Below are 144,179 nucleotides of genomic sequence, written 5' to 3' on the forward strand. Positions count from 1 at the left end.
TACATCATTCTTGCAAAAATCAACTTGATTAGATAACGGAAAACACATGTTCGAATCAATTTTGTATAAACCATTTACTTTCTTACAGTTTTTTTTTTATACAAAATTAATTCGAACACGTGATTGTCATTATCCAATCAAATTGATTTTTTTGTAAGGATGATAATACTCAACAAACTCTAAAATATGAATGATTTGAATTATCAAAATAAAACCCAAAAGTGAACCCACTGGGTTAGACAACATCTCTCCAATCTGAGTATATGTAACTTGTAAGAACATTTCCAAACCTCATCTATTTTATTTACTTTTAAATTTGAATAAGAAAATTATTTTGACATCAATTATTTTAATTTTTTTAGAGGGTTAATTATTTTAATTCTTTCATTAAATTTTTTTAAAAAGTTCTTTTCTAGTCCTAAGTTGTTATATAAATTTGGTATAAAAAAAAAATCATCTCCAATGTTTTATCTTAAAATTTGGGCAAATTACATATACTCCCTTGAGGTTTAGCTAAACTACAGATACCCCTCTGAGGTTTGAGAAATTACAAATTTTCCCTGAAGGTTATATCTGCATAACAAATTAGGAGGCAATTTGTTATGAAAATATAAATCTCAGGGGGCAATTTTTTATGAAAATACAAACCTCAGGGGGCGGGATGTAATTTTCAAAACCTCAGGGGAGTATCTGTAATTTAGCTAAACCTCGAGAGAGGTATATGTAATTTGCCCTTAAAATTTTTATCAAAACTAAATTGATGAATTATCAATATGATAAAAATATAACTCTCCTTTTATTTGATGAACATTTAATGTAAGAATTGAAAATGGTTTTTAAATTTTTTTTTTCATCAAATTTCAAAGCTGAAGGATTGAAAATGCTCTAGTAGTGTGTTAAATTCTTCAATCAATTTTTTAATTATTTATTATAGCATCACAATTCTTTTTTTAAATAATATATCAAACTTTGAGCTAAATTTAGGAAAATCAAATCTTATGCAAATCATGATCACTAGATGCATTTTAGAAACACATAACATAGAAATGATTGGTATAGTATAGTTATATATATATATATATATATATATATATATTTACGTGGTAACAAACTAAAATATATTCCTCATAATAACTTTTGTTGTTTCTGAGGCCAAATCCCCATTTTCTCAACCCATCCTCTTTCCTCTTCCTCGGCTTTCTCTACTCAACTAGCCGCATAAAGATCAGTGTATAATCATCGCTAAAAATATGAGATATTTTGTAAAAGAAAAATAATTTGGATCTCTAATTGCTGAGCTCTATGAGAGCTCTAAACAGGTGGGTCCCATCTGTTTGTGTCTTTTTTTTTTTTTTTTTTTTGCCCATCATTAGGGCTCTAAAATTAGAGTTCTGTATCATTGTTGTTTGTAAAAAATTTGATGAAATTTTGAGTCTCTAACATTACTCGTGTACTAAATTAATTAGGACTGTGTGTACATCTCAAGGGTAAAGATGATATATTGGGGTGTGTATTGATTAAACTTTAAAATTGCTCAGGTGTCAATTAAGTAACGGTGTGTCTTGAGATAATTAATGGGGTGTAAATAGAAGTTCCCTTATTCATTGAATTAACCGACTGAATTGTTACATTATTTTCAAATGTATGAGTGCATTGGTATCTATCTATACTATATATTAAGTAAAAGAGGGTTTCTAACCCCCAAGGCCTGTGGGAGCTCCAATATGTCAACCCTAATTTTCAAATTTTTTATTTTTTTAAAAAAAAAATTAACCTCAGCATTTATTAACTTCTCTTAACCACAAGACTTTTTGACTTCTCTCATAATTATTGCAGTACCTTTTCCAAAACAAATAATTTGTATATTAAGAAAAATTTAAAACAAATATAAATATCTATATCTATATCTATATCTATCTCTAATCCACAAGTTTTGTGGGAGTTCCAATATCTCAATCTAAATTTTTTGATTTTTTGATTTAAAAAAAAAAAAACCGTAGCATTTATTAATTTCTCACAACCCCCAAGTCTTATCCTTATAATAACACTTTAATGTATTACGAATAAGTATAAAAAAAATTCCTTAAAAAGTCCAACATATATGAATTCCTTGAAAAGTCCCAACACATATGATTATTATCTCTCATAACAACACTTTAATGCATTAAGAACAAGTATAAAAACAAATTCTTGAAAAATACAACACATGTGATTATTATCAAAATATCTATACTATATATTAAGCAAAAGGGGATTTTTAACCCCAAGCTTTGTGGGAGCTCCAATCTCCCAATCTAAATTTCCTGATTTTTTGATTTAAAAAAAAAAAAAAAAACTTAGCATTTATTAACTTCTCCCAACCCCCAAGTCTTACCCACATAATAACACTTTATTGCATTAAAAACAAGTATAAAAAAAATTCTTTGAAATCCAACACATATGAATTCCTTGAAAAGTCCCAACACATATAATTATTATCAAAATATTAATGCATTAAGAACAAGCATAAAAAAAATTTCTTGAAAAATCTAATACATATGATTATTATCAAAATATTAAATTTTAATATAATATAATAAAAAAAGAAGACATTTAATTCCTTGAAAAGTTCAACACATATGATTATTATCAAAATATTAAACTTTAATATAATATAAAAAAGGAAAAAAAGAAGACATTTAAATAAATAAAAAAAAAGACATTTAAAAATCTCAATTCACATATATAGTTAACTGTAAATATGTTAAGGAAAATCGGGTTTTTAAACCCCAAGCCTTGTGGGAGCTTCAATCTCTCAATCTTAATTTTCTAAATTTTTGATTTAAAAAAAAAAAACTCAACATTTATTGATTTGGTCAAAATCTCATGATCATCATTTATTAACTTTTTCTAATCCATATGCCTACATTTATTGATTTGGTAAAAATTCTTGATTACCATTTAAAATCCCCTTATACAAATAATTATAGATACAGCCCGTGCATAGTTACTGCGGTAACCTTTTTAATTTCTCCTATACACTATGGTTAGTGATAAGATTGTTAAATTATTTTTATAAAAAATCTTAATAAAACATAATTTATATATTAAAAAAAATTAAAACACATATAAATATCTATAATTATCCCGTGCATAGCACGTGTGATAGGCTATCTATACAATATATTAAGCAAAAGGCGGTTTTTAACTCCAAGGCCTGTGGGTGCTTCAATATCCCAATCTGAATTTTCTAAATTTTTTATTTTTTATTTAAAAAAAAACTCAGCATTTGTATAGATATTGTATAGATAGCCTTGGGGTTAAAAATAAAAAAAAATTTAAATAATTTTTTTTTTATTTAGAAAAAAAAATTTCTAAATAAAAATTTTTATTTAGCAATATCTAAAAATTTTTAAAAAAAATTAGAAAATTCTGAGTTTTTTTTTAGAAAAATTTTTATTTAGAAATAAATGTAGGCATATGGATTAAAATCCCCTTATACAAATAATTATAAATACAGCCCGTGCATAGTTACTGCAGTAACTTTTTTAATTTCTCCTGTACACTATGGTTAGTGATAAGATTGTTAAATTATTTTTATAAAAAATCTTAAAAAAACATAATTTATATATTAAAAAAAATTAAAACACATAAATATCTACAATTATCCCGTGCATAGCACGTGTGATAGGCTATCTATCTATACTATATATTAAGCAAAATAGGGTTTTTAACCCCCAAGCTCTGTGAGAGCTTCAATATCCCAATCTAAATTTTCTAAATTTTTTATTTTTTATTTAAAAAAAATCTCAGCATTTATTGATTTGGTCAAAATCCCCTAATCAATATTTATTAAATTTTTTCAATCCACATGTCTTTCCACATACTTACATTTATTGATTTAGTCAAAATCCCCTAATTAGCATTTAAAATCTCATCATACAAATAATTATAGATACAATCCATGTATAGTTACTGCAGTACCCTTTTCAACTTCTCCCGTACACTATGGTTAGTGATAAGATTGTTAAATTATTTTTATAAAAAATCTTAAACAACATAATTTATATATTAAAAAAATCTAAAATATCTATAATTATCCCGTGCATAGCACGGGTGATAGGCTAGTATTATATAAGAAAAATGAGGTTTCTAACCCATAAGTCTTGTGGGATCTCCAATATCCTAATCATAATTTTCTAATTTTTTGATTTAAAAAAAAAACTCAGCATTTATTGACTTCTTCTAATCCACAAGCCTTTTTGACTTCTCTCATAGTTACTGCAACACCCTTTTCAACTTCTCTCATATACTATAGTTACTGATGGGATTGTTAAATTATTTTTATAACAAATCTAAAAAAATAGTAATTAATCCATTTAAAAGGAAAGCTAATTAATCTATTTAAATATTTAAATTACTTTTATGCCTTGATTTACATATTTCAAAAGCAAAGTTAATTAATTCATTTAAAAATTTAAATATGAAAGGAAAGTTAATTATCTATTTAAAAATTTAAATAGCTTCTATGCCTTAATTTACACATTTTAAAAGGAAAGTTAATTAATTCATTTACAAATTTAAATTTAAAAAGAAAGTTAGTTAATCTATTTAAAATTTTAAATAACTTTTATGCCTTGATTTACACATTTCAAAAAGAAAGTTAATTAATTTATTTAAAAATTTAAATTTAGAAATTGAGAAGGAAAGTTAACAAAAATATAAATTTGAATTTTTATACTACTAAAATATAGGAATTAATCTACAGCTTTCATAGTTTTTTTTTGCTTAATGTTTAATAATTTTATATGCATCGATATTCCAATCTATATATCTATATTATAGCAAACAGACATTCCATTAAAAAAAAAAAATCATTAAACCTCCAAAGATTATTGAGGTAGATGGAATCAAACAAAATGTGTAGGCCTTAGAGTTTTAAAGTAAAAAATATATGTTAGAATTTGTTCAAATGTAATTCTCTTAATATTTATAGATATTTTTTATTGATTGACAAAAAGCACCCTAAACATTAAGATTATTGTTTTTTTTTAAAATTATTATATTGAGTTATTAAAATAAAATGTATTATATGCTTAAACCAAGAATTGTTAGAAGAAAAAAAAAACGACTCAAACTAAATTTTCTAGACTCATTTTTAATATTTAATCTAATATTGAAACTCTCAAACTAACTTATCTCAGTTACAACCGATAAAGATAATTTTAAACAATCAAGACAATTTTTAATGACTAGGCAAATGTCACATTGGCATAAATATTCGGAAAATGCTATGGACCCCAAACAAAGTACCAAATTTTCTACCAAACCTCTCACATGGGTGTGGGATCGACACAAATCAAATGTGTGTGGGTCCCACACCCATGTGAGAGGTTTGGTAGAAAATTGGTAATTTGTTTGGGGTCCCTAGCATAACTCTAAATATTCAGTCAACTAGCTTTTAGGTCATTTATAATATTTAGCCCAACACCACAAGTCAATTTTAATCCATTTTCACATAAGAATTACAACAACAATTTTAAGTAAACAAATTTTTAGGTTTTACAAAATAAGAAGAAATTAGTATATTAAAAAATATAATTTATTAATAAAATTAAAATTATGAAACTTATAAAATGAAATGTATTTATATTTTATTGTAAATTTTACCAATTAAATTATTACATGCAGATTTTTATTAGAAACTTAGGAAATACAATTAATAACATCAGAATAAAAATCTTCTCTTATTGTAACTCTAATAAAAATTAATAAAATTTAATTGATTATAAATCACTTTTACAACATATTTCAAATAAATTTTATATTATTATTTTAATTTAAAAACTAATTTTTAATTATTTATTTATACTTGTGCATAGCATGAGTAATATGCTAGTATTATATAAGAAAAATGAGGTTTCTAACCCACAAGTCTTGTGGAGCTCCAATATCCTAATCTTAATTTTCTAATTTTTTGGTTTAAAAAAAAAACTCAGTATTTATTGACTTTTTCTAATACACAAGCCTTTTTGACTTCTCTCATAGTTACTGAAACACCATTTTCAACTTCTCCCATACACTATGGTTACTGATGGGATTGTTAAATTATTTTTATAACAAATCTAAAAAAATAGTAATTGATCCATTTTAAAGGAAAGCTAATTAATCTATTTAAATATTTAAATTACTTTTATGCCTTGATTTACATATTTCAAAAGGAAAGTTAATTAATTCATTTAAAAATTTAAATATGAAAGGAAAGTTAATTATCTATTTAAATTTTAAATAGCTTCTATGCCTTAATTTACACATTTTAAAAGGAAAGTTAATTAATTCATTTACAAATTTAAATTTAAAAAGAAAGTTAGTTAATCTATTTAAAATTTTAAATAACTTTCATGCCTTGATTTACACATTTCAAAAAGAAAGTTAATTAATTTTTTTTTTAAATTTAAATTTAGAAATTGAGAAGGAAAGTTAACTAAAATATAAATTTGAATTTTTATACTACAAAAATATAGGAATTAATCTACAGCTTTCATAGATTTTTTTTTCTTAATGTTTAATAATTTTATATGCATCGATATCCCAATCTATATATCTATATTATAGCGAACATACATTCCATTAAAAAAAAAATCATTAAACCTCCAAAGATTAGTGATGCAGATGGAATCAAACAAAATGTGTAGGTCTTAGAGTTTTAAAGTAAAAAATTTATGTTAGAATTTGTTCAAATGTAATTCTCTTAATATTTATAAATATTTTTTATTGATTGACAAAAAGCACCCTAAACATTAAGATTATTGTTTTTTTTTAATTATTATATTGAGTTTTTAAAATAAAATGCATTATATGCTTAAACCAAGAATTGTTGGGAAAAAAAAAATCAACTCAAACTAAATTTTCTAGACTCATTTTTAATATTTAATCTAATATTGAAACTCTCAAACTAACTTATCTCGGTTACAAACCGATAAAGATAATTTTAAACAATCAAGACAATTTTTAATGACTAGGCAAATGTCACATTGGTTTGGTAGAAAATTTGGTAATTTGGTAATTTGTTTGGGGTCCCTAGCATAACTCTAAATATTCAATCAATTAGCTTTTAGGTCATTTATAATATTTAGTCCAACACCACAAGTCAATTTTAATCCATTTTCACATAAGAGTTATAACAACAATTTTAAGTAAACAAATTTTTAGGTTTTACAAAATAAGAAAAAATTAGTATATTAAAAAATATAATTTATTACTAAAATTAAAATTATGAAACTTATAAAATGAAATGTATTTATATTTTATTGTAAATAAAATTTTTGTAATTTATTATTTAAATTTTACCAATTAAATTATTACATGCATATTTTTATTAGGAACTTAGAAAATACAATTAATAACATCAGAATAAAAATCTTCTCTTAGTGTAACTCTAATAAAAATTAATAAAATTTAATTGATTATAAATCACTTTTACAACATATTTCAAATAAATTTCATATTATTATTTTAATTTAAAAACTAATTTTTAATTATTTATTTATACTCGTGCATAGCACGAGTAATATGCTAGTACAATATATTATGCAAAAGGGGGTTTTTAACCCCAAGGCCTGTGGGAGCTTCAATATCCCAGTCTGAATTTTCTAAATTTTTTATTTTTTATTTAAAAAAAAAACTCAGGATTTATTGATTTTGTCAAAATCCCTTAATCAGCATTTATTAACTTTTTTCAATTCACATGTCTTTTCACATGCCTGCATTTATTGATTTGGTCAAAATTTCCTAATCAGCATTTAAAATCCCTTTATACAAATAATTATAGATACAATCCGTGTATAGTTACTGCAGTACCCTTTTCAACTTCTCCCATACACTATGACGAGTGATAAGATTGTTAAATTATTTTTATAAAAAAGCTTAAAAAACATAATTTATATACAACAATGATTTAGACCACTAAAAGATACATCACTAATAGCACTAATGCATTGGGAATGACAAAAAAAAAAAAAAAAAGGCATAGAGAGTGGGCAGGGCATACTGCCACATCATTAGTGCTCCTTCTAGTGCTCCCAAACATTTTTCTTTCAATTATAAAAGGGGGTGGCAGTGATATTGCAAGAAAACAGAGGAGTATGAGTGTTATTTACCCTTAGTTGATTGATAATATCGGTAAGGAAACATCAGAACCTCGTATCTTTAGAAATGGAGAATTTGACGAACGAAGCTCTTGAAGCTCCTCGAGATTTTAAAAACTTCCCTGCACTCAATTGTATCGATCTTTCAAGCCCTGACATTCATAACTCTGTTTCTTTACTCAGACAGGCATACACACTCTCTCTCTCTCTTTCTCATATATCTGGTTTTTTTGATTGATTGATTATATACGGATCGAAAATTATTAGTTGGTGTGTAGCGTCACGTGAACAATCACAATCCACACAATACAACCATCCAATAACATGTCCGATTGTTGATGTTTGGTGCTTTAAGCACGATCAGATTACAAGCGGTGTTCAACTTGGGATCTTATTGGCAAATTTACACTGTTGCATCCTATACTTTACCTACAAACTGAGATTTTAGTATAAGTATATTATAGATGATAAGGCTAGCATAGAAGGACGAAACTGAGATTGTGGTAAAAATATAAGGTTGCATCTTATAGTTTACCGTCAATTTCATTTGATCCGTTGAACTTTTAATTATCTCACTCAACTACTCTATTTTGAGTCAAGTTGCAATTAGGCTCAATCTTATAATAGCATTTGAAAAATTAACTCAAAAATTAACTTGGATGGGTTTGGATTATAAATTTGGATAGAGATTTAGAAATCCAAATGGTAGGTGAAAATATAACTATATTTCATTTATATTTCAACTTTTTTTTTTTTTTTTTGAAATGTCTATCCAAATTGATGATCTAAAAGTGTGAGATTTTAGTAACGTACCTGGATCGTAAGAGCTAGAGCGGAAGGACTAAAGTGAGATTGCGGTAAAAATATAAGGGTGCTAACTGTAATGAATATTTTTGTGATTATTCTCTATTCGTTTTGAAACGACGCTTGTATATGTGGGGCCAAATTATAACTTGATTCAAAGTCTAGGATTGACCGGAACAATTAAAAGGTCAAGGGGAAAGTGAGATTGAATGTTAAGTGTAGGGGTATAAACTGTAATTGATTCTTATGCCACTATTTGTTTGGATTATGGGAAAGCAAAGTAAAATTTCCGAATTTTTATGGGTTTTGAACTATGGAAAAAATAGAAAACTTATTTTAACCAACCCAAATAGTACTGTAAACAACCTATTGAATCAAATATTGAAATCCCATTTATGAATTGAATTTAGGATAAAATATCATTTTTTATGCTTCTCTTTTAAACTTAACATTTACAAAAGCTAGTCAATTTTCTGTACAGTCAAATGTGGATGATCAAGAGCTTTTGACTGCAATGTCATTATTAGTTTTATTTTTTATTTTTTATTTTTTTTTGAACCATAAAGTACCATATTGTTTTATTTTAATCTCTCTCTTTTTCACACACACACACACACACACCGTTTTTTGTTAATTGGTTTTTATATCCTGGCTTATCCTTTGCTTCCTCTCTTTTCTACAGGCATGTTTGGATTCTGGGTTTTTTTATGTGATCAATCATGGAATCAGCCAGGAATTTATGGATGAGGTTTTTTACCAAAGCAAAAGTTTTTTTGATCTACCAGTAAGTGAGAAAATGAAGGTTCTTAGAAACAAGAAACATCGAGGTTACACTCCCCTTTTCAATGAACGTTTCGATCCTGTCAATCAAATACATGGTTTGTTCTGCTATCATTTTTCTAGTGTCACACTACTTTTTAGCAATAAGCACAAAAGTGAAAATCAGATCAATATGATGTTTTTTTTAATACAAGTTGACATGTATTGTATAGCTTGGTATGTGCATGACATGTATGTGTATATATATGTATATATTGTGCTTGTATGATCATGCCTGTCAAGAAGTGGCTTGAGTGCTAGGAAAATTAGACTTCCGCCTAACATCCCCACATAGTAAGAGGCCTCACTTTTATATAGTTTAATATGATAAATATAAATTTGCAATCACATTAACTGTTAAAAAAGTAGGGATAGTTGTCTTAAATTTGCATTTGGAATTTTTGTACAAGATGATATCAATGTTTAAATTTGTTTTGGGAATTGAAAGTTTTAAATTAAGTTTTGCAAGCTAAAGGGAGCACTTCAATTGATATATTGAATAATTAAAGAAAACTAAAATTTCTAATGCATCCACGATTATAAAATTTCCCCTCCCAAACATACATTAATGTGTACTAATTGGGCCTTGTTTTTTTTTTTTTTTTTTGGTCTATAACAGTTGCATTGCAAAGAAAAAAAAATTAAAATGGATAAAGTTCAACTGAAGATTGATTAAGTCATAAGAAACAATAAGTGAACTACCCACAATATCAATTACAAATGATATGTTAGAAAACTTGAATGTAATTTGTAATTTTGCATTTGAAAAGAAAAGAAAAATATATTTCAAATGAAAATCTTAAAAAGGCTTCATTTATGTTTTTTATGCCTTAGGCCTCAAACAAACTTGAGCCTATATGCATTCATATATGTTCTTGTTTACATAATTATATTGTTTCCTTCCTACTTTGAGATGCCACCCACATTGTTTTATTTTTTATATTGTCCCATTCTTTTCTTCTTCCAGTTGATCCATTTTTCTTGATTTATTGTTGTTTAAATTTAAACTAATTATAATAGAGAGATCCTTGTTTCATAAAAAACAAAAATATTGATTATCCTATTTTACGGATATAGGAGATTATAAGGAGGGATATAACATTGGAATAGAAGTACCTGAAAACGATCCTGACATAGAAAAGCTATTATACGGACCAAATGTCTGGCCCCCTTCTGGTAAGCTACAAAATCCATTCAAGTCTTAAGAAAGTGCGAAGTATGACTAGTTCATGCCATGTCCCAATCATCTCTCTCTCTCTCTCACACACACACACACACACACACACACACACACACACATCAGAGCTTAATTCAACTTGATGTGATTTAAGCATTTGAGCATTCTATGTGGTATTGGTTTTGTAATCAGTATTAACCCCTTTGGTCTTTTGGCCATTTGAAAGATATCTTGCCTGGATGGAGGGAAACTATGGAGAAATATCATAGAGAGGCACTGTAAGTTTTGTTCAAGCTTAATCTTTTTGTAATGAACTTCATATACTACTGGCAGATGTATTTGCTGCTTTGTATCAAACATTATAACTCTCCATGTAGCAAATAGAATTATCTTGTCTTGTTTTGGTGTCTAATCAGAAATGCTGCATCATATTATTTTCTCATTGTTATCTAATATGAATACCCTATTGTCAATTTAAAAGTATTGCATTAGACTAATAAATCTTGGAAAATATCACATTATGGGAAGGATAACTTCATATCAAATATTGGAAGTTCCATATATACTAAAGAAAGGCTTAGGGATGTGAGCTAAGAGCATAGACTGAAGAACTGCAGGAGAGAACTCATACCTTTATCCCATCTGGTCTTGACGGCACAGTCTGGTGGGTCCTGCAAAGCTTGGTTGACGAGTTTGTCAGTTGTAATTATACGAGCTCATCCCTTGCCATGAAAATTTTATGGTGATGGATGATAATAATATTCTAAGACCATGAAGATTCATATTTATATATATTTTCATTACGAAAACTTGGCATGTATTGCTTTTTAATCTATATTCTCCAGACTTTTTAACTTCAATTCTTACATGTTTTCCCAATCACTTAAGGTCTTTTATATTTTGATACATTTTTGGTGATGCAAATTAGCATAAAATATGCTGCATAACTTGAGGAATAATAACAAAGAATTAGGTTGAATGAATTGTTTTAGCCACTGAGGTATATTCTAAACACCATTGTTAAATTGGGACATGTATAAAACTAATCCATATAGTTGTTCTATTGGGAGTTGTTCTCATTTCCCACTAGAAATTCATTTGTAGAAAAATAGCAATTACCTATCATTCCATTTAAGCCTTGTGGCTTGTTTGGCCATGATTTCATGCTTTTAGTTTCATATATATGACATTGTTCATATGTTTTTTTGATAGATTTTTGTCTCATTTTCCTCATGTATCTTTTATATGCGTGCTAGTGAGGTGGCAAAAGCAATTTCAAGGATCATAGCTCTTGCACTTAACCTCGAGGTTGACTTTTTTGATAGACAAGAAATGCTTGGGAAGGCTAATGCAACCTTGCGTCTGCTACACTATGAAGGTGAAAATTAAATTGAAGATCATGGAATTCTAATGTAATTGATGTCACCTGTATCATGACAAGTGTTTGGTTATTCTTCAGGTAGAGTTTCTGATTTGATGAAGGGAATATACGGAGCAGGTGCACATTCTGATTTTGGTTTGATAACGCTCTTGGCAACAGATGACGTCTATGGTCTCCAAGTACGGATATAGTTAAGAATTTGAATTGTATTTCTAATATATTTTGTGAGAAAGGGATTGTGATCCTTTTAATTTATTACAGATATGCAAGGATAAGGATGCTAAACCTCAGAAGTGGGAATTTGTATCACCATTAAAAGGGTTAGTAAATAGAATCTTCAGAGACTTGATTGGTTCAAAAGGCACTGCCTAGGATTGGTTTTTAGTTATCAAAAAATAAAAGGAAGAAAACTTTACATAATTCTGGACAATATTAGGCACCTTTATTGGAGCTAGTGTAAGTTTTCTACATGCTTTTGTGATCATGCGCTGAGGTTAAATGAAAGGGACCATATATTACATTTAGATGCTACAATTTGATGTAGAATGAATCTTTTACTATATTATTAGCATTTTCTTACTGTCTTGATGTTTGAAATCTAACTTTCAGAGCATTTATAGTGAATCTTGGTGACATGCTAGAGCGCTGGAGCAACTGCATTTTCAGGTAATGTGCATTTGCCAAAGTTCCTAAATGATGGTTTTGTAGCTTCATGACAATCAGTCGGATTATTATTAATTTTTCAGTTGTTTATTGTGAGATAATATTGAGTACGATATGGGACATTGCCTTCTTTAGAGTAAAAATTCCAGAACAATAATTTCTCATTGCCACCACCATGAATGCCAATTTTTCTAGTACGTGGTCTGAGTGTTCAAATTATAATTTTATGGTACTTGGGTATCTGTGTTCACTTGCTTAATTTTATCCAGGTCCACGTTGCATCGAGTGCTGGGTAATGGTCAGGAGAGATATTCTGTAAGGCCCCTTTAGAAGCTTTTGAATGTTCTCTAATTGCATAGCCTACAAGGGATGTTGATAATGAAAATTTTGCCGTCTTATGCAATATTATTGTCTAACATACACAATGGCTCTTTTTGTTTTTTTGTTTTCATTTTATTTGATTTATTTATATTTACTTATTATTATTATTATTTTTCATTGAGCAGATTGCATACTTTGTGGAGCCTAATCATGATTGTCTGGTTGAATGCTTGCCCACCTGCCAATCGCAAGAGAACCCTCCCAAGTAAGTATCAATTGAACACGGATAAACTGTTCATACCTGCATTGATCCAAGTATGAACACACATTAACCATCGATAACTGCAACTGATCTGAGTACGCATGATCACAAATTAATTATCACCCACACAATGACATGAGGACCATTAACGTCATAATTACGTGCAACATATGTGGACAAGTGGGAACCTCTAATTGTACTCCAAAACAATGGTTGGATCCCCCTTCCTTTGGACACCCTATTCTCGAATTTAAATTTTGTTGATTTTCTTTGAGCACCCCAATTAATTCCCACCATACCCGCACTCGTCCAACGTATGGGCCAGCCACCCAGCGCACCAGTGCCACCTCCACCAGGCCTTCATTTCCCTCCCCTTCTCTCCCCACCGCCTGCTGCCCCCTACCCGTGCTCCCCAATACCCCCCTCTCCTTTCTTCTTGATGCCCCCCACTTCTCTGCAACACCCCACAGCCCTCTCCTGATCTTTTCCTCAAACCCTAATCCAAACCACATCACCCACCATCGCCAAGGGAGAGATAGAGAAAATGGGTAGGAGGTGGGCAACAGAAGGGGGAGCCATGGGGGAGTTGCTTAAGTGGGGGGAGGAAAGAGGAGATGGAGTAGATGAGCCTTCAAGGTGGTACCGAGGGTGGGTAGGGGGTTGGGGGACGCGGGAGGGTCTAGCCGGAGCTAGTTTAGGGTTGTCTTTTTTTTGTAATTTAACATAGAGGTAAAATGGTATTAAAAAAGGGGAAAAATTCACTTTTCCTCCTTGTGGTTTGAGTTTGGGGCACTTTACCTATCCGTGATTCAAATATAGATGGTTTAATTAATAAAATTTGTGATTAATTTAAAATTAAGTGTATAATATCAGAGATAAAGAGAATTAACGTTAACGGATGTTAGATTGCAATTTAGTCCAAACCAGAATGGGCAAATATGCCTATATTTAAATCACATGTGGGTAAAGTGATCCGGCCTCAAACGATAAGGGCATATAGTGAAATTTGAAAAAAAAATACCGAATTTGGGATGTCCAACAATATCTTTGGGATGCATTTAAAGGCTCCCTGGATAACTGAGCTGGTGTCTAATTAAAATTTAAAACCTTTTTGCATTAATAAAAATGCATAAAGGATATGCTCGACTTCTTTGTTTTCATGAAGTTTCTCTATTTTTTACTGCTTCTTTTCCACCAGGTTTCCTCCTATCAAATGTGAAACTTACATGCTCCAGCGGTACAAGGATACTCATGCTGTTCTCGAGTCAAACGAAAAATGATTCGCCAAACTCTGTTGTCAATATTATTGGGATTTTCGCTTCAAGTGTAGAACACAGAGGTTAGCTGCTTCCTGCCGCAGTTTGTATGGAAACAGGTTCTCTTAGTTGAATATTGGAGAAATATCATGTAATCTTTTTTTGGTTGCAAATGTAATGTTGATATATATGTAAAACATGTATGAGAATATGCGAAATATTTATTAAAATTTTAACTTTTTTTATTTATTTTATTTTTACATTATTTGATCAATTGCAGGATTTTTATTTTGTATGCTACATTTACTTTTGAAAGAGTTCACAAAGCAAATAATTGGGTTATGTTGTGCATTGTGGAGAGAATAAGTTTTCACTATGGACCTATATTTGGTTAATAGATATGTTCCATTCATTTGACATTTGATTAATGGTTGTAATTGCCACAAGTTGCACTACTGTTTGGTAATGTTTTTGTTTTTAATTTTTATTTTCATTTTCATTTTCTGAAAAATACAAAATAAATATTTTTGCAAATTATTTATTACTGGAAATGATTTTTGTGAAACTTTTCTGAAAACAATTCACTTAAAAAAAAAAATTAAAGTGACTATGTATCCCATCATGTGTTTTATAGCTTATACGTGTAATTTTCATTCAGATATGACTTATCTCCATGTGAATTGGACCACATCGTTGTCTCATTTGGGCTCACCATATTCTTATTTTGAGTGTGTTTTGAATCTGTCCAACTGCTATTTCTCCTACTCCAATGGCTATATTTGCTCTCCAATGGTCAAATGAAGATGACGGATTATAAATAGAATATCTACATTCATCTACAAGTGAGAGAGAGGATAATCTCCAAAAGAGGAGAAAATACAATAATTTTATATTGTAACTTTCATTTAATCTCTATGAGCTTTAATTGTTTAAATCCAACTCTTTAGGAGTTTATCGTACAAAATGCTTTACGCATTTTTTTTTATCTACAAATCATCTATAAATGGTTGTTATACTCATGAGCTTCATTGTGAGTGTTTGAGAGAGAAACACTTGAGAGATTTGATAACACCAAAAAGGGGGCTGTTTTGGTGAGTTTGTATTTTGGGATTTTTGGAACAAAATAATTGTTGTAAAAGTCTTGCAAGTATCCGGTAAACTTGCAGGTGTAAATCTATTAGATGAATAGTGAAAATACTCGAGGGGAAGCCTTGAGGAGTGGATGTAAGCTTGGATGGAAACCGAACCACTATAAATCTTGTGTTTGCCTTCTCTCTCTATCTGTCCTTTATATTTATAATTGCTACTCTGTTGTGCTTTGACTTGATTTGCTCACACACATTATTGCTCATGTTTTATATATTCTTTCTTTTATTTTACTTGAGCAAGTTAATTTTATTGAATTATTTTATTTTAAGTTATATTTATTAACTTAATTTCCCCCCTCTTGTGTTGTCTACGTGGTGTAACAGTATGAAAAAAAGTTCAACCTTGCTCTATTTGTTACATATATAAGCAAGTTCAAATTAAATTTTTAGGCTTGTTTAATAAACCCAATAAGAGCTCAACTCTGCTTGTTACATATATAAGCGAGTTCAAATTAAAATTTTAAGCTTGTTCAACAAATTCAGTAAGAGTTCAACTCTGCTCAGTTTGTTACATATATAAACAATGTCAAACCAATCTTTTGAACTCGTTTAATAAATGAATCACTCAAGGTTCAAGTCAATTTTTTTCTTCATTATTGAGTTTCAAACCAAACTCGAGCATAACTTCATCATTAAGTTTCAAACCGAAATTGTTCATTATTGAGTTTCAAACCAAACTTTAGCTTTTTTCTTCATTATTAAGTTTCAAACCAAACTCGAATATAATTAATATTAAGGAAATCAGCTGAGCTCAAGCATTAACAGTGCTGGAAATTGAGCTTTTAGTGGCGTTTAAAAAACGCCGCTATAGCTATCAAAACGCCGCTAATTATTTTTGTGACGTTTAGTACCAAACGCCGAAGATGCGGCCGTCGCTGTAACTTTATGACGCTTTAAAAGCGTCGCTATATCAGTATATGCGGCGTTTTTAAAAACGCCGCTAAATGTGCTGCATAATTGTACAATGACGTCACTACTCATTTAGCGACGTTTTAAAAATGCCGTGATAAGTCATTTTTATTTTCAATATGTAACCGTTGGTCTTCTATAGTGACGTTTAAAAATGCCGTTATAATTTCATTTTAAAAAAAAAAAAAAAATTTGTGCTAATTCTGTGAGATTTAACTCAAAAAAAATACCTTTTATAAAGATGAAAAATATATAATATATTGACTAAATTTTGGTAAATATAATACTAGATCAATTCATGCTCTACTCTACATTTTTTTTTCTTTTTTTCTGCACAAAATGATGACAAAATGACAGGACACAATCTGAAGTAAAGAGCAATGGAGAGGCATGATTGAGCATTAGAAGTGGTTTTTTTTTTTTTTTTTTTTACATTATGAGTTCAGTAGGATAGGAATGAATATATGCAGAGTTCATTTGCCAAATCTTGAGGGAGGCTATGATGTTGGCCTTAGTAGCATTGTTGAAACAAGAAAATTTTTGCATCCTCATAGATGGCCTTCGTTGGATATATCCGCGAAGTTATGCACGTCCTCCCGCGTTGAGCAAAGCTTTCTACTATCGAGTGATCCACCTAAATTAAAAATAACCCCACATTTTAATAATCCAAATTTTATTTTTGATAAATTTTAGGATTTTAGGCAGCAAATTATTATTTACTAAGCAAAATGATTTTTTTAACATACCAATATTCTCATGCTGAACTTTTCTCCTTTGAGCACTGGAACTGTGCTTCCGTAAATTGGTTTCATCACATCTGTTGCCTTTGAAGACCTACACAAAAAACAGGTGTATCGGCGAGTCAAGTTGTGGTTCATGCCAAAAACAGTCCTCTGATTAGGGATAGCAAAAAAATCCCCGACCCAGCAGTTCCTAACCCTCCCCGATTCTAATAAAATGAGTTTGGGGAGGGTAACCCGACCCAATTATGCATACTATAAAAAACCTGACATATAAATTACATAATTAAAAAATGATTTTAAAGATTTTTTTCTCTTCTATTCTCTGTTTTATTGTATATTACGGCTCTTTTCTTTCTTCCTTGACTCTGATCGCACACTTAAATCAATGTTAAATCATTGTCATCTAGAACTATCAAAACCACATTATTAATATTCGATACTAAAAATATAAGACATAACACTAAACGGGGCAAGTAGGGTCGGAGACTAGATTATATTATGTGGGGAGGGCCGAGGATGGGGGAGAGGAGAGTCTGGCGGATAAGGTCCAATATTCACTAAACAAAGGTGGAGGAGGGTAGGGGTCAAAGACTCATACCTGCCTCATTGCCATCCTAACCTCTAATAATACTAAGCCAATGTTTCGGGTTGGAGAAAAAATCAGAATTATATGAAAATAATGGAGGTTCTCAGAGATGGATGGAGATTCTACCTTCAAAATGATTGTTAACAAGGGGCAGGTAATATAATTTTCAAAAAAAAATTAAAAATTATAAGGATGGACTTATATAATTTGGTAATACTCATAACCAATAAAACTATAATAAAGGACAAAAAATGTTAATTAATATTGAGTATGTTTCAAGTGCACAATGAAAAGAGTAACAATATTTTAGTCTGAACACAATATTTTAGTTTCTCAGATATGCAAAAAGGATAGTTGAGAAAGCTCTTACACTGTCTGCAGATTTCGTAGAGCAGCAAATGTTGAAGGTATAGCACCACTAACACCAGAGCTACCAAAGTAACTGTCAAGGTGGATAATGTTCAAGAAACAAATGCAAAACTTTTTTGTCCTCAATACCAGATTAAATTTAAATTTTGTTCGTTTATGGTAAATCACGAGGTGACAACTCATGAGATGGGTTGCAAGCAATCAGCTAATCAGTAGAAAGGTACATGATACATATAACAGATCTTTATATCTGGTGACTATGACAGGATCGTGCTTACTGCTTAGTATGCCCAGAATATGTGTTTTGGAATTATTATGTGATGTGGACTAGCATAGCTCATTAAATAGCTGGATGGATGAAAAGTAGCAAGTCAACAACATCAAAATAATTCAAATAAGGTAACATTTGCATGGTATGCACAAAAGAGGAAGATAGAAGACCCAGACCATCTTTCCTGCCTTGAAGACGGTCCTTCTCTACCAAATCATAACAGGAAGGAATGACACATCCATGCCCTTTCATATCATTAGCAGAGTCAGAAATAATTAATGGAAAACCAGTACAATTATATAACAAATATGGAACAAAAATGCATATTTCATGAGCCCTAGAAAATGCATCCATCACCTTTTCACAGTAACATTTATAGGACCTAGAATGAAGTAACATTAACGCTGTTAATGAATTTATCAAAATATAATCACTTGAAGGAAACCACAAGTTAACATAAATTACCATCACATAAATCAGGATCAAAGGCAATTATTTCAAATAGAGAGAACTTTGTTCCACTGAACTTGGCAATTCCACTAAATGTTTCTGTACGTGGGAATTTCAGAATCGAAGGTCTAAATCCATGCACATGGAAAATTACTCCAAGGTCATGTGAAGAATCAATATGGAAAAAGGAAGTTTCTGCCTGAAAAGAATAGCACATATACAAGTCAATCAATCCACATAACCAACTTCAATAAATACTAAAGAAATCTACTAATTTATGGACTTCATCAAATATCTGGTTAGCCAGTATACACTACAAACATGACATTTATTTCTCATTTTCCTACCTATAAACTTTAAATACAAAATTATAACCATTTTCCCACCTTAAACAATCATGCAAATTTGAACCAAAAAATGTTAGTCAAGTGTCTTCAGAAAAAATGAATTATTATATCGTAATACACTAACCTCCCTTGTAGCGGTGATTGTCCCACGAAGATCTCATAGATCCAACAGAGATGATCAAAGTTGCCATTAGCAAAACCAACACACTCAGTGCAATAGCAACTCGAGCCATTCTTCGGATTTTCTGATTTTAAAACATACCTGAGAAGAAAACCAAACAGATCAAAAAAATGACCATATAAAGATTAAAAGAGAAAGAGCATCAGGAAAAAGAAATTCAGTAATTGACTAGAAATGCCTCCTTTCCATTTCATCAGTAAATTCTTATTGAATGAATCTGTGAGACCTAACTCAAGAACAACAATACAGTAGAATAGGTAAAATTGGTGTTCTCCTAAAAGAGAGTTGCTAGTACAACCAAATTAACAATGATATGTCAAAAAGATAGAACAAAATAGTTTTCAGAGTCATAAGGTCTAGGAACTGATACTTGTAAGGCTCCTTACAAGCAAATCGAACTTCAGTTTTCAGAGTCATAAGGTCTAGGAACTGATCATCCTCAATCTTTTTCATTAAAATTTTGTTTGCCTAACACAATGAGAAGAGCTTGAGCATTTGAGTACATGAACGATAAGTTTTCACAAAAACAAATAAAAATATACCTCTATGAGTTCCTTCTCATGTTTCTTATACCTCTATGAGTTCCTTCTCATTAAAATTTCACAAAAACAAATAAAAATATACCTCTATGAGTTCCTTCTCATGTTTCTTATAGAGTTCTGCAACTCTTCTCTTGGCTTTAGCATAATCTTGAGCATTTGAGTACAGGAACGACAAGTTTTCAAGTTCAGACTGCCAGAAGGTATTAGTAGATTAACAAAATAGTGGGTGCAAAGAAACATAACTGCAATGATAGTGTAAAATAAAATCACACATAACAGGAGCATAGTTACAAAAATGACAGAAAAATGACTGTGAAATAAAGCATCTCAGAGTAAAAGCAGTTTCCAGTTTTGGAGATCTTTAGATGGCTGATGACTTGGCAGGCTGGTACATCACAAGATTAATTTTAATAAAAGCTGGATTCACAATCTATGATGTATCATCAAATAAAGGTCAAGGAACAAGATCAAGCATCATAAACCCAATGTTGCAACATCAGACTTCAATAAAATAAATAGAAAATAAATGAAGCACATAGGAAATGTGCCAAGTTGAGATATTTATTATCAACAGTAGACACACATCAGGGTTTTTAACTTCAACATTGTCTAGCTTGGTCATGGAGAAAACGTATGGTGAAAATTCAACCCAAAGACACAAGAATACATTATGAAACATTGAATTCAAATGTAAGCCTAAAAAACAATCATGTGGGAATATTTTCACCCTGCACACACACAACACACACACACACACACACACACACACACACACACACACACACACACAAAATACCAAACTGTAAAAAAAAAATTTAATAAATTCTTCATAGCAAGAGGAATATTTTCATTTTGAAAATTAAAAAAACAAAGAAAAAAGAAGAAAACAGAGTAGTAGAAGGTTGGAAACTAACCTCATCATCATCCTCCATACTTGTTTTCTCGCTTCTTAAAAGCTGATTTTAGAAACAACAAACAGGCAATTGCTTCCTTTCTAGATAAAGGTTTTAAAGAATAGAATCGCCAACTATATGAAATTTCTAAACCATTCAATGAGCTTCATAGTTAACCGAATTGAGCAGTAAGAGACAATTATAAATCTTACGGCCATAAAAAAGTAAAGTTGCAGTCCTTCAGCAGGCCTATTAGCTTATTTCTCATGTTCTCAATGATCCAGGAGTGGTTACTATGTTTTATACTTTACGGTTATTCACAAAATTAGAGACAAATGCGTGCAGTGACATGAAAGGGCAGTAACCAAATATGGATAGGAAGAGAAAAGAGTGGGTATAGGAGCAGACAACTGGAAACATAGAGATAAGAATATATTCATACTAGATTCAGGAGTCTAGCATGATAGGACCATTATATGACACAAGGATAAAAGAAGTAATTCAGGAATGCCTATACTATTCCTAAAATTTTTATATTACTAGCTCAAGTTGGAAAGGACAAGGTTGTTAATTGATCCATAGTACTTAACAACTAATCACTCAATTAGCTAATAAACACACAAACAAAATCAAAGTAAATTTTAATTTCCTTTACCTCTTTTTTGCATGCATCATAGGTTTTAATACTATGTTTGAAGGTATAATACTGCAATAAATTCATAATATATCTTCTCAACTCTTCTTGTGTATACATCTTTTGCATCAAGAACAAAATAAGGAGCCAAAATCTTTTTATAGCTTATTTTCCACTGTAAAAATCACAAGAAAACTTCTTATGTCAGACTCTCACAAGAATTTATCTGCATGTACTTTACCAAAAGAAAGAATTTTTCTGCATGAAAGTCTAAAAGGTCCCAAACTATGAGAGATGCTTTCTAGATAGGGCGGAGTGAAGCAGGAGGGTAAGAGAAAATGAAAATGAGCAGAGATGGTTCTAAAACAGCATGTCAAGTTTAAAAAATGAGCATACTAATAAACTAAAGTCACTTGAAAAATGATCATTCTCCAAAGAGTGACAAAATAAACAATTTATTTTCAAATTACATGAAGCACAAACAAACAATTTACCAAAACAAGTCCAATTATGTTTGTAGGTTGCTCATAGTAGACTGGCACTCTTCTATGCCCTTTCTCCAAAATTAAATTCATCAGCTCCCTATTAGATATCAAGCATCATCATATATATGATCAAAACAAAGTTAAAAAAGACTTCAAGTAAACCTTCTATTCAAAAGTTTTCCAAAGCATGCAACACCTGTCAAGCTTGGCATTGATATCAACAGCAAAAGTGTCAGATATGGGAGTCATGGCATCACTGGCTATTTTCTCAGTAAGCCCAAGGGCTCCAGCAATAATTGTTGTCTCATCATGTGTGAGTTCTCCACCTTTTCCAGCCTGTTTACAGGTAATCAGAAGACTATCAAGTCACAAGATAAAACATTAGGAAAAAGAAGCTCTTTGCAATGGAGTTTGAAGTGAAAAATAAAAATGGGATAACATTAACTTTGGGAGATGTTTTTATAGACGAGAAAATTAAAATTCCTGCAAGCAACACATTTTGTAGGAAAAAAGGAGGAGTATTGGATGGATGTTTTAAGGATTCCTCATTTGGAGACCTTTTTTTTCTTTTGGGTGTGGGTGGGTGGGCAGGAAGGGACATGGGAGGGGGATGGACCAAATTGCATCATAAATAAAATAAAAATAATGTCGTTAGTTCATAATACTTTCACAAATGTGTCTACTTACCTCATTACCATGCAAATCAACTAGTGTTTTCACCATGTTGATTTAACCAGGAAAATTGAAACATCATGATGCGAAAAATAGATTTGAGTTTTCTAAAAGCACTTCTTTAGAAAATGTATCCATGCTACAAGAACATAACTCAAGTTTTCTAATAAGCACTTTTTCTATCAAAACAGATGGGTAGACACATTCCCACCTCAATTGCCCATGTAGCAAATTGCAGGGATAAGAAATCAGTTTTAAGTAGGTACAATCGGGCACGAATACCCTAATAAACCATAAATTGCACTGCAAATTCAAACAGCTGTCCACTTGTTCCAAAATTTATTGCTCTCTTCTAAAGAAATGTTACCTAAGATAAATACCTCACCTCTCCAAACAGAAGTATCAATGTAACTGAAATCAGGATGGCACCCCAAGCAGTAACCAGACTATCCAGAAATATGGGAAGTGTCTGACAAAAAGAACATCTAAAAACATCAAGTACTTTACGATACATGTTATTAAAAATAGCTTGTTTCAACATGTCATAATATATGTACCTCCATGGCAGCAGCATTGCATATAAGCAACGTGCAAAGCAATAAATGTTGTTTTCGGACAACTGGTAATATCTTTTCTGTTGTGAAAAAGTAAAAGATGTCAATTATACTGTATAGTAGTACACAATCAAAATAAAGAGAGAGCCAAAGAATGCAATACAATTCTACCAACCTCAGCCATATGTAGTGTTTGAGGCATTACAAAAACAAAATCTAATAGTACAGCATATTTGGCATTTATAACTTGTGTCATCACCCATACATCACTGGCATCATCTCAATTATATTTATCTTGCCATATTTGTTTTTCTATTTATCTAGTCCAGCTAAATACCCCCCAAATGGGAAAATGCATGCCCTGTTTTCTTTGTAAGAAATGCCTTTTATTCATCAACAAGCCACTGAATGCTCTTCATACATGCTTGTCACGCTCACTCTCCTAACACTGCTGGAAAATACAAATCTGACTAATTGTAAGTTATATAGAGTTGACCAATTCAGATGAATTGAGACTAGCATTTATTTATATTAAAAAAATATATAGAATGGCAATTACACAGACGAGAGAATACATATAGAACAGAAACTCTTCAACTGCCTTCTCTCTAAGGCTTCCCCCAATTCTCGATCCTTCTCTGCACAAACGAAAATCAACAACCAAATCAACATTGTCCTTTAATAATGAAAATGCTGAAAATGAACCAGATTTTTAGAAGAAAATTTGTCTATCACTACAACTAGATTTATCAGGTTTTTTTTTTTTTTTAACTCCTTCAAAACACTGATTGTAAACCCAAACACAACACTAAAAATATAGAAAATAAATTATTATTTTTAAATATTCTGGGAATAATTACCAATAAATGTAAAAGCGATGATGATCGAGGCTTCAATCAATGCATCGCCAAAGCCCTAATGCAGGAATCAGGTGGTGCTCACCTTAGTAGACGATGGTGCTCGCTCCCCTCGCCGGTGCAGATGGTGAAGGCGGTGGAGCTTCGAAATCGAGAGAGAGAGAGAGGGAGAGAGAGAGAGAGAGAGAGAGAGAACTTCGAAATCAAAATCGAAATCGCCAATCGCTCAGAGAATGGATCTGAGATGAATCCCCAACCGCTCTGAGATTGGATCTGAGATAAATCACCAATCGCTCTGAGATTGGATCAAACGGGGCTGAAGAAGGTTGATTCGATCGGTTGAGAGAGATTAGGGTTTAGAGAGGGTTGTGAGAGTGAGATTGATCCAGAGAGTGAGTGAGAGAGTAAGCGAGTGTTTTGGGTCCTTCGACCCAAAATAAGACATTTGAAGAGAGAGAGAGAGAGAGAGAGAGAGAGAGAGAGAGAGAGAGAGAGCGCGCACGTGGGAGAGTTGTACATTTGCGCGTGGGAGAGTTGGACATTTGGAGGCGCTTTTACACGCCCTCTCTTATGAAAACGGTATCATTTTATTTTTTAAAAAAAGTGGCGTTTATCAAACGTGGTTAAATATTGAAAAAGATGACATTTAAAAAAACGTCGTTAAATGGACGTCGTTAAATCTTATTTTTCTTGTAGTGTAATTAGTATAAATATTCAAGCTCAACTCAAACTTTTCTTTTTTGAGCTAGATAAACAAACCAGTTCAGCTCGGCTCATTTGCCACATTGGCCACTAAGAACTCACAACTAAGAATTGAGCTGAGCTCAACTCAAACTTTTCTTTTCTGAGCTTGATAGACAAACGAGCTCAGCTCAGCTTATTTGCTACACTGGCCACTAAGAACTAACTAAGAGAAATAGGTTAATGGGGGAAGATACAATTCAGCTTTGGGCCAAAGAACACGGGGATTGATTTATTAAAAAACACTGTATTCTATTACAATTACATATAGAAGGCAGTTAGGCTGAAAATTTTTTGTCCAGCTCTGTCGTTCTCTCTTATCCTTCTGTTTCGAACTCTCTCTATCATACGATTCAAATGAAGCTTAGCATCAAAAGATAGTAACACATCTTGAGAATGACAAGCTCGGCATTCCAAATCCTCAATTGAGGCAAGTGGTTGATTCTACAAGTACCACCGCATCGGATGCTTCGCAGGTCAGTCTGAATTTCTCCATATTTCCACATCTTTTGTGACTTCACAGAGACTACTAAAATGGTAGTGAGTAGCAAGTAGAGACTGAAGTTGACAATGTTTAAACTAAAACTAACCTTTCATCCAACCCGACTCTTACTGTCATGGTTCTAATATAAACTCTAAAGCGTACAACACCACAAAAGTTCCGAAACACCATGATTGGAATGTAGAGGGAAAATGAGAGACCAAACCAGAATATATAAGACTCCGAAGAAACACACTACATTAATTACTAGCCATAGTTTCTGCTCACAATTCAACAATTCATCGGAAGCTTCTGTAATTGGGAGTATACATGCAGCTTTCAGCGTACTTCACCAGAATATCAGGCTGAGGGAGACGCATTGCCAACCCTAGGAAACATTGTGAAAGTCATAAAAATAAACATGCTTCAAGGGGCAATTACAGCGGAGGTAAGACACATGAAGCAACCAAAGGTACACTTACTAACTCACCAAGTTCATATGCTTTAGCAGCCACATTAACAGCAATGTGGCCAGAGATCTTTCTGATATTAGAGAATGGTGGATAGATCAAACCCTTGTCCAAATTCTCTTTTGTTACTTGCTCAGCCAAAGCCTCTGCTGTTACAAAGGAAAGTAGATGATTTAGATACAAAGGTTAACCATTCTATCTATTTGTCGTGCCTGTCGCCTAGAATTGCAATTTAATAGGTTTCACCAAAAGTTTTTCGTAGTGCTTCACACATGATTATGGGCAACCCAGGGTAAAAAACTTCTGTTAAAAGGATATCTAGAGAGGGCAAGATGTACAGAGACTATTTCAATGACTTGAACCTGCGCCACCAGGGACGCTAATGGCAAATCGCCCTTACAGAACCAGATCACACATCAAGGTGTAGACACCCCATTTTTGACCGTCCTCAAGACTTGGACGTCACCGTTTGAACACACGGTGATCTTCCATGTTTGTGTTCGTTTGGAGTTCCCGGAGGCCTCGGCTCGCGCGCCTTGCCTCAGGATCCCCGAACTCGACTGTTTAGTGTCTGGTTTTGCACCAAACACTTACATCTTGCCTTTGAGAGGCAGGGTGGGGCTTGTAGACCACCCCCACCCATCACCGGCAGTGGCTAGAGGCCACCGGCTGGTGTTTGCTGCCACCGGCAATGTAGTTTGCCGGCCGGCACTATTTGTTGCCGGTCAGCACTTTGTTGTGCCGGTCGGCACTCTTTTTGGCCAAGATGGCATTTTTGGCCGGCCGATTGCTGTTCATCTGCTTTTGCAGATATTTTTAGACAGCTGTCTTGCTTTTGCATCCCTCCATACACGTGTATGGAGGGATCTCTCTCTTGCAAAGCTTGTCTTGTAAGCTTTACAAGACATATAGAGAGAGGCTCTCTCTTAAGGCAAATGGGGGAGAGATTTTAGACATTTTAGAGAGGGAAAAACACAGAGAGAAGCTCTGGTTTTAGGGTTTGAGTTGCATACATATCCTATCTCTATATTTACTCTTGTGTGTGTTTTAGTCCATACTATCACCTTCCTCTTGAAACTAGGGTTCTAAGGGCTTGTTCTTGAGTTTCTTGACTGGTTTGGAGCCAAAGGAGGCCATTGGAGCATCATTTGTGGAGAAGGCTTCAAGGGTGAGAATCTAGTCCCATTTTCCCCCTTTTTTGCATTGATTTTATACCTATCTTAGAGCTGTTTTTGTGATTATTGTATAACATAAAAAAGTTCTGTTTTTAGGCCCTCTTTATTGTTTATTAAGAGTGTTTTGTTGTTTGAGGGTTGTTGACCACCCTTAGGCCTCAAAAGGCCTCATTTTGAGCCATTTTGTGTTAGCTCCGGGATTTTGGTGTTGAGGTCTCTTCACCACTGAAATCTTGAGGGATTTCAGTGGTGAAGATGATGCTTTGAAGTCCCAAGAAGGAGAGGGCCACCCCCTCTCCTTGTTGTCCTTGAAAAGGACATATTTTGGCCTCTTAAGGAAGCCTATGCTTGAGTGTGTGTTGAGCATGTTTGGTTTGTTTTTCATGCTTATATATCCATAATATAACATGATTTTAATTTGGTTTTGGAACTCCATGCATGATTAGCATAGTTGCCATGTAATGCCTTGTTTATGCCTTAACATGTCTTAGGTTGTTAGCCTTTGTTGGAGCATGTTTTAGGCTTAGTCTTGTGAAGATTATGTGCTTATTTTGCCATGTTTTAGATCTGTCCATAAGTATTTGGGTTGATTTTAGCATGCATTAGATAGCTCCTTTGTATTTGGGCTTGTTGGCCTTGAGTATGTGCATGTGTAGCATGCCATCTTTGCATTATTTTGGTGATTTGGGATCATTCTACATGCCATTTCAGTCCCATTTCCATGCTTGTTGGATTGCCTTGCATGTCTCTTTAATGCCTCATAAGCTTGTGTAGCGATGCTCCATGTTTTGGTGCTTATTCATGCTTTTGTTTTGAGTCATTTGAATGCCATTTAAGTGATCCTTGAGGTTTGTTTTAGCATGATTTCAGAGCTTATGTTGCATACTTTTAGTCCATGAATGTCTCTTTCAAGTGTGCTTGAATGTTGCTTGCTTTGTGCCTAAGTGTTGGGCCTTAACATGTGTATGTGTGCATGTATGTTTAGCCTTCGTTTTTGGGCATTTTGGCCACTGTTTTAGGCCTTATTAGAGTTGCCTAATTCATGTATAAGACCATCTTGCCATCCATTTGCATTGTCTCATGCATGCTTGCATGATTGCATAAGTTCATTACCATGCCATGTTGCATTCCTAGCTTGTATGCCTAGGTTGCATTGCATCTTGCATGCATGCCTTGTTCCTTGAATTGGTGATAGGAATTGGGCCTAATTTGTTTGATTGGTTTGCATGCATTTGAAATCAAAGTTGCATACTTGGTTCTTTGGGCCATCATGCATGGAAATGCGTGATTGGTGGTCCGAGAATCGAGGCACATACCCCTTTGAGTCATTATCATGATAAGGGACATGGTTGATGCATACATGCCTTGAATTGTGTTGCCATGCCTTGTTTTGCCCTCTGTTGCTGTGAGTTGCAGGTTCTGCAGGCTTTCTTTGCCGACCGGCAGTGTAAGGTGCCGGCCGGCAATCTTTTCTCTGCCGACAGCTTCAATTTTGTGCCGATGGCCACACACCAGTGCCGGTGGTGATCCCACTCAGCCGGTGGTACTCCCCAGTGTCCAGGGATGTAATCCTGAGGTTTTGACAGCCTCCAGAGGAGCAGAGGAAAGAAAACAGAGGCAGCTTGCGCATGGCGGCGCGTTTCCCGGGGCGTTTACTGCTTTTCTTAGTCTGTTTTAATTTGTTAATTAAATTAGGCAATTTGTAATATTAATTAGCTTGCGTAGTTAATTAATTTGTAATATTTATTCGGTCCCTCCGAATGAGGGAAAATCTGTAATAAGTGTGCGTGAGTGTGTGTATGTCTTCCAACCTCACGTCTTTCTTCCCTTTTATTTACCTGCTTATGATGGTAGATTAGGGCATGTTTAAATTCAGCATACCTTATGCTATGCATGCGTGCATCCATGCATTTGTATTACATACATTAGGCTCGGTACATCATGCTAACTACATTTGTACATCAAATTCTAAACTGAATATATGATAGTTGTGCATTTCTCACATGCCATGTTTAGGATAACCGAGCCTATTCTAGCAACACTTTGTATGCGATGCATTAGGCACTTAACATGGACTTGGATCATGCATGTTTGCTAACGAGTTCTTTGTTTTGGCACGGAGTACGATGTAAGTATTTCCGCTTTAGCATATCGCATGAGTGTAAATGTTGCCATGACAGCATGCTTAACATGTGGCTAGATGCTTATGTGTTATAAACTGCTTGGATGCCTGTGGGTGAAGGTTGGATTGTTTGAGTTGGAAGAACTCATTGAAATCCGTGTTTTAGCCTACTTGCGAGTAGCAAATCCAAAACATTTTTCGAAACAAACGGATATGCAATGCTTATTTCCAAATTAGGCAATCTAGTCTATACTTGTTTGCTACACGCATAACATAGTAATTCTAGGCTAATAATTGGTTTAAGAACACATAACGTTTTCAAAAACGGATATCACGGTTAGTAGAGGCCGGTCTTCAGACCGGGCGAGAGGGGGTGCTCATAGCTGACCTTCCCCGATCGTACCCAAGTTCCCGAGCCGAGGCAACTTTGGTGATGACGGACACGTGGCCTTCGGCACCGAGTCAGGGTTTCCTAAATTCCCCCATAAAAAATATTTAGGTGGCGACTCTGTATCTGGCAAAGCAGTCCATGTTTGGCACTACTTTTTCAAAAATCTGTTTCTCAAAATGATTTGCCAGATTTGGACTCTTTGGTTCAGATTAAGAACCGTGACACAAAATCGAGAGTCCGAACTGTAGCGAGGCCCCCCCCCCCACGCGGGCTTGCTACACAAGGGAATAAAACAAACACAAGGTGTTTTTTGAGTTTACATTCTATTGGAATTTGAGTAAACATCTCAGAACGTTTTCTAAAGAGAGTCTATTCATTATTTATGACTTGCATAATGACTTGCATAGATATGTGACCAGGGGAAAGGGAAAAAAATAATAAAGCATAAGTACAATGAAATAAATTAAAGGAATGAATTCCTTGCTCTTCAATTAGCAAGTAAATTGTATTCAACTTATAATATATCTAATTATGTAATATGTAGTGCACTTACAGGCTGCCAGAAGCATTTCATCATGTACACGAATTGCACTAGAGATGACCAAACCCAAACCAAATCTAGGGAAAATATATGCATTATTTGCCTGAATTGATCACTAAAAAACAAAAAAACAAAAGGTGCCATCAAAATCAGTTTTTAGTATCCATCTCAGATGTATTAAGTATATAACACCAAAAAACTAGAAGTAAAAAGTAATAGAACCTGGCCAGGTAGATAGAGTTTGCCATTGTATTCGACAGGGTCAAATGGACTTCCACTGGCAAAAATTGCATGTCCCTTTTTTAGAGCAGAGAAATTTATTAGTTTTGTATTTAAATCCAATCAGACATTACTTTGCATCAAAGCATCAAATTATAGGATAAGAAAAAATGCATAATTTATTTTTACTTGACTCCAAGTGTAAGCTTCTTCAATTGTGCACTCAGATTGCGAGGTTGGGTTGGAGAGAGCCATAACGAGAGGTTTCTGCATGCCATTCATTTAGAGTCTTATTATAAAATTTTGGAGAGAGAGAGAGAGAGAGAGAGTACCTCATTGAAGGAGGCCATGACCTCAATCACCTCTTTTGTGAATGTTCTTCCCACTCTAGATGAACCAAATGGACTTCCAAAGGTACACTCACTAACTCACCAAGTTCATATTCTTTAGCAGCTACATCAGCAGCAAATGTGGGCCGAGATCTTTCTGATATTAGAGAATGGTGGATAGATCAAACCCTTGTCGAAGTTCTCTTTTGTTACTTGCCCAACCAAAGCCTCTGCTGTTACAAAGGAGAGTAGATGGTTTAGATACAAAGATGAACCATTCTAGCTATTTGTCGTGCCCATTTGCATAGAAGTAACTTCAATTAAATAGGTTTTGCCAAAAGTTTTCCATTGTGCTTCGCACATGATTATGGGCAGCCTAGTGTATGACGCCTCTGCTAATACAGGGATCTAGAAAGGATAAGATGTACATAGTCTTTCTTTCATTTTTGAAGAGACTGTGCCTATGACTCAAACCTGTGCTACTAGGGATGGTAATGGCAAGCCTTACCATTGAGCCAAATCGCCCTAACAAAACCAGATCACACATCAAGGGAATAAAACAAACACAAGGTGTCATTTAGTTTACATTCTATTGGAATCTGAGTAAACATCTCAAAACTTTTAAGAGTTTATTCATTATTTATGCCCTATATAGATATGTGACCAGAGGAAATGGAAAAAAAAAAAATAAAGCAAAGTAAAATGAAATAAAATAAAGGACAGAATTCCTTTCTCTTCAATTAGCAAGTAAATTGTATTCAACTTATAATATATCTAATTATGTTATATGTAGTGTACTTACAGGCTGCCAGAAGCATTTCATCATGTACACGAATTGCACCAGAGATGACCAAACCCAAACTGAATCCAGGGAAAATATATGCATTATTTGCCTGAATGGATCACAAAAGAAAAAAGAAAGAAGAAAAGGCCATCAAAATCAGTTTTTAGTATCCATCTCAGATGTATTAAGGATTTTACACCAGAAAACTAGAAGTACAAAGTAATAGACCCTGGCCAGGTACAAAGACTTTGCCGTTGTATTCCATAGGGTCAAATGGACTTCCACTGGCAAAAATTGCATGTCCCTTTTTTCAGAACAGAGAAATTTATTAGTTTTGTATTTAAATCCAATCAGACATTACTTTGCATTAAAGCATCAAATTATAGGATAAGAAAAAATACATAATTTATATTTACCTGAACCTGGCCAGGTACAAAGACTTTGCTGTTGTATTCCATGGGGTCAACTGGACTTCCACTGGCAAAAATTGCATGTCCCTTTTTTTAGAACAAAGAAATTTATTAGTTTTGTATTTAAATCCAATCAGACATTACTTTTCATTAAAGCATCAAATTATAGGATAAGAAAAAACACATAATTTATTTTTACCTGACTCCAAGTGTAAGCTTCTTCATCTGTGCACTCAGATTGCGAGGTTGGGTTGGAGAGAGCCATAATGAGAGGGTTCTGCATGCTATTCATTTAAAGTCTTGCGAGAAAATTTTGTATAGAGAGAGAGAGAGAGAGAGTACGTCATTGAAGGACGCCATGGCCTCGATCTCCTCTTTTGTGAATGTTCTTTCCACTTCAGATGAACCAATTAGAACTGTTGGCTTGATAGCCTGATGACATTTGAAAATGAAAATAGAGTCCAACAATCACTTAGAACTATCTTCTTATAATAAAATATAGACACAAAGGGAATGCATCAAACCTTGACAGCATCTAAAAGATCCTTAACGGGTTCATGTTCGGGAGCCCAAGGTTTCTTGAAGTGTTGAAGGCAATTCTTACAAGAACTAACAATTAATCCCTGCAACAGAAATCACATGCTATGATTAATGCAAGACACAAGTGCCGAAAAAGGTAAAAATGGAAACAAAATAAAAATATGAACAGTCATGATTGACTAAATATCCATCATTTAGCAAGGAACCTTCACTACCTTTGAGTCCACAAGCCAGATCTTCTTATGCATCTCTTCCAAAGGAGCTTTGCCCTATAACAGACGAATAAAATAAGAGAATCACCAAGCAACTGTGAGAATATATATTGTATATATGGCATGATTGTGTTAAAATAGGAATCTTTGTATTTTCTTTTTCTTTGTATTTCCTTTTTCAATCCTAGGTTTAGGCTATATAAATCGATGACCGCTTTGTAAACAATACACAATTGAATATACGAATTCTTTTAGAATACTTACATGGTATCAAAGCCGTTTTTGTAACCTTAGCGCCGTCATCTTCCTCAGTCGTCTCTGATCAGTCTCTGTGCTCGCAAACCCTAGCACCGTCATCTGCCTTAGCCATCAGTCTGTGTGCTCGCGAGCCCTAGCACGGTCTTCTCCTTCAGCCCTTTCTGCTGAGTCTCGTTGTCGCATCGTCGTTGTCTCCCTCAATCATATTTGCTTCGCCTCGTCTCATCTCTGCTTCGTCTCATCTCGGATTACATCTTCGTGACCACTGTATCTCTCTCTCTCGTGTAGCCTGGTTTGGTTTGTGGTTAATAAACTCAAAATTTGTTTTAGATTTATTATTTTTTGACCCAACACCTTATGAATATTATAATTCTATAACCCTTGTTTCATTATAATGTTGGACACTAAAACCCAAGCTATCAAGTGCAAACTCACTGGTAACAATTATGCCTACTGGGCCAGTGTTATGAAGAACTTTCTTCTTGGTCAGAAAAAATGGAGATATGTTTCTGGTTCTGTTCCTCGGCCATTGAACTCAAAGGCGGAAGGATATCTGACTTCCTATGATACTTGGGACTGTGATAATGCCCAAGTTCTGACCTGGTTTCATAATTATGTTGATGACCGTATTGGAATGATGTTTTCTAAATACAGCACTGCCAAGGAGGTGTGGGATTATTTACTGGGTGTTTATCAGCAGTCCAACTTTGCCAAGCTGTATGAGTTGGAAACAGCTATTCAGAGTGCTCGTCAACGGGATCAGACTATTCAAGATTTCTATACTGAGACTCTGGGATCAATTGGCTCTCATGGAACCATCTAACCTCAAGGTACTAGACACTTATGTTGAGTTTCGAGAACAGGGTCGTTTAGTACAGTTCTTAACGGCTCTTTCTCCCCAAAATAAAAATGTCACATCATCATGCTTTGTCCATTTACCTATAAAATTCAACCAAAACGCAACTTCAATTTTAATATTCCATTTTATATGTACTCTATTTGATAAATACTTATTTTTCATATATTTTTTATCATGTATATAGTCTTGTCATTTTAAAATTTATTCTATGTAGGTGGTATTTGAAAATAATTATTGTGATACATAGAAACAAATTATGCATTTTCCATTTACCTATAAAGTTCTACACAAACTAAATTTCAAATATAATAATCAATTTCATATAGGCTCGGTTTGATAAATACTTCATTTTTAAAAAAAATTCATCGTCTAGTTAGTTTTGTCATTTTCAGATTTCTTCTATGTACTTCATATTTTAATTTAATTATTATGATATTTGCAAAAAAATAATTTTAATTACAACATAATCTACTTAATTATCTTGCAAAAATAAATGAATGAATAAATAAATAAGACAAAATGTGCTTAATTATGTGCATCGCATGGATCAAATATCATTTAATTTCATATTTTGTATTTGTTGTCTATCTTATTGATGGCTTCCTATTCATTTATATTTCATGTTTTATTTAACATAAAATTACTTAGTACAAAATATATATAATGTAATTTACATTTTTTATATCTATACACAACATATATATATAAATAATTCAAAACTGAATATTAGATAAAAAATCAATACTCTACATATTTAATTTATATATCAGCCATTACCACATGTGTGTACAAATGGTTTGCTTCATCTCTGTTATCGATTGTAATTTGTTCCAAAGCAGTCCTTATACTTTCAAGGCATGTGATGTTGTAATGGTGATTTACAACCATACGAACAATGAAAAATGCAAGGTATTACAGGGCTTAAACAAAAAAATAACAAATCTACATATCAGATGCATCATCAATAGCGTCTTCTTAAGAGTAATCCGTACTGTCATCACGGAACTCTGATTCACTGTCTTCACCCATTGCCTTATCAAACTTGTCTTCGTCCTCCACCAATTTCACATCAGTGAGCCAATCAACGTTCTTCTTCATTGCACTGACTTGCCTCTCCAAAGTTGACAACCGTCTCTCCACTTCATTCAGTCTCTCGTAGATAACTTCCAACGGTGGCAATACAGGATTGACATAACCCTGAACAATAGATTCAATCTTCTTCGAATCACACATTTTTGTTTGTATATGTCTATGGTTTATTTTACTTATTAGCTTTTTTTGAAAATGTACAGATTCATAATATTACAAAAACTAGTATGTACATATTTATAAGATATGTAGGTGATATTTGAAAATAATTATTATGATATATGGAAACAAATTATGCATTTTCCATTTACCTATAAAGTTCTACACAAACTGAATTTCAGATAAACAAAGCAAAAAAAGATACGTACATACTATAAACACGTACATACTAGTTTTTGAATTTCAGATAAACAATGCATGAGGTCTTCTGAAAAGATACAACTGATGTATCATATCTTATAAGTATGTACATACTAGTTTTTGTAATATTATGAATCTGTACATTTTCAAAAAAAAGCTAATAAGTAAAATAAACCATAGACATATACAAACAAAAATGTGTGATTCGAACTAGATTGAATCTATTGTTCAGGGTTATGTCAATCCTGTATTGCAATAGTTGGAAGTCATCTACGAGAGGCTGAATGAAGTGGAGAGACGGTTGTCAACTTTGGAAAGGCAAGTCAGTGCTATGAAGAAGAACATTGATTGGCTCACCGACGTGAAATTGGTAGAGGACAAAGACAAGTTTGATAAGGCAATGGATGAAGACAGTGAATCAGTGTCTCGTGCTGACAGTACAGATTACTCTTAAGAAGACGCTACTGATGATGCATCTGATATGTAGATTTGTTATTTTTTTGTTTAAGCCCTGTAATACCTTGCATTTTTCATTGTCCGTATGGTTGTAAATCACCATTACAACATCACATGCCTTGAAAGTACAAGGACTGCTTTGGAACAAATTACAATCGATAAGAGAGATGAAGTGAACCATTTGTACACACATATGTGGTAATGGCTGATATATAAATTAAATACGTAGAGTACTGATTTTTTCTTTAATATTCAGTATTGAATTATTTATATATATATTGTGTATAGATATATAAAATGTAAATTACATTATATATATTTTGTACTAAGTAATTTTATGTTAAATAAAACATGAAATATAAATGAATAGGAAGCCATAAATAAGATAGACAACAAATACAAAATATGAAATTAAATGATATTTGATCCATGCTATGCACATAAATAAGCAAATTTTGTCTTATTTATTTATTCATTCATTTATTTTTGCAAGATAATTAAGTAGATTATGTTGCAATGAAGATTATTTTTTTTTTGCAAATATCATAATAATTAAATAAAAATATGAAGTACATAGAAGAAATCTGAAAACGACAAAACTAACTACACGATGAATTTTTTTTAAAAAAGAAGAATTTATCAAACCGACTCCATATGAAATTGATTATTATATCTGAAATTTAGTTTGTGTAGAACTTTATAGGTAAATGGAAAATGCATAATTTGTTTCTATATATCATAATAATTATTTTCAAATATCACCTACATAGAAGAAATTTTAAAATGACAAGACTATATACACGATGAAAAATATGTGAAAATTAAATATTTATCAAATAGAGTACATATAAAATGGAATATTAAAATTGAAGTTGCGTTTTGGTTGAACTTTATAGGTAAATGGACAAAGCATGATGATGTGACATTTTTATTTTTATAAAACTGTTAGTCTTTAGAATGTGCCACTAAGCAAAGTAAAAACACAAATTTTAATAATATATACAATGACAAACCTGGCTTTTGGGCGCAAATGAGTAACAATTTTTAAATTTCAACCCACCCAACCACAAGGCCTGACGAAAACTATAAAAGCCGGAACTTAGTTTCAACTTCGTCTTACTTCAACTCCTCTCTTCTTCTCTGAAAACTTTCTTTTTGGTTACATCAGAAAGACTTTTGTCAAAACTTTCGAACTGTGCTAGTCCCGCTCAAAAATTCCCATCTCAAAACCCTAACCCATGGCACCGAAGAAATCGAAGTCCACCAAAGAAGATGAAACCAATGACGACCAACTTCGATTTTCCAAACGCATTAGAGACCTTACGAACTCATTGAAACTTGACTGCATTCTGATGCCAAGCAACAACATTGTGGCCAAAGCAACACTAGGCCCTACCTTCAAACAACACTTCCCCGACGAATTGGCTCCATACTACTCACTTGCCAATGGTGAAACCTTGCTTATTAACCAACCCAGACTGAACTGGACCAATTAGGAGAGTAGTAAAAATCCCTTTCGATCATGGAGACAACCAGACTCCACTTGGTAGAGCTAGGTCAAATGAATTGGAGGTCATGACTTCAATGTGTGGAAACATCTTGGCATCACTGAGGTAATCCGTTTGTCGACCCTCAAATTCGATATGAATAAATGGTTAATAGCTGCTACTGCATGCTTCTGGTCCACATCCTATAATTCCATGCTTTTAAGATTTAGAATGATATCACCAACTGTCCTTGATGTAGCCCACCTCACCGGACTTCCTATTCTAGGGCTAGAAATTAGTGCCTTGCTAGAACCCATAAAAGTACCTTTCACCCTTGAGACTGACATGAGTTACACTGACTTTACCAAAAATTACAAAGGCAAATAGGGTACTCTTGTCACTGACCAAGAAAGGGCTACCTTTTACCTCATGTGGCTTTGCCATTTCCTTTTCTGTGTTCCTGGCTATAAGATTACTAAAGAATACCTCCCTTTGGCTTCGCGCCTTCAAGATGGCCAAGCCATGGCCCTTCCTCCTTACTTGCTCGCCACATTTTACAAAGGCATGTTGTTAGAATTTACCACCTCACCTACTCCACTAAACCTAACCCACTACACCACTACCACCTCACCTACTCCACTAAACCTAACCCACTACACCACTACCACCTCACCTACTCCACTAAACCTAACCCACTACACCACTATCACCATCCACTACACACCATCCACTACACCTACATCTATATAAGGAACCATTTGTAATAGACAGAAAATAAATGAATATATCAATCAATAATACATATATTTTTACATGGTATCAGAGCAAGGTTAAGAACCTGATTATTCTGCTTCACCGGCGGGCGGCAGCCTCGCCTTGGCCGTCCGCCGGACCTCTACACATACCTTCACCCCTCTGCCAGAAAGCCATAGCTGAACTCTTCTCTGCCTCACACATATTTGTTCATCAATGGCGACATCAACCCACCGGCCAATGAAAAATGCACCAACCCAACATGAATGATGTCCACATGGGTTATTATTCTGCAGCACTAAAATTCCACAACTTTACGGCCCAATATCCATGATTTTTTTCCAAGTGCTGGATTGTTAAGCTCTCTGTTTTTGTTTGAAGCTTTGGCACAGAGAGAGAGTGTGTGCGTGTTCATCTCAGAGAGCCAGTGCTTTGGCACAGAGAGAGAGTGTGTGCGTGTTCATCTCAGAGAGCCAGTGAGAGTTGTGTATGTTAGGTCTTGCCGAGAGACTTATCGGATAACACACAAAACGCATTGCCGACGAGCTTAAACGCTTCTTCCGAGGCAGCGAAGGGGTTCTTGTCTGGATACAGGGCTAGGGCGAGCCTCTTGTACTGTTTCTTGATGGTGTTGATGTGAGAGAAAGGCTCGATCTGGAGGACCTTGTACCAGTCCAGTGTTGCGCTTGCGGTGGCGGCGACGCGGAGGATTTTGAAGGCGGTGAGGGTTTCGGAGAGGCCATCGAGTTTGGGGAAGAGACGGTGAGCTCTCTTGGCGTATTTTAGGGCTGATTTGAGGTTGGAAGACTTGTATTTCTGCTCTGCTAAGGTTTTGAGGCGGTGGGCTTCTTCTCGCGCCAAAGCTGCGAGAGCCACATTACGAACCTACCACACCCAGCTTTTTCTTTGTTTATACCTCTTTTTTATTATTATCCTATATTCCTCACACACACTCTCTTTCACTATCACCCTATTTTATGTCTCCACTCAAGGACATCCACTAGCCTCACCCACTACTTTGTCACTTTTCCACTCTATCTGCTGTTATCTTTTGCACTCTCCTGACCGATTCCCTCATCCCTCCGCCATATGCCATAACATAATAATAATTCTCAATTGCCCCACATGGGCTTGTCTCTCCCCACCTTTCTTTATTATATATATATATATATTTTTTTTATAATATATTACTCCACCAGCGTTGTTCTATTTTTTTTTTTATTCTCTCAGTGCTTAGTCCACCAACTCACTTCCCTCTTTTCTTTATTTCTTTTAAACACTTTTCCACGAACAGTGAGCCAGCCTTTTTCAAATAATTTTTCATTACATTTTTTTATTAAAAAAAAAAAAATTACAGATTTGCACAACACTTTGTTTTATTTATATTAGGGATCAACCCCGATCACAATTTTACACCACAAAAAAAAAAAAAAAAAAAATCAAACAAACACACCCACACCCACAGTGGGATTTTTCTTCTCTACTCTGCTGCAGGTCTCTTCTTCTTGCCTCCGTCCTGGCCGGCCCTTGACGGTGTTGCCTCCGTGTTTCCCACTCCACTGGGCACGATCACACCACCCTGCTCCTCCACTGCAGCATATGGCGGCCCTCCAAATCGGAACATCACGGTGGCCTTCCGCTTCAGCTCCTTGTTTTCTGCCCTTAGCACGCTTATCTCTGCTCGCGCTTCCTTATACATGCGTTGGAGCAGAGCCAGCTGGGAATTTAAATGCTGCACCTCATTTGTCCTACTCTGCAGCCGGTTCGACAAATTTGTGACCGCCGTCATGGTTTCCACGCATGACTTCAGAGTATACTGATTAGCCTCAATATCAGTTTGCACCGCCATTTTTTGCTCCACCGACCGCATCGGAAAGTTCAATGGAGCAAACCCAGAGGTGTTTGGTTGAGGTTCACTGGCCACCGCACCAGTTATTTCTCTTGTGGGCTCGTTCAGTTCTGGAAAGAGCGTGAGCAGGTTCTGGGTAGCTGGACGGGAAGAAGAGGCCATGTTTTGGGTTGCTCAGTGTTTCAGCGCAGGGTTTACAGAGTGTTTCAGACTGCCAAAATTCAGAGGTTTCAAACTGGTTTGCACAGCCTCCGCCTCAACCTTGGTTAAATAGCCAAGGCAGCCACGCGCATCGCGCGCCTCTTGCCACCAGCCGACAAACGGGCACGCAAGCCAAGGCGCCCACGTGCCTCGCCATCATGTCCGGTACACCTTTTGATGAATTGGGCACGCCTTTTGATGGCACGCCTTTTTATGGATTGGGCACGCCTTTTGATGGCACGCCTTTTGAAAGATTGGGCACACCTTTTGAGGGTGCGACTTTTTAAGGGTCCGACAAGACTCTGTAAACTGTCCCGACATTGATTCCGGTTAGCTCCTTTATGGGTCCGACAAGACTCTGTAAACTGTCCCGACATAGATTCCGGTTAGTTTCTACAAGGGTCTGACAAGACTCTGTAAACTGTCCCGACATTGATTCCGGTTAGTTTCTACAAGGGTCCAGCAAGACTCCGTAAACTGTCACAACATTGTCTGCTACAACGGTCCGACATGACCCCATAAACTGTCTTCTACAACGGTCTGACACCACCATACAGTGTCCTCTACCACGTTATGACACCCCCATACAGTGTCATCTACAACGTTATGACACCACCATACAGTGTCCTCTACAACGTTATGACACCACCATACCGTGTCTTCACCAACGGTCTGACACGACCATACAGTGTCTCCTATCCTTTTTTTTATGTATTTTCTTGTTTTGTTCCTCTCTTCAAACTCAAGTTGGTTAGTTTCTATCCTCCTTGAGTTTGCGGGGGGCTGTTAGAATTTACCACCTCACCTACTCCACTAAACCTAACCCACTACACCACTACCACCTCACCTACTCCACTAAACCTAACCCACTACACCACTACCACCTCACCTACTCCACTAAACCTAACCCACTACACCACTATCACCATCCACTACACACCATCCACTACACCTACATCTATATAAGGAACCATTTGTAATAGACAGAAAATAAATGAATATATCAATCAATAATACATATATCAATCAATAATACATATAAGAAAATACCCGCCAATTGTGGTGGGTCATTCTGGCTTTTCCAAGCATGGTTGTATGCTTATTTTCCTGAAATAAGACCTCCCAAACTAAACACTATGATCCCCAAGCATTACTCTTATGCATAATGTTTCTTAACCTTTGTTGACACGCCCAAACTTAGCTTCTCTGAATGTCTTACTACACTCTTGAACTTTCCATCTGACAAAGACCCCCCTACTGTTCATGCTATTTCAATCGTGTCGATTCTCATCTTCTAGACTACAACATCCCTTCATGGATCCCTCGAACCTAACATATAAAGAAAAGATTTGTCAAGTTGAAACATGAAAACATATTCTCACTTGTAGACATATCCTAGGGGGGTGTTCTATCTGCTCGACCAAAATGTCTAGCGGTAGTATTGAAAACTATTCTCCCAATCAATGGGTCAGACAATTTGAACTTACTCAAGGCACACCTTGCCCTTACTTTCACTCCACCATTGAAGAACAAATATGGACAAGGATCAATATCAAAGAATCTTCCGATGCAAAACTAATCGGAGTGGAGAATGAAAAACTTCTACAAGGCTTTAGCACCTATTACTTCAAGCATGTTCCTGACCTCACCCAGGGTTTTCAACACTGGTGGACCCTTATAGCAGCAGGAATTTTTTCCAAACCTCTTCAGACCTGTCTGAGAGATGTGTCTGTTGACAATGAAGGCTCTGAACCACCCACTTCAAGCTTGAAGACTTCAAGTAAGTTTATCGTACCTATCAACCCACTTCTGCATTACAGCGGTGGTAAGACACATGAAGCAACCAAAGGTACACTCACTAGCTCACCAAGTCCATATGCTTTAGCAGCTACATTAGCAACAATGTAGGTAGAGATCTTTCTGATAGTAGAGAATGGTGGATATATCAAACCCTTGCCAACATTCTCTTTTGTTACTTGCTCAGCCAAAGCCTCCGCTGTTATAAAGGAAAGTAGATGATTTAGATACAAGGATGAACCATTCTATCTATTTGTCGTGTTTGTCGTCTAGAATTGCAATTTAATAGGTTTTGCCAAAAGTTTTCCATAGAGCTTCACACATGATTATGGGCAACCAGTGTAAAAAACTTATGTTAAAAGGATATCTAGAGAGGGCAAGATGTACAGAGACTATTTCAATAACTTGAACCTGCGCCGCCAAGGACAGTAATATGGCAAATCGCCCTTATAGAACTAGATCACACATCAAGGGAATAAAACAGACACAAGGTGTTTTTTGAGTTTACGTTCTATTGGAATTTGAGTAAACATCTCAGAACTTTTTCTAAAGAGAGTCTATTCATGTAGGACAGAATCTGAACCTTCTCAGAACTTTTTCTAAAGAGAGTCTATTCATGTAAGAAGAGACAAAGGATGGTCTCACAATACCAATATGAACCTTCTCTTGAATGAAATGTATGCAACCTCTATATGCCTAGTACGCTCATGTAGGACAGAATTAGAAGACAATATAATAGCAGACTTCACAAAATAAAGAAGCAAGGGCAGTCTCCTTAAATCCTAACTCTGCCAAAATAGAACGCAACCATAGAATCTCACAAGTGCCTTGTGCCATAGCCCTATACTCAGCTTCTGCAAAAGACCTAGAAACAACTGCTTGCGTTTTACTTTTCCATGATATAAGATGATCACCATAGAAAGTACAGAAGCCAGAAGTAGTACAGAAGCCAGAAGTAGAACGCCTATCTGTGAAGAACAATCCCAAGCCAGGAGAGGTCTTCAAATATCTCAAGATATGATGAACCGCATCAAGATGTTCTGTACGTGATGCATGCATGAATTGACTAACCACACTAACCACAAATGTCAAGTCAGGTCTAGTATTGGTCAGATAGATGAGACGCCCAACAAGACGTTGATACATACCTGGATCCTCTAGTAATTCGCCGGACTATGATGTGAGCTTGACATTAGGATCCATAGGAGTAGAAGCAAGTTTACACCCCAACATACCGGTATCCTTAAGTAAGTCAAGAGTGTACTTCCTTTGAGATAAGGAAATCCCCTGCTGTGAGCGAGCCACCTCAATCCCTACAAAATACTTGAGATTGCCCAAATCCTTAATATCAAAGGTGCGTCCCAAATCCTGTTTGACTTGACCAATGCCTATAGAGTCATAACCAGTGAGAATGATATCATCCACATACACCAACAAGACTTTACACTGACCTATAGAATTACAACAGATGAAGCCAGTATGGTCTGAATGGCACTGAACAAAGCCCACAGAGATGATGAATGAGCTGAAACGATCAAACCAAGCTCGTGGAGACTACTTTAAGCCATACAAAGACTTGCGCAGTCGACATACTTGCCCCGAATACTCCCTCGCAGCTTAAGAACTAGGAGGAGGGACCATATAAATCATCTCAAGAAAATCCCCATGCAGAAAGGCATTCTTGACATCAAGCTGATAAAGGGGCCAAGAATGGGATGCTGCAAGAGAGATGAGTAGACAAATAGAGGTAAGCTTGGCAATTGGGGCAAGGGTAGCACCAAAATCCTTGCCAGGAACTTGAGTGAAGCCCTTGGGCAGTAAGCAGGCCTTATCATGGTCAACGGAGCCATCAGGTAGGTACTTAATAGCAAAGACCCATTTCCAACCCACGATACTCTCACCAGAAGGTAAAGGAACCAAATCCCAAATATGATTATGCTCTAAAGCTACCACCGCCACCCATTTTGGATTCTAAAGGGCCTCTGACATAGACCTTGGAATAGACTCGGACTCAAGCTTGCCAAGGAAAGAATGATATGAGTTAGAAACCCTGTCATATGAGAGATACAGGGAAATGGGATGACTAGTACTACATAGATAACCCCAATGATTGGGGGGATGGCGATCCCGAGGAGGATTACGGCGATGAAGGGAAGGAGAGGCATGTAAAGGGGAAGAAGTACCTGACCCAAGATCCGAAGAGGAGGTAGGAGGGGGCTGAGCATGAGGGCGGCGAGAGTATACCTGCAAGGGAGGGGGGAAAGGAGGCGAAGGTGGAGGATAAGAGGAGGGTAACCTCATCCGCAACCGCATCCAAAATGGGGACCGGGCGAACACTTTAAGTAGCTAAAGAGGAAACCTGCAACGGGGGGTTAGGACTAAAAAAAGAAGATCCTCACAAAAAGTAACATCCAGAGTATGGTGAAAATGACGAGACACAGGATCAAAACATCTATACCCTTTAGACATGGACGAATACCCCAAAAGACACAACAAATAGACTTGTCATCTAACTTAGTGTGAGTGGGATGCCGGTCCTGAACAAAACATGTACACCCAAAAACACGATGCAAGAGAGAAAAAATGGTAGTATTAGGCATAAGAATATGGAATAGAGTAAGGCCATATAACACACGACTAGGAGTACTATTAATGAGATAGACAACAGTAAGAACATCTATGTGCCAATAAGACTTGGGCATACTCATACCACGAAGAAGACAACGCACGACAGACATAATATGACAGTTTTTACGTTCAGCCACACCATTTTGTTCAGGGGTCTGAGGACATGTAAGTTGTTAAAGAATACCCATTCGATTAAGGTGAGAACAAAACTCATTGGAGATGTATTCCCCACTATTATCAAAGTGGATGTTCCTAACAATGGTACGAAATTGTGTTTTAACCATTTGCAAAAACTGGACAAAGATGGGAAACACATCAGACTTGCGGCGAAGTAAATAGACCTAAGTGCACCTAGTGTGATCATCAATAAAAGGCACATAATAACGATGACCCGAAAAAGCAAGAACAGGAGAGGGACCCAAATTATCAGAATGAATAAGGTCAAAAGCACTAGGGGCACGTGTCATATGTGGTATATAACTAGTACGGATATGTTTAGACAACTCACAAGTAACACAATGTAATTTAGAATCCTTGCAAGCTTTATTTAATAGCGGAAAAAGTTGACATAAATATTGAAAGTTAACATGACCCATACGGGCGTGCCATAACTCTAAAGTTTGAATAGAAAAAACACAAGATATAGAAGTAGGCAAAACAGACGCCTAAAAATTAGCTAAAGGCAAAGAAGGTTGGTCCGGTGGATCCCCAAAGTAGTATAGCCTATCACACTCATATCCCCTGCCAAAAATCCTCTGCGAACTCAGGTCCTGTAGAAGACACGAAGAAAGTAAGAAGATGACAACGCAATTAAAGGTTTTGACAAGACGACTAGCAGATAAGAGATTATAAGCAAACTTGGGAACATGCAACACAAAAGATAAAATGATATCAAGAGATAAAGACATAACACCTTTATGTTGGATAGAAGAGCAAGAACCATCAACAAGACACACAGATTGGGCAACAATGGTGGGTGTGAGAGAGGAAAGAAAAGAAAAGTCACCAGTCATATGATCATTAGTCCCAGAATCCAGAATCCATGAAGGATTAGCAGACTGAACATGGAAAGCAGTAGAAATACCTATAGCAAGGGTGGCGGTAGAGGATGATGGACCAAGAGAACCGGCGGTGAGAGACCCAAGTTGGGCTTGAAGCTGACCAATTTAAGTCTGTAACTGCTGTAGATTAGGGACATTAGGAGGCTCAAAAGCAAGAGTAACTTCCACCAAAGCACTAGTGCGAGAAGAGCCAAAACTACGTGTAGCAAGACCACGAGGTTAGGAAGGGCGTTGCCTTAACTCAGGATGAAGTTTGAAGCAACGAGCTTTGACATGTCTAGGATCACCACAATGATGACAAGTAACAGAACCGGTAGAACTTCAAGAACCAGAACTCGCAGCAAGAGCCATCTGATCTGCTAAAACTGGAGGTACTGAAGGAACACTAGGTGGCACCAATCACTGGCGACGCTCATCACTGTCAATAGTGGAAAAAGCCTCATAAAGAGATGGCATGGGTGATGTGTTGCGAATTTGAATTCGAAGAGATTCAAATTCAGAGTTTAAACCCATGAGAAACTGGTAAGTGTGTTATTGGGCAAGCCTCTGGACACAAGGGAGGTGGCTTCTGGTGGAAGGTCAGTCAAAAGCTCATATTGAGCAAGTTCCTCCCAACGAGCTTTAAGATAGCCAAAGAATTTAGGTACAGAAAGGCCAAGAGAGGACTGAGAGGCTCGAGCTACATCTTGGTAAAGCTCGAAGATACGGGCATCATTGTGTGCATGAGCGTACATCTTTGACAATGTCTGCCACAAACTCGGAATTGTATCGCAATAAAGGAACATATGATAAATTCAATCTTCCATGGAATTGAACATCCATCCCAATATAGTGTAGTTATCGCTATCCCACTGAGCACGTATAGGGTCTGTCACAGCCGGCGAGGTAATAGTAGATAAAAGCCAATGGGCCTTTCCCTTTCCCACAAGGTAGAGTTTAAGGGAACGACTCCAAGCAGCAAAAATTTTCCCATTCAACACCACACTCGTAATACGATGAATGGAATATAATGGAAAAGAGAAAAATCAATGCTTAAAACAGGCACAGATTTGGTGGCGACCACAGTAGATACCTCAGTGGAAATAGTAGAACATAAGTTATCCATGGGGAGATGATGAGGGCTGAAATAGACAGCAATGCAGCAACACATCAACATAGTTCGAGTAAACAACCAGAAAAGCCGAAAAAAACTCAACGGCTAAAGTGCTTAAAGCATCAGCACTACACCCTATCAAAGGGAGAAAAAAGATTCAAATCACCCTAAAGAGGGTATCGAACAGATCTAGGCTAGGGGAAGACCTAGTCAAAATGCTCTAGGCCAGGATGAGACCTGGTTGGCAGCAGCAAGGCCCTCGGCAGGTGTAATACAGCCCTACCGAGGGGTATAGGAGGGTGGGTAAGTGGTTTCGGGTGGTCTAGGATTGGTGGGTTAGGCTGTCGGGTGGTCTAGAAGGGAGAGGAGGTCTGTTGGCTGCTGAAGGAAAAAGAAAGAAGATGAAGAAACTGTTGGGCAGTGAAGAACAGGGGCCAATAGAGAGGAGGGGGTGGTCTAGGGTTTTTGTGTTTTGGCTCTGATACCAAAAAGAATGAAAAGAATAATTTAGCTTACCTATGAATGAGGTAGAGCCTTGTATTTATAATGAAACAATATTACAAAATAGGAAACAAACAAAATAGGAAACGAAGATAAGAAATGTATTAAATCTGTGATTGACACAATCATTGGTTTTATACACACTACCATAATTACAATATCACTCTTTCCTAATTCCAACACTACCATAATTATAATATCACTATTTCCTAATTCCAACAGGTTTTAAGTTTTTTGATTTTTTTAGTAACTTTTTGCCTTCAGGCTAAAGCTATTACTTCCCAAGCGAGACCTTACTACTTCTCTAAATTGCTCAATGTCATTTTTTCCTACTCATTATGTCTTTCAGGACTTGGCTACGAGGAAAACAATTGGCAGTGGTAGAGCACAAGATAGGCTGTATTTTCTGGATGCCGTTCCTTCTGTCGTCCCATCTCAGGCTCTCAAGTGCACTACTGGCTCTCCTCTTTATCTCCTTCATCAATGGCATCGCCATTTGGGTCATCCTTCCTTTAGTGTTTTAGAGAAACTTTTTCCTTCTTTAGTTCGTGATTGTCCTAGGAGTATTTTTGGTTGTGATGCTTGTGAACTTGCAAAGCATAAACGTACTTGTTACCCTTCAATTAATAAAAGTACTTTCCTTTTTATGCTTATTCATACCGATGTGTGAGGCCCTTCCCCTATGGTTTCTACTTCTGGGTATCAATGGGTTGTTACATTTATTGATTGTTATTTCCGTGTGACTTCGATTTACTTGCTTCAAACTAAGAGTGAAGTTTTTTTCTTGTTTCCAAACTTTTCATAAAATGGTGACCAATCTTTTCAATGCTCAAATAAAAACTCTTCGTAGTGATAATGGGACTGAGTATGTTGATGGAGTTTTTTGAGCATACCTAGCGGAGCATGACATTCTTTATCAGACTAATTGTGTTGGTACTCCTCAACAGAATGGGGTTGCCGAACGCAAGCATGGCCATCTTGAAGTTGCTCGCTCTCTCTTGTTTACCATGAATGTCCATAAGTCATTTTGTGGTGATGCTATTCTTACCGCTACTTACCTTATCAGCCATATGCCTTCCAGTGTCCTCAAATTCCAAATTCCTCTTCAACTGCTTCCTGTAGCATATCCCACCTCTTCTCTTCCTCCTCGGGTGTTTGGGTGTGTTTGTTTTGTTCATTTGTAACTTCGTACTCATGGAAAACTCGATCCTAAGGCTGTGCGTTATGTCTTTATTGGTTATTCTGTTACTCAGAAGGGTTACAAATACTATGATCCTCACACTCGCAAAGTGTATGTTAGTATGGATGTCACTTTACATGAATCTGCATCCTTCTTTCCTTCTCCTCTACCATCTCCTCAGAGGGAGAGTAGTGGTGGTATGGATGAGATTGCGGATGAGGAGATGGCCTATCAGCACGAGTTGTCTTTTTTCCTTCCTAGTCAGTTGATTGTTATTTGTGGTGAGGGGGAGCCTAATAGTTCTCTTGATGTGGAGCCTAACGTTGGTGGTCATTTGGACAATGTTGATCTTAAAGACTTATTGTCGGCGTCCGAAAGAGCAAGCTTCCCTTATGCCACCAGACCCATCATCATCCCTCATGCCAGTTCCAGGTAATGCATCTCAATCTATTCCTCTACCTGTAGTTAAGAGTCCTGTTGTCAATGATTCAAGTCTTCCTATTGCTCTTAGAAAGGGGGTTAGGGCTTGTACTCAACATCTCATTTCTAAATTTGTGTCATATGATTCATTGTCTTCTACATATCATGCTTTTGTTCCGTCTTTGTCTTCTACATGTATTGCCCAGGATTGGAAGGAAGCTATCAATGATCCTTAGTGGAAAGTAGCTATGGTAGAAGAGATGCAAGCTCTAACCAAGAATAACACTTGGGAATTGGTTTATCTTCCTAGTGGAAAAAAGCTTGTAGGGTGTAAGTGGGTGTTCACTATCAAGCAGAAAGCAGATGGAACAATTGAACGGTACAAAGCACGATTAGTGGCCAAGGGGTTTACTCAAACACATGGAATTGATTTCCAAGAAACCTTTGCTCCTATGGCAAAGATGAATTCCATTCGAGCTACTCTCTCATGTGTAGCTAATTTGGGATAGCCTTTACAACAGTTAGACGTGAAGAATGTATTTCTCCATGGTGATTTGGAGGAGGAGGTATATATGGATGTACCACCAGGATTCTCATCTCAGTCTACAGTTGGAAAGTTTGTAGGTTGAAAAAGACGTTATATGGTTTGAAACAGTCTACTCGAGCTTGGTTTGATAGATTCCTAAAGGCTATGTTGAGATTCGGGTATAAGCAAAGCAATGCAAATCACACAATGTTTGTCAAACGTCATGCATAGTATATGTGGATGACATAGTTGTGATAGATAATGATGAGGAAGAAGTGACACATCTTAAGATGTTGGCCAAGGAATTCGAGATAAAAGACCTTGGTTTGTTGAGGTACTTTCTTGAGAGTGAAGTTGCCAAATCTGACAAAGGCATCTTTATATCTCAGCTAAAGTATATCCTAGATCTTCTTAAGGAAACTAGTATGTTAGGCTGCCAACCTGCTGATTCGCCAATTAAGGCTAAACACCATCTTTGTAGCGGTGTTGGTGATCTTATGGTACCAGCAACTTGTGGGAAGACTTGTATATTTATCCCACACTCGTCTAGATATTGCCTATGCGGTTGGGATAGTAAGTCAATTTATGCATGAGCCTCGTGTCCCTCATTTGGATGTAGTGTATTACATTTTGAGGTATCTTAAATCTGCTTCTGGAGAAGAGATTTTATTTTCCAATCATGGTCACTTAAGGTTGGAGGCATTCACAGATGTTGATTAGGCTAGTTCTATAGATGACAGGTGATCTACCTCCGGTTACTATGCATTTGTAAGGGGGAATTTAGTCACATGGCATAGTAAGAAACAAAGAATGGTGTCCAGATCTAGTGCAGAGGCAGAATACAGGGCTATGGAGTATGGTACATGTGAATTGATGTAGCTCCAGTCCTTATTGAATGATATTGGGTTTGTCTGCAGTGAACCATTAACATTGTACTGTGACAATAAAGCTGCCATTAGTATTGCTCACAATCCTGTTCAGCATGACAAACAAAGCATATTGACATTGACAAACATTTCATCAAGGAGAAATTGAATAAGGGTTTCATATATATGTCTTTTGTGAAGTTTGAAGATCAATTGACTGATGTCTTTACTAAGGGTCTTAGTAGTAAAGTTTTCCATCCCATTTGCTATAAGTTGGGCATGAGAGATACTTTGCACCAACTTGAGGGAGAGTGTTAAGTATTAGTGTGTAAGGGTAATTATGTCATTTGTTCCTTAGTCTTTTATTATAAGTATGTGTAACCCTAATATGTTTAGGTGTGAGAAATAAAACACAGCAGCAGTGCTCTCTCTTTTCTTCCTCTCATTCTTTTCTTTCTTTTATGCAAATCTAACAGAAACTTTCACTACCTTTGAGTCCACAAGCCAGTTCTTCTTACGCGTCTCTTCCAAAGGAGCTTTGGTCTATAACAGATGAACATAAGAAGACAATCACCAAGCAACCACATGGAGGGTTGCTCTAGATGTACTTTAAGAAATAATCCGAAGACAACGTCCACATGGAAGTAAATGATTACCTGTTTTGACATCTCAAGAGCTATAAGTTCTGTTATTCCAGTTCCAGCCTACAATTCAGAGGACTAGAGTGAGATACATAAAACGAAATTTGACGATGAATTCTTCTGTTGATGGCCGATGCTTGATGATCTAGAAGCAGGCTCCTGGAAAGGGATGACCCAAAAGGAATTTAAAAATTAAAATGCCCAACTAAAAACATCATCCCTCCCTCTAAAAAAAAAAGGGCCGCTGCCCAATTAGTACACATTAATGTGTTTGAGAGGGAAAAGATAGGATACACACCTAACTTTTGAGATAGTGCACAAAATGGTTGCCCCGAGACTTGAACCCATAACCTCAAGGTTGTTAGGCCAAGGTTTTACCACTAAACCAATGGTCACCCCTCCCTCTCAATTTTTTTTTTTTTTTTTTTTTTTTTTAAGGGAGGGGTGAAATGCAAAACTATCACTATGCTCAAAACTGGGACTGCTGTAAAACAATCAGAATGAATTAGGCCCCAATATGAGTAAGAGAGAGAATTCTTCTGCAGGAGTGTGTAGACAGAAAATAGGTATAGAGTGTGAACACATAAATAGGTTTCCACTGAAGTCATTGGGTGCCTAATATTTCGCCCTACGCTTTCCCATGGTCCATATATTTAGTTTTTGATTTTCCCCAGACTACCAAAATATAGATGAGATGAAAGAAGTAAAGTAGTAATTAGATTCTTACTTCCCCAGCACCAAAAAATAAAAATGTGTGCTCAGCCAAGGTACCACCAAGTAACTTCAGTGCTGCAATATGACCTGTAAGAACCAGATGTTGTCCCCTGCAATAGTTTTTTTTTTTTTTGGGGGGGGGGGGAATTTAGACAACAGCACAAGATTCCAAACAGTCTGTAATGAGATCCACCACCATGTTGCCATATACTTGGATATCATCATTAAAGACAAGATGAGTAGAACCATATTTCTCTAGCAGCTCAAAAGCATTGTGGTTTGCAAAATCTTCAAACTGTAAAGTGATGGTAAGAAATCAAACAAATATTAGAACTGCATTAACAAGATTAGGCTTCGAAAATATTCACACTAAAGCTACAACTGAGATGGTGTGCACCTGTACGAGTACTTTTTCACCATAATTCTGCTTGATAGCAGCCATGAATTCATGAAGAAGGTCAGCATATTCCTGAAGATCAATTTTCTAAAACTAGCTCAATACCAAATAGAATGCTTTTCATGACTGTAAGCAAGCAATAAAATACCAAAACCAATGGACCTTCCCAGTTGCCCTCCTTTGTCAGAGCCCAATGTAGAACTCATCCTTCAACAACTTCTCGTTGTTTGTCCCCACATCAATCGTTACGGGTAAACACTGCGCAATCAAGCAAAAAGACATTGATCAAGATTATATGGTCAAGCTCAGAATTAAACCATGTTATGTACTTTTTCTTGAAACATAATGGTAGTGAAACTTGCACACACATAAATACACACATTATAATCAAAGAGGTTCATGAGTAATTAAGTAAAGGTTTCAAAGAAGGTGAGAATCTACATGGAGAATACTGTATATTATTTGCTAGTGAGGCTTACTGCGGAAGGTCTAACTCCTCCAAGTGCTGTATACAGAGCCAGGTTTCCAACAGGTATCCCCATCCCCTGATATGTTACTAGCTACAAATGCTTTTATACAAGAATTTTCAACAATCGAACTAATACTTGAAAATAGAATATGTATCGAATTAGCACTAGTAACAAATGTCAATATGGAAGTTCTAAAAAAAAAATTGTCCTGTAAATATTCTCATATGCTGATTGTAAGTAAGAATTGTAACGTAAGGTAAAATGTTTATATAATTAAGAAAGAAAACACAAACCTGACAACCAAGATCCCCAAGTCCCAAAATTCGCTCACCATCAATGAGACAATAACTTGAATGCTCCTCTCAGGCCAATTTTTCAGTACCTCACTGCTGGAAATTCTGGTTTTAAAGGCGTTTAAAAAATGCCGCAATAGGTCTTAAAAACGCCGTTAAATCTTTTTGTGGCGTTTAGCACCAAACGTCGAAGATGCGGCCGTCGCTATAACTCTGTGGCGCTTTAGAAACGTCGCTATATGACAATAGGCGGCGTTTCTAAAAACGCCGCTAAAAGTTCTGCCAATGGTAACATGACGTCATCATGCTATTTAACGACGTTTTTAAAACGCCGTCACATATCTAATGCTATTTAACGACGTTTTTAGAAACGCCGTGATAGCCCCCTTTTTTTTCTTTTTTTAATTGTGTGCTAATTTTAGGTTATTGAACCCAAAAAAAACCTATAATAAAACTGAAAAATAACACTAATATGAAAAAATAACTCTCATTCACATAGTAAAATCTTATCAAATGAATTACATTAAGGAGTCACCAAAAAAAAAAAAAAAACATTCACACAAATCGTTTGAATTACATGGAGTCACTAAAATTGGATGTCCCTCTATTTGAGCCAAACTAGGAATCTGAGTTCACCAAAATATGAATCTGGACATATGAATCTGGACATTTGAGCCAACTTGATATTCATATTCTCATTCACAATAACCACATTCACATACAAATCATTTTCCTACCATATCAACCTAGTTCACCAAAATTGGATGCCCCTCTCTATGCAATGCGTCTTTGCAATGATGTTAGGAATCTGAGTTTTGTTAACTTGTAATCCAGCATCTCCATCATTAATCCAGCCTCTCCATCATTGTCTCCGATGCACTTTTTCCATTTATCTCTGTTGTTCCCTGAACTTAAAAACATGTATACAATTGGGGGGGGGGGGGGAGAGCGAGAGAGAGAAGTTGATATCAGTAATCATAAACAATAGAAAATGCATCTAACCGTTGATAGCAATTCCAAAATCTAACAATCTGCCAAGACTTGTACTAAATTTGGCACCAATATTAGCAATGTCAACATGCAACAACTTTAATAGCATCTCCATTAGAGCATTGTGCACTTCATAATTGATGCATATATATTATCATCATTTGTACTTTTAATAGCTTTAGTTTCGTTTTTACTTCAGTTGTCAAGCATGTCATCTTTGCTAATATATAAAAGTAGAACACTAATTTTGTGTATATTTTTCATTTCCCTAAACTATCCAAAGAAAATTAAATTATGCATTATTAAAATCCTTTTACTTCTATATTCATTTGAGGGTAAATGTTCAAGTAAACACATTATTCTAAAGAACTCCCCACAACTGCCTAGAACTCCCAGTTAGTTTTAAAAATTCTCTTTCCTAATTAAGAGGCTACTTAGTACACCTCTTTCTCTCTCTCTCTATGCACTACTGTTCAAAAATTGGCTAACTTAGTGGTTCTTTATGGCACTTGCACTCATGTAATGAGTGCCACCCCACTAGTTTTTGTAATATTTCTATGCATTTGATGGGGGTCAAATCCTTTTGATGTTATAGGAGTGGTAGCATATCAAGAGGTTTTAGAGTACAGTTCACGCATTGGCTAGTTATGCTGATGTAGTAAGAGACAAGCAGTTGCAAAAGTAAGAGAGGGAGTGGGGGTGGTTTGAGACAAGCTGTCAATTTGTCATGATAAGATTCCTTCGTAATTGAACAAAACAATGAACACATCGCACAATGGCATAAGGAGATCAATCACCAAAAATAATATAAAATCATATTTAATGATTAATCATTGTAAACTGAGGCCAACAATAAAATTTTCTCTATAATTGATCAAACAAATAAACAAATAAACTGTGATAGTCATGTCCATTTGATTTTAATTGAAGTATACTATACAAATACTACTAAAAAGTCAAAAACTTATACGTACCAGCTGAAACTGAGGCATGTGATGTATTACCGCTATATGATGTGGTAGGAAGACTGCCTGATGGATGCCATGATAACAATAAGGGACTTAGGCACAATTGAAAGTACAATGGGCATCCATTAGTCTTTATCAATTCATCCTAATCGAGTTCACTAATTCTACACAGCAGACAAACCCAAAATAGAGAAGAGAAATCTAAAAAGAACACATGGATCTATATATATATACACAAATTGAAACATTGGTTTGATAGATTACAAAGATTGACAAACAAAATGAATGAGAAAGTCAATTATCACAACACAAACTGAAACATTGGTTTCATGCAGACTTAATACCTGTGAAATACAAGCAAAAAACACAATTAAACACCTGTTTTAACAAGATTTTAGCTTTCAAAAAGTAAATTTTATTTCTTCTCTGCCACACCTGCAGAGGGGTTTTGGGAAAGGAAGAAAGAGAAGAAAAGAAAAGGACGGTAGAATAATTACCTAGATAGATAGAATACAGACACTAGAATAATTTCTTATTTAAGCATACACCTGTGAGCTGAGATAAAATCTAACCACATTTCCATTTTATAACTTGATCTCAATCAAGCAAAACCCATCTGGTGTGCAAAATGAATAGTCCCCCATCATTTACACAGGAACACTGTGTGAACTCACATAAGGTCTGCAAGCATTGCCTGTATCTGCTTCAACACTCACTTTATTTATATACTACATATTTCCATTTATTTAGTTAATTATCTTTTTCTTCTCCTTTCTTTTCTTTTTCTTTTCTTTTTTCATCTTCTTTTGGGGAAAGGAGGGAATGAGATGTTTGTGATCCATAACATCAGCCAATAAATTTAGATGTCAGAAAAACCTCCAAGCTATCCCTGAGGAATTTAGATTTCTATTTTTTGTTTCTTAGAGTTGTAAAAAATTGCACTAATTGAAGAACATGTATAATAGCCTTGAAAAATGCTATTTCGTATGTCAAGGAAGAAGGAACTATTTCGAGGTAGATTACTGTTGTGGTCTTATTTTTTATTTCTTTTCGTATGTCAAGGAAGAAAGAACTATTTCGAGGTGTGGTACACATTCTTGGAAGAGGTGCACTACTATACAAAAACAAATAAAGATAGGTAAAGCTAATAACTATACAAGCGATTCTGATAAAATTTTTAATTTATCAACCTGCATATTAATCAAACACAGTGAAAATGAGAAATGATGAAGTATGTTTTTAAATAAGCATAGAATATAAACAAATCTAATCATTGCCCAACTGCACAATCAACTCTAAGAATAGACAATATTATCATTTGCATATAAACTATACTGCCTTTATCACATTTTACTTTTTTAAATGTGGTCCTTAACTTGGAAAGGTAATGTATTAGCCCTTCAAATTTTATTTTATTTTATTTTATTTTATTTTTTTAAACAGAAAACAGTATGGCCACTGACCATCTAGCCCATTTGAATCAAGTGTTTGGTCCTGAGGAAGAGAGATTGCCATATGGGCCAATACCTTGGGATGAAATTTATGAAAAGATAACACAATGTCCAAATCGCATATGCCTGGCAGATGGGATGCTTACGTCAACAAGACAAACCACATTTCTTAAGACGGGCAGACTTACGTGTGGAACCCAAGAAAACACTGTCATCAAGAGGAAAACCATACCTTTTTTGCATGAATCTCTGGAGAATCCCCGTTGTTTAAGAGTTTCTTCTTTAGTAAAAGTTCCTCCAGCCTGGAACACAGTTGAACTTGTTCAAAGGCTTCTTTCAAAGCCTACAGGAAAAACAAAAAACCCATTTGGTTTTATGAGTTTTACCATTTTCCCTAATTCAAAAGGCGTATATAATATATACACACACAAACATAAACTTAGTAAACCTAAAACTCATTCAAAATGAACCTAATGATCAACAATAGAACTCTAGTAACTTTTCTATTAAATAAAAGAACAACACATAGATTGATTTTATTTCATTAGAACAACATATATATTCACCTTGTTGCGGTTTTGACAGATCTGAGAAGCTTAAGCTGTGCAGGTCATAATCACTGTTGATAGACAGATAGCTTTAAAATTTTGAATTCAGACATTCTATTTCCCTTCTTCGTCAGCCTCGATATCATCAATACCAACCCAACGAGTGAAAGCAAAGAGAAATTCCTTGAAGTTCACCATTCCATTTCTATCTCAGTCCATCTCCTCTGTAACAATTAGACAAGACTGAGCAACTCGAACAATATACATTGAAGAAAATGAAGAGAGGAACATGAAAGTTTGTTTAAAGAAGATCAACACCCCAATCCATATGAAAGGATTTATATGTTTTTAGATTGTTGAATCGCGTGAAATTTCATTGGTTCCTTAGTCCAAAAACTTCTAGCCAGTAGCCACTCACAAGATTAATTGATTGTTTTTAGATGAATTTGCTTGAATATCATCTATATAAACAGGTGGAAGCAATAATAAGTTCCCTTACCCTTAGATCCTGTAACTCTATCCTCCCTTCAAAAGGCCATGAAGATGGTGGCCTTCTATCTTCCACAATTGCTGGAGGCTCTGGAGGTATGTGCATGAACTGTTTGATTCGTTCCACTGAAATAATATAATTAGTCAAGCTGCTATACCATCGAATCATGAACACTTGGGTGCTTGTCAAAGCCAAAGCATAAGAAAGAGAAAGTCCAACAAGCCTCGCAAAAATAGACATGTTTTAAGAATCTAAAAGAAAATTTCTAAGCAATAAATGAATTATTCCACTGAACCATGGATATACCTGGATCAACATAACCCTTGGGAAGTAAAACCAAGAGAAAAACAGCAGTGAATAAAGTAAGATTTTGAAGTGCTTCTACTCTCAAAATTAACCACTCCGTGGTTGCATTCGAGTAAAAGAAAAGTTTTGCATCATTGTAGTTTTGGAAGAACCTGTTTGCCATGTTAAATGCTCTTATAGTTACCACTCCAAGTGAGGTCTCGGCTGCATAATTCATGACAGGTGCTTTTGTTGTTCCATTGATTCTCATTAGTTCCCTTGCAGAGGCTTGATAATATCCTTTGAGTCAATAAAGAATTTTCTTAATTAAAATTTTCCTTTCATCAATGAAAATAAGAAAAATATTAGTATTAAGTTGGAAAATGAAACTCACCTGAACATATTTTGAAGCCACTGTAGCAAAGAATGCTACAAAGAGAACTTGCCACGTGACTGACGCCAACATAGTCTCTGCATATATATACACACACACATATATTATATTCATCGGTCATATCTTGTGTAAAGAGGACCAACATTCTTCCAAAAAAGACAAAACCAGCTGCAGCAGATTAAGATCTCCATCATGAAATAGATTAAGTAATAGGCTCCACCATCGGAAGCTACCAAGATATGCAAGCGGCTAATAAATTTCTTCATGAACAAGGGCTTACCTCCTTTTGTTCAAGCTTTTTGTCCAATTCTTTGAGCTCCCTATCTCATGTTTCTTGAAGAGAAGAATGTTCTAGCTCTTTCACCTCGTCTTCCACGTCAAGTTGTGAAACAAGGGCAAGACAGATACAGACATGGCTGTTGTACTAACAAAACATGTCTCCATTTCCAAAATCTGCTATTGTTAAAAAAAAAAATTAAAAATGGTGCAGGTGTGTGGTTTAACTCGGCCTATGTCGTGCTAGAATTTAATCTTTTAGTCCCAAGCCCTGCTAAGGAGGGTTGTGCGTTATGTACTAGCCTAACAACCAATATGTAAAAATTCATCTCTGATCCCATATGAACATGAATCGTAATATGAATATGTGTGCTTGGAATTCATGCCACAGAAGCAGTTTAAAATCAAGTAGCAAAAATTCTGAATCAGTTCTGGATCAAAGCATTGGAGCAGCATGCACCAATCCCATGCCACCTTCATAATAGAAATCCCTGTGAATTTAATCTTTTTTGCCCTCTCTAAATTACTAGCTACTTTTTATGATCCATTTCCATTTGTTTCGTAATACTAAGCATGGAAAAGTGATACAATTATGTACTCAACACAACTCAGCAAAGCCTTATTCCCAATTACTTGGGGCCGACAACATGACTTCTGTTTTGCCATTCCACTGGATCAAGGGCCATAGTTTCATTAAAATCAAAAGTAAACATTTCTTATTAATTCAATAACTTGCAACTGCAATTTTGAGTGATGAACTGATCCAAACCAGCAAGTTGAATTGCCTTGATCAAAATTGTAAGTAACATTTACAAGTAATATCTAAAATTCATAACACTTTATTTACAAGGAGTCAAAGACAACAAGTTGAGATCTGTGAGCCATCTTTGGTATTGCTGATAAACATATGTATTAAATAAAACGAAAATCTCTTTATATAAGAAAAAAGTTCATAATACAAGATCTACAAGGACAAATAAAATTGAGATTTGTGAGCCATTTTTGGAATCATTAAGAGCCATAGATATTAAATAGGTTTTTTTTTTTTTATATGAATAATAAGCTTTATTGAGAGAGAGCATCAAGCGAATACAAGCTGTATACAAAAACAAAAAGAAAGAACTTCACAAACAAACAAGAGGTCAATGAGAAAGACATACACACGCATTAAAAGAAAATCACACAAAATTGAAAAGAACTTCACAAACAAACAAGAGGTCAACATCCAACATAGGGAAAATGAAAAGAAAATCACACAAAATTGAAAAAATTGTAAAATTAACCAGTGGATTGATGTTAATGATAGCTTGCGATTAGCTTGCTGAAGTTGAGGCAGATGCAGAGGCAAGAGAGAGCATCATCGAAGCCATCTGAATCAGAAAAGACGATGAAACGATGAGATCAATTTGAAACACTTAAAATTAGTAAAAAAATCAAGCAGTGATATTCGAGAGAAGTAGAACTTTGTTGAGTCTAAATTCGAATCGGTAATCGATGTAAAAAAACAAGAGTAAGAACACAAAAACAAACCTCAGAAAAGTAATGAAGTCGTGTTCAGATCTAGAAACAAAACAACCAAAAACAGAAAACCAACCCTGCCTTTCAAATAAAATTGATAATTCAAACAAAAACGAGAACAAATCACTGTTTTCTTCATAGATCTATAGATACACATACATATGAGGCAGAGGCAGTGAGAGTGAGAGATGCACCACATCTGCCAAAAAAAATTGAAGGAAATGATAGATCTGTTGTGAACGAAGCTTCAGATCTCAAATCGGCTAAAAAAAAAAAAAATATGAAGAAGATGAAGAATCAAACCCATAGACTTCATGATCTCTGTGTGTGTGTGTGTGTGAAAAATGATAGATCTACCTGATTGAAGCTTAACATATCATCTGTTCGATAGATCTACCGTTAACGAGTAATGATAAATCGATTTTCATGATCCATCTTCTCACTGAAATGAAATCGCTCTGAATCTCTGAGATGAAATCATTGAGATGAATCTCTCAATCGCTCTGATAAGGGTTTAGAGAGGATGGAGAGAGAGAGAGAGATAGATTATTAGAGAGAGAAACAGAGACAGTGAAATCATTGAGATGAATCTCTCAATCGCTCTGATAAGGGTTTAGAGAGGATGGAGAGAGAGAGAGAGAGAGAGAGAGAGAGAGAGATAGATTATTCGCCTAAGACCCAAATCGGAAAAATGATAGATCTACCTGATTGAATCTCTCAATCGCTCTGATAAGGCTTCCTCGACCTGAGAATGAAATCGCTCTCAGAGAGAGAGAGACAGAGATGGCTCTCGATTTGGGTCTTAGGCGAATCTCAGATTCAAAATCAGGGTTGGATAAGAAGGGGAGACCCAGCGCGTGAGGCACAACGCATTTGGAGGCGTTTTTAAACGCCTCTTATCATAAAACGGTGTCGTTTTATTAAATAAATATGCGACGTTTTATAAAACGTCGTTAAATATTAAAAATAGTGACGTTTAAAAATACGTCGTTAAAAAAACGCCGTCTAAACTCCTTTTTCCTGTAGTGCCTCTAGAATCTTTCCTCTGTGAAAGCAGGAAACTTTTTTTTAAGTTGAAACTGAAATTATCAGAACTTGTAAGCCTCATAAATACAGGTGAAACAAAATCATACTTCTCTTTCAAGCTAATGCAAAGACCCTGAGCGCGCCTGAAAATGTTCCCATACTTCGGGCAAGCCTCACCAACAGTTGGAGTGTAGACAATCGGGAGAAGTTCCTCAACATTGTCAATGAGAAGCTTGTAGAACAGCCTCTCATTCCTCTCCTGTAAACCAAAACAATTAAAAATGCATAAATTAAAGAATTATACATTTACCATTTTTGTTTTCATCCATTTTGAACTCTTTTAAAGGCTACAATAAATGAAGTAATCCGTCATGCTTTTCTTGTCTCTAGTATCTCAAGTACACTGGCATTGGAATGAAGAATGAAGGGGTAAATGCTAATAATCCGAGATTCCATATTGTTATGTGAGTTGAAAATGAATTATTTATAACCAAGCAGCATCTAAGCACGCCACGTATGCACCAACGGCTTCAAATCAACAAGTTGCAGTTGTTGTTATGAGTAAAAGAGGCACCTGAAGATCCATCATGGCCATGTACTTCTGAAGTGGAACTTGATATTGGCGAATATTGTGCATCATTTTCTTCACCTGATATAGAGCCCCAAAAAGAAAAGTTCAACAGGAATCATATTAACTAGTTATAAGATAGAAAACACAGATGGTACTTGAAGTTGTTGAGTTATAACCACGGGTGGTAACAGACCAAGCAAGTAATGAGCATCTCTCTCTCTCTCTGTGAACGCAAGCCCCTTGTTGTAATGTGGGTCCCTCAACAAAGTATACCCACTGGAGTACAAGATGAACAAGTAAAAAATGAAGATAAATTAGCATCAGAAGACAATTACAATGGTCAACAATGGCAGGCACTCCAGACATAACATATATACATACACAAGCTACTATATAGTTATATGCATCTTTAGAGTCAACTAATTAGAAAATTACCCACCATAATTTTAGGAGAAAATTAGATGAACAATACAGAATAAGAAACTAGAAGTTAAAACATACTACATTAGCGGAAATTGCATATAACCAGAAAATGAATTGAAGCAGGGGCAGCAGCAACATTTCATAAACCAAAATGGGCTACAAGTATAACACAATGCACGCACAAATAGAGAACTTGAGGAATCTAAGGCTAAGTTTGGTTAGGATGAAAACGGTAGAAAGTGAGGGAAAAAAAAATTTGTCTGAGTTTGTTTAGTATGAAATTTTCTTGTACAAGAATGGTAACTAATTTCTAGTTTCTTGCAAAAAATACAAGAAAATACAACAAGGTTTACTGTCCGGATTATCTGCACAGTAAATTCAATTCAATGTTTGTTTTATTTTTAGTCTGTTGGATATGGAGTTCGGCCGAACTCCTTATCCCCATATGGGGTATTATACTATCCTAGGGGGGTGCAGGACAATTTTGGGGGATTATTCACTGTTGGAATTAGGTGGTGAAATGACTATTTTGACCCTCCACTATTTAATTATGTATTATATTTCGTAAAATTCAATAAAATTTAAATGTCTCAATTTAAAAATAAAATAATTTTATTTAACTTTTTATTGATGTTTTATTTATTTATTTTTAAATAATTTTTTATAGATATTTTATTGATTTTTATTTTAAAATTTTGTTTATATTTTATTTAATTTCATTATTTAAATGTTAATAGATGTTTTATTTAATTTCATTGTTTAATTATTATTATTTTTAAAAACAAATTTATTTAAAATTTTAATTAACAAAATATTATAAATTTTTATTCATATTTTATTTATTTATTTATTTAATTTAAAAAAATAAATTTATTTAATTGAGTAAAAAATAAAATAAAAAAATTTTTTATTTAATCTAGCTAAAAATAATTAAAATATTAAAGATATGTTTATATTGCTATTACTTAATAAACAATTAAAAAAGGGTAAAATAGTCTTTTGTTCATTTATCCTATCCAGTCTGTCCAATCAAACGTTGGATTCACTAAAAATAGTCTTTTCAAGACGTTTAATCTCATGAAAAAACAAACACATGATACATATCCAATCCAACCAAATAGTCCGGGGGATTCACAGTCCCAGGACTCAAGTCTGATGGATTCTAATCCTGTCCGTCCAATCAAACACACCCTTAGTGTTTTTCATGGTGTCAACATAAAAAAAAAACACAATCAAAAGATACTCACAAAAAAGGATAGTCCAATTTGATTCTGTCTGGATACATTAGAGCTGCAAAAGCCTAATAAGCAAATGCTAGATGTGTGAGTGATTTTCCAATCACACTGCCCAACTTAGTATTCAGCTGGAGAACATTGGCAGAATAGATGATACCTGGCTGACCTGCAACAGAAAGAGAAGATTCCGGCGGTGGTTCGTCCACCCGGGGGCACTCCGACAATCAAGTCAGTATATCTCTTAAAGATAATTAATAGTGCTTAACTCATTACACAGAATATCAAAAGCATACCTTAGACCCATGGGGGTGCCTCTCTTTTATAGCTAACTCAATCCTTGTCCCAACAGGAGCCTAGCTCTAATGGACCTAGGATTACTATCAATCTTGGACTCCCCGTAGGATTAGGATAAAACTCTCTAAGAGTCTCATCTTTACCCAAACTGAAGTCTTCTCTCATTCTAGGACTCTTGTCCCTTATCCGCTTATCTCGGATTCCGATATCTTCGGAGATAACCTCGGCTTAACCGAGATCACCTCGGCGTCATGTCCTGGACACGTGTTACCTCGGCTGACACGTCGGCGTCACCTTGCCACGTGTTAGTACTCAAAAATATATCCCCACAACTGCCCCCTAGGTTCTATTACCTCGGCATTCTGAGGTGATGGAACCTATATCAGTACCTCATGCTAATTCATCGGTTTAATCCGAGATCATCATCGTAGGCTAGCATGTCTTCTTAAAGATCAAGAATTCCAAGAGCTCCTTCACGCGTATGAGCTGTCATACATAACAACTCAATCGTTAAGCCACGTGTTTTCTCCTTACTGGATCGTACTTCGGACTCGCTTATTAGTCGTTTCGCGCCTACCTGCGCCATCTGACGCATTGGCTGTTCCAGGCGCACTAATTGCCCTCTTTTGCCGCCGTTTCAAGTTTTTGACAAAACTTGTTTCCCTCTTTCGTTTTTTTCACTTTACATCGTCTTCATTCAGAACTTTTTCTCTCTCTAGCTTCCTCTAATCCTCCATTTTTTCAAGCTCTGAAGCTCTGCCATCGCTACTGTTCACCTCTTCTGGCGTGGTTCTTGCCAATCTGTTCTACCGCCACCGTTCTTCTGACTTCGGCGACCCCAAGCATCGGCTTCTTTTCTCTAGTAAGTCACCATCCCTCCTGGTTTTCAGTTCTTGTTGTGTTCCATGAAATTTTGCTTCATCATTAGTTGTCATTGCTGTTTTATTCGAACATTTGATTCGCGAATCATGTATCTGAGCATGTTTATTTCATATCTTTGTTCTTTGTCCATGTCTGGAATAATCGCACTGTTCACATACCTGTTGGTTTCTGCCACTGTTCTTGGCCTGATACACTTATGCAATCTTTTTGTCTTGATTTCTTGATGTCTTCATCACCATTCTTGTTTCTGAAACGGATCCCTGTTTTTCTGTTTTCCAAATTCGTCCCTTCAATCTTCATCTCCGTAGCTTTAGGTTTGGGATTTGTCTGTAGAACCCACAATTTAGGAAAAAAACTAAAACCTGCATTTACCTAAGTGTTTGCCGAGGTCCCAATAACCCTTTCAAAACATCTTCTGAAATCCAACCCCTTTGATTAAGCCAATATCATGGATATGTGGAAACATACGGTAGACACCCCATCCAAACTAATATTCTTTAGACAAGAGTTTGAAATCCCAGCCGACGTCCATCTGAGGTTGGCTGGGGATGATGACTCTATCATGACTACTGACGACTCCATACCTTTCCCTGTGGTAGCCTTCATTGAGTGTGGACTTCGGCTCCCACTCAACATCCTTTTCTGTGAAATACTTCATTATTACAAGTTGAACCCGATGCAACTTTCCATCAATTCCTATCGAACCATCAATGGTATCATAGCCTTAGCCAAATAAGAAAACGCTAGGATCACATTAGCCGACATCCAATATTGCTACACTACGTGTGGCCTTAAAAAAGACACTGGCTACGTTTACTACCTCAAGTTGAGGTCCACTAAATACAAAATCGTTGCCAACCTCCCTGATTCCAACAAGGGGGCTGGGGATGATTGTTTCATTACTTCGGGGAACTGGGAGTTCGCCCCAGATGAAGACCTCCATCTCTTCCCTTTCCTTCGATCAGTCTTTGTAGAGGGCAATAGTAAGAGCCCTGCATTCATACCTACTTATTTTTTAAAGTCTTTTATACTTTATCTATTTCTTATTGTCTACGTTTCTTGCAACTGTTCCTAAGCCACCAAAAGACTTTCGCCAATCCTTCATTCCCAGCAAGGATTTGAAAAAACTTTTGGACTTGCCAGTCCATAAACAGAAGGCGCCTCTGCTTCTCAATTTTATTCCAACATACAAGTCAACTCTGCCCGACGTCCCTAAAAGGAAGAAGAAAAGCCTTTCTCCACCATTTGCCACAACTCCACAAACCGCGTCCATATCTCGGACAGACCAACGGTCAACCTTTGATCCAGGTGAGATACCATCAACCTCGGCTCCATACTTGATTCCAATATCCCAACGCTGCCATCAATGTCGAACAGTTTCTTCTGCCGAGATGCGTCGCCCAAAACCAGTTGCCAAAGATCTCCTGGCTAACATTCCAGCTGATGTTGACGCTCAGCCAACACAAACCCAGCCTCCTTCAAAGCCAAAACGAATCAAAAAGGCTCAGCCAAAGGCAAAGGTGCCTCAGATCAATTCTAAGGATACCTTGCCAGTTTCCAAATTGGCTTCGAGTGAGAAAACTGCCTCTGTCCCTGCAAAGAGGTCTGCTGAAACACTTCTATCCGATTCTACCAAATCCAAAAGGCCGAGGTCATCTTCTGCAACGACCTCGGGGTCTAAAACGTCTGCTGCCCCCTAGGCCCCCGAAATTACCTTGGAAGATAAGCCAGTCATGGCCAACGATAGCACTGAGGACATCAACGTCGACGTAGCCCTCAGTACTGCTCTGCTTCTCTCCGGCGATCTTGACCGAAACGCCGGGTTGAGTGAGTTTGAAAATTACGCTCTGATGCTTCAACGTTCTGTTCAAGTGAGTGTCCTTACCTAGCAATTTTTCCCTTTCCTGTACTTTAGAAGATTTTGCAATAACTTTTGTCTTGTGTTTTTTCAGGCCATCCAGCATGCCCATTCTTTCTCTGTTCATTCTTTTGAAAATCAAGAGAAATTGGCCAAGATGAAGAGGGAGTTCTCTTCTCTTCAAAAATCCAACAAAAGCCTTCAATCGAAAATGAAGAAATTGGAGGACCAGGCAAAAGCTGCCATCAAGGCTCAGACCGATTCCGAAGAGAGGTTTGATTCTGCTGAGGCCATTAGGAAAGTTTCTGAGTCCCAAAAAAAAGAGGCCGAGGAGAAGATGGCCCAGGCCCAAAAAGAGCTACAGGAGGCCTTGGCTACCAAAGAGGCCGAAATCAAGGATGCCGACGAGAAGGCGTATGCCCAGGGCATGGCTGATGTCACGGAGGCCTACGAAAAGCAAGTGAAGGAGGCATGCAACAAGGGTTTCACCCTTGGTTAGATGTCCCTTCTAAAAAAGCTTAATGTCCCTGAGGACTCGCCTTTGAGGAACGCCGATGCCATTCCTCTTCCATTCCTTCCAACACCAACTCCAGCTCAATCTGATGACGACGACTCTGAGTCCGAGGAGGAGGAGGGTTTGGTAAGGAAGTTCAAAGATGCTGCTGGGGCCAAGTCTCCTCCTAAAAATGAGCAAGTCCTAGACTTGACTCAAGATGAGGAGGATGAGGAGGTTCGCAAAGATGTTGCTCTTGAGAAAACTTTATCCGATGTTCCTCTTGCCGTTAAGAGCCTAGATGAAACCCTGCAAGAAATCGACGTTGAACTTGCGGCCGAGAAGGTTGCCGAGATGTCTTCTTAGCAATCCTCCGAGGTCCAAACCCAGCCTGCTGAAGACTCTTAATTTTGATGTTTATTTTCTTCTATCTTTTGTACTTTTGCTGTTTTTTTTTTTTTGGGAACGATTGTAGGCTTTTGGCCAACATGCCTTTTCTGAATATTAATAGAACTTTCCTTCTCTGAGTGCTTGTATCTTTGTCTTCTCTTTACTGCTCTTGCATGATTCTATACTTAGAAGTTTTGGCATGTCTTCAATATACACTTCAATCCTTGTGCAACCTCCTCGGGGTGACAAACCTCGATTGTACAAACCGATGATTTATCTCGGCAAGTACCTAACTACCTTTCTCGGCGTAATCTTGGTTTCACTTTGTAGGTATAAAATTTCAACAAGTATTTAACCTTAGTCTTCCTTCTTGTAAATTGTCCACAAATTTCAACAAGTGTTAGACATCATCTCGGATTAACTTCAACTTGTAAATTGTCCACAAATTTCAACAAGTGTTAAACAATGATCTCGGTTTAACTTCAACTTGTAAATTGTCCACAAATTTCAACAAGTGCTAAACAATGATCTCGGTTTAACTTCAACTTATAAATTGTCTACAAATTTCAACAAGTGCTAAACAATGATTTCAGTTTAACTTCAACTTGTAAATTGTCCACAAATTTCAACAAGTGTTAAACAATGACTTCGGTTTAACTTCAACTTGTAAATTGTCCACAAATTTCAGCAAGTGCTAAACAATGATTTCGGTTTAACTTCAACTTGTAAATTGTCTACAAATTTCAACAAGTGGTAAACAATGATTTCGGTTTAACTTCAACTTGTAAATTGTCCACAAATTTCAACAAGTGCTAAACAATGATTTCGGTTTAACTTCAACTTGTAAATTGTCCACAAATTTCAACAAGTGTTAAATAATGATTTCAGCTCTCTCTGCCCCCTCATGTGAACCTAAGTTCTGCTTAGGTTCTCATTATACATGTATTCTAGAGACAATGTCAAGTATTTTGAAAAGAAAACCAAGCTGGATCTTTATTTATTTACTTCGGCAAATGACAAAAGAACAAAGGAATTCTAATGATAGAAAAATTTCAAATTGCAAGTGTTTCAAGGTCTTGGCAATTCTTTGCCCTCATTATCTTCAAGCCGATATGTCCCATTGCCCAGCACCGAGATGATTCTGTAGGGTCCTTCCCAATTTGGGCCAAGCTTGCCCTCTCTGGGATCCTTCTTGTTGCCGACGACTTTTCTCAAGACCAGGTCACCGACGTGGAACTCCCTTGGATTAACCCTCTTGTTATAAGCTCTGGCAAGCTGCTGCTGGTACGCTGCGAGCTGAATCGCAGCTTTCTCCCTTCGTTTTTCTAGAAGATCTAGATCTCAAGCTAAGAGTACATCATTAGTTCCGTTCTCTACTCCCTGGGTTATGATTTCTGGGATGCCGATCTATAGCGGAATGACTGCTTCTGTGCCATAAGCCATGGCAAATGGAGATTCTTCTATTGATCTTCTCGGCGTAGTTCGATATGCCCAGAGTACATTGGGTAATTCGTCTACCCACTTTCCTTTTGCTGCCTACAGCCTCTTCTTTATCCCATCCAGAATTACTTTGTTGGATGCTTTTTCTTGTCCATTACTTTGTGGAAAGCTTGGGATTGAAAAGTAGTTCTTGATCTTGAACTTTGCACAAAAGTTCTTGATTAGCTTACTGTCAAATTGAGTTCCATTGTCTGCAACAATTGCTCTTGGAATCCCAAACCTGGTGATAATGTTCTTCTAAATGAAGTTCTTTACATCCACATCTCGGATCTTGGCAAGAGGTTCAGCTTTTATCCATTTAGTGAAGTAATCTGTTGCTACTAGTAAGTACTTCCTTTGTCCAGTTGCTTGGGACAGTTGTCCGATGAGATCCATGCCCCATTGAGCAAATGGCCAAGGACTAGATACAGGGTTCAGGTCTGCTGCTGGCTGGTGTATCAGAGGTGCAAACCTTTGGCATTGTTCACACTTCTTTACATAGGCTTCTGCATCCTTCTGCATGTAAGGCCACCAATACCCTTGGGTAATGGCCCTATGGGCGAGTGATCTGCCCCCAGTGTGGCTTCCACAAATTCCTTCATGAATTTCATATAAAAAATCTTCAACTTGTAAATGATGTACGCACCTTAAAAGGGGTCCAGTGAAGGACTTTCTGTAAAGATGCCCCTCTCAGTCAGACTGAATCTTGCCGACTTCAATATGATCCTGTGTGCCTCTTTGTGATCGTCTGGCAGCTTCCCTTCTTTCAGGAATGAAATAATTGCGTCCATCCAGCTTGGTCTCATGTCCACGCATATTGCTTCATGCTCTGTGGATAGTGGTTCGATGCTTGGGCCCGACAAATAGTCGATCATTATTGTCCTTACTTTTCCAGTTTGTACTGCACTAGCTAGGTAGGCCAACGCATCGGTGTAGCTGTTATCATCTCGGCTAACCTAAAGTAGTCGGTAGTTCTGAAACAAGGCTGCCAGCCTGATGACCTCCTTCGCGTAGGCCGACATCCGTTCATCTCGGGCAGCAAACTCGCCCGTTGTCTGGTTAACACTGAGCTGGGAGTCGCAGAAGACTATTACCTCGTTTGCCTCTGCTGCTACTGCCAGCTTCAGTCCTGCAATCAATGCTTCATATTTTTCTTCGTTGTTTGAGGCTTTGAACCCCAAACGAATGGATTGTTCCACTATCTGTCCATCTGGAGATATCAGCACTACTCCTGCCCCAGCTCCCTGTCGGTTTAAACTCCCATCAACGAACAGTCGAAACGAGTCGCCGATGTAAATGCTGCAGGGTCTGAGTTTTTTCTCTTTTCTTTGTTCTTTCGCCTTTGGCTGAGCTTCTCCTTGCTTGTTTGGACATCGTTCATCCTGGCTCAACGGAGCCCGATGCTCGATGGATTCTGACGTGAACTCGACCACGAAGTCGGCCAGAACCTGGCCTTTGATTGCTGTCCTTGGCCTGTACTCCAGGTCATACTGGCCTAGGATGACTGCCCACCTGGCTATTCTTCCTGTCAGGTCTCCTTGTTACAGTAAGGACTTCAAGGGGTGTTTTGTTAGCACCACAATTTTATGGGCCTGGAAGTAATGGTTCAACTTCTTTGAAGCCATTACTAAAGCCAGTGCCAATTTCTCTAACGGTAGATACCTCGTTTCTGCATCGGCCAGGGTTTTGCTTACATAGTAAACACCCTTTGTTCCCCTTTGTCTTCTCGGACTACTACCGTGCTTATCGCATGCTCTGAAACGGCTAAGTACAAAAACAACTCCTCTCTAGGTTCTGGATTTGAAAGGACTGGAGCTGTGGTCAGATACTTCTTTAGGTCGGCCAAGGCGGCCTCGCATTCTTCGGTCCACAGGAAGTCTGTGGCTTTCTTCACCAAGTTGAAGAAAGGTCTGCACTTGTCTGAGCTTTTGCTGATGAATCTGTTCAGGGCCCTTCCAGTTAGCATCTGCACCTGCTTTGCCGACATCGGGCTCTTCAACTCTAGGATGGCCTTGATCTGATTTGGGCTGGCCTCGATGCCCCTTCTGGTCACCAGGTAGCCTAAAAACTCACCAGATCCAACTCCAAATGCATACTTCGATGCATTGAGTCGGAGCCGATATGTTTTAAGGATTTCAAAGACTGCTTTTAGATCCGCGAGATGACCCTCAGGTTTCTTGGTCTTAACGACCATGTCGTCGATGTAGACTTCTACTGTTCGGCCAATCAGGTGTTTGAACATTTTGGTTACCAACCTTTGGTAAGTTACTCCAGCATTTTTCAACCCGAAAGGCATTACTCTGTAACAGTACAGGGCTTTTGGGGTGATGAACGTGGTCTTCTCTTCATCTGGGGGGTACATGGCTATCTGGTGGTACCCCCTGTAAGCATCTAGGAAGCTCATTCTTCTATGCCCTGGAGTGACATCTACTAGCTGGTCAATCTTTGGTAGAGGAAAGCTGTCTTTGGGACAGACTTTGTTAAGGCTGGTAAAGTCTACGCAGACCCTCCATTTACCGTTCTTTTTCTTTACCACCACTGTATTGGATAGCCATGTCGGGTGGTGAACTTCTCTAATGGCCTTGGCCTCCAGAAGTTTGTCTACTTCTTCCTCCACTGCTTCGACGTGCATCAACGTCAGTCTTCTGGCTCGTTGAATTACAGGTTTGGCCGACCTGTCAACATTCAGTTTGTGGCAAGTGACCTCAGGGTCAATGCCAGGCATTTTGTAAGGTGTCTAAGCAAACACCTCAATATTTGCTCTCAAAAAAGCTTCCAACTCTTTTTCCTCTTCTTCGGTTAAGCCCGAGCCGAGAAGAAAGAAGTGTTCTTCATCTCCATCTTGGATGAGGATTTTCTTTAGTGCCTCTTCGCTCTTCTCGGTTGGCTCCTTGCCGACGTCTTCTAGGACTTTCACGTCCTCATCTTCAATTTCTGCCTTTTCTGGCTCTCGTATGCTATAGGTAGATTTCATTGCTGCCATGGCGCAATTCTTCGCCTGCAGCTGATCGCCTCTGACTTCCTCTATCCCATGCTCTGTTGAAATCGCAATAGTTGATGCAATGTTAAGGGAACTGCCCCCATTGTATGCAACCATGGCCTTCCCAAGATGATGTTGTAAGGGGAGGGTGTGTCGATTATAGTGAACTCTGTTGTTACCTTCCTGGTGCCCGCCTGCACTTCCAAGCTGGTTATTCCCAGTGGCCATGTCGGCGTTCCATTGAACCCGACCATTGGGCTATTGGATTGCTCCATATCGTCTGGGTGAAGGCCGAACTCCTTGTAACATCGAACGTACATGATGTCGCAAGAGCTGCCTTGGTCAATCAGGATATGTTTTACTTGGCACTCCCCAACCTGAAGGGATACTACCAAGGCGTCATTATGCGGATGCTGTACCATCTCAAGGTCGGCTTCTGAAAAGGACACTACTGGTCCTTGGCGCTCCTCTGCCCGATGTCTCTTCTCCCCGACTTGGTAGACATGTTGCAGGTGCTTCACCTTCTGGGTCTCCTCCCTAATTTCGTTCTCGTTGACCTTCGAGTGAATCACATTGACTACCTGAGGTCCTCCTGCTTGAGGTTGTGGTGCTGGGGGAGGCGAAGCTGCTGGCGCCTGAGGCAATCTTGCCTGTTCTTCCCTTGTCCTGGCCTCGTTGATGAGGTCTCTCAGATGGCCTTGCCTCACCAGTTCTTCCAAGTGTGTTTTTAGGGCTCTACAACCCTGAGTCGTGTGCCCATCTTCATTGTGGTAAGCACAATGTCTGCCAACGTTCCTTCCCATAAACTCTCCTGGTGCCTTTGCTGGTGTTCTGAAATAGGGTTGGTTCAGAATCCGGTCCAGGACTTTCGGAATTGGGATTCGGAACACAGTTGTTACTGCTTGTGTGGCCCTCAGCTCTGTTTCTTGTTTGCTCGATCCATTGTTACCTCGGCCTCGCTTCGGAAAGCCGTTTCCTTTCTCTTGTTTTATCTTCCTAGTTCCCGATGTGTCTTCTTCGGCTCTGGCGTACTTCTCGATTCTCGCCATGAGCTCTTCCATACTTTTTGGCAATGTCTTTGCCAAAGACTTTCTTAGTGGACAGTTGTCTTTCAGGCCATTCTTGAAAGATACGACCGCCACCTCTTGATTACATTCGGGTATTCGATTGAACACCTCATAGTATCTTTTTGCATAGGGCCTAAGGCCTTCATCCTTGTTGATCTTCAGAGCCATCAATATGTCTACCCTTAATGGCTGCAGCTTGTTTGTCACGAACCTGACCACAAACATCTCGGCCAGACCTTCCCAAGTCTTCACGCTTCCCTTCGGTAGTTTGTGGAACCAATCTGATGCAATCTCCCCGAAGGATGAGGGAAACACTTTGCAGAGCAATGGCTCGTTCCCACTATACAATGCCATTGAGTTCAAATATAGTCCAACGTGGAAGTTGGGGTCTGACTTACCATCGTATATTTGAAACCTCGGCATACTGAATCTCTTCGGTGCCTCAAACCTGTCTAATTCCACCGAGAATGGTGTCCTCGGCTTGTCTGGGGAGGTTACCTCGGCGTCGGCATTCTGTTGCTTCCTCTTGAGGTAATCTCTTAAGTCCTCCTTCGTCCGCCCGGGAGCTCGACTATCCCATGCTTTCAGTCTTTTTGGTGCGCTACTTTCAGCTTCGTGGTGAGTCCTTTTCGACCCTTCTCCATGAGTTGTGTCGAAGCACAGTGCCTGCCCCTGAACATGCCGATGTCCTTTGGGGTCTGCCTCTTTTGTGTGATGTGTCCTCCGTGATTCTTCTCTTCTCGACTCTCTTCGTTCGACTTCCCTAGAAGGTCGGTGAGAGTATCTTTCGCTCCTGTTGTGCTGAGGAGCTAAGGGGATTGTTTTTTGCCCTCCCTTCTGGGCATTGGCAGCTGGAATCGGTGTGTCCTGTAGCAGGAATGGTGGCTACATGACGTTATTTTGCATCATGAAATTGACGACCGACTGCAGGTCTGCCAATTTGTTTGCCATCTCTTTTACCTCTTCGTCCCTCCGTAGGCACCTATCCTTCCAAACCCGGAGGTCATCCTCGTTGTAATACCTGTTTCGATCAGGTTTCTTTGGTACGTCGCCAGTCTAGCCGACGTCTTTTACTCCATGAACTTGCTCATGAGTTTCTGCATTGAACCTGTCTCCTTCGCCATCAAGGTCAATAGGTCTCCCATTCCCAGTAGGAGTGTCGTCCCCAATCTTTTCCTTCGGTCTATTACTGACCATCTATTCTACTTTCTTTCCCACAAATGGCGCCAAATTGTGTGAGTGATTTTCCGATCACACTGCCCAACTTAGTATTCAGCTGGAGAACACTGGTAGAATAGATGACACCTGGCTGACCTGCAACAGAAAGAGAAGATTTCGACGGTGGTTCGTCCACCCGGGGGCACTCCGACAATCAAGTCAGTAATCTCTCAAAAATAATCAATAGTGCTTAACTCACTAGACAAAATATCAAAAGCATACCTTAGACCCATGGGGGTGCCTTTCTTTTATAGCTAACTCAATCCTTGTCCCAACAGGAGCCTAGCTCTAATGGACTTAGGATTACTATCAATCTTGGACTCCCCGTAGGATTGGGATAAAACTCTCTAGGAGTCTCATCTTTACCCAAATTGAAGTCTTCTCTCATTCTATGACTCTTGTCCCTTATCCGCTTATCTCGGATTCTGATATTTTCGGAGATAACCTCGGCTTAACCGAGATCACCTCGGCGTCATGTCCTGGACACGTGTTACCTCGGCTGACACGTCGACGTCACCTTGCCATGTGTTGGTACTCAAAAATATATCCCCACACTAGAAATCATACACAGACGCACTACTATATATGTGTATAGATAGATAAATAGATAGATAGACAGATAGAGAGAGAGAAATTTTTATTTTTATTTTTATTTTTATTTTTTCAATTTTTCATCGGTGAGAGAGAGAAAGTGTTCATTACCAGGAAAGTGCCCCTATTCGGAGAGATCATCACGGAGAAAAATCTAGAAGATTTGGAGAGAGAAAGAAACAGAGAGATATAATTGATTTGTCGTCGTTAGGCGGTGGAGAGAGAGTGAGAAAATCAAGAGTTGAAGTGGCGCTTGTTGGCTTTGCTCTGTCTCACACACTCTCTGTTGTATGCATTGTCTGTATGTAAACTAGAATATTACTGGTGATATGCACAATTATAAATAAATAATTAAAAATTAAAATTGTTGTTATAATTTTTATGTGAAAATAGATTAAAATTGACTTGTGGTGTTTGACTAAATATTAAAAGTGACGTGAAAGTTAATTGACTGAATATTTATGCCAATGTAACATTCACCTAGTCATTAAAATTTATCTTAATTATTTCAAATTACCTTTATCAATTTCTAACCGATATAAGTTAGCTTGAGGGTTCCAATATTAGATTAAATATTAAAAGTGAGTCTAAAAAATTTAGTTTGAGTCGATTTTTTTTCCCCCCCAACAATTCTTGATTTAACCCTATAATACATCTTATTTTAATAACTTAATATAATAATAAATAAATAAATAAATAAAATAATAATCTTAATGTTTATGGTGTTTTTTGTCGATCAATAAAAAATATTTATAAATATTAAGAGAATTACATTTGAACAAATTCTAACATAAATTTTTTACTTTAAAACTCTAAGACCTACACATTTTGTTTGATTCTATCTACATCACTAATCTTTGAAGGTTTAATGATTTTTTTTAAATGAAAGTTTGTTTGTTATAATATAGATATATAGATTGGAATATCGATGCATATAAAATTATTAAACATTAAGAAAAAAATCTATGAAAGATATAGATTTATTCCTATATTTTAGTAGTATAAAAATTCAAATTCAAATTTATATTTTAGTTAAGTTTCCTTCTCAATTTCTAAATTTAAATTTTTAAATAAATTAATTAACAAGTGTAAATCAAGGCATAAAAGTTCTTTAAAATTTTAAATAGATTAACTAACTTTCTTATTAAATTTAAATTTGTAAATAAATTAATTTCCTTTCCTTAAAAAATAAATTTTTAAATGAATCAATTAACTTTCCTTTTGAAATATGTAAATCAAGGCATAAAAGCTATTTAAATAGATTAATTAGCTTTCCTTTTAAATGGATTAATTACTATTTTTTTAGATTTTTTATAAAAATAATTTAATAATCCCATCAGTAACCATCGTGTATGAGAGAAATTGAAAATTGTGTTGTAGTAACTATGAGAAAAGTCAAAAAGGCTTATGGATTGGAAAAAGCCAATAAATGCTGAGTTTTTTTTTTAAATAAAAAAATCAGAAAATTTAGATTGGGATATTGGAGCTCCCACAAGACTTGTGGGTTAGAAACCCCATTTTCCTTATATAATACTAGCTATCACCCGTGCTATGCACGAGATAATTATAGATATTTATATTTGTTTTAGATTTTTTTTAATATATAAATTATGTTTTTTAATATTTTTTATAAAAATAATTTAACAATCTTATCACTAACCATAGTGTATGGGAGAAGTTGAAAAGGGTACTGCAGTAATTATACACAGATTGTATCTATAATTATTTGTATAAGGGGATTTTAAATGCTGATCAGGGGATTTTAACCAAATCAATAAATGCAGGCATGTGGAAAGACATGTGGATTGAAAAAAGTTAATAAATGCTGATTAGGGGATCTTGACCAAATCAATAAATGCTGAGTTTTTTTTTTAAATAAAAAATTTAAAAAATTCAAATTGAGATATTAAATCTCCCACAGGCCTTGGGGGTTAAAAACTCAGCATTAAATTTAGGAATTTTTTTAGGAATTTAGGAATTTTTAGGAATTTTTTTTAGAAATTTAGGAATTTTTTTTATGCTTGTTCTTAATGCATTAAAGTGTTATTATGAGGAATAATAATCATATGTTTGGGACTTTTCAAGAAATTCATATCTGTTGGACTTTTCAAGGAATTTTTTTTATGCTTGTTCTTAATGCATTAAAATGTTATTATGAAGGTAATGCTTGGGGGTTGGGAGAAGTTAATAAATGCTAAGGTTTTTTTTTTTTTTTAAATCAAGAAATTTAGATTGGATATTGGAGCTCCCACAAAGGTTGGGGGTTAAAAACCTCATTTTGCTTAATATATAGTATAGATACGAGCATAACATCCGTGCTATGCACGGATTGTGTTTACAATTATCTATATATGTGAATTGTGATTTTTAAATGTTTTTTTTTTAAATGTCTTCTTTTTTTCCTTTTTTATATTATATTAAAGTTTAATATTTTGATAATAATCATATGTGCTGGACTTTTTAAGAAATTTTTTTTATGCTTGTTCTTAATGCATTAAAGTGTTATTATGAGATATAACAATCATATGTGTTGGGATTTTTCAAGGAATTCATATGTGTTGGATTTCAAAGAATTTTTTTTATACTTATTCTTAATGCATTAAAGTGTTTTTATGAGGGTAAAACTTGGAAGTTGGTAGAAGTTAATAAATGCTAAGATTTTTTTGTTTAAATCAAAAAATCAAGAAACTTAGATTGGGAGATTGGAGCTCCCACAAGGCTTGGGATTAAAAACCCCATTTTGCTTAATATATAGTATAGATATAGATACTAGTGGTAACCCATGCTATGCACGGGACTTTATATTTAAAAAAAAAAATCATTACAATTATCTTGAAGTAATTTAATATTTTTTGTTATGGTATACATTAAATTTATAAGTTAATCTTTATGTTTATAACTTATTAAATTATTAGTTTAAAAAAATAGAATATATATATAAATCTATTTAGTGCAATTTTGATAATTTGTATTAAAAAAAGTTAAATCTGATTAAATGAGATTAAATGAGTTACAACATACCTCTTCTTGTTATGAAAATATACAAATTTAAAAGTTATAGTTAAGACAAATATACAATTTTATTATTAAATGTGAAGTGAAGTACTTAATATAATACAAATATACAATTTTATTATAATTTAGACAAAAAGTCCGATTTTTAGTAGTGAGTGATATTTAATAATAATTAATATAATATTTTTATTATTAATCCAATAATTTAAGTTACATTTCTTTTGATTTTAATTTCATAACTAAAATACCATATAAATATAATACACATACCAATTTCTAGTCTTAAGAATGAGAAGGTTTCAAAATATTTTCAAACTTTCATCATTTTCTTTTAATTTTTTTATTTAATTTGATTTTAAATTTGAATAAAAATTTTGATTTGATATGAATTACTAAATTTTTATCAATTTTTAAAAGAACTTTCATTCTTATCCAATTTTTTTTTTTCTTTTCACCAATTTTGATGGGAAAAAAAAATAATTTTCAACGTTTCATCTTTTTAAATTTTTATCAAATTATAATTTGATAAAAAAAAATTAAGAGTTGAAGATTTTCTTAATTAGAATTATAGTAAATTAACATATTGAAATAGTCAAAGTTGAGTATATGGTTGGTTGAAATATATAATTTAATTAATTCTCTTATCATATTTATATAAAAATTGGCCCTTATGATTACATCATTGTAAGTTAGATTATTGGGGGGGGGGGGGGGGGATTGAGGTGTCAAACATTTTCCAGTTGTAAATATCCTACATATTAAAAAAGAAAAAAAAAATGTGTAACTTTTGGATAGGTGTTTATCAATTTTGTTTTATGGACATAAACAAATGATGTTTCAATTTAAAAATTAAAAAGTAAAAAAAAAAAATTGGGTTTTTTTTAGAGATAAAAGAAGCCATCAAACTCTTCTCTATACTATCTAAGATGGACTATTTAATCACATAAAAAAAAAAGATGGAAATTATATTTAGAGATTATTCTTATATATTATGCTATTATATACAACTATAACTGCAACAAATTAATTATAATATATATGAAAAGTTATATTAAGCTTTCATTTTCAATTAATTAAATTATAATTAACAAACTAACAAATAACAGTAATGATATAGTGGGATAGAAAGAGAATAAAAATAAAAAAATACAATGATATTTAAAAATTTTAAATTTACCTAGTTATACAAAAATCTAATGTTATAGTAAAATCTTGAATTCTCAATAAATTTTCACATTTTCTATAAAATAAAAAATTTGATGCCCATTTTTTTAATATAAATTTTATGGTCTTTATTGAAAAAAAAAAAGATCAAAATCTTTGGCACAGAACGAACTATAGATATATCAACTGCAACCATAATCACCAATAATTCTTCTCCACCATGCAAACCTGTAAACAAACACATAAACATCACTAAAACCAAAACCAAAACCAAATCAACAGTAGAGAAAGAGAATCACATAGGGATAAAATGTCACGCCCTCAAAATAACCCATTATATATATCATTGACATGCAATATTAAAAGAAAACAATTCATTATCTCATTCATCAGAGTATTACTAAATAAAAACATTACATGTAACATCAAATTAAATGCCTTATGGGCTTACATCTTTCCAAGCCAACACTTGGACACAAAAATGTGAGTTCTAACTCAAATACAAATAAAGCCCTAGGCTTGAATGTTTATCAAATAAAAACAAATAACTAAAGGTAGTCTTCAAAATCCAAGTCCTTCCAAGCTAAGTCCTTGGAGGTAGCTTATCACCTGGACCTGAAAATGATGTTCCCATATAAGGTGAGCCACAGCCCAGTAGAAATGTACTAAACCAAATATAAGCATTGAATAAGGCAATAGCATTCAATAGATGGTTAACCAAGATAATCAATTACATCATCATACAGTCTCATGACACTAATGTCAATGACATGTTTCACTTTTCATTATTATCAATATGGCTCAGAACCTGGCCAAACTTATAACAGTGAACTATATATATATATATCATATTCACATTCTTCCAATGTCTACAAACAAATGAGACTCAGGCTCAAATCAAAACACTTCATACTTCCAGTTTGATACACATTTTAGTGTTGTATCAATAAAAACACTTCAATATAAATAAGCACACATAAAAGTGATGCTAATGGAGTCCATCCCCTATCTTCTCCCAAACAAAATCCGGTTTAGAGGTCCATCCCCTATCTTCCCCTAAACCGTGGAGTACATCCCCTATCTCCTCCCACACAAAACAATGTATGTAAACACATAACATATACAGCACACAATCAATACATATAATATCTGTATTAATTCAACAGTCAAAATTGATGACTTAATCGGTGATTAGTTTCAATTATCCCTAATCCACATGCAGTGTCTACAACAATCACGACTATCCTCCACCGATAGCCCAAAACAGTTATTTCTAGACTTGGAAATAAATAACTCAACAATTAAATGGACGAGTGATTTAAATTAACCAACTACCCCATTTAATCAATAGATTGCTCAAACTCATGAATTTAACTAGTTTCCCCAATGTTCCTTAAATGAAATATACAATTCAATTTATTTAAACAATTAGGGTTTTTCCCAAAATTACCAAAATACCCCCAACCTATTAAAATGCCAGAACTTAGAACAAAACGTATACATTGGAGTAGGAAATCCCTACCTCGAAGAAAATAACCCAAATGGAGAAGACAGAGATGAAGACCCAAATTCCAATGTGCTCCAAATCACCAAACGTTCAGATTAAATGGAAGCCCTCGACTCACTCTATCTTTTTAATAAAGGATCTAAGGTAGAAACTCACTCTAAGTAGATCAATCCTAAGAGAGATGGTGTGTAGAGGGAGAGAGAACTCGTACCTAGGGTTTTGGAATCTGAAAGTGGATCAAAAACTGATCTGAAACACGCTGCTGCCTATTTAAACCTGACAGACTCGCTCGAGCGAAGACTTGGTCGCTCGAGCGACCAGACACACGAAAACCTCGCTCGAGCAAAGAAAAGCTCACTCGAGCCAAAAATGCAATGCTTCAGGTCTGCAACCCAGCAGCACGCTCGAGCGACAGAAATCTCGCTCGAGCGAGGAACTCGAAAACATACACCTCGCTCGCTCGAGCGAAGAAAATCTCGCTCGAGCGAATAAGCACTGCCCTCAGGTCTATACTAGACGCAAACTCTCGCTCGAGCGAAGCAAAGATGGATCGAGCCAGATGACACAAAATACAACCCTCGCTCAAGCGACCAATCCCTGGCTCGAGCGACCAACCCAAAAACTGGACAGCAACACTTGGTTTACGAACCCAACCAACCTGAAAAAAACCTGCCCAACACATCCTATAACTCCAAATGAGAAAATAAAGGACTACAACAACAATAATACAATGACAGAATAAACGGAACCTAAGTCCGGATACAATAATCAAATGGGAAAAGACCGGGGTCGCTATAACCTCCCCCCCTTAAAAGAATTTCGTCCCCGAAATTAAGCAAATTTTTTTTTTAAAATAAGACAATTCAATAGTACACAACTTGACCCAATACTGGTCATTTCATCTCCTTATCAAGAGGCATTTCACAATATATATATAAAACAACATATATTTCAACCTGCATCACTATTATGCATCATTCCTTTCAATGTTAGTAATTCCCATATCAAATTCAATTGCATGATATATACAACACATTCAACAATGTAATCAACATATGCAATGTTACACTAAGCTTCTATAATGAAGCAAGTTTCAAGATACACCCACTTACCAAAACATACTCAATTTTTTACAACTTAAGACATATGTAAAGCTCTTAAGTTCAACAATATTACAAAATCTAAATACAAGATTACCAATCGATAAACATGTCCGGGTATTTTTCGTGGACTTCCAACTCACGTTCCCAAGTGGCTTCCTCCACTCCGTGATGTTTCCACAAAACTTTGACTAAAGGGATAGTTTTGCCTCGCAAAACTTGATCCCGCCTATCCAAGACTCGAATTGGTCTCTCCTCATACGAGACATCCTCATCAACCATTAAATCGGTCCAATCCAACACATGTGATGGATCCGGCTCATACTTCCGAAACATACTCACATGAAATACGTCATGTACTCCGGACAACTGCGGTGGCAAAGCTAAACGATAGGCAGCCTCGCCAATCCTCTCAAGGATCTCAAAAGGACCAATGAATCGAGGGGACAACTTCCCGCTCTTCCCAAACCTCATCAATCCCCGTCTAGGTGATATTTTCAGAAAGACATAATCTCCCATGTCAAACACCAAAGGTCTCCTCCTACGGTCGGCATAAGATTTCTAACGACTTTGTGCTGTAACAAGCCTCTTACGGATAAGCTCAACTTTCTCCGTCGTTTCCCTCACCAACTCCGGACCCAATAAAGGTGCATCACCCACCTTGGCCCAACAAACAGGAGATCTATACGGTCGGCCATACAAGGCCTCAAACGGTGCCATACCGATACTAGACTGGAAACTGTTGTTGTAGGCAAACTCCACCAACGGCAAGTGCCTCTCCCACGACCCACTAAAATCTAGAACACAACCCCGAAGCATATCCTCAAGGATCTGAATAGTACGCTCGGACTGCCCGTCAGTCTGAGGATGATAAGCCGTGCTAAAGGTCAACTTAGTGCCTAAGGCACTCTGCAAACTCAGCCACAACCTGGCAGTAAAACGAGGATCTCTATCTAAAATGATCGTCACTGGAACCCCGTGTAACCTCACTATGTCCCGAATATATAAATCGGCTAGATGATCGACTGAATCTCTAACACGCATAGGAATAAAGTGCGCCGACTTAGTCAACCGGTCTACAACCACCCAAATAGCATCACTACCCCGCTGAGTCCTCGGAAGACCCACAACGAAGTCCATAGTGACGTGTTCCCACTTCCACTCGGCAATAGGCAAGGGTTGCAACAAACCCGCTGGCCTCTGATGTTCGGCCTTCACTTGCTGACAAATATGGCACTTAGATACGAAAGCTGCCACATCTCTCTTCATACCCCGCCACCAGAACTGGCGACCCAAATCTCGATACATCTTAGTGCCTCCCGGATGCACCGCAAGGCGTGAATGATGAAACTCTCGGAGTACCTCCTCTCGGCAAGACTCCGGCACAAACAGACGGTCTCGGTATCTCACACTCAGGTCGGAATACACCGTCAAACCCTTCTCAACCTTCCCACCGGAAATCTTCTCACGGAGAGATTCTACCTCAAGGTCACCTCTCTGAGCCTCTAACACTCGAGTCACAAGTGTAGGCTGTGCAACAACAGAAAACAAGGCCGCAGCCTCAACGAATTCGCCCAGAAGTAAATCAAACTCCCCAAGTGCACCCAACATCTCCCATTCTCGGATGGCTATACTAGCTATGTCACCAACAGGTTTCCTGCTAAGGGCATCGGCCACCACATTGGCCTTTCCCGGATGATAATGTAACTCAAAGTCATAATCCTCAATGAATTCCATCCACCTCCTCTGCCTCAAGTTCAAGTCTTTTTGTGTAAACAAATATTTCAGACTCTTATGATCCGAGAATACCTCAAATCTCTCACCATAAAGATAATGCCTCCAAATCTTCAAGGCAAATATCACAGCTGCTAACTCTAGATCATGCGTAGGGTAATTCTGCTCGTGAGTTTTCAACTGACGTGAGCCATAGGCAATCACTTTCCCCTTCTACATCAACACACAACCCAGACCCTCTCGTGAGGCGTCACAATAGACTGCATAACCCAACCCTCTCTCTGGAATAATCAAGACTGGAGCGGTGGTCAGTCTAACTTTCAACTCCTGGAACGACTTTTCACAAGTCTCACTCCATACAAATTTGACTCCTTTCCGAGTCAATCTAGTCAAAGGCGAAGCTAATCTGGAGAAATCTTTCACAAACCGACGATAATACCCAGCTAACCCCAGAAAACTGCGGATCTCAAACACACTCTTAGGTTGTGCCCAATCTTGCACTGCCTCAGTCTTGGATGTATCATCAGACACTCCTTCACCAGAAACTACATGGCCTAAAAACTTGACCTCTTCTAGCCAGAACTCACACTTCCCAAACTTAGCATAAAGCTTATGGGCTCTAAGTAACTCAAGCACCACTCTCAAGTGTTCCTTGTGCTTCTCCTCAGAAGGTGAATAGATAAGGATGTCGTCCACGAAGACGACTACAAAACGATCTAAAAATTCTCGGAATATATCCGGTTCATCAAATCCATAAAAACTGCTGGTGCATTGGTGAGCCCAAATGGCATCACCAAAAACTCATAATGGCCATACCGCGTACGGAATGCCGTCTTCAGAATATCCTCCTCCCTGACTCTTAACTGATGATAACCCGATCTCAAGTCTATCTTCGAGAAACAACGGGAACCCTTCAACTGATCGAACAGATCATCTATACGAGGCATAGGGTACTTATTCTTAACCGTAGCCCGATTCAATTTCCGGTAATCTATACAAAGTCTCAAAGCACCACCTTTCTTTTTAACAAAGAGGGCCGGTGCTCCCCACGGCGAAACACTAGGACGTATATAACCCTTGTCTAGTAACTCCTGGAGCTGAATCTTCAACTCAACTAACTCTGCTGGGGCAAAACGATAAGGTGCCATAGAAATTGGCGCCGTGCCGGGCACTAGGTCAATAGAGAACTCAATCTCCCGATGCGGTGGCAAACCAATAAGATCCTCGGAAAAGACGTCCGAGTACTCACAAACCACCCGTGGCAACACAATCTGGGTCTCATCACACTCACTACTTAAAAAGCTAGCAAGTAGACCACTAAGCTCACTTCGCCCTCGCGAATCATACCCCGGTGGCAAAACACTACCAACCCGGTCCCCCAGAAATGAAAACACTCCCCGCTCACGGTACAACATGTGACCCTCTGGCGGTAGCAATCAATAACTGCTCAGTATGACGATAACCAGTCCATACCCAAAATAACATCGAAGCCCTTCATGGGCATAACTACAAAAGGAAACGGAAGTCTATGATAGTCAACCTCTATATCACAACCCCTAACACCTTGTTTCAAAATCAATTCACCCCCAGGAGGTGACACTACACAAATAGGAGATGCTAACTGTGCTAACTCCAACTCCAAAACAGATGCAAATGCAGCAGACACAAAGGAATGAGATGCACCCGTATCAATCAAAACACTAGCAACCGAGTTGCAAAACAAGAAGGTACCTCTCACAACTGATGGTGCCGGCACAAGATCCCGCGCGGTAACAGCGTACACGCGCCCAGACGACCTCTGATCAACCTGCTCACCCCTAGGAGCATAAGATTGCTGCACCGACTAGGACGATGAAGCCCCCTGATTGGCCCTCGAGGCCTGACTCGACTGAGCTGGCTGCTGACCCTGAATCTGCCTCATACCAGATGCACCAGGTGTGCCACCCAACTGCGGGCAATACCTCTTCATATGCCCTGGCTGACCACACTGATAACACGAGAGTGGCTGGCCTCTACCCTGACTCTCGGTCTGAGATCGAGCCGAAGATGATGCTGCTCTCTGCACTCCTCCCCTCTGAGGACAAACTGGAAACTTGTGGCCCAGCTGACCACACTTGAAACAGGTAATGTCTCCCTGACTGCCTTTCCCCGAACTAGCACTTGGCACAGGTAGGGATGGCAATTTGAACCCGGCCCGACGGGGACCCGACCCCCCGTCCCCGATAAAAGTGGTTTTTCCCCGAAAAATACTCCCGACGGGCCGGGGATGGTATTAAAAAATAAATCCCCGATGACATTCGGACCGGAGACGGTGATATATATTTCATCCCCGGCCCGCCCCGGCCCCGCCCCCCGCCCCGGTCAGTCCCCCGATTTATATATATATATATTATATATATGTTACACTTTACTTTACATGCTCAATCTCACACTTTCTATTATATTTATATAATATATTATATTATATTTATATATTATATTACATATATTTCAACCTCAGTTGAATAACTCAGCGCAGCAACTCTATCTCACTCACTCTCTCTTCTCTTCTCTCACTCTCTCTCTTCTCTTTTCTTCTCTTCACACAGACACTCACAGACGCAGAGCCTCCTCCAAGCCGACACCACCTCCTCCTCCTTCTCCTCCTCCTCCTCCAGGCCACTGCAGCCTCCTTCTCCGTCGCCACGGCAGATCTGATGGAGTGTAGCACATCGTCGATCTCCACCGCCGATCTCCTTCGCCGATCTCCACCGCCGCCCTCCTCCGTCGATATCCTCCTCCGCCGCCGTCATCAGCTCAGATCTGTAAGATCTGTTATTTTTTTTTTATTTGTTGTTGATTTTTTTATCTGATAATCTGTAAATTTTTTTTGATCTGTTGATCTGTAATTTTTTTTTTTTTGATCTGTTATTTTTTTTGTTGATCTATGTTGATGATGTTGAGTGTTGAAACAGAGTTGATGTTGTTGAATGTTGAAACAGATCTATTTTTTTTGATGATCTGTTATTATTATTTTTTTTTTATGGTGTTTGAATGTTGAAACAGAGTTGGATCGGGGACTTTTCGGGGTCGGGGAAACCCGATCCCCGTTGGGGACGGGGATGGGGACTGTGACAGGTTCCCCGTCGGGGATCGGGGCCGGGGACGGGGAAGGTTTGGCCATCGGGGATCGGGGACGGGGAGGGTGGTCCCCGGCCCCGCCCCGCCCCGTTGCCATTCCTAGGCACAGGAAAAGTCGATCTAGAAAAGCTACCCTGAGACTGCTGAGGATTAAAACCCTTCTGTCTCCTACCATCTGTAGACGTCCCCGAACGCCCCGGGAGGAACGAGCTCCCGTTCTGTTCATTTGGGGTCACTACAGCTCGGACTCTTAAAATGTCACGGTTCCTAATCTGAACCAAAGAGTCCAAATCCGGCAAATCGTTTTAAGAAACTGATTTTTGAAAAAGTAGTGCCAAACATGGACTGCTTTGCCAGATACAGAGTCGCCACCTAAATATTTCATTTTGGGAAATTTAGGAAACCCTGACTCGGTGCCAAAAGACCACGTGTCCGTCATCACCAAAGTTGCCTCGGCTCGGGAACTTGGGTACGATTGGGGAAGGTCACTTCGTGAGCACCCCCGCTCGCCCGGTCATAGACCGGCCTCTACTAACCATGATATCTATTTTTGAAAACTTTGCGAGTTCTTATTCCGGTTTTTAGCCTAGGTTACTATGTGATGCTCACAGCATATAAATATAGACCGGGTCGCCTGAATTGGAACGAAACATTTCATGTTTGTTTTATGAAAGTGGTTTGCTACCCGCAGATAGGCTTTAAAACATTTGATGATTTATTCCAATTTAAGTAACCCAACCTTCACCCACAGGCATTCAGGCAGTTATATCAGATAAGCATATAGCCTCATGGTAAGCATGCTATTCATGGCAGTCACTCACACGCATGCAAGGATGCTAAAGCATAAAGCTTACCGAGTACTCCAAGCCAAAATAGGAATTCATTAGAAATCATGCATGATCCTAACTATACAGAAATGCCTAATGCAACACATGCAAAATGCAATTATAGCAGGCTCGGCTATTCTAAGATGGTATATGAAATGTTACGACTATCATGTATTCAACTTTGAATATTGAAAGTACAATGCAGTTAGCATGATGCGCCGAGCCCGGTGCATGCAATACAGATGAATGAATGCAAACATGTTGTCATACTGTATGCTAATTTAAATATGCCCTAATCTAACCATCATAAGCGGATAAATAAAAGGGAAGAAAGACGTGGGGTTGGAAGACATACATCACACTCACCCACACTTATTACAGTTGTGCCCTCGCGCAGAGGGTCCGAATAAATATACAGTCCAAATATTACAGTCCCGAATAAAAGAATATTACAGTCCAAAATATTACAAAATCCTAATTAATTAATAAATTAAATAAGAAAGCAAATAAAACTGGCGTGCAAGCCAGGGACTGCCTTGCTTCTGGTGGATGATGCATGTCCGGATTGTTTTGCGCGGAAATCCACCGGAATGCCCCAATTAGCCTCTGTTTACACCTGTTCTTGAAATGCGTGCCAAGCTCCAAAAGGTTGCTGATTCTTCGTTCTGCTGCAACAGAGAGCAGGAAAGGGGCATAGCAATGTATTTGCACAGATATATGCATGTCTCGATCCTCGTGCCACCAATCATGCATACCGAGGCATGATGGCCGAGGAGTCGAAATGCACAACTCAATATAGGATGAATGCACATGAAACTACAGCTAAAACCTAACTCCATCATGGATAATCCAGAGTGTCGGCGACTGGGGAATTGAGACACATTCCGTCACTCGGAGTACGAAATGTACCTCGTTTCCCGTGCCCGGGCTAACTCCTATTCCGGACACGATGCAATATGCATGATATGCATGAAATGCAACTAAGATGCAATCCTAACATACACAATGCTATGAAAATGAGATGTCTCGAAATGCGCGCACACGGGCACGCAAACCGAGGCGATGATATGTGTCTCAAAATACGTGCACGCGGGCACGCAAACCGAGGTGATGGTATGTGTCTCGAAATACGTGCACGCGGGCACACAAACCGAGGCGATGATATGTGTCTCGAAATACGTGCACGCGGGCACGCAAACTGAGGCGATGACAGAATGCAATGAAATGGCATGAAAATGATAAATGGACTTATAACAACATGAGTGAGCCTCAGCCACACTCACATGGGATACCGGCGGATAAAAAAGAGGTGCCTCGAAATGCGCGCACACGGGCACGCAAACCGAGGCGATGACAGAATGCAATGAAATGGCATGGAAATGATAAATGGACTTATACCAACATGAGTGAGCCTCAGCCACACTCACATGGGATGCCGGCGGATAAAAAAAAGAGGTGCCTCGAAATGCGCGCACACGGGCACGCAAACCGAGGCGATGACAGAATGCAATGAAATGGCATGGAAATGATAAATGGACTTATACCAACATGAGTGAGCCTCAGCCACACTCACATGGGATGCCGGCGGATAAAAAAAAGAGGTGCCTCGAAATGCGCGCACACGGGCACGCAAACCGAGGCGATGACAGAATGCAATGAAATGGCATGGAAATGATAAATGGACTTATACCAACATGAGTGAGCCTCAGCCACACTCACATGGGATGCCGGCGGATAAAAAAAGAGGTGCCTCGAAATGCGCGCACACGGGTACGCAAACCGAGGCGATGACAGAATGCAATGAAATGGCATGGAAATGATAAATGGACTTATACCAACATGAGTGAGCCTCAGCCACACTCACATGGGATGCCGGCGGATAAAAAAAGAGGTGCCTCGAAATGCGCGCACACGGGCACGCAAACCGAGGCGATGACAGAATGCAATGAAATGGCATGGAAATGATAAATGGACTTATACCAGCATGAGTGAGCCTCAGCCACACTCACATGGGATGCCGGCGGATAAAAAAGAGGTGCCTCGAAATGCGCGCACACGGGCACGCAAACCGAGGCGATGACAGAATGCAATGAAATGGCATGGAAATGATATGCAATCATTCTAATGGAATTTCAGTACTAAAATATGGGGGAAAACAGTCCCGAAATGAGGCGAAATGATACCAAATGCATGGAATTGTCCCGAAATATGAATTTAGGCACCCGAAATGGCCTATAGCTATGCCAAACATGCACAACATGGACATGCAATGCAAAGACAGAAGCTAGACAGTCCCAAAAGATGCACTTTCACAGTTATAAACATGGCCAAACAGCAAGCATAGGTATGGCAAAAATAGCATGCAAGAATAGGGGCCAAAAGAGGGGTAATGAAGCAAGTGATATAAGAAAAACTCAAACTGAAAAATTTCCTTCTACAACACTGAAGAGCGACCAAAAATATGAATATTTACAGTATATGGCAGCCTCAAAATCAGTATACAAACATGATAGAAATGTCATGCAAAATTAGGCTCAAAAGTGGCTATAACATGAGGTATGCAAAATAATCACCAAACAGCCAAAGACCCTTAATAAAATATGTAGAATGGACCAAAATAAGCACTTTTCCAGAACTGTAAAATGGCCAAAAACAAAATCATGGTGGGCTGCCATTGCATGCAAGAATGGGGAAGAAAAGAGGAGTATAAAGGTAGGTATAACATGGAAATCCCAAATGGTGTTGAGCCCTTCTTCAATGTTGAAGAGGGGCTCAAAATAAGCCTAATATCAGTTTACAACATGCTCGAAAATAAATTGCTCATGGGTCAAAAATAGCATGCAAGATTGTGACATACAAGAGGATCAATGAAGCAAGTGTGTCATGGAGGGCTCAAACAGGGTTGAGCCCTTAATGAAAAGTGAATATGAGCTCAAAAGAGGGCCCTTTTCTGTTAGGGCCGGAACTTGAAACAAAAAGGAAGTGGGGCTTACAAATAGATCAAGAAAAAGGGTCAAAAGGGTAAAAGCATTACTTACCCTTGAAGACTCAAACTTTTGTTGCTTCTTGGATGAATTTGCAGCTTCTTTGACCTTTGAAAAACCTTCCTTGTTGCTGGAAATGAGGTGGTGGTGGTAGAGCTTGGTGGTGTAGAAGGAATGATGGTTAGGGACTTAGGGTTTTTCAAGGAATTGAGAAGGATGGAGATGGAGTTGTGTATGGAGGCTTGAAGGTGAAATTTTCTAACCCTAACAAAGAAGGCCACCAGCTGGTTATATGGGTCCAAAAGGGGGTGTAAAGGTGGGGGAAAAGGAGAGCAAAACTCCCCCACAAAATATCCCCCGGATACAGATAATATCTGGGGGATATTGCCCCACAGCTGTAAAGTGCACAGTGCAAGGAACACGGCCGACCTAATACTTTTGTTGCAGGTGGCCGGCCGGCCACACCCCCTAGCCGGCCGGCTAGGGGTCAAAAGGTTCAATCATATTTTCTGGCCGGCCAGCAACTGGGGAGGTACTCCTATGTGTGTACAACACAACCATGTGGTTGAAAGTTGGAGAAAGTGGGTCCAAGGGGTTCAACATTGGCTCGGAAAGAGGGGGTCAAAAGGGTCAAGTTGAATTACTGGCCGGCCATGAACTTTTAGGGGCCTCCCATGTGTGTAGATCACAGATATGTGGTTGAAAGTTCAAGAATGTGGGCCCAAGGGGTTCAACATTAGCCCAGAAGAAAGGGGTCAAAAGGGTCAGGTAACCTTAATGGCTGGCCACCAACTTTTAGGGGCCTCTCATGTGTGTAGATCACAGATATGTGGTTGAAAGTTGGCAACATTAACTCCAAGGTGTTCAACATTAGCTCGGAAGTTGGAAAAACGGGCGCCGGGAGGCTCCGGAGGAGAGATAACTGGTTGCTGCAACAATTGCTGGCCTCCCACCCTTCAGTGACCTTCCCCGTGATAAAACAGAGGTACCTGCCAAAAATGAACGAAAACCGTTGCAAAACGAATGTTCGGGAGCCAAAACACGCAGTTCGGGATCCCGAAAATGGGCTGTTAAGCACCGAAAGTGGTGTTCGACCACGAAGTGGGTTTCCGAAACCCCAGTGTCCCTCAAAAGAGAGCAAATAGGAAGTATGCCAAAAACCGGAACAAAAGGAGATGGTTAAGCAGCCCCGAACCGAGGCACACGGCCTGACGGCTCCGAAAACCGGAAACCGGACTCCGAAATGGGAAAAATGGCCTACGGCCACCAAATGTAGCCTACGGACATTGAGAGACAGTCTACGGGACCTCTCCCTTCCCTCAGGAAAAGAAACAGAGAAAACCGGGTCTGGCTCGCAAACCGAGACAAGGCACAGAAGAGGGTTCGGAAGTCCGGAGGTAAGGCTCACGGCCGTGACTCTGAAACTTCTGAACAAGCACATTATGCAACATCACCAAGCGCTCGATCGGTGACGTCTAAGTCTTAAGGTCGGTCAAAAATGGGGTGTCTACAGTTGCCCCTCTTTGACAGAACTCGGAAGTCACAAGTGACGGGAGTGAATGTCAAAGCCCAGAGACGACCCATTTTTGACAAGGCCGAAGACTTAGACAAACAGACAGGATAAACAGAGATGCGCCCGCAGGCATGCCCGCAGGCAGGGGGCAAAATGCAAATGATATGCAAAAAGCTGGAGGTAACCCAATGATCGTGCAAATGCAGCAAGCTGTAATGGAGCAAGTATTCGCAAATAGATGCAACGGTTTTAAGCAAGAATGCAAAGCAACAACTACATTTCATGCAGTTAAGAATGCGGAGGATTATTCAATCCCCGCCACGTCTCACACGGAGAAGATACGATACCTGCGCGATTCGTCTGGTCGCACCAGCCTCAATTGAACCGTACATACAATATCGTGCCTGCAAAAGAGAGGAACTCAACGAGCACAATATGGTAACAACATATATTTAATGTGATTTCGAAAGTTCGACACACGCAGTGCCGGTGAGTGAATGCATCGCAATGCAAGAGTGGAACATGCGTGACAACGCATGCTCAAACATAGAAGTATGCCAATATCAAGAAACGTGCATGTTAATGCAGGTATGTTCATGAAAATGCAAGATAATGTGCATGATAGTGTGAAACGAGCATGAATCAGGGTGTTCATTTGTTATGAAACAACGAGTACGGAAATGCGCGTTTCGGCGAAGGCGACTCGACCACGGCCTCCGATCTACTTCCCTGAAAGGTTACAACTCATTCAAAAGGGATACACTTTTATTTCGATGAATGATGATGAGACACATGTCAGAACTTGAAGCCGAAGTCCCGGCGGAGCAATTTCGCGACCGGAAGTATACTTTTCTTGAACTTTTTCAGGTCCCGGGAACTCCGATCTTCCTCAAAATTTGCAGGGAGCTAGGTGAGCATGTGGGGAGCATGGCCGGCCATTTATCTTCCCAAGGGGGGGTGGCCAACCGGTTTCCAATAAAGCTAATGGCTGGCCGGCCATTTCTGCAAAAAGCAGATAGCTGGCCGGCTAGGAATAGGGGCCGGCCATCCATGTGCTTTTTCCGGGGCTATTTTGGTCTTTTTCCCTCCTTTTTGCATGCTTCTTCAACCAAGGCTTGAGGCTTATAAAAGGCAGCCGAGGTCCCATCATTTCTTGCCTCTTTCAACACTTTCCTCTCCAGATTTGAGTTTCACGCGTGTTTTCCAACGCCCCGCGCAAATTGTTTCCGCAAAAACACTCAGTTTCAAGCACTTTGAAGCGATTAAATTCCGGCTTCGGAGCTTCTTTTTGCATTTTCACCACTTGAGGTAAGTCTATCTTAATATTTGGAATATTTTCTCGAGAGTTGACTTTTGTTGACTTTTCATTTCCCGAGAGTTGACTTTTATTGACCTTTTCCATTTTTCGCTCATTTTGCTCATTTTTGCTCCCTTTTGCAGATTCTTTGGAAATGGCGGGCAATTCTCCTCATGGCGGAGGTTTTCCGGGTGCCGGAGATGATTTCGATCCCATGACCCTCCCCCCGAGGACCCAACCTTTTATTCCCGGGAGGTACCGTCCGCCAGCACACGTCCTTCCGCGCGCTGTCTTCCGTCACTTTACCAGTTTTGACGAGCGAGCACCTGGGGATCTGCTTCTCAGAGAGCCGGAGCAGCATCTCTCTCACGAGGCCCGAGAGGTATTTACCTACACCCTTGCCATGCTTGAACATGCAGTTTAGCTTATGACATAGTACTTTGCTTACATATTGAACATGTAGTTTCAACACTTGAATTTCTGAACACTCGGCTCATTAATTAATTGCGAACACACAGCCCACATTAGAACACACGGCTCAAACACTGATTTGTCGAACACACAGCCCGAATTTGAAAGTGAACACACAGCCCACACTTTAAATTTTCTGAACACGCAGCCCAGATTAGATAGTGAACACGCAGCCCACACTAGTTGAAATTTTGAACACGCAGCCCAAACTTCAAATTTTCTGAACACGCAGCCCAGGTAGATAGTGAACACGCAGCCCACAATTTAACTGAAAATTGAACACGCAGCCCAAATTTCAAATTTTCTGAACACGCAGCCCAGGTAGATAGTGAACATGCAGCCCACAATTTAACTGAAAGTTGAACACGCAGCCCAAATTTCAAAATTTCTGAACACGCAGCCCAGGTAGATAGTGAACACGCAGCCCACAATTTAACTGAAAGTTGAACACGCAGCCCAAGCTTCAAATTTTTTGAACATGCAGCCCAGGTAGATAGTGAACACGCACCCCACAATTTAACTGAAAGTTGAACACGCAGCCCAAATTTCAAATTTTTCTGAACACGCAGCCCAGATAGATAGTGAACACGCAGCCCACAATTTAACTGAAAGTTGAACACGCAGCCCAAGCTTCAAATTTTTTGAGCACGCAGCCCAGATAGATAGTGAACACGCAGCCCACAATTTAACTGAAAGTTGAACACGCAGCCCAAGCTTCAAATTTTGTGAACACGCAGCCCAGGTAGATAGTGAACACGCAGCCCACAATTTAACTGAAAGTTGAACACGCAGCCCAAGCTTCAAATTTTTCTGAACACGCAGCCCAGATAGATAGTGAACATGCAGCCCACAATTTAACTGAAAGTTGAACACGCAGCCCAAGCTTCAAATTTTCTGAACACGCAGCCCAGGTAGATAGTGAACACGCAGCCCACAATTTAACTGAAAGTTGAACACGCAGCCCAAGCTTCAAATTTTCTGAACACGCAGCCCAGATAGATAGTGAACACGCAGCCCACAATTTAACTGAAAGTTGAACACGCAGCCCAAATTTCAAATTTTTCTGAACACGCAGCCCAGATAGATAGTGAACACGCAGCCCACAATTTAACTGAAAGTTGAACACGCAGCCCAAGCTTCAAATTTTCTGAACACGCAGCCCAGGTAGATAGTGAACACGCAGCCCACAATTTAACTGAAAGTTGAACACGCAGCCCAAATTTCAAATTTTTTTGAACACGCAGCCCAGATAGATAGTGAACACGCAGACCACAATTTAACTGAAAGTTGAACACGCAGCCCAAGCTTCAAATTTTCTGAACACGCAGCCCAGATAGATAGTGAACACGCAGCCCACAATTTAACTGAAAGTTGAACACGCAGCCCAAATTTTAAATTTTTCTGAACACGCAGCCCAGATAGATAGTGAACACGCAGCCCACAATTTAACTGAAAGTTGAACACGCAGCCCAAGCTTCAAATTTTCTGAACACGCAGCCCAGGTAGATAGTGAACACGCAGCCCACAATTTAACTGAAAGTTGAACACGCAGCCCAAGCTTCAAATTTTCTGAACACGCAGCCCAGATAGGTTTGCATGTAGCTTATTTCACTTCATCGGTATACAGCCCATTCATTTCATTGGCACACAGCCCATTTCATTTCATTGGCACACAGCCCATTTCATTTCATTATTGACACATGTATTCATTCTGAATGCAGGTTTGCTCCCGCAGTGTGCGGGGGTATGGTTCCACCATTGCGCGGGACTGGTATGCCGAGCTCCCAGAGGGTGTTCGAGACTTAGTCGACTTGGCAGGGTTCGGGCCCTTCTGCGTCGGGTTGTCACGTTGTCCTGCCAGGAGGACATTGATGGCAGCCTTGGTAGAGAGATGGTGGGACACCACCAACTCCTTTCATTTCTCTGCTACCGGGGATATGACCATGACCCCTTTTGACTTCGCTGTATTGACCGGTTTAGACGTCGGAGGTTGGTCCATCCCCTACGATGAGGATATGGGCGAGTGGGAGGCCGCCTGGATGTATTTATTGGGGGCTCGCCCACCTGTTGATAGGGTCTCTGGGAGAGTCCGATACACTTGGTTCTCCTCCCACTTCCGACGGGCGGAGATGGTGCCTGAGAGTCCCGAGGAGACGGAGCAGTATGCTCGTGGCTTCTTGATGTTCCTCTTCGGGACTACCCTGTTCGCCGACAGAGGCAACACAGTTGGGCTATATTTGCTGAGCGCTCTAGTTGACCTATCACAGGTCCATCGATATGATTGGGGTGGCGCCGGCCTGGCTACCCTTTACTTTTATATGAGCGCGACCTCCCGCGGGCGGGGCGACTTACTTGGCGGCTACTGGAGAGCCTGGGAGGTACTTTCTGTCCCCTTGATTTACATTTCTGCTTCTCATTACTTGTACATTGCACACACACAGCGCACTTTTACAGTCTGCATTTTGCTCTCAGCATTTCGTACTTACATTCTGCATTGCTTTTCTCAGCTATGGGTCTATGTATACTTCCCATCATTAGCCCCAGAGCTGGAGGTGGTAGGGATTCCCATGACCCCATATTCATTGGCGTTCGAGGGCCCACACCGGTCGAGGCCTCGAGAGACCCTCCTTCGCCTGCGATAGTATTTTGACACTGTGCGACATTCAGAGGTACCTCAGAACTTTCAATTCCTTTCATTCTCATCTTTAATTTGCTCTGTATATTCTCGATTTCTGATTGGTTTATGCATTTATCATCCGCAGATTACATGGCAACCCTGGGTGACCCTGGGTGACGACCTCCGACTTCAGTATACCGTAGCGTCGGGCATTTCCCAGTATAGGGTCCTACTCGAAGGGCCAGTTGGCAGGGTATGGTTCCTGGGTGAACGCTTTCTGCGCCAGGTATAGGGGTATCTTTCTCAGGATATTCCCGCAGTACCTCCAGCCAGTATGCGGACTGCTGACAGGCTCTCTTACTCAGAGGTAGTCGGCGCCATGCTGGGTACTGATGCTTTACTGCATATTGAGGAGGGGGACTACGCCACTTACCGTCACATATATTTGATGCCTCCATTGACAGAAGCTCGTATCCCGATGATGAGGCCTGCCGGTATGTCATCCTCGGGCCAGGCTCGGGCTCGGGCTGCAGACGCCCCTTCCACCAGCAGGGCCGGTACATCTAGAGGTGGGAGTAGACCGGTTCCTCCGGCTCCGTCGGTTCATCCTCATCCCGGATGGCCAGATATGCCTACTGAGTTGATGGCGTGGCAGTACGGGGCTAGCTTTCCGACTCCGATTCCACTAGAGCCTCTGATGCCCAGTGATCGATACGCCATTGATCCGGACTCACTGCCGGTATGCTCCACTTGTTTTCATTCATCATTCAGATGTGTAGACACTCTTCTGTTCACTAATGATTATGAGCTCATTTTTGCAGCCATCGCGAGGGTACATGGAGGAGGTGGTTGGGCTGGTGGCCACACTCGAGGGCATGGTCCTGCGTAGGGAGGCACAGTTGTCTGTCGCGGGCATTCAGGTACCCTTCAGTTTTCTGGCATTTATCATGTTTCTGATGACATGCTGATTTCTACTGCATCGATAGACTATTTGTGTAGAGCACATCTGACACACACCCCACTTGTACAGTGTATTTACACGCACCCACTTCACGTAGCCTTTGCTTGTATCTGCATCTGATGTATATATTTGGACTGATGTATTTGAATTGAACTCTTTGTTTTCAGATGCCTTCATGGTCCGGTCAGCCGCAGGCCAGGCCACCCGGGCCTCCTTGGGGAGCTGGGCCGTCTGGGCCTTTTCAGGGAGTTGGGTCACCCGGGCCTTTTCAGGGGGCGGGGCCATCTCGGCCTTCCCGAGGAGCCGGGCCATCTAGGCCTTTTCGAGGGGCTCGAGGAGGGTCTGTCCGCAGACGTAGGGCTCACGTTGTGGAGGTGGAACCTGATGAGGAGGAGGAGGATGCTGAGGAGGAGGAGGAGGCTACCGACCGTCAGTCAGAGACATCTGCTGAGGAGGGAGGCTCCGGTTTTGGCTCGAGGAATAGAGGCGAGGCTGGGGGGGATCCTGAGGATGACAGCTCCGACTCAGATGGTGGTGCGGAGATTGTCCCGCAAAAGAGGATGAGGCGTGCTTCTCGTTCCCGCTCCCGAGGACTTTGATGTTGTTATTTCCTGCTTTATTTTTCTTTTTGCTAGTAGTTTGTAGCACTTTGCACATTGTTAGGCAGTTTTATTTTTTGTAAAACTTGTACCTTTGTTTGTTGTAAAGCATGATGAAATGAAATAGCTTTTGAAAAAAGTGTTTGTACTTTAAACTTTTAGCATCGTATCGCATCATTTATTTCGCACAAAAATGAAATTGAATGGAAATGCGCATTGTGTAATCACCAAGTCAGGTAGTGAACTGACGCAACAAGCTAAACAACTCAACTTACTAAGATATAACAGGACCTTAGAAAGTTTACAACTCGATAAGCAAAATGCAACAACGTTGACAACGCAAGACTTTAACAAAAATTGCTTAAACAGAGAGCAATGACTCAAAAACACAAAACATGTCCGCTTGACAAACAACTCGATAAGCAAAACAACAACTCGATAAACAAAACTCAACAACAACGAAGTGTACTTCTGACGATCTGGGCGCCGGAACGCATCCGAAACGGAGGCCTTTGACTCTCCCGTTGCATGGAAATGCTTGGAACTCTCCCTCGAAGGGTAAAACAGGGCCAAGGAGATACACTGCAGCATTGCCAGCCATTCCTGGGAGCCGGCCGGCCATTTTTGTGGAGAGAGACAGCTGGCCGGCCATTTCTGCAAAAAGTAAACGGCTGGCCAGCCAGAAAAGGTGGCTGGCCAGCCATTCAGTCCTGCAGCCTCCAGATTTTTGACACGTGCCCCCGTGAATAGTGTTTTCCCTTCTATAAAAGCCTCAACTTCGGGAACATTCATTTCATCTTAGTTTTAGACAAAGATGGAGGCGTTTCTCGCAGAAAATGTCACATCTTGGATCTCTTCTCTAGATGGCTCGGAAAAGCTAAATTTCCGGGGTTTCGGCTTGAATGCACTATTCACGCTGAGCCGTACTTCGCTACAACTTCCTTTTCTCCATGCCGCGGCAAGGTTCTGGAATCCAGTGACGCATGTTTTTAGCTTTGGCGGCCAAGAGATGTGTCCCACTTTCGAAGATTTTCAGGTTTTGATGGAGTCTGAATGTTCTGAAGTGATCTTGCCCCAGCTCCGTTTTGGCCATGCTCAGGCTTTAGGGCAGATGTGTGGGCTTACGGCGCATGACGCTCGATCTCTGATCTGCAGTGGGGAACTGGACATCCTCGGTTTGATCCATCGTTTTTTCGACGCCGGTGACCGCAGCAACCATTATTGGCAGGGTTTTCGGCAATACACCCTCTGCTTATGTTTGTTGTCTCACTTCCTGCTTTCCTCGGGCTTCGGCGGGGCTAGCATTCGCCTGATTGAAGTCGCTCAAGGCTTGAGAGAGGGAAAGAGCTGTATTGCCATGACCTTGGCCGAGACGCTGATGGGTTTAGATTCTGTCTATCGCCGGGAGGCGACTAGGTTTGCTGGGAGTCCACTGCTGCTGCAGGTAATATTTCCCACCCGTCCTTACATATATATTTGCTCACATCACTCGACCCTCAGGCTCGGTTTTTCTCACAAAACCCTTGTCTCACTTTTCTCTCATCGTACATCTCTCTATTCTTTATTCTCTCATTTTCCATCCCTCCCCTAGGTATGGTTAATGGATAAGTTGCAGGTTGTGGACTCTTGCCCCGTTTATTCAGCTCGAGGCTACTTCTTTCGGCAGCGCCTAGTCAATGCTCTTGACGAAAGGTGGTGGTTCGATTGGATGTGCAATTTGTCCGCAGACGGCATTGCTTGGCGTTGTCCTTGGCTCAACCTCCCGGCAATGAGCTATAGTATGTCCCGGCTGATTGGGATCCAATTGATTGATCTAACCCACTGCGTATTCTATTTTCCGTTCCGGTTCCTGCGTCAATTTGGTCATGATCAGACTTGCCCACCGGAGGGGATTGAGTACCCAGCCGCTTTCCTGGTCCGGGGTGCACAGCTTGCCCGATATGCCACAGCATGGAGGACTAGAGAGCTCCTGGCCCCTGCTTCAACTTTCAGTTGCACTTTGTCCGATGAGTGCGTGGATTGGCTCAATGAGGAGGCACAAGTTGGGCCTAGCTTGACATCAGATGCTTCGTCCAGCTCTGGGAGGGGACGCAGAGATACTTGATTCAACTATGCCCCAAATTTATTGCTTATTTAGCATTTTCAAGTTTTCGTTATGAATGTACTAAAAAAAGCAACCTCGATTGTAATGCAAGAGCAAGAGAACTCAGTTTTGAAATCAATGAAATTGAAAGTTATGGTACTGAAAATTTTCCGTTTAGGGTCCAAAAATGGTCTTAGTCGTAAAAAGATTGATTTGAACAAAGTCAACTTTTATTAAAACTTTTCAAAATTATTTTCGATGTGGATCAGAATTGGACACGCCGAAAATCTGTCACTGAGATGCACAATCCCAGATCCCCGCAACTGGAAAGTTGCCCCTAGTCTGAAGAACAATGCGGCACCGCAAAGCAACGGAAAGTTGCCCCTAGTTTGAACAGCACTGTACCGGAGATCACGATAAATGCTGATGGATAAAGATGACTGAGATGATCAAAATGGACAGAGTTGATCGGGGAAAAGTTTATGGCTGAACTTCAAGGTGAAGCTGCCTACGTATCCCAAAGATGGGAATCAAGCCTTACGTAGTTCAGGCTAAGGTTCACTCCAGTATTTTCACTCTCCTTTTGCGCTCTAACTTTTGCCAAGGCCGTCCTTTGCGGGTTTTCAACCTTGCGAGCTCAGTTTTTATATTTTCTAATTTTTTTGTGCTCTGAATTTTGCCTAGGTCGCCCTTTCGGGTTTTCGGCCTAGCGAGCCTCTCAAGGATAGTATTTCTTCAACTTGTCCATATTGATCGGTTGTGAGAACTCCAATCCATCTAGATCCATCAGAACCACAGCCCCACCTGACTAGATAGCTTTGATGATGTAAGGACCAGTCCAATTTGGTTTGAACTTGCCCCTTGGGTCGTGGATGGGAGCTCGGTTGTCTTTGAGTACCAAATCTCCTTCTTTCAGATTCCTGGACTTAACCTTCTTGTTGAAAGCCCGGGCAATTCTGCGTTGATAGCCTTGGATGTGGTACAGTGCTTTCAGTCTTCTTTCATCAAAGAGCATGAGTTCTTCGAATCTGCTTTGCTGCCAATCTGCTTCAGCTATCTGGCATTCAGCCAATACTCGCAATGACGGAACCTCAATCTCAATGGGTAGAACAGCCTCCATTCCATAGACCAATGAATATGGAGTTGCTCCAGTAGAAGTTCTGATTGAAGTCCTGTAGCCCCACAGAGCAAATGGCAGCTTGTCTGGCCAATCCCGATAGGTTTCCACCATCTTCTGTAGTATATGCTTGACATTCTTGTTGGCGGCCTCAACCGCTCCGTTGGTCTGCGGCCTGTATGTAGATGACTTATGAAAAGCCACATTGTATTTCTCCAACAAGTCTATCACTTCTTTCTTGAAGTGGGAACCATTATCTGAAATTATCTCGTTTGGCACCCCGTAGCGACAGATGATGTTGTTCCTGATGAACTTTGCAACATGCGACGCCTTCAACACCGCGTATGATTGGGCCTCGACCCACTTTGTGAAATAATCTATCGCTACTAGGATAAACCCATGCCCGTTGGACCCCTTCGGGGTAACAGCTCCGATCACATCAATTCCCCAGACTGAAAAAGGCCATGGAGAAGTCATGTTCTACAGTTTTGACGGCGGGATGTTCATGCGGTTTGCATGAATTTGACACTTGTGGCATCGCCTAACAAAACTAATGCAATCCTGCTCCATGGTTGACCAGTAGTAGCCCTGTCTGAGGATCTTTCTGGCCAGCATCACTCCATTCATGTGTGCACCGCACTCTCCCCCATGGATGGCTTCCATCAGGCGTTTTGACTCTTCAGCTTCTACACAGAGCTTATGCATTCCCAGATGACCCCTTTTGTACAGCTTTCCCCCGCAGATAACGAACTGAGCAGCCATTCTTCTGACAGCCCTCTTATCTTTGGCATTTGCCCCTAGTGGATATGTCTCCTTTTCCAAGAAGTTCCAGATGTCGTAATACCAGGGGTTGCCGTCTTGAACCTCATCTATGGCGGAAATTGACTCGTATGCCGGCACGAACTTTTGATCAATAATGACTGGACGCATCCGGACTCCGGACGGGATGTCTATCATAGAAGATAGAGTTGCTCGTGAATCTGCAAACCTGTTGTTCTCTCTTACGAGGTGGGTGAATTTTAGCTTTTCAAACCGAGGAATTAACAAATCCAAGGTTTGGTGGTAGATTATCATCCTTTCCTCCTTAACTTTCCAATCTCCTTTTGCTTGAGACACAACAAGGTTCGAGTCCCCAATGACGTCCAACCGTCTTGCCCCTAGTTCCAGGGCTGCTTCCAGGCCAACAATACATGCTTCATACTCTGCCTCATTGTTGGAAACTTTGAACCGGAGCTTGAATGCTAAAGGAATACGGGAATCGTCAGGCGCTATCAGCAACACCCCTATCCCATACCCATACTGGTTTGACGCTCCATCAAAGTACATTGTCCAAGTTTCATCTTCGACGTGCAGAATGGCTTCATCTGGGAAGAGATACTCAACCGCTTCATCCCCCTCAACCAGGTGGTCGGCAAGGAACTCCGCTACCGCTCTGCCTTTTACTGACTTGCGCGTTACATACTTCAAATCAAATTCGGAGAGCAACAGCAGCCAACGAGCTAGCCTACCCGTAAGTGCTGGTTTCTCGAAGAGATATTTGATGGGATCCAAACGCGAAACCAACATTACTGAGTGGGCTAACAGGTAGTGCCGCAGCTTCCTGGTTGCCCATACCAAGGCCAAACAAGCCTTCTCCAGCGGCGTATAGCGGGTCTCGTAATCCAGCATCTTTTTGCTCAGATAGTATATGGCCCTTTCCACTTTGTCTTCTGATTCCTGCGCGAGCATGCAGCCCATGGTAGTCTCAGTTACCGAAAGATACAATATCAACGGCCTCCCCGGCTCTGGTGGCGACAACACGGGTGGGTTCTGTAGATACTCTTTGATCTGCTCAAAAGCTGCTTGACATCGGCCGTCCCATTGGAATTTCTTTCCTTTCTTCAGGAGACCAAAAAGTGGTTCACAAGTCAAGGTTAATTTAGAAATAAACCGTCTTATGAATTGCACTTTACCCAGAAAGCCTCGCACCTCCTTTTCAGTCCTTGGTGGTGGCATTTCTAAGATGGCCTTGATTTTGGAAGGGTCGACTTCGATGCCCCTTTGTGTGATCAGAAACCCTAGCATCTTCCCTGCTGTAACACCAAACGTGCATTTCTGGGGATTCAGTCGCAGCCGAAACTCTTTGATCCTTTGAAAGAATTTTTGTAAGGCGGTGTAGTGGCCCTCTCTATCTTTGGACTTGACAATCATGTCGTCCACATACACCTCGACCTCTTTATGGATCATATCATGCAATATTGTAGTTGCTGCCCGTTGATACGTAGCTCCAGCGTTTTTCAACCCGAATGGCATCACTCTATAACAATATGTCCCCCACGGGGTAGTAAACGCAGTCTTCTCCCGGTCTTCGGGTGCCATCACTATCTGATTATAGCCTGAGAAACCATCCATAAACGAAAGCAAGGCGTGTCCTGCCGTGAAATCCACCAATTCGTCAATGTGTGGCAAGGGAAAGTCGTCCTTCGGACTGGCCCTGTTCAAATCTCTGAAGTCTACACAGACTCGAATTCTGCCGTCCTTCTTCGGCACCGGAACAATGTTGGCCAACCAAGTTGGATATTCAGATACCAGCAGGAACCCTGCGTCAATTTGCTTGGTGACCTCTTCCTTAATTTTGAGGGCCCAGTCCGGGCGAATCCTTCTGAGTTTCTGTTTGACAGGGCGGGCCTCGGGATCAAGAGGGATCCGGTGCTGTACAATCTCAGGATCGATTCCAGGCATGTCCTGTAGGACCACGCGAAAACATCTTTGAAATCTTTTAACAAAGCGACTAAGCGCTCGCGCTCCTCTGAAGACAACGTGGACCCGATCTGGACCAGCCGCGGGTCCTTCTCAGCACCAACATTCACAGTAGTGATTTCATCCATTAAAGGTTTAACAAATCTCTCCTGCTCTTGATTAATTAATCGTTGCAAAACTGGGGGAATTTCTTCCTCGCTGTTTTCATCAAAATTTTGAAAATCCTGATTTAAGCAATAAATCAAAGGCACAGAAAAATACTCAGAAACCACATCCACATCATTCTCATTAAATACTTCCAAGCCGTCAGATTCCTCTGTTACAACAGACTCAAAAGAAAATGAAAACGACGACCTAGACAGGACTGTGGCATCCGGGTTATCACTCCCAGGAATACCGGACTCAGACTCAGTCGAGCTGGAATCTGATTCTGACGTACAAGATTCGGTAGAATCAGATTCCGGCTCACTACCTGACCCGGAGCTGCTAGATAAAAAGCCTTCTTCATATTGCCAGATGAGAGAAGGTGCGATAGATGCATCCAAGATCGGCGCTGGAAAGCCTGCAGCTATTTCATCTCCAATCACAGAAACCGAAGAGTTATCCCCCAAGCACTCTTGGCCGATCGGAGGATCTGATAGTAGACTCGCCAGTGCTACCCCCATTTCAAGCTCTGTGCTCTCAGGATCCACTGCTTCACATTGCTCATCCTCAGTTGGTGGGTCTGTCTGCGCTTCGGCAACGTCATCCCCAGATAATTGTATGTCGAAGAAGATTTCAAAACCAGGCACGCGCTTCCCCTCCGCGTTTTGCCATGGCTCCGGGAAGCCGCAGAATGGAAAATCTTTCCCCTCCCGGACGAAGCGTCCATTTAGGGTACCCCAGATGAGCCTGTGCATCAACTCAAATGGCTTCCTGGCCTTCTTTGCTCTGGCCCTTCCGGCCATTTCTTTTCCTTTCCTTACCCAATCCTCTTTGGTGGGCAGATAACCCAGTCCAAAGGCGTGAGGGTTGTGTGGCACTTCGGCCAACACTGAGACGCCCTTCCGGCCGCTTCTCCCTAATCCCATCCCGGGAGTATGTTTTAGCTTGTTCATGAGATAGATAGATTGTGCACTAACATACATGCCCTCATTCACAGCCATGACATTCTGAACCACTTGAGCCTCGGCCAAAGTGAACCCCGACAAAAACACATCCTCCGTGCCGTGCTCAATTTCCAAGACAGGTGTAGACACTTCCGGCGGCGGATGGATTGATGAATTCCCAAAAATGATCGCTACCCCTTTCTCGTGAGGGTACTTTAGCATTTGATGTAGAGTGGAAGAGACTGCTTTGACCTGGTGCAACCACGGTCGCCCCAAAAGTAGGTTAAAGGTTGCGGGAACGTCCAAGATATGAAATTCGATACTGTGTTGTCCCGGACCAACCTTGGTTTGAATTTTAACAGTCCCCATCACTTCTCTGCTGGTATTGTCATATGCTCTGATCACTTGGGTAGTTGGGACGAAGTCCGCGGGTTTTAACCCGATTGCATATGCCGTTCTGGTCGGGCAGACATTAATCGCAGACCCGGTATCAACAAGTACCACCGGTATCCACTTATCTCTACATTCCACAGAGATATAGAGAGGTTTGTTATGACTTGTGCCCTCAGGCGGTAGCTCCTTGTCCGAAAAGGTTAATGCCGGGGAACCTCCTCCCGGAAAAACCAGCCCAACCAGCTGTTCAGGCGTGGTGTCTATGGAGAGTTTGGACTTGTCCATAGCAGATATCCACTTATCTCTACATTCCACAGAGATATAGAGAGGTTTGTTATGACTTGTGCCCTCAGGCGGTAGCTCCTTGTCCGAAAAGGTTAATGCCGGGGAACCTCCTCCCGGAAAAACCAGCCCAACCAGCTGTTCAGGCGTGGTGTCTATGGAGAGTTTGGACTTGTCCATAGCAGATAGGACAGCTTCTCTGTGTACTCGTGATGCCATTAGCAGTCCCCAGATGGAGATGTCTGCTTGTATCTTCTTTAATTGTTTCAACACAGCTTCATCTTCAATCTGCTTCTCCTTCTGTCTCTCCACTTCTCTATCCTTCCCGGATGCCTCGGGTTGGTCCAGGTGTGGGGGTTTGAAGTACCGCCCACTTCTTGTCATATGGTCAACCTCATCGAGGTACCAAGTATCATCCGGCTGGTTATTCCCCCAGTCTTCATCGGTGTGGGCAAGACACAAGTCGTCATCTTCCCACCACATTCCACTGGCAGCCAACAGACACCTGTCTGGCTCTGGTTTAGTTGCACTCGCAGTATTCTCTGTCCATATGCTCGCAGCATTCTCCATTTCCGTGCACGCAGCACTTTCGGTCCCCTCAGGGCCTTTAGCTTTTCTAATTCTCTCAGCCTCCTCAAAATTTTCTTGTTCCAGCTGCGTCAGTACAGCTGTTTGTTCAACAGTTCCCATATCCATAATGCCCATGTCCCGAGTGGAATTCTTAACACCGGCGCTCTCCGGCGATACAACTTGATTTTCGGCCGTTCCGGCCACAACTGATATTTCTGCCCCTGCCGGGCTCTGTTCTGGTCGGGTTTCCCCCACTGCATCCGGTTGATCTTCGAGCCATCCCGTGGCCTCCTCTGATTCCTCATAATCATACCAGTTAATCGACGCATCCCCTAGTTCCTGGTCATCAAGAAGTTGCAGGTTGGCAAAGTCCTCCCCTGCGGCTGTCAAATCATCTGCCCATAGCCCAGGTCCATCCCCCCGGATCATGCATAGCTCTCCTGTCTCTAGCAATTCTACACTTAGCCCAATTCGGCTCGTTGATAGGATGTACTTGCTTGGATCATAGGCTTCCTCAGCAAAATTCTGCCCAGTCCCTGATTCAGCAATCTCAGTCTCTCCCAAAATCTGCCCTGCTCCGTCTTCGACGGTCACCACCACCGGTTCTGGTTGGGTTTTGGAGATGTCCACCATGCACAAGAAATCAGTGCAATCGGGGAGGAACACCTCCGGCTTGGGTAGGTGGGTGGGAGTAATATAGATGCTAGGATCGTAAGATGCGACCCCAGTCTGGATAAAGTTAATTCTTTTGGGAGGAGGAGCTTGGTTATGTGGTGGGAGAGGGTTGGTTGTGACATTGGGTTTATCAGGAGGTGCGATCACCTGTTTGTCAATAAGATCTTGGATCTCATGACGCAATCTGTAACAACGGTCGGTGTCATGACCGTGTTGTTAGTGGTACGCACAGTATTTTGACGGGTCATAAGAGGGGGGGAGTGGATTCGGTAATGGCTTTGGTTCCAGGGGTTTCAAATGATTTTTTCTGATCAATATTCCCAGAACCTTGGTCAGAGGCATATATAGTGGGGTAAAGGTTCTTTGGCCTCGCGGTTGGAATCGGTTGTTTTGTGTGTTGCTTCCGGACGCGCCGGAAAAGGGTGTGGCAGTCGTGGGCCTTGGAGGGGGAGGGGGAGTGGTGGTGACCATACCAACTTCCGAGGCTCTCGTATTTGCAGCGCCGCTCGGGCCCGCATTGTTGTTACAGTTAAAGTTCCTCCTCGGTTGTTCTCTGTCATGGTCAAACAGACCTTGTTTCATTGCGTCTTCGATTTGCACCCCCATATCATGTAAATCTGCGAAAGTAGGGAAGGGGACTACAATCATCCTCTGCATTAGCTTTGGGTGGAGATTGCGCACAATCATCCGGATTTGATCTTTGTCCGTAGGCCTTAAAGTCATCATTGACGCCTTCGCCCTCCATCGGATCACAAAGTCCGAAAAAGATTCCTTAGGCTCTTGCCTTGTCGTTTCAAGATCACGAGTTGTGATCTCGATCTGGGTGTTGTATGAATATTGTGCGACAAAGGCCTCAGCCATTTCATCCCAATTCCTTTTCACTTCATCTTGTAATCTTGCGTACCAATGGGAGGCCATACCCGACAGGGTTCGGCCGAATAGTGAGAGCTTCTGTGGTCTTGTAAGGCCCATTGGCCGCAAGACATCCGCAAACAGTCGAATATGGACCATGGGGTCGCCGGACCCATCAAAACGGTCGATTTGTGGCATTTTGAACCTATCGGGGAGTGTTACGGCCTCCTCGGTATATCCATCTTCGATATCCGGCATAGCCTTGACCCCTTGGGATTTCTTGAAGAGCTTCTCCAGTTTGCTCAACTTCAGAGCTGTGTGATCAACCTCGACCTCGATGGGAGAGTCCGGGTGATTGGATGTATGGACCTTGGACAGTTGTGGTGGAAGCGGGGGCGGAGCTGGCCCCGTTGGAAGACTCGTGTCCTCTTGTAAGTTTTGGACATTTGGTAGGGTATTCTGGGCATTTGGTGGGGCGTTCTGAACAGTAGGTGCCTGCTCAGGTAACGGAGCCCCTGCCGGAGGAGGGATTTGGTGTGAAGCAGACGCTGTATTCTGTTGTTGCAGTCTGGTAATCAGCTCAGCCTGCTGGGCCATGACTGCGGCCTGCTGTTTGGAGAATTCTGCTTGACGGGCGGCATCGTCATGCATCTGTCTCATGCTCTCCTGCATCTGGCGCATTAGAGCCTCCATCCCTGATGTATTCTGTTGCTCCATCTGTCTAACTGGTATGTCTATTTCTGCAGCAGTAATTGATACCTCAGTCCTGTAGTCCTCTGATAAAGTAACCCACTGTTCTGACAACCTCTATTCTGACATACTGCGCCTTTTCGGCTTCCTTCTGGTAACAGGGGGTAGAGAATGGAACACCGGCTGTCCGTCGATTAGATCCTCAGATCGATGAAGTCGACGACCTCGTGTCCAAAGTGCTTGGGGAATGCCTGCTGGGTTGGAAGCAATCATGCTAAAAACTGACCTAGCAAAAGATAAATAAAGCGAAAAGGAAATAAATAAACAGAGAAACGGGCAGCATAACAGCTTAAAATAAAATGCATGACACACAGTCGGGCATAATAACACATAGTCAATAAGCTGAATAACACACTGTCCTCAAACACTGATTATTATCCCTGTATCATTGTTCCCTAAAACAGAATCTGATATCCGCAGATAACTCGTTCTCAAATACTGGTTGATGCCCGCAGGCCTGATACTCATAATGCTGAACTGATGCCCGCAGGCCTGATGCTGAAACTCATGTACTAAACTGATGCCCGCAGGCCTGATACTTGAACTCACATACTGATCTGATGCCCGCAGGCCTGATACTGTCAATACTGAACTGATGCCCGCAGGCTTGATACTGACAATATTGAACTGAAGCCCGCAGGCTTGATGCCCAAACTCATATACTGATACATGCATTCCTGTAGAGACGCACTCTAAAGCACATAACAGATAAGTGAGAGTCAAAACACCCCTATGTTGGGGTAGGGTTTCCCTGTCCTATTGTGTCAGGAGCTAGGGTTTCATTACGCACGCGGCGGTTTCAAACAACCTATAAACGGGTAAGCAACCTGTCCTAGTTTGGAATGGTCACTATGGATCCGAATATGCACTAGGTCGAATGGTCAAAGAGGGTGCCCCGGTAAAACCGGGGTTTGTGTTCCCATACTGGCAGAGCCCACAACCGGTCAGCCTTATGGTCATGCCTTGACAAGACAAGCCTCCGGCAAACCGTTCAGGAATAGCAGATGGCAAACACGGTGTCCTAGGCGCACCAATGCAAATGCAATGCAAAGAAACACACAAGTGTAGTCAAAAACAGATATCATGAGTTCGAGTCAAGCTCTCTAAATCCCCAGCGGAGTCGCCAGAAACTGTAGACGTCCCCGAACGCCCCGGGAGGAACGAGCTCCCGTTCTGTTCATTTGGGGTCACTACAGCTCGGACTCTTAAAATGTCACGGTTCCTAATCTGAACCAAAGAGTCCAAATCCGGCAAATCGTTTTAAGAAACTGATTTTTGAAAAAGTAGTGCCAAACATGGACTGCTTTGCCAGATACAGAGTCGCCACCTAAATATTTCATTTTGGGAAATTTAGGAAACCCTGACTCGGTGCCAAAAGGCCACGTGTCTGTCATCACCAAAGTTGCCTCGGCTCGGGAACTTGGGTACGATTGGGGAAGGTCACTTCGTGAGCACCCCCGCTCGCCCGGTCATAGACCGGCCTCTACTAACCATGATATCTATTTTTGAAAACTTTGCGAGTTCTTATTCCGGTTTTTAGCCTAGGTTACTATGTGATGCTCACAGCATATAAATATAGACCGGGTCGCCTGAATTGGAACGAAACATTTCATGTTTGTTTTATGAAAGTGGTTTGCTACCCGCAGATAGGCTTTAAAACATTTGATGATTTATTCCAATTTAAGTAACCCAACCTTCACCCACAGGCATTCAGGCAGTTATATCAGATAAGCATATAGCCTCATGGTAAGCATGTTATTCATGGCAGTCACTCACACGCATGCAAGGATGCTAAAGCATAAAGCTTACCGAGTACTCCAAGCCAAAATAGGAATTCATTAGAAATCATGCATGATCCTAACTATACAGAAATGCCTAATGCAACACATGCAAAATGCAATTATAGCAGGCTCGGCTATTCTAAGATGGTATATGAAATGTTACGACTATCATGTATTCAACTTTGAATATTGAAAGTACAATGCAGTTAGCATGATGCGCCGAGCCCGGTGCATGCAATACAGATGAATGAATGCAAACATGTTGTCATACTGTATGCTAATTTAAATATGCCCTAATCTAACCATCATAAGCGGATAAATAAAAGGGAAGAAAGACGTGGGGTTGGAAGACATACATCACACTCACCCACACTTATTACAGTTGTGCCCTCGCGCAGAGGGTCCGAATAAATATACAGTCCAAATATTACAGTCCCGAATAAAAGAATATTACAGTCCAAAATATTACAAAATCCTAATTAATTAACAAATTAAATAAGAAAGCAAATAAAACTGGCGTGCAAGCCAGGGACTGCCTTGCTTCTGGTGGATGATGCATGTCCGGATTGTTTTGCGCGGAAATCCACCGGAATGCCCCAATTAGCCTCTGTTTACACCTGTTCTTGAAATGCGTGCCAAGCTCCAAAAGGTTGCTGATTCTTCGTTCTGCTGCAACAGAGAGCAGGAAAGGGGCATAGCAATGTATTTGCACAGATATATGCATGTCTCGATCCTCGTGCCACCAATCATGCATACCGAGGCATGATGGCCGAGGAGTCGAAATGCACAACTCAATATAGGATGAATGCACATGAAACTACAGCTAAAACCTAACTCCATCATGGATAATCCAGAGTGTCGGCGACTGGGGAATTGAGACACATTCCGTCACTCGGAGTACGAAATGTACCTCGTTTCCCGTGCCGGGCTAACTCCTATTCCGGACACGATGCAATATGCATGATATGCATGAAATGCAACTAAGATGCAATCCTAACATACACAATGCTATGAAAATGAGATGTCTCGAAATGCGCGCACACGGGCACGCAAACCGAGGCGATGATATGTGTCTCGAAATACGTGCACGCGGGCACGCAAACCGAGGCGATGATATGTGTCTCGAAATACGTGCACGCGGGCACGCAAACCGAGGCGATGACAGAATGCAATGAAATGGCATGGAAATGATAAATGGACTTATACCAACATGAGTGAGCCTCAGCCACACTCACATCGGATACCGGCGGATAAAAAAGAGGTGCCTCGAAATGCGCGCACACAGGCACACAAACCGAGGCGATGACAGAATGCAATGAAATGGCATGGAAATGATAAATGGACTTATACCAACATGAGTGAGCCTCAGCCACACTCACATGGGATGCCGGCGGATAAAAAAAAGAGGTGCCTCGAAATGCGCGCACACGGGCACGCAAACTGAGGCGATGACAGAATCCAATGAAATGGCATGGAAATGATAAATGGACTTATACCAACATGAGTGAGCCTCAGCCACACTCACATGGGATGCCGGCGGATAAAAAAAGAGGTGCCTCGAAATGCGCGCACACGGGCACGCAAACCGAGGCGATGACAGAATGCAATGAAATGGCATGGAAATGATATGCAATCATTCTAATGGAATTTCAGCACTAAAATATGGGGGAAAACAGTCCCGAAATGAGGCGAAATGATACCAAATGCATGGAATTGTCCCGAAATATGAATTTAGGCACCCGAAATGGCCTATAGCTATGCCAAACATGCACAACATGGACATGCAATGCAAAGACAGAAGCTAGACAGTCCCAAAATATGCACTTTCACAGTTATAAACATGGCCAAACAGCAAGCATAGGTATGGAAAAAATAGCATGCAAGAATAGGGACCAAAAGAGGGGTAATGAAGCAAGTGATATAAGCAAAACTCAAACTGAAAAATTTCCTTCTACAACACTGAAGAGGGACCAAAAATATGAATATTTACAGTATATGGAAGCCTCAAAATCAGTATACAAACATGATAGAAATGTGATGCAAAATTAGGCTCAAAAGTGGCTATAACATGAGGTATGCAAAATAATCACCAAACAGCCAAAAACCCTTAATAAAATATGTAGAATGGACCAAAATAAGTACTTTTCCAGAACTGTAAAATGGCCAAAAACAAAAGCATGGTGGGCTGCCATTGCATGCAAGAATGGGGAAGAAAAGAGGAGTATAAAGGTAGGTATAACATGGAAATCCCAAATGGTGTTGAGCCCTTCTTCAATGTTGAAGAGGGGCTCAAAATAAGCCTAATATCAGTTTACAACATGCTCGAAAATAAATTGCTCATGGGTCAAAAATAGCATGCAAGATTGTGACATACAAGAGGATCAATGAAGCAAGTGTGTCATGGAGGGCTCAAACAGGGTTGAGCCCTTAATGAAAAGTGAAGATGAGCTCAAAAGAGGGCCCTTTTCTGTTAGGGCCGGAACTCGAAACAAAAAGGAAGTGGGGCTTACAAATAGATCAAGAAAAAGGGTCAAAAGGGTAAAAGCATTACTTACCCTTGAAGACTCAAACTTTTGTTGCTTCTTGGATGAATTTGCAGCTTCTTTGACCTTTGAAAAACCTTCCTTGTTGCTGGAAATGAGGTGGTGGTGGTAGAGCTTGGTGGTGTAGAAGGAATGATGGTTAGGGACTTAGGGTTTTTCAAGGAATTGAGAAGGATGGAGATGGAGTTGTGTATGGAGGCTTGAAGGTGAAATTTTCTAACCCCAACAAAGAAGGCCACCAGCTGGTTATATGGGTCCAAAAGGGGGTGTAAAGGTGGGGGAAAAGGAGAGCAAAACTCCCCCACAAAATATCCCCCGGATACAGATAATATCTGGGGGATATTGCCCCACAGCTGTAAAGTGCACAGTGCAAGGAACACGGCCGGCCTAATACTTTTGTTGCAGGTGGCCGGCCGGCCACACCCCCTAGCCGGCCGGCTAGGGGTCAAAAGGTTCAATCATATTTTCTGGCCGGCCAGCAACTAGGGAGGTACTCCTATGTGTGTACAACACAACCATGTGGTTGAAAGTTGGAGAAAGTGGGTCCAAGGGGTTCAACATTGGCTCGGAAAGAGGGGGTCAAAAGGGTCAAGTTGAATTACTGGCCGGCCATGAACTTTTAGGGGCCTCCCATGTGTGTAGATCACAGATATGTGGTTGAAAGTTCAAGAATGTGGGCCCAAGGGGTTCAACATTAGCCCGGAAGAAAGGGGTCAAAAGGGTCAGGTAACCTTAATGGCCGGCCACCAACTTTTAGGGGCCTCTCATGTGTGTAGATCACAGATATGTGGTTGAAAGTTGGCAACATTAACTCCAAGGTGTTCAACATTAGCCCGGAAGTTGGAAAAACGGGCGCCGGGAGGCTCCGGAGGAGAGATAACTGGTTGCTGCAACAATTGCTGGCCTCCCACCCTTCAGTGACCTTCCCCGTGATAAAACAGAGGTACCTGCCAAAAATGAACGAAAACCGTTGCAAAACGAATGTTCGGGAGCCAAAACACGCAGTTTGGGATCCCGAAAATGGGCTGTTAAGCACCGAAAGTGGCGTTCGACCATGAAGTGGGTTTCCGAAACCCCAGTGTCCCTCAAAAGGGATCAAATAGGAAGTATGCCAAAAACCGGAACAAAAGGAGATGGTTAAGCAGCCCCGAACCGAGGCACACGGCCTGACGGCTCCGAAAACCGGAAACCGGACTCCGAAATGGGAAAAATGGCCTACGGCCACCAAATGTAGCCTACGGACATTGAGAGACGGTCTACGGGACCGCTCCCTTCCCTCAGGAAAAGAAACAGAGAAAACCGGGTCTGGCTCGCAAACCGAGACAAGGCACAGAAGAGGGTTCGGAAGTCCGGAGGTAAGGCTCACGGCCGTGACTCTGAAACTTCTGAACAAGCACATTATGCAACATCACCAAGCGCTCGATCGGTGACGTCTAAGTCTTAAGGTCGGTCAAAAATGGGGTGTCTACACCATCACTCTGACCATCCTGACTCCTCTTGGAGCCCTTCTGTCCTTCCTCCTCCTCCTGCATCATGATTTCCATGTGGGCCGCAGCATCAACCTTACGCCCATAATCCCGAATCATAGTTCCCCCAACTCTCAGCTTGAGGCCACGCCTCAGCTTCTTCTCAAACTCGATACAACGGCGTTCCTCAGACGCCACCAACTCAGGTGCAAACCTAGACAAGCTAGTAAATGCAGCCTCAAACTCGGCCACTGAAGAACTCGACTGCTTAAGCTGGCAGAACTGGTCTCTCAGCTTCTCCCTAACTGCTGGAGATAAGAACCTCTCCTGGAAAGCATTCACAAAAGCCTCCCATGTACCTCCTATACGACCCTTAGTGAACTTCCACCACTGACCCGCATCCCCCTTCAGCTGGAAAGATGCCAAGGTCACTTTCAACCCCTCGTCTTCGATGCCAAGCATCTCAAACGTCTTCGTTGTCTGTTCGAGCCATTCATCTGCTTTAAGCGGCTCTTTAGGATCACCCACAAATTCATCCGGATTAGACCGGAAGAACTCCCTCTTCAGAAATGAAGGTCCCGCATCCGCAACAACAACCCGAGCTTGATTCTCAGCTCTGAGAATGCCTACTGACTCCCTGAATGCCCCTGCTATCTCTCGGGCTAGAGCGCCCAGAGCCTGCTGGCCTACTGGCTCGGCCACATTGGCCTGGCCAATTCCCTCCTGAACTGCCGGAATCTCCTCTGGCACAGGCACCTCCTGCCTACTCGGCCTACCACGCCTACCTCGTCCTCGTCCTCGTCCTCGTCCTGACATCCTAATAAAGGAAACAAAGATGTTAGCACATTAATAAATGTGCCGAAGCTAAACACTCGCGTCCTAAAGCATTGGACAACAATAATTCATTCCACGTAAGCACATAATCACATAAGCACCTACGAATTTCATTCCTGGATGATGATAGTCCCGAAGCGTTACTATAGTTCCGGTTGGAAGCAGCATTGATCAAGTGCCTTTCCAACAAGACTACTAGAAACTCAAGGGTCCAATCAACATCCTAGGAACTACATTCCATGCCCACATAGTCACATAAACATGTTATCATGTAAGCATATAACATTACACTAAGTCTCTATCAAACGAGACGAACCCATTGTGATACTAATCACTTCCCACGTACCCAAAGTATTCAAACCCGGTACACTCTGATACCAAGTTGTCACGCCCTCAAAATAACCCATTATATATATCATTGACATGCAATATTAAAAGAAAACAATTCATTATCTCATTCATCAGAGTATTACTAAATAAAAACATTACATGTAACATCAAATTAAATGCCCTATGGGCTTACATCTTTCCAAGTCAACACTTGGACACAAAAATGTGAGTTCTAACTCAAATACAAATAAAGCCCTAGGCTTGAATGTTTATCAAATAAAAACAAATAACTAAAGGTAGTCTTCAAAATCCAAATCCTTCCAAGCTAAGTCCTTGGAGGTAGCTTATCACCTGGACTTGAAAATGATGTTCCCATATAGGGTGAGCCACAGCCCAGTAGAAATGTACTAAACCAAATATAAGCATTGAATAAGGCAATAGCATTCAATAGATGGTTAACCAAGATAATCAATTACATCATCATACAGTCTCATGACACTAATGTCAATGACACGTTTCACTTTTCATTATTATCAATATGGCTCAGAACCTAGCCAAACTTATAACAGTGAACTATATATATATATCATATTCACATTCTTCCAATGTCTACAAACAAATGAGACTCAGGCTCAAATCAAAACACTTCATACTTTCAGTTTGATACACATTTTAGTGCTGTATCAATAAAAACACTTCAATATAAATAAGCACACATAAAAGTGATGCTAATGGAGTCCATCCCCTATCTCCTCCCAAACAAAATCCGGTTTAGAGGTCCATCCCCTATCTTCCCCTAAACCGTGGAGTACATCCCCTATCTCCTCCCACACAAAACAATGTATGTAAATACATAACATATACAACACACAATCAATACATATAATATCTGTATTAATTCAACAGTCAAAATTGATGACTTAATCGATGATTAGTTTCAATTATCCCTAATCCACATGCAGTGTCTACAACAATCACGACTATCCTCCACCGATAGCCCAAAACAGTTATTTCTAGACTTGGAAATAAATAACTCAACAATTAAATGGACGAGTGATTTAAATTAACCAACTACCCCATTTAATCAATAGATTGCTCAAACTCATGAATTTAACTAGTTTCCCCAATGTTCCTTAAAAGAAATATACAATTCAATTTATTTAAACAATTAGGGTTTTTCCCAAAATTACCAAAATACCCCCAACCTATTAAAATGCCAGAACTTAGAACAAAACGTATACATTGGAGTAGGAAATCCCTACCTCGAAGAAAATAACCCAAATGGAGAAGACAGAGATGAAGACCCAAATTCCAATGTGCTCCAAATCACCAAACGTTCAGATTAAATGGAAGCCCTCGACTCACTCTATCTTTTTAATAAAGGATCTAAGGTAGAAACTCACTCTAAGTAGATCAATCCTAAGAGAGATGGTGTGTAGAGGGAGAGAGAACTCGTACCTAGGGTTTTGGAATCTGAAAGTGGATCAAAAACTGATCTGAAACACGCTGCTGCCTATTTAAACCTGACAGACTCGCTTGAGCGAAGACTTGGTCGCTCGAGCGACCAGACACACGAAAACCTCGCTCCAGCAAAGAAAAGCTCGCTCGAGCCAAAAATGCAATGCTTCAGGTCTGCAACCCAGCAGCACGCTCGAGCGACAGAAATCTCGCTCGAGCGAGGAACTCGAAAACATACACCTCGCTCGCTCGAGCGAAAAAAATCTCGCTCGAGCGAATAAGCACTGCCCTCAGGTCTATACTAGACGCAAACTCTCGCTCAAGCGAAGCAAAGATGGATCGAGCCAGATGACACAAAATACAACCCTCGCTCGAGCGACCAATCCCTGGCTCGAGCGACCAACCCAAAAACTGGACAGCAACACTTGGTTTACGAACCCAACCAACCTGAAACAAACCTGCCCAACACATCCTATAACTCCAAATGAGAAAATAAAGGACTACGACAACAATAATACAATGACAGAATAAACGGAACCTAAGTCCGGATACAATAATCAAATGGGAAAAGACCGGGGTCGCTATATAAAATATAAAATTAAAAAATAAATAAATTTATGGAGTGGGAGGATGTTACCTCAACAACTTAAAAATCACTTAACCCAATCTGTTAGCTCCTGCGCCAGTGTCTTCAAAATAATCAGATTATTCTTTAAATAAGACTTGAAAATTGATTAAATTGTCTCATTAAGTGATTTAAAATCCTGATAGATATACATCAGAAAAATAGATAATTATATTACTAAATCATAATTCAAATTTAGATATTGTCATATTTTTTTGAGATCCATATCTAAATTCTTATCTTCTTTTTTTTTTTTTTTTGTGTGGTTTTTATTTTGTTTTTTGTTTTTCAATTTATTTAAGATGCAGTTGTGGGTTTCTATTTTTTTTTTAAATTTAATTTATCTATGGTTTCTATTTGTTTTTAATTATTATTATTTAGGTAAGTTATAATGTGAGTTAGATATGTGATAGAGATATGAGTTTTATTGATTTAAAGTATGATGGTGAGAGATATTTTCAAATTAGATCTGTTTAGATAAACTTTAAAAAAATTAAAATTTGATATTGAAATGCAAAAGAAAGATTTTAACTGAATAAATAAAAATCAAATTTATTTATTTTATCTATTTGTATATCTTATTTTTAGTTTTTTTTTTTTTTTTTTGGTTAGGTTGTAATATAATATATAAGATATAGATAGATATCCACAACTTTCATGAAAAATATTATCTGATTTTTTTGGAAAGAGAGAAGGAAGGCAAGTTTTAATATATTTTTTTTGGAAAATCGGTAAGAGAGATTAAGATGGAGAGATTATGAAATATTTTTGTTATCTTTCCATTTGAAATCCATAAATTAAGGGATAATTAGTATTTCTAAAATAATTAAATAAATAAATCAGTCAATAGTTTTTTTTTAATCTATTTTATAAATTGAAAAATAAATAATTTTAAAAAATTGATTAATTTGTCACATTAAGTGATTTAAAATTTTGATAGATATACATAAAAAAAAATAGATAATTATATTACTAAATCATAATTCAAATTTATATATTGTTATATTATTTTGATATTCATATCTAAATTCTTATCTTCTTTATTTTTGTGTGGTTTCTGTTTGTTTTTTTTTTAAAATTTATTTTAGATGGAGTTGTGGGTTTATTTTTTTTTCGAATTTAATTTATCTGTGGTTTCTATTTGTTTTTAATTATTATTGTTTATGTAAGTTATGATGCGAGTTAAATATATAGTAGATATGTCAGTTTTATTGATTTCTAGTATGATAGTGAGACATATTTTCAAATCACATTTGTTTAGATATACTTTATAAATTTTTAAATTTTAAAATTGGATATTGAGAGGTAAAATAAATATTTTAACTGGATAAATAAAAATCAAATTTATTAATTTTATCTATTTGCATATTTGATTTTTAGTTTTTTTTTTTTTTGTTGTTATTTTTATTGATAAATCTCATTTAGAAGTGTTTTAACCCAAAAAGTCCATGAAGGAATTTTTTAACCCATATAGTCCCATATATGTATAGTTTTATTCTATAAAGTCCTTTTTCTTGATTTACACTATTTTCTTGGATACTTATGCCCTTATATTTAATTTTGATACCCTTATAAATATTTTTTGAACGGTTAGCAATTTTATAATGTGAACATTCATATTTTAAAATTCACATCGGTAGGAATGTAAAATTGGCCCGTGGGCGGCCCGAAACCCGCCTGCGAGCCGGGGCGGGCCCGGCCTGTGATAACCCTGTCCCTTATTATGTTAATTGGTCCTTAATACGAATGTGATAATGTGTTTTGATATGATTTCGTGTGCCATTAGGTGAAAATATGTGGTTTTGAATTTCTATATGTTCACCGTGGGAATATCTGTTTAATTGTCTGCTTTGGAAATTAAATTGAAGGCCTTATCGGCTACAGAACCCGAAATTGATTGCGCCAATGTGATTGGCATAATTTTTAGAGCCTACGGTGAAATTTAATTGAAGACTGATTCGGATCAGATTAAATTGATTTAATTAATGGCATAGTGCTCAAATTATTTAACATTATAATTTTGGTTAGTGGGACTTTCACTTATAAGGCCATATACACTCTCCTTTAATTCCTTTGAACTCAAAAATCTGAGTTATACAATTGTGAGAGAGAGAGGGTCGGCCATAGAGGGAGAAAGGGGGAGAAATTGAAGTTTTGGCCTCAAAGCTTGGTGATCTTGAAGGCACATGTAAGGATCAAGCTCCTAAGTGAGTAATCATCCCATGATTCATAAGTTTGGACTTGTGATTTTGTGTATTCAAGCTAGTTGGGTAATCAAGAGTGAGGATTGACATAATTTGAGTTGTATGTGTTGAATTTAAAGTCAATAGATGCATGCATGTAGGAAATTACTATGAATTTCCATATTTGAACACAATGTGTATAATCTATGTTGAATCTTGTTTGAAATCCATGTATTTAATCATCTCTTCACAATTAAGTTGATATGAATGAATATTTCTCACATGCAAGAGTAGATCATGGAGGTATGACCTTTGCATGTTTGAATTTGATGTATTGGTGATGAGTTTGGGTTAATTTGAGGCATGCATGTAAGTAATTCAAGAAATGGAGCTTCATTGTGTTATGATTTGGTGTTGGTATCATGTGGGTATATGTATGTTTGAAATTGAAGCCATAATATGCAAGAAATGTGGTTGAAATGTCGAAATTGAACTCAAGAAACCATTATGGATAAGCCAGAATTTATGATGTCCGCTCAAGCGGGGGAACTGACGCTCGAGCGGGGAATTCATGCTCCCAGTATTTTTTCTGCAGGTATGGGTCCGCTCGAGTGGGTAAGTCCACGCTCCCGCTCGAGCGGGGAGCTATGTAGACAGACCTTCTGCTCGAGCGCCCGAGTTCACGCTCGAGTGTGAATTTGATACAACCAGCACTTTTGCAAACCAATTGGGTCCGCTCGAGCGGGGAAGTCCACGCTCGAGTGGGGACCCTGTTTTCTGAAATTTTGTTTATGCGTTCTGTGTTTCGTTTTCCATTCTCCTTCACTTCTAAGTACTCTTAGGCATGCATTGAGCATTGTAATTGAGTTAAAGAGATAAAAATAAAGCCTAAAGAGGAAAATGTGAATTTAAGAATGGATTGAATTGTTGGTGACCTTTTTATGTTCATGGACTGTGTAGGGTCGAGCTCTAGGGCAAACCAACCAACCGATCACTGTGAGTAATATCGATATTTGGAATCTTGTCATTTGTCCAATTGCTTATTTTCTTATAAGCCTTATGCCTTATGATTTGCTAGTTTGAATTGTGGACAAATGTCCGATAAGAATGAATGGGCCAGAGGCCGTTTTGACAAGAAAGAATGGATGGGCCAAAAGCCGTTTTGACATAAATGGATGGGCCAAAGGCTGTTTTGATATGAATGGATGGGCCAGAGGCCGTTTTGACATAAATGAGTGGGCCAAAGGCCGTTTTGACAGGAATGAAAGATAAATGGGCCAAAGGCTAGTATGTTTGAAACCACAGTCACTTGACTTAAATTGTGTATATGAATGTTAAATAAAAATGTGAATTGGGCCTAAGGCCGTTCGGAGTATGTTGTTTTACATATCGTTTGTTTCTTCTTATTTGATATTATTCACTAGGCTATCGCTCACGCTCATTCATGTGTTTGTAGGTGAGCCAAGAGAGGTCCAGACCCAGCCCCAGTGAAGTCTGTGTGGAGCTGTCACGACCCCAAACCGCCCCTAGTAGTTTGGTGCTGTGATGGCCAGTAACCCGAGATTACCGAAGGCCAACTTTCAAAAGTTTAACACAATTAGAGTATAGCATATGGGGCTCACAGATGCGGAAGCGATAAATCAAAATACAAGTGGTCCATAAGAGCTGTGCATAGATCAAATGTAATGACATACATGACATAGTTTCTCATTCGGTTGATAATAAACGAAATACATATCAGAATCTTGATCAAAAGGCTTCTAGAGCCGACATGTGCAAATACAATGATTACAAGCCAAAGAAGCATAATCTTCAAGATTCGCCGACGTAAATACAAATTTTCCGACATAGAACAAGTCAAGCCGACATGACAAGAATCCAAAACAAGCTTTGTAAAACACATCTAGGCGTCGCCACCGTCCTACTCATCACCTACATATATATAGAGAGGGTGAGCTTGGATATTCAGTGAATGGTACTAGTAATAAAGGTTTTGCATGAATATAGCTGAAGTCTTTTCCAAACAAAACATGCCAAGACCATACGAATATTAGCCGAGATCCTTTCAGAGCAAAACACATCAAAACTTTATCAAAACAAGAGATGAACCGTATTCATCTATCAAGTCTTACAAGTCTCAAGGGATGCTTACTGGCATCGGCAAAACACAAATCAAGCTTTCCGAACAAACAAATCCACGCGGTAAACCGTCAGTGGCAAAACAAGGACTGCACGATCCATAATCGATTATTCAAAGGTACTGCGAAAGTTTATAGTCCTCCAGCACAAGGGACTTGCGTTACTTAAGCTCGTAGCTCTTTTTAACACGATGGTCTTGTGTTACTTAGGCCCGTAGCCCGCTTTAACACAATAGTCTTTCCAAGAAAGGACCGTATCCTTTTATACTTAGTGCTGCGAAAGTTTAGAGTCCTCCAGCACAAGGGACTTTTCAAGGATGACATCAAAACAAAGCTTATACTTGATACATCAAAACAGAGCTATTCATTCACGCTTAACGAACACTTTCGTCAAAACAAAGCAAAGCAAGATTTATCAAAACAGTATAACATAGCTTTATTAAAAATACCACTCACTTAGATCTCCTCGGGTGTAGGCTCAAAGCAAAGATCAAGGACCTACAATCACATGGCAATCACATTCTCAAAACAAGCTTTATATGCATGCAAATGATCCCGGCATTCTCACCAGATCCAAGTCAATGACAAAGCAAAACATGCTGGGAGTTTAAACACTGTTTCCGTCTCATGAAAATACACTGGGTACCAACCAGGTCTTTGCCGAGGTCCTACACCTCCTCGCCGAGGTGTGGTCCCGATGGCCTCATTCAAAAGCAAAGTCGGGAAAACCTGGGTTTCCCTTTGAAGAACATGAAGAACATGATGAACATGATCATGAGGAAGATGAATGCAAGATCATAACTTGTTACAAAAATCTGAGATTTCATGCCATGAGTTCAAAACATGGACCTGGGTACCCATACAAGAAGGTCATGCAAGAACAAACACAAAACATGGTTTTTGTTCCAAACTTTCGGATCAAAACGAGACTTTTCTTCAAGAACGCATGAATACTATCTTTCTCTTCCGAAACCAACTTCAAATCGATGTATGACATGCAAAACAAATTCGATCATGCAATGCAGCTAGATGATCAATAACAACAACCAGAGTAGATTAAGATTCTTATCCCAAAGCTCGAATCTAACGGCTCAAACTCCAAAGGTCAACTCGAAAATCTACTCTCTTACTCTAAAACTCCTTCTCCCTCTTCTAGAGCTTCTCTCTCTTCAAGAACAAAACTTGCAACAAAATGATACAAAAGAATGATACGTTCACAGGCCTGCCGGCTGACTTATCCTTCAGCTCGGACACGTGGCGCTTCCGGGTTGGTTCAACTCAAAAGGTGACTGATTGATAAGACAAGTCTTATGACAAAGCGTATGCAGCAAGCTAAGGCAAGACACATCGGCAAGTAATGACATCGGCTAAAGTCAAAGCTTCGGCAACAGGGTAACAAAGACATCGGCTAGGGAGGACGACACTTGACTAAGCTGTGCCACACCTTGGCCGGGGTGTGCCACACCTCGGTCTAGGCCATACCTGCCCAAGGACAAGGATCACTAAGTGCAAAACATCTCGACAACCATGCTCGGGGTGAAGATGGGGGTCGACCAAGTGGTTCCAAAACAGTTCTAAGTACAAAGGTTCCGAGGCGAACTAAGCTCAAGATGACCTCGGCTACACACCAAGCAAGGAACAAAATCATGCAAGCAACACTTAAACAAAACAAGGCAAGGCAAAACTTGCGAACAACGTAACAAGACAAGATCATGCATGAATGTATGCAAGTATGACAAGAGTAAGGTGAGGGTTGCGACAGTCTACCCCCCTTAAAGAAGTTTGGTCCCCAAACTTAAGTTACCTTGCTCTATAAACAATTCCGGATAACGGACTCTCACATCCTCTTCCTTTTCCCACATGGCTTCTGTGCCATAATGCTCCTTCCATTCGACCTTTACCATTGGTATCAATTTGTTTCTCAACTGCCTCACTTGCCTGTCAATAATCCTCATTGGTTTCTCCTCGTAGCCCAAATCCTCATTAACCGTAATCCCAGAATGATCAATTATATGTAGTGGATCTCGGATGTACTTCCTCACCATTGAAACATGAAACACATTGTGGACTTGGCTTAAATCTGGCGGCAAAGCAAGTCTGTAGGCAACGGGGTTAATTCTCTCAAGAATTTCAAACGGTCCAATATACCGGGGTGCTAATTTACCTTTCTTTCCAAATCTTGAAACTCCTGTCATCGGCGAGATCCTCAAAAATACATGATCCCCAACCTCGAATTCTAGCTCCCTTCTCCTCTGGTCGGCATAACTCTTCTGTCGACTCTGCGCGGTTCTAATCCTCTGCTGAATGAGCTTAATCTTTTCGGTCGTTCCTTGAACTAACTCGGGGCCAATCATAGCTGTATCTCCCACCTCGGTCCAACATATCGGCGACCTGCACTCCCTTCCATACAAAGCTTCGTACGGCGCCATTCTAATGCTGGCTTGATAACTGTCATTGTATGCGAATTCCACTAATGGCAGATGCGATTCCCAACTTCCCTTGAAATCCAATACACACATTCTGAGCATATCCTCAAGTGTCTGAATGGTTCTTTCCGTTTGCCCATCAGTCTGGGGGTGAAAAGCTGTGCTAAACCTCAACTCAGTCCCCAAGGCTCCTTGCAGGCTCTGCCAAAATCTAGAAACGAATTTCGAATCTCGATCTGATACAATGGACACCAGCACACTGTGAAGTCTAATAATCTCATTCATATATAGTTCGGCAAGTCGGTCGGTATTGAACGTAGTTTTAACTGGCAAGAAGTGTGCTGACTTAGTTAACCTGTCAACAATAACCCAAATTGAATCCATACCTCTTTGCGTCCTCGGCAAACCCACCACAAAATCCATGGAGATGTGTTCCCATTTCCACTCAGGAATTGGCAAGGGTTGTAAAAGTCCCGCTGGTCTCTGGTGTTCTGCCTTCACTTGCTGGCAACACAGACATTGGAATACGAACTCAGCTATCTCTCTTTTCATATTTGGCCACCAGAAGGTCCGCTTCACATCTTGATACATCTTGGTGCTTCCTGCATGGACGGCAAATTTGGAGTTGTGGGCTTCTTGCAAGATCTTCCTTTTTAACCCTGGGATGTCGGCCACGCATAACCTTCCTTCAAACTTGAGCACTTGATTTTCGATGGTATACCCTGATCTCGGCTTTGTGACAATCTCCTCAGCTACTTTCTTGAAGAATTTATCCTCCATCTGTCTTGTCTTTACCTCATCAACAATAGTCGGCTCCACTGCTATCATGGTCAAACACGCCAAATTTCCATCCGACTTCTTGCTCAAAGCGTCGGCCACGCTGTTAGCTTTACCTGGGTAATATTGAATTTGCATATCATAGTCTTTCAACAACTCAAGCCACCTTCTCTGTCTCAGATTCAATTCTTTCTGAGTGAACAGGTACTTTAAACTCTTATGATCTGTAAAAACCTGACAAGAAGCTCCATACAAATAGTGACGCCAAATCTTTAAAGCAAATACGACCGCCGCTAGCTCCAAATCATGGGTGGGATAGTTCCTTTCATGTGGCTTTAACTGACGAGATACATATGCTATGACTTTACCCTTTTGCATCAATACACAACCCAAACCCTTACGTGATGCATCACTATAGATATGAAACTCTTCATTACCTGATGGAAGTATGAGTACTGGTGCTGTAACTAACCTCGTCTTCAGTTCCTAGAAAGCTGACTCCCAATCTTCAGTCCATTCATACAGTGTTCCCTTCCTAGTCAATTGCGTCAATGGAATTGCGATCCTTGAGAAATCCTTCACAAACTTCCTGTAATAACCTGCCAAACCCAGAAAACTACGAATCTCGGACACATTAGTCGACCTCGGCCAATTTACTACGGCCTCAATTTTGCTAAGATCAACAGAGATACCCTCTTCATTAATCACATGACCCAAGAATGAGATAGTAGGGAGCCAAAACTCACACTTGTTAAACTTAGCATACAATTTCCGGTCTCTCAAAATCTGTAAGGCAAGTCTCAAATGATTTTCATGTTCAACTTTACTCTTGGAATAGATCAATATATCATCAATGAAGACAACTACAAACTCATCTAAATATGGCTTGTAGACTCTGTTCATTAAATCCATAAACGCAGCAGGGGCATTGGTCACTCCAAAAGGCATTACTAAGAACTCGTAGTGGCCATACCTTGTCCGAAAAGCAGTCTTCTCAACATCTTCAGCTTTAACTTTAAGCTGGTGGTAACCAGACCTAAGGTCAATCTTAGAAAAGACTCGTGCTCCTTGTAATTGGTCAAGCAAATCATCAATCCTAGGTAATGGGTACTTGTTCTTAATGGTGACCTTATTAAGTTCTCTGTAATCGATACAAAGACGGAGTGTGCCATCCTTTTTCTTAACAAATAAAACAGGTGCTCCCCATGGTGAAGTGCTCGGCCTAATAAATCCCTTATCCAACAATTCTTGTAATTGCAGTTTCAATTCCCTAAGTTCAGCTGGGGCCATCCTGTAGGGTGTTTTGGAGATCGGCTGGGTTCCCGGCATGATATCAACACTAAACTCTATCTCTCTATCGGCTAAGTGGCCAGGCAACTCGTTCGGGAAGACGTCGGGGAATTCACTAACAACTGGGATGTCGGCTAAATTAACATTTCCATTCTGATCACCCAGTATACTACACAAGTAGCCTCGACACCCTTTCTGAATTAACTTATAGGCCTTAATGGACGAAATCAAGTAATGTGGGGGCACTATCCCTTTACCCTGGAAAATAACCTCAGCTAGGTTTGGGGGTCTCAGTGTGACACTTTTCGAAACACAATTAATAGATGCATGATTTGCGACTAACCAATCCATTCCCAGTATAACATCAAAATGAGTTATGTCCAGAGGCATTAAATCTACTAACAATTCAACATTCTCAATCACAACAACACATGCTCTATAAATGGATACAACAATCATAGATCTCCCAGATGGAGTAGACACAGATAATACATAATCAAGGGGCTCTAGTTCTCTATTAATTTTCTCGGCAAACTTAGCAGATACAAACGAATGCGTAGAACCCGAATCAATCAACACATAGGCATCTTGGGAGCAAATTAGGAGTATACCTGACACCACTGTCTCAGCATTCTGAGTGTCCCCTGGTACTAGCGCAAATACTCTGCCCTGTTTCATCTGTCCTTTTCCAACATTACCCTTCTGGACGGAACCCGAGGTATTCTCACCATTCCTGTTGTTATCAGCCTTTGTCTTAGGGCAATCTTTCACATAATGACCCATTTCGCCACATTCATAACAAGCTCCAGACGTCCGACGACAGACCCCAAAATGGTGCTTCCCACAATCCGAACACGTCGGTTTAGCATTACCTTCCTGCCTTAGGTTACCAGCACTGCCCATGTTCATCTTCTTCTTGGTGCCCAGCTGTGCTCGGCGATTGTCATAGTTCTGTCTCTTTCGCTGGTTCTCCCCCGAGCTCTAGTATCGATTCAGGTTAGCTTCGGCCAGAATGGCTTTGTCCAACACTTCGGCGTAAGTCGGCATATTGTGCAAGTTAACCCGGTCTTGAATCGGTCCACGAAGCCCACTCTCGAACTTCCTGGCCTTCATGTATTCATCGTTGGCCATGTGAGGTGCAAACCTCGCCAATTCAGTAAAAGCGCGGTCGTATTCCGCCACTGTTCGGTTGCCTTGCGTCAAAGTCTGAAATTCGGTAGCCTTGCGGTTTCGAACACTTAGGGGAAAGTGTTTGCTGTAGAACAACTCTAAGAATCGGGTCCAGGTCAGATCTGGATTGCTTTCTCGAACCATCATCCACCATCTACGAGCGTCATCATCTAACGTGAATGCTGCCAACGTCACCTTCTGAGCGTCGGTGCTAGGAAAGATCTCGAACAACTTTTCCATTTCCAAAACCCATGCCTCAGCCTTCATTGGCTCTATACCCCCAGAGAATCTCGGTGGTTTCATTTTCTTGAACTCCCTGATCAAAGCTATCGTGCCATCCCCATATAAGGCTGGCTGCGGAGGAACTTGCGGCACTGGAGGAGGTGGAGGCGGAACTACATTTCGGTCGTTGGTCTGCTCGGCCTGAGTCGATGTAGCACTTGCGTACTGCTGTCTTGTTTGCCTCAACTCGCGGGCCAAACCTTCAACTAATCTTTCCAGTCTGTCCAATCTGTCTTCAGGCTGATCCCGGCCAATTGGAGGTCTACCTCTCCTCATGATGCTATGAGCATGCAAAGTGTGACTTTAAAACAAATAAGCAAATAACCACGTAGGCAAGTCACAAATAGGTATGTCAGGACAATGCACACCTCGTTCAAATAGCAAGAACCATGATGCAATCCTAACATCTTTCTAAGGGAAATCCAATGCTCTTTAGGACTCAAAGTGTGTGAATAACGTATACTGAGGAACTTGTGCTCTGATACCATTCTGTCACGACCCCAAACCGCTCCTAGTAGTTTGGTGCCGTGATGGCCAGTAACCCGAGATTACCGAAGGCCAACTTTCAAAAGTTTAACACAATCAGAGTATAGCATATGGGGCTCACAGATGCGGAAGCGATAAATCAAAATACAAGTGGTCCATAAGAGCTGTGCATAGATCAAATGTAATGACATACATGACATAGTCTCTCATTCAGTTGATAATAAACGAAATACATATCAGAATCTTGATCAAAAGGCTTCTAGAGCCGACATGTGCAAATACAATGATTACAAGCCAAAGAAGCATAATCTTCAAGATTTGCCGACGTAAATACAAATTTTCCGACATAGAACAAGTCAAGCCGACATGACAAGAATCCAAAACAAGCTTTGCAAAACACATCTAGGCGTCGTCGCTGTCCTGCTCATCACCTACATATATATAGAGAGGGTGAGCTTGGATACTCAGTGAATGGTACTAGTAATAAAGGTTTTGCATGAATATAGCCGAAGTCTTTTCCAAACAAAACATGCCAAGACCATACGAATATTAGCCGAGATCCTTTCAGAGCAAAACATATCAAAACTTTATCAAAACAAGAGATGAACCGTATTCATCTATCAAGTCTTACAAGTCTCAAGGGATGCTTACTGGCATCGACAAAACACAAATCAAGCTTTTCGAACAAACAAATCCACGCGATAAACCGTCAGTGGCAAAACAAGGACTGCACGATCCGTAATCGATTAGTCAAAGGTACTGCAAAAGTTTATAGTCCTCCAGCACAAGGGACTTGCGTTACTTAAGCCCGTAGCTCTTTTTAACACGATGGTCTTGTGTTACTTAGGCCCGTAGCCCGCTTTAACACAATAGTCTTGTGTTACTTAGGCCCGTAGCCCGCTTTAACACAATAGTCTTTCCAAGAAAGGATCGTATCCTTTTATACTTAGTGCTGCGAAAGTTTAGAGTCCTCCAGCACAAGGGACTTTTCAAGGATGACATCAAAACAAAGCTTATACTTGATACATCAAAACAGAGCTATTCATTCATGCTTAACGAATACTTTCGTCAAAACAAAGCAAAGCAAGATTTATCAAAACAGTATAACATAGCTTTATTAAAAATACCACTCACTTAGATCTCCTCGGGTGTAGGCTCAAAGCAAAGATCAAGGACCTACAATCACATGGCAATCACATTCTCAAAACAAGCTTTATATGCATGCAAATGATCCCGACATTCTCACCAGATCCAAGTCAATGACAAAGCAAAACATGCTGGGAGTTTAAACACTGTTTCCGTCTCATGAAAACACACTGGTACCAACCAGGTCTTTGCCGAGGTCCTACACCTCCTCGCCGAGGTGTGGTCCCGATGGCCTTATTCAAAAGCAAAGTCGGGAAAACCTGGGTTTCCCTTTGAAGAACATGATGAACATGATCATGAGGAAGATGAATGCAAGATCATAACTTGTTACAAAAATCTGAGATTTCATGCCATGAGTTCAAAACATGGACCTGGGTACCCATACAAGAAGGTCATGCAAGAACAAACACAAAACATGGTTCTTGTTCCAAACTTTCGGATCAAAACCAGACTTTTCTTCAAGAACACATGAATACTATCTTTCTCTTCCGAAACCAACTTCAAATCGATGTATGACATGCAAAACAAATTCGATCATGCAATGCAGCTAGATGATCAATAACAACAACCAGAGTAGATTAAGATTCTTTATAGCGATCCCGGATTTACCCTTGTTGTACAGTGATCCGGACATGTGTCCGTGGATTGTTGGTAGTTGATTATTATCTTGTTTACATCCTTTTACTTCGTATTTGAGTTATAGGATGTGTTGGGCAGGTTTGTTACAGGTTGGTTGGGTTTAGAAACCAAAACTAGTTGCCCAGATTTTGACCTGTCCGCTCGAGCGGGGGTTTTCGCGCTCGAGCGGGAATTGCACCCATCCAGTATTTCCTGTGCAGTATTGGACGCTCGAGCGGGATTGTTGACACTCGAGCGGGGTTGTGTGAGTGCCGCTCGAGCGGGGTGTTGGAAGCTCGAGCGAAGACCTGGTTCTGTAAAAGTTCTGGGAGTGTGTATCCGCCGCTCGAGCGGGATTGTTGGCGCTCGAGCGGGAGTCTGTGAGTGACGCTCGAGCGGGGTGTTTGACGCTCGAGCGGGTCGACTGGGTTTAAGTTCCGTGTTTTGACTTTTCAAATCACTTTTTCACTTTCTCTTCTCTCTCCTACTTTTCCAAAAAACACCATTGTTGAGCCTCTCACTCTAGAACTCTACCTTCTCTCTAGGTTTTGGTCTAGTAGGAGTGATTTGCTCACCTTTGGCCTTTACAAAAAAGTTGTTGATCGTCGAGGGCTACATTTTAATCTGAAAATTTCAGGATTTGGAGCACGTTAGGTTTTGTCATCTTCTCCCTTGGAGCTCCGAATTTGAGGTAGGGATATCCTACTCCTCTCTATGGATTTTATCTTTAAATTTTGGTATTTTGAGATGTTGGGGTTGGTTTGGTAATTTTGTGAAAGTTTGGGGCTTTTGTGTTATTTTACACAAGTTGGGGTTTTATTTATAATAAACCTAGATGCATGTTAGGTAAAGAGAAATGGAATAAATGTTGAATCATTGATGAAAATGGGACCTAAGGGTTGAAATGGTAATTATGGAAAATGACCTAATTACATTGATTGATTAATTGGGGTAATTAATTGTGAGAAATGAGGAAATGAAATGGAATTGTCGAGATTGGGAGTGAATGGGGTTAAAGGGTGTAGTTGAATTGTTTATCACACACCGAATTGAAATGTTGATTGAATATCCATTTGTGCATTTATTTTCTGTTTAGAAATAATTGCTTTGGGCTATCGGTGGAGGATAGTCGTGATTGTTGTAGACAATGCATGATGATTAGGCAAACGAAAACTAATCAATGGAACGTGTCATGGAATTTGACGGTTGATAGAATACATTAACTGTATGTATTGAGTGATGGTATATAGAACCAATGTGTTTGTATACGTTATGTGTAGAGGAGGAGATGGGGGATGTACTCCGCTGTTTAGGGGAAGATAGGGGATGTACCTCTAAACCGGATAGTGTTGGGAGAAGATAGGAGATGAACTCCGTAGATACAGCTCATATGCTTGTCTAGAGAAGTGAAGATAGAGCTCATATGCTTATCTTTGTGAAGTGTGGATACAACTTATATGCTTATCTGTGAATGTGGGATATTGTCGTTATACATATCTATTGAGAATGTGGATATAGCTTATATGCTTATCTGTGAATGTGGGATATAGTTTTTATACATATCTGTTGAAATGATGATAGAGCTAACATGCTTATCTGTTGAAAAAGGGAAAATGAAAAGTAACTTGGACTCATAAGTCGTATGACATAAATATGTGATTTATGTGAATGTATCAGTGATGGCCATCTATCAATTGCTAATCTTTTAGTCATTGTTCATGGTTGGTTTAGTATATTTCTGCTGGGCTGTGGCTCACCCTATATGGGAATATCATTTTCAGGTACAGGTAGCATGCCACCTCCAAGGTCATAGCTTGGGAGGCCAGAAGCGGACATACTTTTGTCGTTTTACTTTTGATGTATTACATGTAAATTCAAGCCTAGGGCTTAATATGTAAATGAGTTAGTACTCTTTGTTGTAACCAAGTGTTAACTTGGAAAGCTGTAAGCCCGTAGGGCATTTTTCTTTTGTTGTTAACATGTAATACTATTGTAATGAAACTCTGATAAATAGAAGAATGTGGCTATTTCATATGTCAATAAATGTCTTATTTGATGGGTTTAATGTTATTTTTTTTTAGGGCGTTACAACTTGGTATCAGAGCGTACCGGGTTCGAATACTTTGGGTACATGGGAAGTGATTAGGATCACAATGGGTTTGTGTCGCTTGATAGAGACTTAGATGTAGTATCATATGCTATGTGCTTGATTGATAACATGCTTATGTGACTATGTGGGTATGGGATTTGATTTCTAGGATGTTGATTGGATCCTTGGGTTTCTAGGAGTCTTGTTGGAAAAGCACTTGATCAACGCTGTTTCTAACCGGAACTCTAGTAACGCCTCGGGACTATCACTATCCGGAGATGAAATTCGTAAGTGCTTATGTGTTTATGTGCTTACGTGGAGTGAATTACAGTTGTCCATGCATTAGGACGTGAGTGTTTAGTTTTGGCACATTTGTGAATATGCTAACGTTCTGTATTACCTTTATTAGGATGTCAGGATGAGGAAGAGGTGCTAGGTGTGGTAGACTTGCGAGGCAGGAAATACCATTACCGGGTGAGATTCCGGCAGTGCAGGAGGGAGTTGGTCAGGCCAATGTGGCCGAGCCAGTGGGTCAGCAGGCCATGGGTGCCTTGGCCAGAGAGATAGCAGGAGCTTTGGGTATTCTTAGAGCTGGTAATCAGGCAGTTGAGGCAGGGCCTTCTTTCTTGAAGAGGGAGTTTTTCCAGTCTAATCCGGATGAATTTATCGGGGATCCGAAGGAGCCACTGAAGGCTGATGAGTGGCTAGAGCAAATGAGTAAGACGTTCGAGATGCTTGGCATCGAGGACGGAGCACTGAAAGTGACCTTGGCATCCTTCCAGCTGAAGGGAGATGCGGGTCAATGGTGGAAGTACGAGAAGGCTCGTGTTGGTGGTACTTGGGAGGCGTTTGTGAATGCTTTTCAGGAGAGGTTTTTGTCTGCAGCAGCTAGGGAGAAGCTGAGGGATCAGTTTAGCCGGCTTAAACAGCAGGGCTTGTCAGTGGCCAAGTTTGAGGCTACTTTTACCAGTCTGTCCAGGTTTGCACCTGAACTGCTGGCGTCTGAGGAACGCCGTTGCTATGAGTTTGAGCGAAAGTTGAGGCAGGGCCTCAAGTTGAGAGTTGGTGGGTCTTACATCCGAGAGTATAGACACCTGGTAGATGCCGCTGCTCATATGGAAATTATGATGCAGGAAGAGGAGGAAGAGCAGAGGGGCTCCAAGAGGAGCCAAGATGGCCAGGGTGATAGCAGGAGGCAGAGGGGTTATAACCCTCAGCAGTCTCAGGGAGCAGTTTCTAGATCGACCTTTCCAGTGCCGAGTGCAGGCTCGGGGAGAGGCAATCAGAGGGAGTTTGCTTGTTACAAGTGTGGCCAGCTGGGTCACAAGGTTTCAGTTTGCCCGCAGAAGGGTGGGGGTCAGAGAGCTGCTTCTTCTTCAGCTAGACCGCAGAGTCAGAGTTTGGGCAGGGGGCAGCCCTTGTCTTGTTATCAGTGTGGACAGCCTGGGCACCTGAAGAGGTTTTGCCCGCAGTTGAGTGCCACTTCGGGAGCGTCTGGTTCCAGGCAGACGCAGAGTTTTCAGCCAGCTCAGTCTGTGCAGGCCTCGAGGGCCAATCCGGGGGCTTCGTCGTCCCAGTCTGTGCAGCAGTCTTTTGCTCCTAGAGGTGAGCAGGTAGACCAGGGGCCTACGGGCCGCGTGTATGTTGTTATCGCGCAGGTTTTAGTACCAGCTCCATCGGTAGTGAGAGGTACTTTTCTGTTTTGCAACTCGGTTGCTAATGTGTTGATAGACACGGGTGCATCTTATTCTTTTGTATCTGCTGCATTTGCATCTGTTTTGGAATTGGAGTTAGCACAGTTAGCATCTCCTATTTGTGTAGTGTCACCTCTTGGTGGTGAGTTGATCCTGAAACAGGGTGTTAGAGGTTGTGATATAGAGGTCGCCGACCATAGGCTTCCTTTTCCGTTTGTTGTCATGCCCATGAAGGGTTTTGATGTTATTTTGGGTATGGACTGGCTATCGTCATACCGGGCTGTTATCGATTGCTACCGCTAGAGGGTCACGCTATGTACCTTGAGCGGGGAGTGGTTCCATTTCTTGGGAGACCGGGTTGGTTATGTTTTACCACCGGGGTATGATTCGCGAGGGCGAAGTGAGCTTAGTAGTCTACTTGCTAGCTTTGAGAGTGGTGAGTGTGATGAGACCCAGCTTGTGTTGCCGAGGGTGGTTTGTGAGTATTCGGATGTCTTTCCCGAAGATCTTGTTAGTTTGCCACCTCACCGAGAAATAGAGTTCTCTATTGATTTGGTGCCCGGCACGGCGCCGATTTCTATGGCACCTTACCGTTTTGCTCCAGCAGAGTTGGTTGAGTTGAAAGTTCAGCTCCAGGAATTGCTAGATAAGGGTTTTGTTCGCCCTAGTGTTTCACCGTAGGGAGCACCGACCCTCTTTGCTAAAAAGAAAGATGGTGCCTTGAGATTGTGTATTGACTACAGAAAGTTGAATCGGGCTACGGTCAAGAATAAGTACCCTATGCCCCGTATAGATGATTTGTTTGACCAGTTGAGGGGTTCCCGTTGTTTCTCTAAAATAGACTTGAGATCGGGTTACCACCAGTTGAGGGTCAGGGAGGAGGATATTCCGAAGACGGCATTCTGTACGCGGTATAGCCACTATGAGTTTCTGGTAATGCCATTTGGGCTTACCAATGCGCCGGCAGTCTTTATGGACTCGATGAACCGGATCTTCCGGGAATTTTTGGATCGATTTGTAGTCGTTTTCGTGGACGACATTCTTGTTTATTCGCCTTCTGAGGAGGAGCACGAGGAACACTTGAGAGTGGTGCTTGAGTTGCTTAGAGCCCATAGGCTGTATGCCAAGTTTGGGAAGTGTGAGTTCTGGCTGAGGGAAGTCAAATTCTTAGGCCACGTGGTATCCGGGGAAGGAGTGTCTGTTGATACATCCAAGGTAGAGGCGGTGCAAGATTGGGCACAGCCTAAGAGTGTGTTTGAGATCCGCAGTTTTCTGGGATTGGCTGGGTATTACCGCCAGTTTGTGAAAGATTTCTCCAGGTTAGCGTTACCGTTGACTAGACTGACTCGGAAGGGAGTCAAGTTTGTGTGGAGTGAGACTTGTGAAAAGTCGTTCCAAGAGCTGAAGGTTAGATTGACCACCGCTCCAGTGTTGATTATTCCGGAGAGAGGGTTGGGTTACGCGGTTTATTGTGATGCCTCACGAGAGGGTTTGGGTTGTGTGTTGATGCAAGAGGGGAGCGTGGTAGCTTATGGCTCACGTCAGTTGAAAATACACGAGAAGAATTACCCTACACACGACCTAGAGTTAGCGGCTGTGATCTTTGCCTTGAAAATCTGGAGGCACTACCTTTATGGTGAGAAGTTCGAGGTGTTCTCGGACCACAAGAGTTTGAAGTATCTGTTCACACAGAGAGACTTGAATTTGAAGCAGAGGAGGTGGATGGAGTTTATTGAGGATTATGACTTCGAGTTGCACTATCACCCGGGAAAGGGCAATGTTGTAGCCGATGCCCTTAGTAGGAAATCCATTAGTGATGTAGCTTGTATAGCCATCCGGGAATGGGAGATGTTGGGGGCACTTGGCGAGTTTGATTTGCTACTGGGCGAATCCGTTGAGGCTGCGACCTTGTTTTCCGTTATCGCGCAGCCTACACTTGTGACACGAGTGACAGAGGCACAGAAAGGTGACCTTGAGGTAGAATCCCTCCGAGAGAAGATCTCCAGTGGGAAGGTTGAGAAGGGTTTGACGGTGTATCCCGACCTGAGTGTGAGATACCGAGACCGTTTGTTTGTGCCGGAGTCTTGCCGAGAGGAAGTACTCCGAGAGTTTCATCATTCGCGCCTTGCGGTGCATCCGGAAGGTACTAAGATGTATCGGGATTTGGGTCGCCAGTTTTGGTGGCGGGGTATGAAGAAAGATGTGGCTGTTTTCGTATCAAAGTGCCTTACTTGCCAGCAAGTGAAGGCCGAGCATCAGAGGCCAGCGGGTTTGTTGCAACCCTTGCCTATTGCCGAGTGGAAGTGGGAGCATGTCACTATGGACTTCGTTGTAGGTCTTCCGAGGACTCAGCGGGGTAGTGATGCTCTTTGGGTGGTTGTAGACCGGTTGACTAAGTCGGCGCACTTCATTCCTATGCGCGTGAGAGATTCGGTAGATCATCTTGCCGACTTGTATATTCGGGACATAGTGAGATTGCACGGGGTCCCAGTGACGATCGTCTCAGATAGAGATCCTCATTTTACTGCTAGGTTGTGGCAGAGTTTGCAGAGTGCCTTGGGCACTAAGTTGACCTTTAGTACGGCTTACCATCCTCAGACTGACGGGTAGTCCGGGCGTACTATTCAGATCCTCGAGGATATGCTTCGGGGTTGTGTCCTGGACTTCAGTGGGACGTGGGAGAGGCACTTACCCTTGGTAGAGTTTGCCTACAACAACAGCTTTCAATCTAGCATCGGTATGGCACCGTTTGAGGCCTTGTATGGCCGACCGTGTAGGTCTCCAGTGTGTTGGGCCGAGGTGGGTGATGCACCTTTGTTGGGTCCGGAGTTGGTTAGGGAGACGACGGAGAAAGTTGAGCTTATCCGTAGGAGGCTTGTTACAGCCCAGAGTCGTCAGAAATCTTATGCTGATCATAGGAGGAGGTCTTTAGCGTTTGAGGTAGGTGATCATGTCTTTCTGAAGATATCACCTAGGCGAGGCTTGATGAGGTTTGGGAAGAGTGAGAAGTTATCCCCTCGGTTTATTGGTCCTTTTGAGATTCTTGAGAGGATTGGCGAGGTTGCTTATCGGTTAGCCTTACCGCCGCAGTTGTCCGGAGTGCATGACGTGTTTCATGTGAGTATGCTTCGGAAGTATGAGCCGGATCCATCGCATGTGTTGGATTGGACCGATTTAGAGGTAGATGAGGATGCCTCGTATGAGGAGAGACCGGTTCGGGTCTTGGATAGGCGGGATCAGGTCCTGCGTGGCAAGACCATTCCTTTGGTGAAAGTCTTGTGGAAACATCACGGAGTGGAGGAAGCCACTTGGGAACGTGAGTTGGAAGTCCGCGAAAAATATCCGGACTTGTTTGTTGATATGTAATCTTGTATTTAGATTTTGAACTATTATTGAACTTAAGAGCTTTTATATATGTCTTAAGTTGTGAAACATTGAAAATGTTTGGTTTGTTGGAAGTATGTTTGGAACTTACCTCATATGGAAGTTGAATGTGACATTATATATGTTGAATATATTGTTGAAATTGGAAAGGGAATGCGTAATGTTGATGCATGTTGAAAGTACATATGTTGTTTACATATTGTGAGGTGCCTCTTGTTAAAGGGGTGGAATGACCGGTAATGGGTCGAATTGTTAAATGTTGAAATGTAACATTGTTTAAAATGGACAAAAAAACTCGTTTTTGAAAACTTGTGCTTAATTTCGGGGACGAAATTCTTTAAGGGGGGGAGGTTATAGCGATCCCGGATTTACCCTTGTTGTACAGTGATCCGGACATGTGTCCGTGGATTGTTGGTAGTTGATTATTATCTTGTTTACATCCTTTTACTTCGTATTTGAGTTATAGGATGTGTTGGGCAGGTTTGTTACAGGTTGGTTGGGTTTAGAAACCAAAACTAGTTGCCCAGATTTTGACCTGTCCGCTCGAGCGGGGGTTTTGGCGCTCGAGCGGGAATTGCACCCATCCAGTATTTCCTGTGCAGTATTGGACGCTCGAGCGGGATTGTTGACGCTCGAGCGGGGTTGTGTGAGTGCCGCTCGAGCGGGGTGTTGGAAGCTCGAGCGAAGACCTGGTTCTGTAAAAGTTCTGGGAGTGTGTATCCGCCGCTCGAGCGGGATTGTTGGCGCTCGAGCGGGAGTCTGTGAGTGACGCTCGAGCGGGGTGTTTGACGCTCGAGCGGGTCGACTGGGTTTAAGTTCCGTGTTTTGACTTTTCAAATCACTTTTTCACTTTCTCTTCTCTCTCCTACTTTTCCAAAAAACACCATTGTTGAGCCTCTCACTCTAGAACTCTACCTTCTCTCTAGGTTTTGGTCTAGTAGGAGTGATTTGCTCACCTTTGGCCTTTACAAAAAAGTTGTTGATCATCGAGGGCTACATTTTAATCTGAAAATTTCGGGATTTGGAGCACGTTAGGTTTTGTCATCTTCTCCCTTGGAGCTCCGAATTTGAGGTAGGGATATCCTACTCCTCTCTATGGATTTTGTCTTTAAATTTTGGTATTTTGAGATGTTGGGGTTGGTTTGGTAATTTTGTGAAAGTTTGGGGCTTTTGTGTTATTTTACACAAGTTGGGATTTTTTTTATAATAAACCTAGATGCATGTTAGGTAAAGAGAAATGGAATAAATGTTGAATCATTGATGAAAATGGGACCTAAGGGTTGAAATGGTAATTATGGAAAATGACCTAATTACATTGATTGATTAATTGGGGTAATTAATTGTGAGAAATGAGGAAATGAAATGGAATTGTCGAGATTGGGAGTGAATGGGGTTAAAGGGTGTAGTTGAATTGTTTATCACACACCGAATTGAAATGTTGATTGAATATCCATTTGTGCATTTATTTTCTGTTTAGAAATAATTGCTTTGGGCTATCGGTGGAGGATAGTCGTGATTGTTGTAGACAATGCATGATGATTAGGCAAACGGAAACTAATCAATGGAACGTGCCATGGAATTTGACGGTTGATAGAATACATTAACTGTATGTATTGAGTGATGGTATATAGAACCAATGTGTTTGTATACGTTATGTGTAGAGGAGGAGATGGGGGATGTACTCCGCGGTTTAGGGGAAGATAGGGGATGTACCTCCAAACCGGATAGTGTTGGGAGAAGATAGGGGATGAACTCCGTAGATACAGCTCATATGCTTGTCTAGAGAAGTGAAGATAGAGCTCATATGCTTATCTTTGTGAAGTGTGGATACAGCTTATATGCTTATCTGTGAATGTGGGATATTGTCGTTATACATATCTGTTGAGAATGTGGATATAGCTTATATGCTTATCTGTGAATGTGGGATATAGTTTTTATACATATCTGTTGAAATGATGATAGAGCTAACATACTTATCTGTTGAAAAAGGGAAAATGAAAAGTAACTTGACTCATAAGTCGTATGACATAAATATGTGATTTATGTGAATGTATCAGTGATGGCCATCTATCAATTGCTAATCTTTTAGTCATTGTTCATGGTTGGTTTAGTATATTTCTACTGGGCTGTGGCTCACCCTATATGGGAATATCATTTTCAGGTACAGGTAGCATGCCACCTCCAAGGTCATAGCTTGGGAGGCCAGAGGCGGACATACTTTTGTCGTTTTACTTTTGATGTATTACATGTAAATTCAAGCCTAGGGCTTAATATGTAACTGAGTTAGTACTCTTTGTTGTAACCAAGTGTTAACTTGGAAAGCTGTAAGCCCGTAGGGCATTTTGCTTTTGTTGTTAACATGTAATACTATTGTAATGAAACTCTGATAAATAGAAGAATGTGGCTATTTCATATGTCAATGAATGTCTTATTTGATGGGTTTAATGTTATTTTTTTTTAGGGCGTTACATTCTTACCCCAAAGCTCGAATCTAACGGCTCAAACTCCAAAGGTCAACTCAAAAATCTACTCTCTCACTCTAAAACTCCTTCTCCCTCTTCTAGAGCTTCTCTCTCTTCAAGAACAAAACTTGCAACAAAATGATACAAAAGAATGATACGTTCACAAGCCTGCCGGCTGACTTATCCTTCAACTCGGACACGTGGCGCTTCCTGGTTGGTTCAACTCAAAAGGTGACTGATTGATAAGACAAGTCTTATGACAAAGCGTATGCAGCAAGCTAAGGCAAGACACATCGGCAAGTAATGACATCGGCTAAAGTCAAAGCTTCGGCAACAGGGTAACAAAGACATCGGGTAGGAAGGACGACACTTGACTAAGCTGTGCCACACCTTGGCCGAGGTGTGCCACACCTCGGTCTAGGCCATACCTGCCCAAGGACAAGGATCACTAAGTGCAAAACATCTCGACAACCATGCCCGGGGTGAAGATGGGGGTCGACCAAGTGGTTCCAAAACAGTTCTAAGTACAAAGGTTCCGAGGCGAACTAAGCTCAAGATGACCTCGGCTACACACCAAGCAAGGAACAAAATCATGCAAGCAACACTTAAACAAAACAAGGCAAGGCAAAACTTGCGAACAATGTAACAAGACAAGATCATGCATGAATGTATGCAAGTATGACAAGAGTAAGGTGAGGGTTGCTATAGGAACAACCGAGTTTTGGAGAGTCAGCCCTAGTGTCTCACGCACGAGACTCGTCTTCGCCGTTCTGCTATGCTATGTTATTTTTGTCATGTTGGCGAGGACTTTGCATATGTCTGTATATAGTTTTCATGGGTTGACTTAGTTTTTGGATGATCCTGTTTGTACAGAACTTATGCTACTGTATTTCTGTTGTGAGTTATTAATGTATATATGTTTGGTTATTTGGATGTGCCATGTAAGCACAACTCTATGGACAAAGTTTTGAACTGCTTCCGTTTTGCCCCCATTAACTCTGTTAAAATACATTTGTTTTGGTTTGAGTAGGTAATCTCATGATTACTGGCCGGTTATGTCCTTAACCCACGGGGGCGGGTTCGGGTCATGACATGGCCCGTTGACAATGTGAATATTCACATTGACATGTTAACATTAACATTAATAGGAGCATAAAATTGGCCCGCGTCCTGTGGCGGCGCCAAACCCACCGGCGGCCCATGGGCGGCCCGGGATGGGCCCGGTCCGGCCCGTTGACAATGTGAATATTCACATTGACATGTTAACATTCACGTTAATAAGAGTATAAAATTAACCCGTGGCCCATGGGCGGCCAAAAGCCCCCTTCGCCGCTCGGGGCGGGCCCGACCCGGCCCGTTGACAATATGAATATTCACATTGACATGTTAATATTCACATTGATAGAAGTGTAAAATTAGACCACGCCCCGTGGCTGCCCAAAACCTGCCCACGGCCAGTGGGCGGCCCGAGGCGGGCCGGGCCCAGCCTGTTAACAATGCGAATATTCACATTGACATGTTAACATTCACATTGAGAAGAGTATAAAATTGGCCAGCGGCCCAGGGCGGGCCCGACCCGGCCCGTTGACAATGTGAATATTCACATTGACATGTTAACATTCACATTGATAAGAGTGTAAAATTGGCCCACAGCCCGTGGGCAGCCCGAAGCCTGACCGCAGCCCGACCCGTGACATTGTGAATATTCACATTGACATGCTAACATTAACATTGATAGGAGTGTAAAATTTGCCCGCTGCCCGAAGCTTGCCCGAGGCTCGGGGTAGGCTCGGCCCGGCCCGTTTACAATGTGAATATTCACATTGACATGTTAACATTCACATTGATAAGAGTGTAAAATTGGCCCACAGCCCGTGGGCGGCCCGAAGCCCGACCGCAGCCCGACCCGTGACATTGTGAATATTCACATTGACATGTTAACATTAACATTGATAGGAGTGTAAAATTTGCCCGCTGCCCGAAGCTTGCCCGAGGCCCGGGATAGGCCCGACCCGGCCCGTTGACAATGTGAATATTCACATTGACATTAGAGATGGCAATTGGAACCCGGCCCGACGGGGACCCGATCCCCCGACCCCGAATTGAGTGGTGATTCCCCGAAAAATACCCCCGACGGGCCAGGGGTGGTATTAAAAATTAAATCCCCGATGATATACGGGCCGGGGACGGGGATACATGTTTCAGCCCCGCCCCGATCCCCGCCCCATTTTCCCCGATATAAAATTACTGTTTTGACCTTATATATATATATATATATAACATATATAGGGTTTGGTTTGGTTGAACCAAACCGCAGCCTCTTCTCCTCCCTTTTATCTTCGTCTCTCTCTCTCCCCTCTCTCTCTCTCTCTCTCTCTCTCTCTCTCTTCTACTCTCACTCTCGCACCTCTCCGTGACGCCGATTGCCTCCTTCGTCGTCCTCCTCCGCCGTTCGTCCTCCTCCGACGCCGATCGTCCTCCTCTGTCGTCTTCCTCCGCCGATCGTCCTCCTTCGTCATGCTCCTCCGCCGATCGTTCTAATCCGTCGTCCTCCTCCCCCGATCGTCCTCTACCGACACAGATCTTGTTTTGAAACAAATTTTGTGCGGAGGGTTTGTATGAAATACCATTAACCAAGCCAAACCTCAGCCTCATGCCCTAGGGTTTGGTTTTGTGTAGAGGGTTTGGAAATACCATTAACATGTGTATAGGGTTTGTATGCGTATGTATGTATACAATTTTTTTTTTTAATTTTTTTTGAACGAATACAGATCTGTTTGTGTATGCAATTTTTTTTTTTTTGAACGAATACAGATCTCTGTAACAGATCTATGTGAATTTTTTTATTTTTTTTGAACGAATTTTTTTTGTGTAGAGGGTTTGTATGAAATACCATAACAAAACAAATCTGTTATTATTTTTTTTTATCTGTTATTGATTTTTTGATCTGATGGTGGTGATGTTGTTTTTTGATCTGTTGATGAGGATCGGGGAATTTCGGGGTCGGGGAAACCCGATCCCCGTTGGGGACGGGGATGGGGACTGTGATTGGTTCCCCGTCGGGGATCGGGACCGGGGACGGGGAAGTTTGGGCCATCAGGAATCGGGGACGGGGAGGGTGATCCCCAGCCCCGCCCCGCCCCGTTGCCATTCCTAATTGACATGTCAACATGCACATTGATAGGAATGTAGAATTGGCCCACAGCTCGTGGGCTGCCCGAAGCCTGCCCACGGCCCAGGGCAGGCTCGTCTGGGTCCAGGCCCGAGCCGGTGGGTCGACCCTTGGGTCGGGCCGATAGGCCTGGGCCTAGCCTCAGGCTTGGGTCGGGCTTGGGCGGGCCTGGCCATTTTTTTTTAATTCTTTTTAATTTTTTCTACCAAAATTTTATTATTTTCCACAAAAAAAGACACTAGGCCTCGGCGTGAGCCGGGCCTCGGACCGAGTCTTGAATGGGCCTTAACCGGGCCGATAGGCCAGGCCGAGCTTTAAAGTGATGGCTCAGGCCTTAGCCTAGGGTCTCGAACTAGGCTCGAACCTGGAACCAAACGAGCTTTTCCCGAGCCACGGGCGGGCTTCGGGCAGCCTACGTTCTTTTTAACTATTCCATTAAGTCCTATTTGAGGTAAGAAGACCAAAATACCATTTTCATCTACTTATATTCTATTTAGTCCACATTATTTTCTTATGTTTTAATAAGTCCTATGGGAGACATAATTACCAAAATACCCATAATGTGAATGTTCACATCGTCCATGTGAATGTTCATATCATCAATGCGTAGAGGCCCGGGCCGGCCCATATCGAGCCTCATGGGTGTCCGAAAAAATCCGAGTTGGCCCAGCCCGGCCCACGGGCCAAAAAATTAGGCCCAGGCCCTAGCCCTGGCACAAGGGTATTCGGGCTTTGGACGGGCCGATGGATCGAGTCTCAGGTCAGGTTGGTGGGCCTAGGCCTAGCCTCGAGCTTAGGTTGGGCTTGGGCAGGCCTGGCCATTTTCTTTAATTCTTTTTAATTTTTTCTATCAAAATTTTATTATTTTCCACAAAAAAAGACATTGCGCCTCGGGCAGGCTGGGCCTCAGACCGAGCCTTGAATGGGCCTTAAGCGGGCTGATGGGCGAGGCCAGGCTTCAAAGTGATGGCCTAGGCCCTAGCCTAGGGTCTCGGACATGCTCGGGCCCGGACCCAAACAAGCCTACCCCGGGTCGTGGACGGGCTTCGGGCGGCAGCCCACAGGTCGCGGGCCAATTCTACATTCCTATCAATGTGCATGTTAACATGTCAATGTGAATATTCATATTATCAACGGGTCGGGCCGGGCCTACCCCGGGCCGCAGGCAAGCTTCGGGCAGCGGGCAAATTTTACACTCCTATCAATGTTAATGTTAACATGTCAATGTGAATATTCACATTGTCACGGGTCGGGCCAAGCCCGCCTCGGGCTGCGGTCGGGCTTCGAGCCGCCCACGGGCTGCGGGCCAATTTTACACTCTTATCAATGTGAATGTTAACATGTCAATGTGAATATTCACATTGTCAACGGGCCGGGTCGGGCCCGCCATGGGCCGCTGGCCAATTTTATACTCTTATCAATGTGAATGTTAACATTTCAATGTGAATATTCACATTGTCAACAGGCTGGGCCGGGCTCGCCCCGGGCCGCCCACGGGCCGTGGGCGGGTTTCGAGCAGCCACGAGGCGCGGGCTAATTTTACACTCCTATCAATGTGAATGTTAACATGTCAATATGAATATTCACATTGTCAACGGGCCGGGCCGGGTCCGCCCTAGCCCGCGGGCTGGCTTTTGGCCGTCCATGGGCTGTAGGCCAATTTTGTACTCTTATCAATGTGAATGTTAACATGTCAATGTGAATATTCACATTGTCAACGGGCCGGACCGGGCCCACCCCAGGCCGTCCATGGGCTGCGAGCGGGTTTCGAGCCGCCACGGGACGTGGGCCAATTTTACACTCTTATTAATGTGAATGTTAACATGTCAATGTAAATATTCGCATTGTCAACGGGCCGGGCCCGCCCTGGCCCAACTCGAATTTTTCCGGGCACCCATGAGGATCGACATGGGCCGGGCCCCTACACATTGACGATATGAATATTCACATTGACGGTGTGAACATTCACATTAGGAGTATTTTGGTAATTATGTCACCCATAGGACTTATTGAAACATAAGAAAATAATGTGAACTAAATGAAACATAAGTAGATGAAAAGGGTATTTTGGTCTTCTTATCTCAAATAGGACCTAATGGAATAGTCAAAAAGAATATGGGTTGGATGGAATAAAGCTCTTAGAAAGTGGATTTATCAAAAAAGCTCCCTATATAAA

The 144,179-nt window shown here is 40.1% G+C and overlaps 4 protein-coding genes and 2 long non-coding RNA genes across 10 annotated transcripts; 2 read left to right on the forward strand and 4 right to left on the reverse strand.

The window, feature by feature from the left end:
• Positions 1-9,584: 9,584 nt before the first annotated feature.
• On the forward strand, positions 9,585-15,083 carry LOC114307052 (azadirone synthase LFS-like). Its single transcript, XM_082903001.1, has 10 exons — positions 9,585-9,808; positions 10,827-10,925; positions 11,153-11,204; positions 12,183-12,304; positions 12,386-12,486; positions 12,569-12,627; positions 12,917-12,973; positions 13,240-13,285; positions 13,477-13,556; positions 14,752-15,083. Exons 1-10 carry the CDS (start codon positions 9,670-9,672, stop codon positions 14,831-14,833), a joined length of 837 nt encoding a protein of 278 aa, XP_082759127.1. The 5' UTR covers positions 9,585-9,669; the 3' UTR covers positions 14,834-15,083.
• Positions 15,084-17,247: 2,164 nt separating this feature from the next.
• LOC114303513 (DUF21 domain-containing protein At2g14520) lies at positions 17,248-30,991 on the reverse strand. Of its 5 annotated transcripts, none has more exons than XM_082902994.1 (15): positions 30,923-30,991; positions 30,594-30,668; positions 30,384-30,486; positions 24,169-24,231; positions 23,597-23,673; positions 23,425-23,508; positions 22,564-22,703; positions 22,377-22,464; positions 21,270-21,311; positions 20,438-20,545; positions 20,184-20,281; positions 19,757-19,894; positions 19,301-19,484; positions 17,613-18,637; positions 17,248-17,500 (listed from the first exon to the last, which is right to left on the reverse strand). In XM_082902994.1, the coding sequence occupies exons 5-13, from the start codon at positions 23,600-23,602 to the stop codon at positions 19,436-19,438; spliced, it is 753 nt and encodes a 250-aa protein (XP_082759120.1). In that variant the 5' UTR covers positions 23,603-23,673; positions 24,169-24,231; positions 30,384-30,486; positions 30,594-30,668; positions 30,923-30,991; the 3' UTR covers positions 17,248-17,500; positions 17,613-18,637; positions 19,301-19,435. The 5 variants fall into 5 exon arrangements, with proteins under 5 accessions (XP_082759120.1, XP_082759121.1, XP_082759125.1 ...); XM_082902995.1 differs by lacking the exon at positions 30,923-30,991 and adding an exon at positions 26,163-26,288 and having other exon boundaries at positions 30,594-30,773; XM_082902999.1 differs by lacking the exons at positions 21,270-21,311; positions 30,923-30,991 and having other exon boundaries at positions 30,594-30,773.
• LOC114288936 (NADP-dependent malic enzyme-like) lies at positions 30,783-52,850 on the reverse strand. The gene is made up of 12 exons (XM_082903000.1): positions 52,481-52,850; positions 52,002-52,259; positions 51,816-51,899; positions 51,618-51,714; positions 50,906-50,953; positions 50,739-50,792; positions 32,860-32,922; positions 32,638-32,736; positions 32,456-32,545; positions 31,722-31,812; positions 31,023-31,152; positions 30,783-30,857 (listed from the first exon to the last, which is right to left on the reverse strand). The coding sequence occupies exons 3-11, from the start codon at positions 51,851-51,853 to the stop codon at positions 31,049-31,051; spliced, it is 684 nt and encodes a 227-aa protein (XP_082759126.1). The 5' UTR covers positions 51,854-51,899; positions 52,002-52,259; positions 52,481-52,850; the 3' UTR covers positions 30,783-30,857; positions 31,023-31,048.
• Positions 52,851-53,140: 290 nt separating this feature from the next.
• LOC145805922 (uncharacterized) lies at positions 53,141-58,018 on the reverse strand. The gene is made up of 6 exons (XR_014348227.1): positions 57,891-58,018; positions 57,221-57,796; positions 56,740-56,945; positions 56,406-56,516; positions 54,729-54,785; positions 53,141-53,669 (listed from the first exon to the last, which is right to left on the reverse strand). It is a non-coding gene; the product is annotated as an uncharacterized LOC145805922 (long non-coding RNA).
• Positions 58,019-60,660: 2,642 nt separating this feature from the next.
• LOC114322029 (NADP-dependent malic enzyme-like) lies at positions 60,661-61,838 on the reverse strand. Its single transcript, XM_082900758.1, has 3 exons — positions 61,475-61,838; positions 61,285-61,359; positions 60,661-60,969 (listed from the first exon to the last, which is right to left on the reverse strand). Exons 1-3 carry the CDS (start codon positions 61,490-61,492, stop codon positions 60,661-60,663), a joined length of 402 nt encoding a protein of 133 aa, XP_082756884.1. The 5' UTR covers positions 61,493-61,838.
• Positions 61,839-96,102: 34,264 nt separating this feature from the next.
• Positions 96,103-96,798, forward strand: LOC145806103 (uncharacterized). Its single transcript, XR_014348684.1, has 3 exons — positions 96,103-96,279; positions 96,362-96,460; positions 96,669-96,798. It is a non-coding gene; the product is annotated as an uncharacterized LOC145806103 (long non-coding RNA).
• The last annotated feature ends 47,381 nt before the right edge of the window (positions 96,799-144,179 follow it).

Source organism: Camellia sinensis, chromosome 13 (assembly GCF_055761805.1).
Source record: "Camellia sinensis isolate YWXY chromosome 13, ASM5576180v1, whole genome shotgun sequence".
Classification (NCBI taxonomy): domain Eukaryota; kingdom Viridiplantae; phylum Streptophyta; class Magnoliopsida; order Ericales; family Theaceae; genus Camellia; species Camellia sinensis.

Bases quoted from the DNA above. Each gene is read 5' to 3' on its own strand.
- LOC114307052 (XM_082903001.1), top strand. From the start codon at position 9,670: ATGGATGAGGTTTTTTACCAAAGCAAAAGTTTTTTTGATCTACCAGTA. The intron at 11,205-12,182 runs GTAAGTTTTGTT...TATGCGTGCTAG, and splicing joins AAATATCATAGAGAGGCACT to TGAGGTGGCAAAAGCAATTT. The intron at 12,974-13,239 runs GTAATGTGCATT...AATTTTATCCAG, and splicing joins TGGAGCAACTGCATTTTCAG to GTCCACGTTGCATCGAGTGC.
- LOC114288936 (XM_082903000.1), bottom strand. From the start codon at position 51,853: ATGGTTCTACTCATCTTGTCTTTAATGATGATATCCAA. The intron at 51,715-51,815 runs GTATATGGCAAC...AAACTATTGCAG, and splicing joins TCTTTAATGATGATATCCAA to GGGACAACATCTGGTTCTTA. The intron at 31,153-31,721 runs GTAAGTACACTA...CCTTTGTAACAG, and splicing joins TGAAATGCTTCTGGCAGCCT to CAGAGGCTTTGGTTGGGCAA.
- LOC114303513 (XM_082902994.1), bottom strand. The intron at 20,546-21,269 runs GTTAGTTTCCAA...ACCTTCTGGCAG, and splicing joins GTATGGAGGATGATGATGAG to TCTGAACTTGAAAACTTGTC. The intron at 19,895-20,183 runs GTATCAGTTCCT...TTTTCTTCTCAG, and splicing joins GCTTGTAAGGAGCCTTACAA to GTATGTTTTAAAATCAGAAA.
- LOC114322029 (XM_082900758.1), bottom strand. The intron at 60,970-61,284 runs GTGCCTCTTTTA...TTTGGTTTACAG, and splicing joins TGGCCATGATGGATCTTCAG to GAGAGGAATGAGAGGCTGTT.